The 140,628-nt window shown below is 35.9% G+C and overlaps 1 protein-coding gene across 2 annotated transcripts; it reads right to left on the bottom strand.

The window, feature by feature from the left end:
- Positions 1 to 74,411: 74,411 nt before the first annotated feature.
- GABRA1 (gamma-aminobutyric acid type A receptor subunit alpha1) lies at positions 74,412 to 140,407 on the bottom strand. Of its 2 annotated transcripts, XM_047782322.1 has the most exons (10): positions 140,047 to 140,407; positions 137,606 to 137,694; positions 134,135 to 134,247; positions 121,465 to 121,532; positions 114,015 to 114,235; positions 111,661 to 111,743; positions 104,407 to 104,550; positions 94,649 to 94,801; positions 89,079 to 89,281; positions 74,412 to 77,286 (listed from the first exon to the last, which is right to left on the bottom strand). In XM_047782322.1, exons 2-10 carry the CDS (start codon positions 137,677 to 137,679, stop codon positions 76,975 to 76,977), a joined length of 1,371 nt encoding a protein of 456 aa, XP_047638278.1. In that variant the 5' UTR covers positions 137,680 to 137,694; positions 140,047 to 140,407; the 3' UTR covers positions 74,412 to 76,974. The 2 variants fall into 2 exon arrangements, with proteins under 2 accessions (XP_047638278.1, XP_047638353.1); XM_047782397.1 differs by lacking the exon at positions 94,649 to 94,801 and having other exon boundaries at positions 76,675 to 77,286.
- Positions 140,408 to 140,628: the final 221 nt, after the last annotated feature.

Here is a 140,628-nt window from a genome sequence, read left to right as displayed (position 1 = left end):
AGTAAAACAAACTTTTGTTAGGCTCAATCTGTATTAGACCATAACCTACTGGAGGATGCCTAGGATTACTTTTTTCTTTTTCTTTTTTTTCTTTTTGGTCTTTTTGCCTTTTCTAGGGCCGCTCTCATGGCATATGGAGATTCCCAGGCTAGGGGTCTAATCTGAGCTGTAGCCGCTGGCCTATGCCACAGCCACAGCAATGCAGGATCCGAGCCACATCTGTGACCTATACCACAGCTCACGGCAACACCAGATCCTTAACCCGCTGAGCAAGGCCAGGGATCGAACCCTCAACCTCATGGTTCCTAGTTGGATTTGTTCACTACTGAGCCATGACGGGAACTCCTGCCTAGGAAATCTTATTTATCTTGGTTTAGAAATTAAGGATAGTGGAAGAGAAGAGTATTGTCTGTAAGTGGGAGAAAAAAACTCCAAATGTGTTTTCTTTAAATTCTTAATAATAAAAACAACCATTATACTATTTTTGTTATTGAAATATAAAATACCTCTGAGGAGGTACCCCTATGTATTACAATAAATTATTTTTTATAGCATAACAAGTTATACCAAAATAGTTGCAAACAGTAAGAATTCATTTTCCTCTAGTTTCCCCAAGTCAGGAATCTGAGAGCAGTTTAGCTCTGTTCTTCTGACTCAGCGTCTCTCATGAGGTTGCAAACAAACTGTCAGACAGGACTGTAAACTTCACTGGGACTAAAGATCCACTTCCAAGGTCAGTCACATGACTTTCAGGCTTTAATTTCTTACTAGATGTTGAACTGAGAGCCTTCGTTTCTAGTCATAGAAAATAGGTTTCTCTGCACTGTTGCTCACAATGTGGCAGTTGGCTTTCTCAGCACAAGGGAGCCAAGGAACAGAGAGGGAAGGAGGGAAAGATGGAAGGAAGGGAAGGAAGTAGGGAAGAAAGGGGGAGAGAGACGGAGAACCTAAGATAGAAACTACAGTCTTCTATAACCTAATATCAGAATTGACATTACATCATTTCTGTATTACGCTATTCATTAGAAGAGAAGCAACAATTTTACCTCATGCTCAAGGGGAGGGAAAAAGACCAGGAGGTAGAGATCATTGGGGAAACTGCACACCCCATTGCACTGATTAGGATAATGAGGTTTCAGTAAGGTTCAATGCATGCATTCATATTCCTGTGAAAGGTGGATTTGGTATTTGAACCCAAGACTCCCAGAACTGTGTCATTAGCCCTTTCTCTTTAAAAATAATTTACTGAAGTCATTTGAGTGCATATGTAAGGTCATACATTTCATTTCTTTAAATTACTAACAACATTGTGATATACTTTCTATCTCCCTGCGTTAGTTAAGTTTACCTTTATCTGCATAAACAACAAACAATAATCAAAAGCAGCAATCATGTTCACGAGATGGACCTTCTTTTTTTTTTTCTCTCTCCCGTAAAAGAAGTCTGGGTAGACAAGCCAGACAGGTAAGAAACCTCTCTACTATGATTCAGGAACTCAGGCTCTTTTCATTCTGATCCAACATTGTAGTACATGACTTCCATTTGTAAACTCACCTCATGTTACAAATTGGCTGCTGGAGCCTGGAAATTCATTGCATGACAAAGGAAGAAGGGAGATGGAAGGGCAAGGGGTATTTTTTTTTTTCTTCAACGGACGTTGACGTTAGTTCCTAATGAGCTTTCTGGAAATGTCATCCACTGGCAATAGCTAAGTCACATGACCATATAGAGATTTAAGGCAGACTGGAAAATACCTTCATTTGTTCTATATAGCAGTATGTTCAGAGTTAAAAAAAAATATGATACCAAAAAAGAAGAAGGGAGCAAATACTCAGGTAGGAAAATTACTGTCTTTGCTGCCCTGAATTTTAAAAGTGATGCTTACTCATTAAAGACTGTGTGGATAGTAGAAAAATGTAGGGGGAAGAAGGGATAAAATGTCACCCATAAGCCCATTTTCTCAAGATAACCACTTCTTTACATCACTTTTTTTCCCCTTGGTTTCCTCAATATATAGTTTGTGGGTTGCCTCTTTTTTTAATAATTTCGTGTAAGAGCATGAAGATTTGCAAAAGCAGGGATAAAAGGAATGCTTTGAGAGTGGAGAAAGAACAGTGAGGAAAGCTTTGAGGATTTATGTGAGAACAATTATTGTTAATAAGGTCTGAGAATAAAAGGCCTGTAAAGTAAGATTGCCTCCTATATTCAGCAGGATGCTTTAGGAATTTTTTCACATCACACATCTGAAGACATATTTTAGGAATTTCAAGAAGTTTAGGATTTTCTAAGGAATGAAAAGACTAGAAACAAGAAGTTCAAAGAGCAATTAATAGTTACAATCTATTCCTGAGCCCACAACATCATGAAGAATGGTGCGTAAAGTCAAACAGAAGGAAAAAGATGAGGCAAAGTAACCCTGCAAACATAGAAAACAATGCAATGCAATGTAAGCTAGATGAGTAGTTGACTGTAAGTTTTCTTTCCCTTATTTCAGAGTATGGATGTGATAAAATAATAAGAGTAAAGCAGGACTATGAGACGGAGAAATATAATCCATAAGCAATACTTAAAAGTGATTTGGGGTCATAAATTTTTAAAAAATCTGAAGCAGCATCCACATTCAAGGTGAATCTACCAAGGGCAAAAGTCAAAGAGATAACCGTTAGAGGCCAGGGAATACATAATCAGACATGGGTGGTACTTAGAAAGTCACAGTAAGGGATAGACAGTGACCGGCCATCATGGTCATGAAGATCCTGGTGTCCAGAGAGAGCAGACCAAGGTTTAGATGCTCTGCAGGTAAATGATCTGGGAAATGTCCAGAATCCTGGTGATTAAGGAAGGTCCGTCATGGCACTAGAACCATTTGTGGTTGTCCTGGGAGACTTTATTTTTGATTTGTTTGGGTTCAGTAGTCCATTTGGGAAAGAACTAGTGTTTGATGAAGCCATTTGGAAAGTGACAGCAATATTTTGGCTGGTGAGACACTTGGTATTGGATGCTGGTATGAATTAGGGGGTATATTATTTTATTTATGCAGAATATTAGTTTCATCTTTTGAAAGGTTCTTCCAGACCTTAGCATTTCCCAAGAGTTAAGTGAGTGAAATTCTCCCTTGTCAAATGCCAGATGGCTGGAGCCTTATTTGTGGAATTAAAAATAATTAAGCAAATCTTACTCTAATTATTTTGCTCCATCTCCAACCTGCAAAACTTTCCACGTCTTTCTTCCAGACAGTGAGTAAACAAATGTTAAAGTTCTAGATGTCCTTGTTTAAATTCCAGACCTCAATACATTCTGCAGGCAGAATTTGAGGCTAAGTTTACCAAAAGTTATTAAGCAGCTGTCATAGATCTGGCCTTCTCCACTAGGACTAAAGAAATGACTGGTTGAAAATAGAATTACCTCACTTTTAGAAATGTATTCCTTGTTAATTTGTATATTCTAGAAATAAAAAACAAACAGAGTGTGAGTCCAAATTCTGCCAAGTAAAAAAAAATCTTATTTATATCTGTCTCATGGAGTTTGGGGAAGAAAATAATTAAAACCATACATAAAGTTTGTGGCATAGATTACCAGGCTGGCATGTTGTTATGCCCAAGCAGTAATACCTGGTAGCTATTATGGGGCAAATTAGCCATCTTACACTTATTACATGTGAATCACACATTTTTTTCTAAGTCTTAAAAAATAAGGTTTGCAAAATCTGCTCTTTGAACTTGAAATGAATGCATAATGCGGTAAAGTAAAATTCCCATGGCAAAATAGCTAGCAGGGGGAAAATTGAGATTCAAACTCAGTTCTGTCCAACTTTAATTTCTCATTTCAGTATGAAACTATATCTCATATTAGACCCTGCTTCTAAACTTCACTATTATTAGCATTAACTCCTAATTTAGCTATAATCGTAAATTCTAAACTTTACATAATTGCTTAACTTGGCAAGAAAAAATACTACTCACATAATACTTTGTTATTTTCATGTCTGTTATAAGCAAAACAACAGATTTGTACAGGTTAATTAATACGTATTTATTAAGCACCCAATATGTGTTAGGTTCTGTACTAGTTCAGAAAAGAAGTGAAAATTAAGACAGAATTTAAAAATTTCCTTAATTTCCCCAAATTAGAAAGCAGGATGAATTCAAATATTGGTAGAGTTATAGCAAAAATGTAATGGAGTGCTGGGTTTATAAACTAGAAAATTAACCATGGACAGTAACTAGGCGTTATCTACTATGGTGGAAAATATTGAATATTTCATTCTACTTTAGGATCATAACCCAGATATTCATTTGCACGTGTCAAGTGAGACATATGGAAAGATATTTATTGTAAGATTATTTGCAACAGAAAAAAAGGTAATTCTTTAAAGTTAAATAAGAAAGTTAATGGTAATTAAACTCTGTGCTCTGGAATAGCATGAAGTAGTTACAAAGATGAAGGAGAAGTATATCTACTTTTCAGGAAGAATGCTAAAAGATTATATAGAGAAGAATATCTGGAAAAAGTGTGCTAACAGTTCAATAACTCAAAATAAATTTATTTTTAGTTTACCCATTTTGCAAAAAGAGGAAACTACCTGCATAAGGAGATTAAGTAACTTTCCAAGGCTCACATAGATCCTTGAATATAAACTTTTATCTATCGGTATACCTATAGACCATACTTTTACCAGGAGACAATCTTTCCCTTTCACCTGATAAGTCTGCTGGGAACCCGAGTCCCTGATTTCTGGAGGGACCAGGCATAAAGGAAAAGTTGGCAATTCTACACAGAGGTGTAGTTTACCAAATTGTGTTGAGTCATAATTAATATGAGGGGAAAGGCTTCCCTTTATCTGGAAAGCACAGATCAAAACCTGTAATATTCCAGACAAAAGCCATGAAAATCACAATCATATTAATCAGTAACCAAAACTTTTGTTCACTTTTTATGAAGCCACCAATTTTTCCCTTAGGATTAATTTCTTACCCAGTTCAGTGGTATGATCTGAAATTTATCAGAGACTTGTACTTATCAAAAGGTCCTTCTTATGAACCTTCCTGAAGATGAACCACTTCTGCAAAAGCATTGGAGTATAACAATAACTGTCTATTAACTTCAGAAGACTTAAAAAGCCAGGGTTATACACCTGATTAGAATTTAATCAATAAAGAAACTTGGTTACAATAAGTAGAAACATGACTGATTATGACCTTAACCCTTAACAGCTTAATCTCTGGTTAAAACCAAGAAGAAAGTTAACTATGAACTGCTTGTCATATCAGCATTTCCTGACTGAAAAACATTAGTCTTCCTCTCCTAAGAGGGCAAAGATAAAAAAACTTAGACCCACCCAGCAATTAAGGTTCCAACATTTTATCTTATTTGCAATAACCCAGATAGTCAATGAATTATCTTCATTTAACTTAGTGTCAGTTTACCAAAATATTAAGAGACTGTTTTAGGTAGACATTTCCAAAACAATTATTCCTATGGAGTTGAACTCATCCATTTACATTTACTTAAAATCTCATCATATCAAGTTATTTTCCTTGATGACAAATTTGCAGCTGATTCAATAACATCTTATTTGATTTCTAGTAAACCTAGGTACAACAGAAGTATTGCACTTAACACTGATGAATCTGAAGACCTATATAAATTAATCAAACCAACAAGCCTAAATAGCTTCAATACCAGATATAGATTCAGTACCATCATTTCCCAGATCACATGAACCTGAAATTCGTTTAGGACAAAGAGCCCAGATGGATCACTTACATCTCAAAGGTCCAAGAAGAGTTATACTAATTCCTTCTAGAAAGCTAAATTTCTCTAAAGGCATATGCAAAACCAGTCTCAGAATGTCAAGGGTTAATCTTGGATATTTTTAGTGAATTTTTTTTTTCAGTTTCTACGTAGCCAATTCAGTTTAAACAAATAAGAGTAATAGAAAATAATACAAATCATTCACTCACATTCAAATGCCTCACTTTCAAAGGAACAACAATCAGTAGTTCAAGTTAACCTTCACCTCAGCTGTCAGCCCAGTCTCTGTGGCCTTTAAGACAGCCAGTCCACAGCTGAAGCCACTTCTTTTTCCAGCTAGAAAGGCAGCCAATATCGCCGTAACAGCCATAACAGCCTTAGGGGTGTCTTCATCCACCAAGAATAGCCACCATATGGCCCTACATCCTAGTGGAGGTCCACCAGGATGATTCCCCCCACAACTTTCAAGTTCCATATTTTACTGGAGTCCCTGAGACTCTTTTCATTCCCATCCTTACTTCCTGATATCTCAGGCTCACAAGAGTCCTCTAGTCTCCTTGCTCTTCCACCTAGCTGTTGGGCTGTACCCCACAGGCCTGAAAGGACTGTACTTTCTCAGCTTCAAGACCCAAGAAAGAGCTGGGATTCTGAGACAGAGACATCAGTGGTTTAATGCTTGAGGGAGCTTACCTGTCTGAAGCAAAGTCCTAGAGCAACAGCTCTCGATGCGCAGCAGTTGCGGGCGGAACATGGCCACAGGCTTTGCTCTTGGGGCAAAAAGAGGTTACCAGTTAAGTGGGAATTGACATCAGGTGGGTTCACTGGTTACCAGGGAAACCAGCAGAGGGGCAGGTCCCTTACTGCCCCTCTAATGAGTTATCGTGATAGAGATGTTCTGACCTAAAAGTTGGAATAATCACCAGCTGGTGTGAGGACAAGCACTCAGGGAGGTGAGTCTTGTGAGTAGGCTGTAGGTGAAGCAGGCACTGTCCAAACAGGGGATGTATAGAGAGCAAGAGAGCAGTGCTCTTAGGTGGCCTGATCATGCAATACTCCTGGACTAGGAACAGTCACTAGATGTGAAGAGAACTCAGAGATTGTCTAGCTGGATGACTTGTTCCATATTTACGTATGGGCCTGAGAGGGGCTATGAGGGTGGTGAGAGGCATGACTCTTGGCATCTGCTCTTCCCCATAACTATCCCTTTCTATTTTCACTAGAACAGTTGTACCCCGTTGTTGGTTTTAAGAGGTCTACGGGAAGGGCTTTTTAAAGTGTTATGAAAATACCCAGGTGAATCCAACTATGTCAAATCAAAAATAAGGAAAGTGAAAACCAGAAAGGCAAACTAGGTTGTCTAGAATTGCAAAGCAAAGGACCATAAATGGAGTGCCTTCTAGGTCACCACACTGGCTCTGTGCATTCTCAGATCTTAACCTGGTGCCTCTGAATTAAGAGATGAAGTTCCTTCTGGAAAAGGTGACATGCAGAAAAATCATCTTTTTTTTTTTAGGGACCCTCCTGTGGCATATGGAGGTTCCCAAGCTAGAGGGTGAATTGGAGCTGTAGCCGCAGGCCTACATCACAGCAATGCCAAATCCTTAACCCACTGAGTGAAGCTAGGGATTGAACCTTCGTCCTCATCGATGCTAGTCAGATTTGTTTCTGCTGAGCCACTATGGGAACTCCGAAAATCATCTTAAGGAGGCAAACAAACAAATGGCAGTTGGGCCTAAAGAGAGAAACTTAAGCTGCAGATGGATAAGAAAAGTGTGAGGAGAACTTCAAAACATTTTTTTTGCTTTCAACATACATTTTCAGAGGTTCTGCTTTTCTCCTGGAGCTGGAATAAATTTTCAAAGGGGACTAATTGCACTCTCTTAAGGGAAAAAAAAGTAATTGCTTTGCAGTTTAATTGAATGAGGATAAATTAGTTTCCGCCGATGGTTTGTCTCCTTTTAGTAGTGGAGACTCGCTGAAAATGAGCAGCCGATGAGCAGAGGAAACCGCTCCTAGAGCCCAAGCTGATGGGTGCCCAGAATATAAACTCTGGTCTCATTTTCTCTGTTGAAATTTGGGGGCATATTGGTCTTCTTTTGTTTACATGTCATGAGTTCTCGTGGCTTTTACAAGTCACCAAGTAGCTCTGAACCTAGAGATCTTTTTCATGATGTTGTATAAAAATGTTGGACTAGAAAACAGGACACCTGCTCTAAAAAAAAAACTTAGGAAAATCCCTTTTAACCTTATGGTGTCTCATTTTTGCCATCTGTAATGAGAGCTAAAGAAAATGAAATCATCATCAGAATATTTATTGATTAATATTTAGGGAGTAATGAATCTCTCACTCTAGGTATTTCCTTCCAGGTGAAAGGAGACCAGTTAATTTATTTACCTATTGGCTTCTCCCTGCCTCTCTACTTACTGATCCTCTGGGACAAAGGTGACCTTATCTGACTAGAATAATTGAGAAAAATACTGGCCAGGCTCAGTTTATTTATTTATTTATTTTCCTTTTTATTGCTGCACCCACGGCCTATGAAATTTCCCAGGCTAGGGGTCAAATTTGGAGCTGCAGCTGACGCCCATGTCACAGCCACAGCAATATGGGGTCCAAGCCTTGTTTATACCCTCACCACAGCTCACGGCATTGCCGGATCCTTAATCCACTGAGTGAGGCCAGGCATTGAACCAGCATCCTCATGGATACTGAGTTCATAATCTGCTGATCCACAGTGGGAACTCCTTGGCCAGTCTCAGTGTAGTTCCTTTTTATTTTCATTGCAAGCTTGGAATATAATCTAATCATGTAGGGGCATAAGGCCAGTCTTGTATTGCCTGAGGTGCCAAGGGTGAGTCAGCTAATTCTGGGATGGATTGACCCAATGGTTTCTCATACCAGCTTATAGTCAGTAATGGAAATCATGCTTTCACCTTTATCTGCCACTCATGTTCATCCCCTCTCTCTCTTTTTCTAGAACATACGGAAAAGATGTGGCCTCTCAGAGACCTGGACACCTTCAATGTGTCAACTACTCTTCTAGACTTGGGTTACTATGTTACATTGACAGAGAAACTTCTTTAAATGGAGCTTGCACTCTAGTGGAAGAAACATAATATAAAAAGTAATCAACAAATCTAAAGATACTTGTTTTATGATAATCTGCTGAGACAAAGTAATTATCTGAAAAGGGTTTTGTCAATTGAGTCATAGTAGATATTTGAACTGGATCTCAGTGGAGAGAAATAGGCAGGTGTGTGAAAATTTGGGGTCAGAATATACCAGGCAGTGGGAAGAGCAAGTGGAAAGATCTCAGCATACTCAAGGGACAGGAAAAAAAAAAAATGCTACTACGACTGGGTAAAGTGATAAATGGGGAAAACTGTGGCCAATTAGAACAAAGTGATAGGTAAAAACTTATCTATTCAAATGAAAGTAAGGAAAGATATACTCTTTGATAAAGTATCACAGTGATGCTAAATTTTTTAGGTGACCATAGGGAGATATTCAGATCTTAAAGTGAAGCTTGAAAGTTTAGCAGAACAAAGAATTTGATTACTAAGATTTAAATGGATATTTTGGTTTTGTTGTTTTATTTATTGTTTTCATGCCCAACCCCCACTCTCCAGTCTCATTTTCAGATTTTCCTTTGAACAAAAATAAGGAGCCTGCCTGTGACATTTTGTTACCCCACTGTGTAACATAAACACACACACACACACACACACACACAAAGTCTGAGACAGAGGGAGAGAGACAATAGAACCTACTGGAAGTTTTCAAAAGATAAGCAACTGACAAGCTAGAGTCACAACACTGGGTTGTTTCAGGTCTATCTTTGCCATCAATTGCAGATATGAATAAGCCCTCTTGATCTCAATTTCTTCATTTAGTAACAATCAGGAAAATCCTGACTCTTCCTTTCAGCTTCCCAAAGAACTTAAATCCTTTCACTTCTATCTCTGAAGTATTTCTTAAATTGTTGCTCTTCTTCATTTCCACATTAACTAGACAAATCTTTCTGATCTTCCTATTTTTTTTCTGTCCTATTTGCCTCATATTCCACTTTGAAAATTTATAGAAGTTGAATAACCATGCAACAAAGAGTGCAAAGAGAAATGATGAAAAGTAAGATTAAAGTATTCAGCTCATTATCTAATGAATAGTGCAAAGCTCCTATGAATTTATTCATTCTAGGAACAGCAGGTTGAGAAAGGTGGAGTAAACACACTTAATTCTGCAGTGTTGATATTGAGTAAGAGCCAGGGCTTTAAGCTATTTAAAAAAGCAGTTTGAACATGGATAGCATATGAAATATTTTATGTGGCTCACACTATTTTTTTTAAATAGATTAGATGTTAAAATTTAAATGAGAAGTTTCACACAATATTCAGATAGCTTCTCTTTGAAATTTGGAAGAACTGGCATATGTGGCCTACATTTTTGCACTGCAGTAATTATCTGACAGAGCAGAATCTGTCCCCTTTAGAGAAGATCTGAAACTTGTAATTTTGTCCATCTATACTTTGCTCACATCATGAATCGATATTGCCTGCCTTGCTCTTGTAAGCAGTGGACTTTATGTCTTATCACTTGAGCCAAGAGGATACAGGCTGATGTCCCTGAAATAGCAAGGTACTTGGACTGGCAGACATGGCTCTGTGTACTTGGTCTTGTCCTGTGGCCATGTACAAATCCCAGATCCACTTCAGTTTCCTCATCTGCATCATGAAGATGAAAAGACTTGCCTTACAAGGCTGATATGCAAATGAAGTGTTTCAAAGTACTTGGAAGCACAGTGAAAAGCAATTTAGAGCTTTCTCATTAAATAGTTACCGCTAATGAAGATTCAATAGGAGTTGTTGGAGCAGTGTTGGGGTTTCTATATAAGAGCTAGTGCAAGAAGAGCAATGAAGGGACATCTATTGGGATGTTCCAGGCATCTGTACAAAATTCAATTGCTAGCATGTTGATTTTTTTCCATTGGAGAGCAAACCCTTTCATAATAACAACCTACTTGATTTTATTCAGATGGTACTGAATTCACCTCTGACTTTAGGAGTAGTTGTGTGACTCAGACTTGACCAATTTAAAGCCTTGCAACCCTCTCCTCTGCCCTCCTTCATACATGGAGAGTCATTAGTTCAGGGATGGGCAGCCAAACCAGAACTAACAATGTAGATGATGTAGTCATAGGCTTTTACTGAAATGATTTAAGAAGTATTTTCTCACTCCTTGTCCTTGAGGTGGTGAGAATGGAACTTTGGACTGTCAGGAGCCACCTAGTGGACAGAGCATGAAAGAAAGTGTATCAAACAAGAGTCAAGCAAAACTGGCTGAAAAATGTATAAATAGAAGAAACAAGAGAGAGAAGACCTTATGACATATTTTGAAAATGGATTAAGCTGTTTCTGAAGCCAGCCCTTCACTCACATTCTGGTATAGTCCTTCTCCCACACTGCCTGCTTGGATTGATGAACATGTTTGAAATTTGATTCTGCTAATCATAAATAACAGATTGCTCTTATATTTATCTATATTGATATCTGTTTATCTATCAGTTATCTACCTATCACCTCAAGAATTATTCATTTCAATATCATTGTTTATTAAATGAGTTCATTTAGAAAGAACCCACCCACATTTCATTTATTTTTCAGTATGTTTTGTATCACCTTTTTCTCAAGTTAAGATATAGGAATTTTCACTTTAGTATTCAACTTAATTTTATTATTTATTTGAAATATTGAGGAGAAGGAGAAAGTAGTAGATATTAAGCAGTCTAAGGGCCTTCTAGGAACTTTCAATATCTTTGATTCAAAGAGCAAGAATCAAGAGTCTTTGAGGACACCTCAGTCTTCGCTACCTCAAAGCAACAGTGAATTGCACTACCATTCAGCTCATTTATTGAACATCTGGGAAAATTTCAAAAGGAGCTCTACGTATGATGATATGAAACTGTTAATATTATTAGATATAGTAACAATATGTTGATTAAACAGACAATGATCTTGATTCTGTTGGAGCAGAGATTGTCATGATGTATGCAAATATTTAATTTTATCTATTTTTACTTTTTTGTTTTGTGAGCAAAACTTGTTTTTTTTTTTTTTTTTTTTTTTTTTTTTGCCGTTTCTTGGGCCGCTCCCGCGACATATGGAGGTTCCCAGGCTAGGGGTCGAATCAGAACTGTAGCTGCCAGCCTATGGTAGAGCCACAGCAACGTGGGATCCGAGCGCGTCTGCAACCTACACCACAGCTCACGGCAACGCCAGATCGTTAACCCACTGAGCAAGGGCAGGGACTGAACCTGCAACCTCATGGTTCCTAGTCGGATTCGTTAACCACTGCGCCACAACGGGAACTCCCTGTATTCTTAAATTCCATATATAGCAATAATGGTATGACCAATGTCATTCATGAACTTAGATTCTGAAACTAATGAAATGTTACATTAAAGGGAACAACATTTGAAAACACCCCCAAAGAAGATAAACCTTTGTTAATATACAGGAGAGGGACACAAAACGGGATACACTGCATTTAAAGCATATAGGTATTCATGAATAACAGCATCTTTTGTCTTGGGAAATTACTTCTCCATCATGGTCAATTCCTCCACTCAGTTTTCCAGCTCTAGAAGCACTGGACTTAGGCCTGATTCTATACCATTATCTCTTTGTCCAAGTGATGGATTCAGGATGGGCATGAGACTCAAGATCAATGAGGCCCATTCTCAGGACTCTGGCTTACTCATTTTGAGTCTATGGGTCAAGAGATGCCAACGACAAAATTTCACCATTTTATAGTGAGGGCCTCCACAAAAACGAAGCCAACACACACACAAATACGGAGAAATAGAAATTGATGGCTTATAAAATTATCTGATTTCTGGTTCCAGCCATAACCAATATCTGCCTTGGATGGTTCTTTTACACAAGCCAATAAATTCATGTTTTTATTTCACCTAATTTGAGTTGGATTTTGTCACTTATAGCTGGAGAACTTCTTACCAATAGACTACAACAACAGTTTATGCCTTGATGCTTACCCTTTAGTTCTATAGTCCAATATATTATTCAAAACATCTCAATCTTCTTTAATTCATCCCCAAATGCACATTTTTAACAGCATAGACCATTCGTGCCTTATACCCTAAAATATTTCCCATCATACCTTTATGTATTATTACATAGTAGGCACTAAATACCTGATAGCTGCTAATAAATATTTGTTAATTGATGAGGGATAATTAGGATGGTTGTTCTTTTTTTTTTTTTTTTTCTTTGCCTTTTCTAGGGCCGCTTCCCGCAGCATATGGAGGTTCCCAGGCTAGGGGTCGAATCAGAGCTGCAGCCACCAGCCTTCGCCAGAGCCACAGCAATGTGGGATCTGAGTCGCATCTGCAACCTACACCACAGCTCATGGTAACACTGGATCCTTAACCCACTGAGCAAGGCCAGGGATCGAACCCTCAACCTCATAGTTTTTAGTTGGATTCGTTAACCACTGTGCCACAGCAGGAACTCCCAGTTGCTCTTTATTAAAGTACATTTGATCATGAACTAGTTGCCAAAAGAGAAAGTTACCATTTGCGGGATTTTTTTTTTTTTGTCTTTTTAGGGCCGCACCCATGGCATATGGAAGTTCCCAGGCTAGGGGTTGAATCAGAGCTATAGCTGCCAGCCTACGCCACAGCCGCAGCAACACTGGATCTGAGCCACATCTGTGACCTACACCACAGCTCACAGCAATGCCAGATCCTTAACCCACTGAGAGAGGCCAGGGATTGAACCCGCAACCTCATGGTTCCTAATGGGATTCATTCCTGCTGCGCCATGATGGGAACTCCCCATTCGGGGGAAAATTTTTAATTACTTTCTATCTTCACCAGTATTATTCATAAGTCCGATTTGGCTTATTTAATATATATTTTTTTTATAGTCAAGAAGCACTAACAGTCCCAGTTACCTAAGAATAATGGTGATATTGATAATAGCTAGCTAGTGTTAATTTAATACTTTCTATGTGTCAGATATTCTGCTAGCTACTTTAGTTGCATCATCTAATTTTATCATTTAACATCCTTAGGAGGTATATAACTTATTGTTCTCATTTTATAGAAGAGTATCTTGGGGTTGATCATCATTAAAGGTTTTTCCTAATGTCTTATAGTGGTGATTCAAGGACTCAAACCAACAGAGACTCAAAGTCTGTGCTTTTAAGTAAGTCCATGAATATTTTTTGTAAGCAAACAGGGACTCAATCACCAAAGGTTTCTACTTTATCAGGTAAAGAAGATATGCCTTTAAGTTAAATCATTCCAGTTGTTTTTCACACTTGATAAAAATCTACCCAGACCTTTTTTATAGTCTAATAATAGGAAAATACGAACAAACAATTTTTATTTGTATAGATTTTCCAGGGGGGGAAAAAAAATCCTAAATAAAACAGGATCTTTCTAACTCTGTATTCAGTTTGGCAAAAACTGGGAAGGCATTGTTTTTCAGAAAACAGTATCTTGGTTAAATTACCCAAAGAATAACTGCTCTTTTTGTCTGGAGAGCACCACATTGGCCTCATGTCTTGATAGGGCATGAACCTATAGAGAGTGAAAATTCATTAGCTTTCTGATGAATTAGAAATATCTGTGAGTCTGATAGGTTGTTCATCTAGAAAGGACAAAGTAAATTACTACTAAATCTTATTAAGGAAAAAGAAATATCAACATTTCCAGAAAAACTGATATATTTATCCAGCTAATGGAAGGTTTATATTCACTAAATGTATTGGGTACTATTTCTTACATAAACTTTAATTTAGGCTTTGCAATTAAACTTAGGCTTTCAGAAATAAGAAAGCATTTTACTTCTAGGTAACACTCACTTTTAGGGGAATTTGGTTCACTTTTCTACCATACCATGTATCAAGTACTTTACTGTGAAGAATAAATATATGATATAATGATTATAAAGAAATAAAAAATATTTAAAAATAAAAACTGAAAATAAAGTTCTAAACCTAGGAAAGTTTACTTTGAGATATTTTAAGAGTTAAATCTTATTTATTTCAACTTCTTTATAAAGAACAGTTGGGTCTTGAAACAGAACAATAAAAAGGTGGCCTAAATTTTTTGAATCTTAAAAGGTCAAACTTGATTGTATGGAGTTATTTTTAGCTGTGCTTTGTAATATCTTTAGCAATCAAGAAGAGAGATTTTATGCTTTTGCTCTTTTATCATTCAATGCAAAGACCAAGGCTTGCATTGTATTTTTATTATTAATTACAGTGTAATATGTTTTCTCTAACAAGTATTCATAATGAAAACAATTTGTAGAACCCAAATAAAAGAGTCAAAAAGGAAATCTATTTGGAGAAAAGGATCTATAATCTGTTTAGCTTGTTATCATAAATTGCCTTTGGTTGTAATACCAAAGCAAAGAATTTCTTCACAAAGCTTAGATAGATGATGGATCCCTTAACTATGTAATTAAACCTATTTCATAGTCTAAGGACTGAGTGACAAAACTAGGCTCTGGTGCAATATAAGACTGTCAACATTTTAGTAAAAATAAAGGCCACAGAAAATCTGATTAAAGGAGACTTTTAAAACATTGACTTTTCAACTTTAGAGGGCATGAAACAAATGCCAAAAGAAGATAAGTCCTGTAACATAAGCCTTGGATAAAAGGATTAGGACTTGTGAGCCATCTATATTTCTGATTTGGTAGGTAGTTATAAGAGGAACAACATTATTTCTTTGCAAAGAATATGAATTACAAGTAGATCTATTTTCTTTAGAATAAAAAAAAAAATCCCTGTGACTATCTTGATGACATGATTAAGCTCCAGATTCAATATCTCCACTGTGAACATGAGAAAACCTAATTCATGGAGGACTAATGGGCAGGGGTGTGGGCCAGAGTTCCATGTTAAGAATATGTATAAGACAGTAGGCCTGGGAATTGTCCAGAAGCAAAGCAGACAAATTAACATGTCTAGTCAATAGAAAGTGGCTTTATTTGAATCCTGAAAAGGTTAAATTGTTTCATTCTCTAGGTGCATAATTTCTTTTAGTTAAAATTAAACCTAATAGAGTTGAAATAAAAATAAATAAATATTTCAGAGATTTATTGTTATTTATTTGAATAGCTGAATTTTTAAATATCATGCTATTGACTCATAAGCTCAATTTGCACACTAAAAATATACACAGATTGTCAGAACCAAGTCTATTATCTAATTAATAACTGCTAGTAGATGAGAAATGCATCTACGAAAGGCTCTGTTTGAAGCACATAATATGCATCAAGTTATATAATCATCACCCTGTGAAGTGGATACTATTATTTAATCCAACATATTGATGTAGGTACAGCAAGAAGAGGAAACATTCAAATATTCAATTTGTAAGTGGCAGGAGTGAGCCTACTGCCGAGACTTGTTTAAGAGGCTATGTCCTTAACAATGGCACTGCACTGCCTCTGTCACAAAGGGAGATTTTAAAAGAATTTTTACTGAAGTATAGCTGATTTTCACAGCTGCGGAGACATTCTTAATTTTTAACATTTAGGAGAGTTGCTTCTACCTAGCTAACATGTCAGAGTGACTCTTGTGGAATAGAAAGAAATTGAGCATCTTTTCAAGATGACTGTGAAAGTATCTGGCATTAAAAGATTCATTACTAAAACCAAAGTTGAGGAGTTCCTGTCATTGCTCAGTGGTTAAAGAACCCAATCAGCATCCATGAGGCTGTGGGTTCAGTCCCTGGCCTGGCTTAGTGGGTTAAGTATCCAGCGTTGCCATGAGCTGTGGTGCATGTAGGTTGCAGACTGTGGCTTGGATCCTGCATTGTTGTGGCTCTGTATAGGCTGGCAACCACAGCTGCGATTGGACCTCTAACCTGGGAACCTACATATGTTGTGGGTGTAGCCCTAAAAAAGACAAAAATAATTTAAAAAATAAAATAAGTAAAACAAAAATTGAGGTAAGAAATTCCAGGTTAGGATGCAGATACATACCAAAACTTCGTTTAGAAACAAAATAATGTAAATTACCTGGAGAAGAGTCTGGCATATTGTGGGATGTCCATGACCGTCGCCCCATTGTCTCTACCAGTGATGCCGATTTGGGGACATGATGGGGATTTGGGATGATGATAGGTTTTGAGAAAAATTTTAAGAAATATTGCTTACTTCTGGCATTTATAAATAAAACATCTTTTGAGAATTTTATTTGAAAACTTTTGCATGAACTGGAGGAATGGATGCAGAATTTGTGGTATTTCCAAAGAAAGAATGTTAGAAAGAAAAAGAAATGAAATACACATATATGTAATGATATGGATGAATTTCAAAAGCATGATACTAAGTGAAAGAATGTAGACACATAAGACTGCATATTATATGACTCTCTTTCTGTAAAAGTACAGAAAAGTCAAAACCACAGTAACAAATGAGATCAGTGATTGACAGGGTCCTGAGGTAGGAAGAGAAAGTTGAATGGAGAAGAGGAGGCAGAAAACTGTTGGAGTGTTGGTAATGGTTACATGACAGGCTCACATTCTCTTCATGCATATACGTGTATGTACAAATGTGCATACATATACATTCAATGAAATCATCACTTACACTGGCAAACCTCATTTTACACAAATTTCACTACAATAAAGTTAATTGTTTTTAAAAAATCTATTTCAGCTTAACTATGATCTCATTTGGGGAATTAACTAGATTTTAGAAACAAAATTGGGAATGATAGCTCAATATTTTAATTTAATAGTAACACATTTCAATTAATGTTTAAGAAAAGTTCTGAAATTTTAGATAGTACAATACACAGAAAATATTTTCCATTGAAATTGTATTAGAAGTCTGTCATTACAGCTATTCTTATTTAGATGATTGCTATATATTTTGTAGGGTCATGAATATGTATAGAAAATGCCGGAAGGTAATACAATTTATCTTTCTACTTCTCAGTATTTTCCATTCAACAAGATAGGATTTGCAGAAATAGTCTATCATATTCATCTTATAAATGATGACAAGTAATAGTTTTGGAATTATACACAGATTCTAAAATCTAATGTCTATTCAAAATACAGTGTTCATTAAAAATAGTCACTTTCGCCATGTGGCTACATCTATGGTGGTATAGTAAATATTTCGATTAAATATTTAGGTTAATGGGAGTTCCTGTAGTGGATCAGCAGTAACAAACGCAACTAGTATCCGTGAGGATGCAGGTTCGATCCCTTGCCTTGCTCAGTGGGTTAAGGATCCAACATTGCCCTGAGCTGTGATGTAAGTTGCAGACACAGCTCAGATGCCACATTGCTGTGGCTGTGGTGCAGGCTGGCAGCTATAGAGCCAACTCAACCCCTTAGCCTGGGAACTTCCATATGCTGCGGTTGTGGCCCTAAAAAGACCAGAAAAAAAAAAAAAAGTTTAAAACATTTGTTTTCCAACTTGTTTATTTGGTGATTTTTAAGTACATAAAAATGTAAATTCTTTCACCATTTTATTTATATTACTTCACCTCCTTTTCGCCATTTATTTTCAATACTGATAAAACTAAAGAAAGTTTTCTGATTTTAGTAATGAGGACAGGAAGATAAATATTTCGCTTCTGCTCTTGATAAAATAATCTATTTTTATTGCCTTATCTCTTGTTAAATGAATTACAGCCCTTTTAGTTCAGCTTGCTAATGGTAGATAACTTTATTTCTATCTTTATCTTTCTGAATAAATTTTATTTTTTTATTATCAAACCAAAGATTTCCCTGTATATCCAAGAGGAATATTGCAAGCTAACACAAAAGAGCTACTTTCTGCCATTTTAATTTCTGGTTTCTTCTGACAAATGTAGAAAATAAAAGGACATTTTGGATAAAGATCTATATTTTAAGTGCTAAAGGTGTTTATCAAATCTTTCTTCACAAACTAACAAATGTAAGATTTTTCAGTTTACTTATTTTTTTAAAGAGTATATTTTCAATGAATACTTTTCCTAGGAAATTTTGGGTACTACTACAAGCTTTGGAGCAATTTTTCAACCCTAATCTGTTTTCACACTTGTTTTGCCAACCAAGTGAGTTAAATTGAAGGCTGCAAATTTTCTCAGTTTGCATCAGTTGACCTTGACATCACTGTGGTATTATCAAGGCTTACGAAATATTTATTTATCAAAATGGAGATTGTTAAGAACAAATATAAGAATTCCCAGCAAGGTTTTAATGTTAATAGCAGCACACACATAGGACACAGATCTTCATATTCCTATTCCAAGGAACAATTTATGATTTTCTAAGGACATTTAACTTTGTTGAAACAAAAGAAAATATTGTTAAAACTTTGCAAAGAGGGGCTCCCATTGTAGTTCAGCGGTGATGAAACCGACTATGTGAGTTCGATCCTGACCTCGCTCATTGGGTTAAAGGAGCCAGCGTTGCCGTGAGCTGTGGTGTAGGTCATAGATACAGCTCAGAACCCAGTTGCTGTGGCTGTGGCTGGTAGCTACAGCTCCAGTTCGAACCCTAGCCTGGGAACTTCCATCCTAAAAAAAAAAAAAAACTAAAACTTTGTAAAGAAAACAAAAGACAGAGCCCGCTAAATACTTTAAATGCTTTTTCTTATGTGCAATTGAATGTCTGCATTTCAATGACATTTTATTAATAAGATGAGCTTTCCACTTAATAAATTTTAAGTATAAATTTTTCTTACATAGGTTGAGTTTTGTTTTCTTGTTTTCTTCCTGCTCATATGTACTAATTGGGTAACCTAAAGAATAAAAGTGCCCTAAATCTTGAAAGGTCAAACTTGACAGTAAGGAGTTATTTTTAGCAATGAAAAGAAAAACAAAATGAGATTGCGATCATATATCTTAAAAGTGAGAAAAATTTACATTTAAAATATGATGAATTTAATGGGAATTATTGTGGGTAGTTTCAATAGGTGAAACCATAATTCCATTGATAACCAAATGTTCAAATACTTAAAGGACTTATTAGAGCAGAATTAGAGGAGGATTTATATTTGTGTACTTATATACTTTATGGATATAAAGCTACGCATTTCCTTTATTTAATTAATTTATTTATACACATTTATTTTTATGGCTGCACCTGTGGCATGTTTTTGTGGCATGTGGAAGGTCCAGTTAGAGCTGCATTTGCCAGCCTACGCAACAGCCACAGCAAAGACAGATATGAACTGTGTCTGCAACCTACACCGCAGTTCATGGCAACGCTGGATCCTTAACCCACTGAGCAAGGCCAGGGCTTGAACCCCCATCCTCACAGATACTATGTTGGGTTCTTAACACACTGAGCCACAACTGGAACTTCCTTTAAATTTCCTTTAAATATGGCATTCTATTCCTTGAATTTTAATTATGTTACACTTACAATATCATTTAGTTCAGAATATTTTTAATCCCCATGTGAATTTATTAATATTTGGAGTACACAGGATAGTATTGGGCTTATCTCCTGAGCATTTGGAGGATTTTTTTTTTTTTTTTTTTTTGTCTATTTGCTATTTCTTGAACTGCTCCCATGGCATATGGAGGTTCCCAGGCTAGGGGTCAAATCGGAGCTGTAGCCACCAGCCTATGCCAGAGCCACAGCAATGCAGGATCCGAGCCGCATCTGTGACCCATACCACAGCTCATGGCAATGCCAGATCCTTAACCCACTGAGCAAGGCCAGTGATCGAACCAGCAACCTCATGGTTCCTAGTCAGGTTCGTTAACCACTGTGCCACGACAGGAACTCCTCTGAGGAATTTTTAAGTTACTTCCTCATGGTTATTTATACCTAAATTTCTCCATGGGTAGAGAATATATTCTGTATAATTGCTAATCTTCAATTATTTTGAGAATTCTTTATTGCCCAGTATATTTCTATTTTAGTAAAATGTTCTAGATGTGCTAAGATGTGGTATTTATTCAGCACTGAATTAGTGTAGCACTGTATTTCTCAGATTGATCAGATTCCTTCATATATTCTTTCTGACATTTTTTATGTTTGCTCTTTTTTCCTAGTTGTGAAGAGAAATGAATTATTTTCAATTATAATTGTGTATTGATCTATTTATCATTTTAGGTATAATGACTTATTATGATAAGAACACAAAGTAAGATGTACCCTCTTAACAAACTTTAAGTTTATGATAAAATGTTCTTAGCATTGTGAAAATCGTTCAACAGCAGATCTCTAGAACTTTTCATCCTGCATAAGTAAAATTTTAATTTAGTTGATTAGCAATTCCCCATTTCCCACTCCCCCGTCAAGTACCATTCTACTCTCTGCTCCTATGACTTTGACTATTTTAGATACTTTCAATATAAGTAAAATTACACGGTATCTGCTCTTCTGTGACTGGCTCATTTCCCTTAGCATAATATCTTAAAGTTCAACCATGTTTTCACATATGTCAACAATTCCTTCTTTTTAAAGGCTGAATAATATTGCATCATATGTATATACCACATTTTCCTTATCAATCTCTTGATAGACATTTAGGTTTTTCCCACACTGGCTACTGTGGATAGTACTGCATTGAACATTAGAATGGCTAATATCAATGCAATCCCTGTCAATATCTCAATGGCATTTTAAAAATAGAAATAGGAAACACAAATCTAAACTCATTTCACCCTGAAAAGCCAAAACAATTTTAAGAAAGGACGAAACTAGAGGCATCACCTTTGTACAAAGCAATACTAGTTACAATATTGTACTGGCATGAAGAGCAACACATAGACCAGTGGAACAAAGATCACAGAAATAAATCAACACAAATATGGTCAACTGATCTTCAAAAAGGATGCCAAAGATACACAATGGTGAAAGGAGAATATCTTCAATAAATGGCACTGAAAAAACTGCATGCCCACATGCAAAAGAAAGAAATTGGATCCCTATCTCATACCATACATCAAAATTGGCTCAGAATGAATTAAAAAGCTTTATATCAAACCAAAAGCTTCTATACAGCAAAGATAACAATCAACAATTGTGTGAAAATGCAACCTATGGAATGAGAGAAAACATTGCAAACCATATATTAGATAAGAGCTTAACTTCCAAAATACATAAGGAGCACCTATAACGCAATAGGAAAAACCTAATAACTCCCCAAAAAACATGAGCTAGAGACTTATAAAGACATTTCTTCAAACAAGACATACAAATGGCTGACAATGATCAGTGCCACTACTCAGTAGGGAAATGGAAATCAAAACCACAGTGAACTATTACCTCATGCCTGTTAGAATGGCTGTTATCAAATATCAAAATATATGATCCAGCAATCTCGCTTCTGGGTTTTTAGCCAAAATAATTGAAATCAGAATCCTTGAGGGATATTATCACTCCAGTGTTCATTGCTGAACAAATCAACTTCATATATTTTGAGATTCTATTATTACATGCACGTAAATCTAGCCTTGTTACATTTCCCTGTTGAGTTCATTCCTTTTATTCACTATCTTTATACTAACAGTTTTTGCCTTAAATTCTATCTTATCTGATATTATATTAAGAAACTCTTCAGATTTTAGTACTTTTGAAGGTGACCTTTGAGAGTCTTCAGTCTTCTATCTTTTCGAAAGCTTCTGTGGATTGTGCCTTTTGAAAATTTTATGTCTTTTGAACATTTTTGTCTGTTTTAAAGTTGTCTCTTTATCTTTAGATGTCGGGAAGTTTACATAATATACCCTGGTGTTGTTTTCTTTATGTTTATTTTATTTAGGGTATCTAGAGACTCTTGACTATGTGAATTGTTGTATTTCACCAGTTTTAGAAAATAGTAGCTCTTCAAAGACTGTATAAACCTTGTTCTCATCTCACTTTATGGGTTTCCAATTTAAAAGTAATTGGGGAGTTCCCGTCGTGGCTCAGTGGTTAACGAATCCGACTAGGATCCATGAGGTTGCGGGTTCGGTCCCTGCCCTTGCTCAGTGGGTTAACGATCTGGCATTGCCGTGAGCTGTGGTGTAGGTGGCAGACGCGGCTCAGATCCAGCATTGCTGTGGCTCTGGCGTAGGCTGGTGGCTACAGCTCCGATTCAACCCCTAGCCTGGGAACCTCCACATGCTGCGGGAGCGGCCCAAGAAATAGCAACAACAACAACAACAACAACAAAAGACAAAAAAAATTAAAAAAAAAAATAAAAGTAATTGGAATCTAAAAGCATATGAGACATATTCTCCATATTCCAAAATATATTTACTTTCTTTCCTATATTTTCCTTCTTTTTATTTCTTTCTTGTCTTCAGTCTGGACATTTTCTACAGGCCTAAATTATAGGCAATTTATTATTTTTCTGACATGTCTAAATAGCTATCAATAACTAATTATATTTTAATTTTCATTATTCTTTTTTCTAGATTTTCCTTTTGACTCTTTTAGTAAACATGTACTTAGATATTTAACAGTTTTGGCTTCATACAGCCTCTCATTTTCATAAATGGAAAGTAAAAAGAATATTTAATTGTATGCTATCAGTACTAAAGATATATCTACTGAGAAAATGCTGAATTAATATATGGAGATTTTCAATAATTTTACTATATTTTAAAATAAAACAAAATATTTTCCTTAAATTCTAACTGGAATTGAACATAATTCTAATGAATAAAATGGACAAAAGACAAGCTACTCTGACCGAATGAATATAAGCTGCAGAGGGCAAGGCTATTTGTTTTTCTTTCCACTCCTGTTTTCACAACACCCAGATGAGTACCTGACACGGAATATGTCTTCTTTATTGTTTGAATTGAATAAATGAATTCGTGAACGGAAGTGGATGGGAAATGAACAACTCATTTTTTTTTTTTCCCACTCTCTCATAGAGTAAGATCTCACAAGTTATCTTCTGGGAGCCACTAATCTAACTAATAGAAAGAGCAACTTTAAAAAAACGCTGTGGAGTTCCCATTTGTGCTCAATGGATTAAGAGCCTGACCAGTATCCATGAGGAGGGGATTTCAATCCCTGGCCTTGCTCAGTGGGATAAAGATCTGGAGTTGCCTCAAACTGTGGTATGGGTTGAAGATGTGGCTCAGATCCGGATCTGGCATTCTTGTGGCTATGGTGTAGATTAGCAGCTGCAGCTCTGATTTGCCCCCTAACCCAGGAACTTCCATATACACCAGTTGTGGCCATAAAAAGGGTAAAATAAAATAAAATAAAATAAAATAAAATAAAATAATATATATTTTAAAGCATGAGTGGTCTTGATTATATAATAATACTGATAAGTTAAAATGGATTTTTGTGATAAGAGATATGACTGGAAATAAAAATAGCGTTTCATAAGGATAAAAAGGATTAAGTCATGCAGGAGACATAAAGTAGAATATTCATACACTTAAAAGGATTCAAAATACATAGTAAAAAATTGATAAAACTGAAGGAGAAAAATAGAAAAACATGGTTATAGCTAGAGGTTTGGATATAATTTCTTAGTATATGGTAGAATATAGATACAATAAATATTCAAAAGAACACTACAGATGTGAGAAATACCATCAACTAACTCATCCTAAATGACATTTTAGAACACCATACAGAACCACCTAAAAGTATGCATTCTTTTCAAATGCTTGGGTAATATATACCTATATAGACCAAACCACAGGCAATAAAAATGAGTCCTAAGGCATTTCAAAGAGTTAAGATAAAGCAGGGTGTATTATCTTGCCAAAATGGTGTTAGAAATCAATAATAACATGACGTTTTCAATTTTTTCCATATATCTGGAAATTAAACAATATACCTCTCAATAATTCATGGTTATGTAAAGATATATCAAAGGGCATTGATATTTATTTATGCTCTTGATATTACCAAAACCCTAGTATTGAACTGCTGCCAGTATGGAACTACATGTGTTCCTTTCTTGCCTTCCATCATAAAATGAGCTCTAGTAACCTCCTTGGATACTCATTTAAAAAAATAAAAACAACAAAAGGAGTGGGATATTTGTTTTTTCTTTCTTTCTGTCTGTCTGTCTGTCTGTCTGTCTTTTTGCCATTTTTTGGGCTGCTCCCGTGGCATATGGAGGTTCCCAGGCTAGGGGTTGAATCGGAGCTGTAACCGCTGGCCTACACCAGAACCACAGCAACTCGGGATCCTAGCCATGTCTGCAACCTACACCACAGCTCACGGCAACACGGGATCCTTAACCCACTGAGCAAGGGAAGGGATCAAACCCTCAACCTCATGGTTCCTTGTTGGATTCATTAACCACTAAGCCACAACAGGAACTCCAGGATGTGTGTTTTTGTTTTTGAGTTGTATGAGTTATTTGTGTATTTTGGATACCAGGTCCTAGTTGGCTGAATCTTTTGCAGAGAATTTCTCCCATTGTGTGGGTTGCTTTTTTTTTTTTATGGTTTCCTTTGCTGTACAAAAGCTTTTGAATTTATTTAGGTCCCATTGGCTTATTTTGTTTTTATTGTCATTATTCTACAAGGTAGATCAAACAAAATATTGCTGCAATATATGTCAAAAATCATTCTGCTTGTTTTCCTCTAGGCATTTTATAGTATATGGCATTAAATTTGGTCTTTAATCAATTTTGAGTTTATTTTTGTGGATGGTGTTAGAAAATGTTCTAATTTCATTCTTTTGTGTGTAGTAGTCCAGTTTTACCAGCACCACTTATTGAAGAGATTACCTTTCCTCCACTGTATGTTCTTGTCTCCTTTGTCATAGATTAGTTGACCATAGGTGCTTATGTTTATTTCTGGGCTTTCTATCCTGTTTCACTGATCTAAATTTCTGTTTCTGTTCCAGTACCATACTGTTTTGATGATTGTAGCTTTGAGTATAGTCTGAAGTCAGGGAGCCTGATTCCCTTGTTTCTGTTTTTCTTTTACCTGGAAATAACCGAAACGTCCATCTACAGATAAATGAATTAAGAAGATATGGTACTTATATACAATGAATACTACCTAGCAATAAAAAAGAGTGAAATAATACCATTTGCAGCAATGTGATGCAATTAGAGAGTCTCATACTAATTGAATTATGTCAGAAAGAGAAAGACAATATGTATTACTTATATATATTACTTATATGTGGAATCTAAAATATGGAAGAAATTAACCTATCTACAAAACAGAAACAGACTCACATACATAGAGAGCCGATGTGTCATTGCCAAGGTGGTAGTGGAGGAGTGGGATGGATGAAGAGTTTGTGGTTGGTAGATGAAAACTATTACATTTAGAAATGGACCAAGCAATAAGGGCTTACTATACAGCACAGGGAACTATATCCAGTCTCTTTGGACAGACCATGATGGAAGACAGTATGAGATAATGTGTGTACACACACACACACACACACACACACACACACACACACACACGACTGTCATTTTGCATTACAACAGAAATTGGCACAACACTATAAATCAACTATGCTTTAATAAAGAACAAAGAAATAAAGAGAGTTGATCCAGAAAAAAAAATTACTGCTTTTTTACCTATAATCCATCTCTGGAATTAGAAGGTTAGTTCTTACTTAGACTAATAGTTTGAGAAGAAAATTTGCAAAGAAGCATCTATTGAAAAACTGTTCTTGATTACATTTCTACCTCATTCCTCTCTTGAGATTTAGGCCCATCATATATTTCACAAACTATCTGTAAGCCCCCCTTTTTAGGAATATGAAAAAAAAATAGAGAAAGAAATGGGATTAATGAGTATTATGTCAGGAGACATGTTTCTACACTCTTTTCTTAGCCTCTTTGCTTCTATTTTCTATGCTGAAAACTCCATCTTGTCCTGCTTTACCTTTACTCCATATTCCTGCTTGAAAAAACAGTCGCAGTGCTGAAAAATGGTTTAAGCTTAAGAACAAAGACCTAAAGGAATGAGTTAATCATGTGATCAGCTGAATGAGGACATAATGCATTGGTCTAGGCATGCTGGACCTGGGCAGATTGGCACGCCATTTGCACAGCATGATATGTCCTCTTAAGAATAAGAGAAAGGAATCTCATGGCCCCAAAGTGGTATATGAGCAGTCATTAGCAGAATATGCATCAGCAAGGAGAACAGAGGTGCAAACCTAGGCACTCAGGGTTGCCGCGGATAGCAGATAGGCATGCTATGAGAAGCACAATGATGATTCTCTAGATGCTATGCATGGATAGTTAACACCAAGCTTCCTCAAATGCTAGTGATTGTTAAATGCCTAAAGTTCAGAGTAAAATCTTAACCATCTACCAGCTATATGACTTTTAAAATAATAAAAACCCCCTATATCCTGCACCTACAACCCCCTCCTCACTTGATGTAGTCCTGAAGAGCACAATAAAAGCAGTGTGGTTTCTTGAGGGGGCGCTCTTGGTCCCTGAGACCTTGTGTCCCCTGGTTCCCACATTTAAATAAGATAAATGTTTCTGTGTCTTGTTTTATGTTAAATTTTCCCTTAAGTTTCGAGCACCCGTTGTTCTTCAGCCCTCACCTACTGAGCTGGTCTCAGCATATTACAAACAAGAAAGCAATGTGAAAGAAGAAAGGCGCTCTTTTACTAACACAGGTACGGGCATAAAGGAGTCATGACTATTCAATACAAGTCAAAGCATCTTTGCTGTAATCTTCAACAGAAACTCTTCCAACTGCACTGTTTAGATGTATACTATGCAGGGTATTTACACATGCACAACACACAAAGGAGGCCTTAGATTGAGATCTAGAATAAAAGCACACCATCACCATCAAAATAACATCTTTACAAAATGCATCAATATTGAACCCAGTAAGTACATTCAAAATGTTTTTGGGAAAGGTATCTTTTACTTTTATTTTAATTTATATTATTGGAAAATAACAACAGTGTCTAATAGGCTGAAGTCATTTCCCACCAAGGTTAATATTTACTTATTTGCAGGATTAGTAGTTTGTTTTTTTCCTACTTCTTCAATTAAATCAGTAGATTTTAATTCTCCTTTTTCTGCTTTGTTTATCTGGGTAGAATTTTTTTTTGATTCAGGGTGTAGTAAAAGTACCACGTTTTTACAAATTCTTTTCTGACTTTCACAGGCAGAATTAATGGTTATTTCCTCTATGGCCAATAATTACTTTCCACACTATTATTCTTCATTTCACTAGATACAAAATACCAGGCTCTGTTACAGACACTTTAGTTTTATTCTCATTTAATTCTCCAAACAACTCACATGGTAGACACTATTACAGTATTAGCACTGTAATATTCCCAAAGAGAAAATGAACCATCTCCTAATTTCCAATGAGCCGTAAGAATTATAGATAGTATTTTAAACCAAATGGAATGAGTTCAGAATTGATACTCTTGTTCACATTACATGGACCATCTATTCATCTGTATGTTAGAATATATATATTTACACGTTTATAATTATAATAGAGAAAATAAATCAAAACATGAAAACATACATTGTGATATATTTATCTTTTTAAATTTTATTTTTATTGTAGTTGATTTACAATGTTCTGTCAAATTACACTGTACAGAAAAGTAACCCATTCATTTATATGTGTATGTGTGTGTGTGTGTGTGGGTATTCTTTTTCTCACATTATCCTCTATCATGTTCTATCACAAGTGACTAGATAGAGTTCCCTGTGCTATGAAGCAGGACCTCATTGCTTACCCACTCCAAATGCAATAGTTTGCATTTACTAACCCCAAACTTCCAGTCCATCTTACTCCCTCCCCCTCCCCCTTGGCAACCACAAGTCTGTTCTCCATGTCCATGAGTTGGTTTCTTTTCTGTAGATAGGTTCATTTGTGCCATATATCAGATTCCAGACATAAGTGCAATCATGTGGTATTTGTCTTTCTAATTTACTTCACTTAGTATGGGAGACTCTATTTCCATCCATGTTGCTGCAAATGACATTATTTTGTTCTTTTTGATGGCTGAGTAGTATCCCATTGTGTATATGTACCACATCTTCTTAATCCATTTCTCTGTCAATGGACATTTAAGTTTTTTCCATGTATTAGCTATTGTGAATACTGCTGCAATAAATGTAGGGGTGTATGTATCTTTTTCAATGAAAGTTTTATCTGGATATATGCTCAGAAGTGGGTTGCTGGATCATGTGGTAGTTCTACATTTAGTTTTCTGAGGTACCTCCATACTGTTTTCTATAGTGGTTGTACCAATTTACATTCCCACCAACAGTGAAGGAGGGTACCCATTTTGCCACACCCTCTCCAGCATTTGTTATTCGTTGACTTGTTAATAAAGGCCATTCTGACTGGTGTGAGGTGGTACCTCATTGTAGTTTTGATTTGCATTTCTCAAATAATTACTGATGTTGAGAATTCTTTCATGTGCTTGTTGGCCACCTGTATATCTTTGGAGAAATGTCTATTCAGGTCTTCTGCCCATTTTTCAATTGGTTTGTTAGGTTTTTTTTGCTGTTAAGTTGTATAAATTGTTTGTATATTTTAGTGATTAAGCCCTTGTCAGTTGCATCATTTAAAAACTATTTCCTCCCATCCAATAGCTTGTCCTTTTGTTTTTATTTTTATGGTTTCCTTTGCTGTGCAAAAGCTTGTCAGTTTGATTAGGCACTCTTGGTTTTATTTTTGTTTTTATTTCTGTTGCCTTGGGAGACTGACCTAAGAAAACATTCATGCAGTTGATTTTAGAGAATGTTTTGCCTATGTTCTCCTCTAGGAGTTTTATGGTGTGTTGTCTTATGTTTAAGTCTTTAAGGCATTTTGAGTTTATTGTTGTGTATGGTGTGAAAGTGTGTTCCAGTTTCACTGATTTACATGCAGCTGTACAGTTTTCCTAGCACCACTTGCTGAAGAAACTGTCTTTTTCCCAATTTTATATTCTTATCTCCTTTGTTGAAGATTAGTTGACCAGCTGTGCCTGGGTTAATTTCTGGATTCTCTATTCTGTTCCTCTATTCTGTTGGTCTATATGTCTGCTTTTGTACCAGTACCATACTGTCTTGATTACTGTAGCTTTGTAATGTTGTCTGAAGTCTGGAAGAGTTATATACCTCCTGCTTGGTTATTGTTCCTCAAGGATTGCTTTGGTGATCCTGTGTATTTTATGCTTCCATATACATTTTTGAATTGTTTGTCCTATTCTGTGAAAGATGTCATAGGTAATTTGATAGTATTACATCAAATCTGTAGATTGCTTTGGGGATTATGTCCATTTTAACAATATTAATTCTTCATATCCAGGAGCATGGAATATCTTTTCATTTCTCTGAATCCTTTTTAACCTCCTGTTTTTTTTTTGTTTTGTTTTGGTTTTTTGGTTTTTATTTTTTATTTTATAATGATTTTTATTTTTTCCATTACAGCTGGTTTACAGTGTTCTATCAATTTTCTACTGTACAGCAAGGTGATCCAGTCACACATATATATATATACATTCTTTTTACTTACATTATCATGCTCCATCATAAGTGACTAGATGTAGTTCCCATCTTTAATTTCCTTGATTAATGTTTCACAGTTATCAGCATATGTCTTTTTCACCTCCTTGGTCAGCTTTATTTCTAGGTATTTAATTTTTGGGGGTGTGATTTTAAAAGGTATTGTATTTTTATATTCCTTTTCTAATATTTCATTGTTAGTATACAGAAATGCAACTAATTTCTCTCTTTTTTTTGTCTTTTTAGGGCCACACCTGCAGCATACAGAGGTTCCCAGGCTAGGGGTCTAATCAGAGCTGTAGCTGCTGGCCTTTGCCAGAGCCACATCAACACCAGATCCAAGCCATGTCTGCTGTGTACCAGCAGCTAATGGCACCACTGGATCCTTAACCCACTGAGCGAGGCCAGGGATCGAACCCACAACCTCATGGTTCCTAGTCGGATTTGTTAACCACTGAGCCACAACGGGAACTCCAAAATGTAAGTAATTTCTGAATGTTAATCTTGTATCCTGCTACTTTGATAAATTCAATGGTCAATATGTGTATTTTCTTCCAATCACATATACCCATTCAAAATGTGTCCAAATTTTCTAGATATATAATATTCCTTTCTCTAGAACTCTAATCTTTATTCCAAAACACCATCATATCTCTCCTGGAGAACCTCTTGCCAAATCCCTCCAATATCTTTGCTTTCAATCTTGCTCTCATTAGCCACTCATAAAAAAGAAGGGAGTCTTTTAAAATGTAAATTATATTATGTCATCCCGATTTTAAAGTTTTCAGTGGTTTTTCACTGTTCTTTGTATAAATCTGAATCAATTTCCCTTCCCAATACTATCCCATGCCACATTAACACTCACTCAATATTGTCATAGAATACTGACTGTTCTTTTCCTCAAAGATGCCAAGACTGCCTACCCCCAATCCTCCAACTTACTGCTATTCTTTCTGCCTGAAACATAATGTTCAAACTAATTTACTTCTTGAAATCACATTCATATAAAAATCCGTATCTAACTATGTCTTTTTCATCTTTCAGATCTAAACTTAGATACTCTCTCCTCAAAGAGGGCTTTGCCATTTTTCACTATCATGGTGCTATGCACAGTTTCTCAATCAGTAGATATTTTCCAGAAGGTGCATCCACTAGCATCTACTATACGGGCCACACCTCCTCACAAAGTATGGGTGGTCAACTCAAAATTTCTCACAAGGAAGCCTCTTTCCCAAGATTCATTTCACCATTCTTCTGGATGGCTCACCATTTGTTGGTTTGCAACCTTGGAAATTTTTGGATGTAATCTAAAACTAGTCCTTGTACCCAGAGGGCAAAGAAAGACTGAAGAAAGAGGACAATAACTCCAGATTGGAAGGTGACTATTTGAATAAATATATGAAGAGACCACAAGTTGAATTAATCTTTACACCTTTCTGCCAGAATTGTACAATTTTATATAGAGGACTTAATGGAGTTCAGTCACATACACAGTTCAGATGGTCTTAACAAGACCTTACTCTTTCAAGGCTGTGTCTTTAAAACAGCTCCTAGTATGAGGATAGTATACAGAACATATAAAGAGGAAGAGGCACCTTCAACTGCTCCAGTCTAGCTCATGGTTCAACTGGAAGTCACAATGTCTTCATGATTTCCTCCAACAAAATTTCACCCCTGGGAATTGATCCAAAAAAAATGAACACTTACCTCTAGTCAAAAATCATACAAGACTGTCATAACAGCTTTATGGAATAGAAAAAAAAATATAGAAATGGCCAAATTATCTTCAGTAGGTGACTATTTAACCAAACTGTGGTATATCTATTTCTTGGAACACTATTCAGCTAGAAAAAGTACAAAATGCCGAGTGAAAAAAAGAAAATATAATCCCGAAAGTCAAATACTCTATGTTTTCATTTATATAATGGTCTCCATATTCCAAAATTATACAGACGAAAAGAGATTAGTGGTTGTTATAGTTTAGGGAGAGTGGAATGGAGGAATAACTGAGATCACAAAATGGTGTAGCAGGGAGATCTCTGTGCTGCTCGAAGAGTTCTGTATTTTGGTGGTGGTTACACAAATTACATATGTGGTAAAATGATACAGAACTGTATACACACATTGTACTAATGTCAAATTCATGATTTTAATGCCATACAGTGATGTGTCCATTAGGGAAAACAAGGGTGAAAAGTACAGAGTACATCTGTACTATTTTTTAACTTTCTGTGACTCTACAGTTATTTCAAAATAAAAAAAGTTGAAAAAAGTAGTAGAGGGAAAATGCTGAAACATTTAAAATGCAAACTGACAACATCTCAGGGTATAGGGTATGCCAAGACCCATGTAATCCTTTTAATTAAGAAGTCCTATGATGTTTTCTAGCAAAAACTTTCTAGCAAGAGCAACAAAGGAATGTTTTTTCCAAAACTGGTCACGGTGGTATATTTGCACACAGGATTAGAGGTATTGAGGGGTGAATACAGTTATCCTTTCACATGTATTTGTTTTAATACATTTAAAAGGCCTACATTTTTCTCTGAGATATTCGATTTTCTAATACATGTCCATTTAACCTCTAAAGGGACTAACACATAATTAAAGATGTTCAGTAACACAGCCTCGTAAAATTGAAAGTTCGCATCACTGGGCATATTTTAAATTACTGATGGCTGAGTTATGGTTACTAGGCAGCATGAAATTTTGGTGAAAAAAAATGATGATAAAAAGGACAAATTAAGTTATTATCAGACAATAAAAAAACTAATTAAAATTCAGTGTACCAGAAAGTAGTTGAATTAATACTAACTTATCTACTGTGCTTTTTAGCTCTAAGTAAATTACCAATGATATGGAGTAAATTTTTTACACCATTTTTCTAATTCAGCAACTCTTCCATCTACACTTAAATTTATTATACCCTTTTGAACAAACATCCCCTGAATACTTTAAGCTTGGGTTTTCAGTGCTTGATATTCTATAATCATTCAATCTTTAAACTTATATTCATTGTAGCCATTCAGAACTTCAAACAAAATTTAACGGTTCTACTGATTATTAAGAGAAAAGTAGTAAATAAAAAGTGATTTTGGGAATTCCTGCTGTGGTGCAACAAGATCAATAGTGTCTCTGCAGAGGCAGGGATGTGGATTTATCCCTACCTGGTGCAGTGGATTAATGACCCAGCCTTACTGCAGCTGTGGCATAGGTTGCAGATCTGGTTCACCTTTGATCTGTGGTCCAGGAATTCCATAGGCTGCAGGGCAGCCAAAAAAGTAAAAAATAAAAAAACCCAAAAATTTGGCCCCTGCCCTCCAGGGGCTCACAGTCTCCTGGGGAAAGAGAGAGAGATACAAAGTCAATTGCAATGTAATGTGCTAAGGACTATGATGGGGAAACACAGGACAACACAGGAGGACATGGAAAGTCACATGACAAAGTTTGGCAGTAGATGAAAAGAAGTGACAACTGGGTTGATATTGAAATATCAATAAATTTTTCCATATGGAGACAATTGGAAATTATTTTTCAGGCTGAGAGAAGAGCATGTGTGATCCTCCAGAGCCAAAAGCCTTACCAACAATGGGAACATACTGGAATGTTCTAAAGAAAAAGGTATGATCTGCTTGCTTTGAAGTTTAGAAAGAGCAGTATCTAAGGAGCTTTGCCTGGAGAAAACAAGATAGCATTATGAAATAGAGCCAGAGGGCTGTGTTAGTTATCCAAGATAGAAAGGATAATAGCAGTGAGAATGGAAAGAATTGCATGCTTTTGTGAAAATAGGGAAGAATCCACAGGATATTATGATGTTTAGATATGATTGAAGAGACTTAATTTCAAGGATGATGTGCAGGTTTTTGTTATGGCATCTGCTATACCGATTCGTTTGCTAGTCAAACTAAGATTATTCATGGAGGACGGAGCAGTGACAATAATCATTTTTGGAAATGAACAAGCAATTGTGTATCTGTACACACATATACATGAGGAACAAGCAAAATAGATATAGAAAAAGACAGTATTTTGTTATTAACCTAATTCCAAATAGTTGGAAATTACGAGGTGCAAATGAGAGCCTTGCAAAGGTCTATAAAAGAAAACAGCTTTGTTTTTACTGTTTTACTCTTTCAAAATGGATTGTCACCTCAATAAGCCTGAGATTTTTGTCTCAGAATGTCCACTGACTACAGGAATATGCAGAGTCTGGACACAGAGGAAGCTGGAATTACTAGGAAGTTGGTGTCCCAGGAGTTAACCTCAATGAATGAGGGACAGAGTTGGTGGAAAAATAAATCAGTTTTGAACGTCTTTGATGGCACTGGGACTATTTAATTGCAAGGTGTTATGTGTATTTAATTAGAGCCAAATGCCTGGCACAGGCCAAAGGCAAATATAAAAACATCTATACTTTTTAAAAGAAGGCATTGGCTTCTCATTTCATTTAAAAATATATAATAGCAGGCATGCCCATGATGGGATTAGTAGAAGTGTGTGAGTTGCGAGTACCCTAACTTCATACACTCATAGGAGCTGAGCTGTTTGCTGAGACTGGCCCTTCACTTTTGTTCTGCAGAAACTTTAATTCTCAGCACCTGTTTTGTTCATATTCTTTATCCCCAAGCTTCTAAGATATGCCTGGTCCTCCACCAGAAGCAGTACTCTTTCAAGATGGTCATTTCCTGTCCTGACCAATTTCAAGTGCCTTTCTATTGATTTCCCTATAGCCAGTGTTCTGATCTTCAAAGGTCTTGGGTCTGTTATTATTTCCTCACTCAAGTAGGATATCCTCCTTTAGGGAGTGCTTTCATCTGTTCCCACCATCACTGCCCCCCCCCCCTCACTGTGGGCTCTCAAACAAGATATGCCAAGCCTGGACATTTATCTTCATACTTACGTGTAGATCAAGAGTAATCATACACTGTATGCTTTAGTTAGAATGTATGCATAAATTTATGAGTTTTTTTAAATTGGAAATTCTTCTTATGGATCTGCTTATATGGTTATTCAAAAAGAGATTTTAATTTAATTATCTGCCATTATCCTATGAATCTGAAAACCCACTTTTAGGAATTTTGAAGCTTAAAAATCTGCTCATGGCTAACCTGAGATATCAAAGAATTAGACAATAATTACTAGAAAAAGAGAATCAGAACACTCTTAGTATCAAAAATGAAAGCAATAGTAGCAGGTTATTTTTTTTTTCCAATTTCTCTTTATGTTTCCTCATTTGATCTCAGAGTAAAGAAAGGTCTGGGGAAAAAAAACCCTTGTGAACATTTCTGAATAATAATTATTGCTGTTTGATGAAAGCCAGATTTGTCCCCTTACTATGTAACCTGAGCAGGTTACATAATTTTCTATTTTAGTTATATCACAATTGTTTAGAAAAAAAATAGGTAAGTTATAGCAAGTTCTTAGAAGAGTCCTTGTACAAGGTAAGAGTTCAAAATATAGTAGTTATACTTGTATAAAAGATAATCAGAAATAAATTATTAAATTACATTTGAAAGTTGTTCTCTGCTTAACTACCTTCTCAAGTTTCTACCATTTCTTTTGCTTAACTGTGATTCCTCTAGCATCATCTCTAAGTGCTGCAGAAAAACAGACTCATTTCTTTGTTGAACCAATGTTTGAAGAGGCCCTCTTTGCAACTATCAACAGAACTAAAGCAGCATGGAGATTCTGAGATGCAGTTTTTAAAGACACTTTGCTGTTGCATGGAGAAGAAAAGGACAGAAAATGCATGGGTTCTGGTTTTCAAAGTTCAATGTGTTTTGTAGCTAGCACTGTGAAAATGACTAGCTTTCCGACTTGCTAAGTTAAAACCAGCTGGGCCAAATATTGCTAGAGCTCCTCCTAATGGAGGTAACTGTTGAAGGTGGGAAACGTTAGTATATTCTCCTAATGTCTATAAGAGGAGACCTAATACTCTTCCCATTTGCAGTTAGTGGAATGGCTCAGAGCAAGACAATCATTTCTTTTGGAATACTAGAGAAAAACAAAAAACAAACCAACCAAAAAAACAGTCTTAGTTCCAATGCTGAGGAAAACTGTCCAGTTATTTGATCTGGAAAGACAATTTCTTTTAATTGAAAGAGAGCTGATTGAAGGTGATCTTAAGATCACCATGGGCATTTTTCTTAGGGGACAAAGTCTTCGCATAGCAATTCATGCACAAAAATCTTCCCTTACAAAGTTAAATGTATATATATATATGTGTGTGTGTATATATGTGTGTGTGTGTGTATTCAGAGAGCATACACATTCAATTTAAACCATTAAAGACTCTCCTATCAAATTTGATGTTGGGCTTATAACAAAATTTCAGGATTTCTTGTCCTATTTCAGGGTCAATGCATGTCACCACTTGTTGACTTATTAAGAGAGGTAGACACAGTCTTAAGTTGATAAACTATCCCATTTGCAGAAAAATATCTGGGATATTATTTGCAATTAGTGAAATTATCTAAATTTCCATCTTTGCAAATAAATATTATTTATCCCCCAATTAATTCAGATGTTTTTGTGGTTTTTTTTTCTTTTGAAAAGGAAAAGGAGACATCTTAAAATATTTTCTAAATAAATTGCTTTAAGGAAATAAATTGCTTTAAGAAAATAAAAATAAGTGTTTATTACAATCTTGTGAAACATTTTGAAATGGCTATTCCTGTCAGATGAGTACAAAAGGACATCAGCAAATATAAAGTGACAATAACTTATATGATAAATGATGAATAAATTAGCATTTTATCCAAAATATTAACTGCTTTTTTCTTTATAAGGCAAAAAATGTTATCCTCACTGCAGAAATATAAAAGAGGGATATAATTTAGGAGCAAGGACTTTATCTGAGAAACAATTAAGAGGTGTGTAATGCTAATGCATGCTTTGCACTCTATGTCACCTTGGAAAGGACTTATCTGATTGGTTCTAAATGAGGGCGAAGTTTTCTTCTTAAGGATAAACAAATCTACCCATACAGAAGTGGAGACATTCAATCCATTTCACCTTTAACCAAGAAATACCAATAATGGATAATAATTCTTGATTCTGGATCCAAGAAAGGCCAAACTACTGACACTACCTGTTAACACTTGCAACATAATCTCCATCAGTGAAATGTCAATGGCTGTATTTTTTTTTTTTTTTTTTTTGGCCATGCCCATGGCACTCAGGAGTTCTTGGGCCAAAGATCAGACATGCACCACAGCAGTAACCCAAGCCATAGCAGTGGCAATGCCAGATCCTTAACCTCTAGGCCATCAGGGAACTCCTCAATGGATATATCTTTTTCTATATAAGGTTTTTAATTTTTTTTCATTATAGCTGGTTTACAGTGTTCTGTCAATTTTCTACTGTACAGCATGGTGTGGGAGCAGGATCATTGGATATATCTTAATATGCTCCTCTTTCTTTTTAGGGGATTAGAAATGAACTGACAGCAAGTAGTAAGTATTTTGACTATTACTAATTGAATAAATACCAATGCTAAATACGAGGTTAAGTGAAAATGTGACTTTTGGAATTATAAAGTAACAGAAACATAACTGTTCCTTCAGGGCAGCAATCATTTCTTACTAGTCTATGTATTGTTGATGTCTAATGTACCTAACACATAGGATAAGTTCTATAAAGATTTATTGAATGAGTGAATAGACGGATGAATGGATTCAAGTTAGACTGGGCTCCGTTTGTATATTTTCAAATTTTGAGAGAAGACTAGTAAGAAAAGCTATCATCATTTGTTGTTGTTCTATGTGTTAATTTATTTTTCTTGTTTCTTCATAAAAGAGACTGAGAATACATCTTTTGTCCATTACATGACATTCAAACCTACTGTCAGCACTTGATGAGTCAATATTGATGATATTTTATAAAATTTAATTGGGTTTAAAATACACTTGGCTTGTTTTTAAGTGATACTTAATACAATAAAGTATATCTCTTTGTAGTGTCATCTAATGACCTTGCTAAATACTTTGTCTAGCTTCTCCCAAAATTAAAAAGTAATCTTAGGTTCTGCCTATTTTCTGAAAAAACTTTAGAAGAAACCCACAGAGTCAATAGATTTTTGAATATTTAAATAACAATGTAGTATACTCTATTCAGTAGCCGTTTTAAAAGATGCCTCACATGCAGGAAACACTCAAAACATTTTTTTGAGTGAATTACAAAATGTGTGAAAGGACAAATTGATGAGGTGATAGGTTTGTTTAGAGAATAAATTACACCTTCCATAACAGCAGTGCAATATTTAGCCAAGTTTAATATTTCATTCTCACTGTAATTCATCTTATTTTTTCCCATTACACTTCAGCCTGTTTTTCTGTTGTATTTAATTCTTTAAGGAGTCCTACAGAAAAAGGCAAAACTGACAATAAAATCAGTTGTAGACATCTTATTGCTGAAACCACAAATGGTTCACTCATCTGACAGATTATACTGTTCTAATCGAGGCTACTGGCTTCTAAAAGCCTCAGCAACAGAGAAAAGGAGATCTCTTTAATTTTTCCCATTGGTGAAAACTACTGAGTGTTCTTAAATCTAACCTTCTAAGAACAAGAACAATAAAACATATTTTAAACTAAGAAAGAATTAATTTAATATTAAAATGATTAATACTCCAGTTGGACTCTAGAGAGCTGCAAGATCCATTTGCTTTTTAATCTGGTCAGGTGTGGTTTTATAAAACAAATACCAAGACTTTTTTTTAAATGCACCTCTGTGAAACTCTATTTGATCATGATGGATGATGTCAGGGCCTGTTGTTATCAGGAAGTAGTGTAAAACAACATAATAATATGTGATTTTTATTGAGCATTATCAATTGCATGCTCTCTTCTCAAGTATTTTAGAGTAACTCCTTTATTCTTAGCAACACCTCACTATAGCAAGTATTTTACCATGGAATTTTTATAGATAAAGACATTGATGCATAGAAAGGCTAAGAAACTGTTTAATGACTGTCACAATTGATAAATAAAGAGTCGTTAGTAGGCAGCAGATTTGAGATGTGAACACTGACAGTCTGGTTTCAGAATATTCAGAGCTACTCTCTTGTAGATGGAGAATGTGAAAGGTAAAGTGGTCCTTGTAGTCCACTACAGGGTCCTTGTGGTCTTTGCAGTCTTGTACCATCTTTTTGTACTTCCTATGGCACAATGTAGTATTTGAGAACATAGACTCCAGTTCTAGACTGGGTTTGAAGTCAAGGTCTTCTATTTATCAGCTCTATCACTTAAGCAAGTCAGGTAGCATATTTGTGCCTCGATGTCCCCACACATACTAAGGAATAATAATATGCATACCACATAGATATTTTGAGGATTAAATTAATTCTCTCCCCTCTTTCTGTTTGACTTAGAGGAGAGTCTGGAAAATGTAAGGACTTTACAAGTGCTTGTTAAATATAATAAAAATGGAAGGATGAAATTAACTTGAATAAATAATGGCTGTAAAGCACCAAACAGAAAACTAAATGTTGTCTTCAACAGAGAATATGATAGAGAATATTCAATATAGAGTCTCTCTGTTTTCATGTCTCATCAATATTATCCTTGGATTCAGTGCTTTATTCTAGTTAATTTTAGTTATTTTATTTAATTTTATTCTAGTTAGTTTAATTTTAGTTATTGTAAATTTCAATGTTTGTTCTCAATGCCTGGCCTCACTGCTTGTTCCTAACATCTAGACAATCTTTTTTCCTCTCTTATCTTTTCTCTGGTTCCTTACTGCTCTCTTTTATCATCATAATCATAGTCAATATCATCATTATATAGCTTTTACCTTAGCTTGAGTTTCTCTGGGAAGTCTTCTTTGGCTTCTTCAAGATCAGTATGGGAACTCTTGCTCTGTGTTCCCATGCTGACCTCGACATAACACTCACCAGTGGTCTGTTTTACAATTAATTTCCTATTTGCCTGTCTGCTGTTTCATCCTCAGCTGAGCATACATTATAAATACTCTATCCCTCTAGCACCTACCAAAGTTCCTAACACAATGCATTTTTTTTCTCTGTGTATTGAGTAAATGCAATCTTTCTTTTCAATTGACAGACAATAAGCTCTAGATCAGTGGTTCTCAAAAGATGGTATGTGGAAATACTTTCTCAGCCAGGGGAAAAAAAACAAAAATAAATAAATAAAATGTATATGTGTGATCAGTTTTCACAAATGTAAATTTAAATTCTGAGATTAGACTATTCCCATTATTTTGATAAAAAATTCTTTATTAAATGAAAATAATAATAAATGAATTGGCTTATTTGAATTCTTCTAGAATATTGAAAAACTGGCAACTTATTACTCTTGGAATCTCTACTTTTTAAGATAGAATCCATGAGATCCAAAATTCTGGTGTCAAGGAAATGAGGTATAGAAATTTGGAGATAGGTGGTTGACATAGAAAAGTATGATGGTGAAGAGGCTGAGAAAAGAATATGGGGTATCTTTTTTTTTTCATAATGTTGCTTAGAATTAATGAAAATCTCATTGTGACGGTCATGAATTTCAAACTATTTATCATAATCTAAGTGAATATTCTATTTGTTGTACCTTCACCAGTACCCATGTCTCATAAACTAGAAGTCATAGAGCTTGTGCATTTTGGGAAGTCATTTGATAGAGTCTAAGGAATACTTTTGGACTAGGTATAGAAATATTTCATAGCTAATAATGGAGAGGGTTGGATTTCTTTGCCTCAGTTACATTCAAAATTTTATTATTGACCTAGATGAAGATATTGATATCTTGCTTATTTAATTTTGAGGGGACAGGTATAAAGAAAAAGCAATTGAGTATAGAATTGGATATAAAAAGTCTTTGTAGAGTTAAAATAATTGACCATTTTAAGAATAAAAATACGATAATACAAATATATGCTTATTTGCTAAAAGGAAATTCCCAAGAATAATAAGTTACCCATTAAAATAAAAGTAGAAAACATGTAGAAATTTTAATTCAATAGGAGCTAAGAGTAGAAAGTACCTAACAATAGTTGTGATTTCCTTTTGTATTATAAATTAAAGGATAGGATCAGCACAAGGGAGAAAATAATTCTTTGCTTTTGAGTAGTGGATGGATATCATATTGCAAGGTGTTTTGATAAAGGAAATGCATCTATTGATGAGCTATGAAATGCTGAACAAATAAAACTGAAAGAGAAGAAGACAAATTTTGCACATACATTTGAATATTTATTTAACTTTTTCATTTTGGGGAGTATGTGTGTAGAATGCATATTTGCATGCATGTGTGAATGTTTATGTTTTCAAAACTTACAGGTAATAGAAAGATATCCATTAAGAAAAATGTTTTCCATTTATTTCTAAAAATTATTTCAGATTATGCAATGTCAAAATAAATTATTGTAGAGATAGTCTGTTACAAACAGAGGAACTAATAATGAAATCATTTTCCTATAGGTAAAGGTCAAAAATACTTTCTTCCAAGTAACTGTTGAGAAATGCAATTACTGTTCAAACTTATTTAAATATTGTGAGCTTTGAAATATACAACCATTGTAATAAACTTGTATTTGATTTTTGCAGATAAGTAATGGCACAAGTGAAGGTGCAAACCTTATTAAGAGGGCAATAAGTCAGATTTGAACACTTTTTATGCATTTCTACCTCTGAAGATACATTTTATTCATGATTACTGAAGAGAAGAAATAATAGAGTGCTGAGGAAATGGCTTTATAAATAATTCTTGGTTAATATTGACCAAATATCCTGCCTGGGTACTGAAGAAGGAGAAATGGAGTCTGTTATTTCACTCTAGTTGCTTTCTTTCCCCAAATACTGTGCTTGCATCTTGTTCCCACTTACTGTAATAGGCCTATTGGGTGAAATAAACATACTGCTAAATTTGGAGTTATTCTAGGAGAGGAATATTCTTTAACTTGAATGAATGGGCTTTATTTCTCTCTTTTTTAACTGCTTTTATTTTTTTGTGACTGTCACACCTCACTGGTCCACCCTATGGGTAATGTGTCATCATGATGAATATCACCCAAATCTATGAGACAATAGTCTAGTGAAACGAGAGTTCCATGATGAGCTGTAGTTCATTTTTGATGCTTTTAACACAGATTGGTTGAGTGACATTGAGTAAAATGGGTCATGTGTGCATATTGGATCTTCTGGCTGCATCCTTGCTTGCCCCATATTTAATGAATGTATTGCATATGGTAGCTTCTCAATATGAGCAATCAAAGTTATTAATAAGATAGTAACAATATTGTACTATTTTATAAGTAATGTTGCTAACTTCCTAACTTCATCTCAACAGCTGGTTTCTTTGTATAGAGTATAGAAATGCTTTTCTATCTATATGTTGTGCATCTTTCTTTAAGATAGTAAAAATTTTGGAGTTCTCATCATGTCTCAGTGGAAATGAAACCATGAGGATGCAGGTTTGATCCCTGGCCTTGCTCCAACATTGCTGTGAGCTGTGTTATGGATCACAGACGTGGCTCAGATACTGCATTGCTGGTTCAATCACTGGCCTTGCTCAGTGGGTTAAGGGTCTGGCATTGCCGTGAGCTGTGGTGTAGGTCGAAGATGTGGCTCGGATCTGGCATGGCTGTGACTGTGGCATAGGCCAGCAGCTGTAGCTCCAATTAGACCACTAGCCTGGGAACCTCCATATGCCGTGGCTGTGGCTCTAAAAAGACAAAAAGAAAAAACAAAAAAAACCCCAAAAAACAAACAAACAAAAACCTAACTGAAGTGAATAAATTGTAAAAGAGAAAATTTGATAATTTCCAAAGAAGAAAATAGAATAATATGATAGATGTTAGAAACGTACAGGAAGACTAAAAATTAGAGTTGAATTTAGTTGCAAGGCAGTGATGCACAATACTACATGATATTACTTGTACGTGCATTCTGAAAGAGCCAAATTTGTAGAAACAGAGTAGAGTGGTGATTACTGTGGCTTGGGGAGTGGACAAATTGTTAAAGAATATAATGTATACAAACTTCCAGTTAGAAGACAAATAAATTCTGGGGATCAAGTATACAGCACTCAGACTATAATTAACAATACTATACACTTGCAATTTGCTAAGAGCAGATCTTAAATGTTCTCTCCTCCAAAAAGAAAAGGTAACTATATGACATTATGAAAGTACTAGGTAACACTACAGTGGTCATTATATTGCAGTGTATAAAGATATCAAATCAATACACCATATACCTTAAACTTATACAATGTTGTATGTCAATTATATCTAAATAAAGCTGGGGGTGGGATGAAAAGAAGAAAAAAGTCCTTTTGATTTTCAAAGCTTGACAGAATAAAAAAATATGCTCTCAATCACATGAGTTTACTACAGATTGTAGATGACACAACAAAAGGCATTAAGCACAATGAATGAGAAATGACCCTCTGTAATATTAATAGAGAAGAGCAAATCTGACTCCATATTTTATCTGTTCATTTTCATTTAACATTTACCTTTGTCCTCTGTCACTTGTGCTTAGTCATTCCGGTTCTGAACCTTTTGCAAAAGACTCTGCCTATAGCCTGAAATACATGAGGTAGCCTATTCTTAAGGCTATGATCTTTAAGAGTATTTCATCTTTAGATTAAAAAGTTGCAGAACAGAGAATAACATCTATTTTTGGAGGTTTAACATGTGGACCTAGGTGGAGAGATACAAGAACAAGGATCCAGCACCAAGAAATGTGCAACAATTAACAACACCCCTCCTTCATCCTGCCTTTAAAAGGGCTTTGCTGAAAGTCTTCAGAGAATCCAGGGCTTTTGGTGGCATGATCTACCTGTGTCCTTCCATGGTCCTGCAATAAAACTATCTGTGCTACAAACTCCAATGCTTCAGTATTGTTTGGTCTTACTCTGCATTGGGCACATGGATTTGCATTCAGTAACAAGTACATGGTAGCGATCATTAACCTTAGCTATAACACTAAAGGCAGAAACCTACATAATTAAAATCTCAGTGATACAATCTGTAAAAAGCTGGCAAGTAAATCACACAAATATATCCTGGAAGTTCCTGAAAACAATTATAAGAGTTAGACAATTACATATGAGCCTTTGTATTTTGGATATTTATTGCTTTTGTCATGAGCATTCATTTTCCCTTCTTTTGGCAGGAGTTCTTAAGGTGGGTCTGAACCCAGCTTTATTTTCAGGGTACCATATAATGCAGTCCAGGAAAATCAAAGTGTAAGATTCTCTGTCCACATTTATTAGTCTCAAGGTAGACAAATGGCTCAATCAAAGCTATTCTTGTCTATATGTACTAGGGTTTTTCAAGAGAGAAACATGTTTTCCCTATAATTTTAAATCTCTGAGTGTAGATCCAGCCAGTCCTATGGGCAACTATCTCACTTGCACTAGGAGGCAGAGAACAAAGCCAACTTGTCTGTACGGTCAAGGTAACACACATTTTTGGCACTTCCTTCTAGTCTACCTTAGATTGCTACAGCTTCATTTTTTGTTTGTACCCGTATCTTACCAATACCCTCATGTTCCTCATCATGCACAAATGTACATACACGTACATAACACATACACAACACACACACAAAACGTACATCCCGATTAAAAATTCAACCAGTATGGGGATAGGCTTGTACACATTTTAATCCCCACAGGGATAACACATATCACCTTATTTTTTTCCTGACCAGATGGTTGGAAAACACTATTTGATTTACATAAATTTCTCAAAATTTCTTCAAAATACAAAAAAAAAAAATTTGTCCAAATGGTGTATGATACCAGTGTGACCTTTGATATAGTCAAAAGTTGATATGGTTTTACAAAAGAGACTATGTTATGATAATCCTGACTTGAAGAAATCAGGTTATGTCATTAAATATTATGCCACATGTGATAACTATACATAGAGAGAGACCCGCTTGGGCAAATACATATGTACAGGCACCAAAGATAATTAGGAAATATTCTTTGATATGTGTGTGGGGGGATGGAGAAAATTTAGAGGCTGACCTCTTCTTGTAATTGTGCTACAACTGTAAATATTGAAGCAGAGGTATTACCTTTATAACTGTATTAAATACTTTGAAATATTAAATTATTTTTATGTTGAGACTTTTGAAATCAATAAACATGCAAAATGAAGAGGTTGTGACGGCTATTCAAACATGTGTCAGCCAATACATGCATTGTCCTTCCATAAAAATCAAGTTAAGGCTAAAACTATTACAATAGTAAATATACTTAGGCTTAAATGTACCAGGCCTACTAGCTACCTGAAAAGATTTTAGCTGGAAATATATTCTACTTTCTGTTACTTTTATTTTTCCACTTCTTTGATCTTGAACCCAGTAAAGAGATAAACAATGATAAGCAGCACTGATTGTATCTATTTTTATATTAAAGATATATTTGATTAGATCTGTGCATATCATTGATATTACTTATAGCTACCCAATTTTAGATGTTGCAGTTGTAGATAAACTTGAATATTGGACATCATTTTTTTTAGGTGATACTCTGCTACTTTTTCCTTTGAATAATCCTAAAGACAAACCAATTGGAAGTTAATAGCAATTTCTACTTCATCAAATTTTCATGGAAAAAACCCCATGATTTAACATGAATTGACAATAGAATACATTTTAACATTATGTCTTTGCATAAGAAGTCCAAATATTACTGCAGAAAATGGGATTTTTCTTGCTACATTGCTTTAAAACTTTGTATTCTGCCATATTTCTTCCACTTGATTTTAAATGTCATTTATTTTAGATTATGTAATAATAATTCCTGAATGATTTACGTAATCTGCACTTGAAAATCTTCAAAATGCTATTTTTCAATATTCTTAGTTTAAACTTAAACATTGTCATTCTTTTTTGACTAAGGCTATTCTTTAGTGTGAATCTGGATAATCATAAGTATGATTGTTTAATTAGATTTAGTCACCACGGAGAATGTACAACAAACAAATAAACAAGAATATATTTAGCACTCCAAATATAGGATGGGGATCCTGAGCACACATCTGGATGGTATATAATTTATTCTTCATGTATATGGGGCATAGAACTAACATGTATACATCTTTTCCCATCAATGTCTTAACAGCGGTATAAAAAATGCTATATTGGCATGTTGGAGGTTGTCTTTTATTCCATTATCACTATCTTCTTTTAGAAGACATTTTTCTGCACTGTCTTAAATGGAGTTGATTTGTCATTAATATATTTTGAAAGAATTACAAAATATATTACATATATTATTGTACCTTTAGACAAATAATTTGGTATTTGCATGACAATTTTATATAAATTGGATAAAATGTGACTTTATGTTTTATGCTTTATCCTAATCTCTTAGATGTTTTATTCTTTTTTAAATTTAATTTTATTGGAGTATAGTTGGCTTATAATGTTGTATTCATTTGAGGTATACAGCAAAATGAATATACATCTATTAGTGCTTCTTTTCCCACACAGGTTATTATGGAATATTCAGTAGATTTCCCTGTGTTATATAGTAGGTCCTTGTTTGTTATTTATTTTATACATAATAGCATGTATAAATTAATCCTACTTTACTCTCAAGTCTCTAGTTGAAAGCCGCTTTAAAGGAAGGGCAATGCATGGATTTAGTAATTAATTTTATTACAGATAATGGCATTTATAATAACTATGTTTTTTAGATTGTGGACTGTATATTCAATTATGGATCATATACCAAGTATAGTGCTAAAAACTTTTGTTAATAATCTCTTTGGTTCATGTAGCAACACAAAAAATGGTAAGATTATTCCTCCAACTTAAATTGAGGAAGATTTTGAATCATAAGGATTTAGTAAGTCAAAAAAGATCCTGCCACTAATAAATGGTAGATCCAGGCTTGAGTTCAAGGTGTGTCTGGACACATTAATGGCTGTAGATGGAAGAAATCTATCAGCAATATGACCAAGCTTTTGTTTGTAACAAGTTATGACAATGTGTGCAGAGAAGGACACATAGAGGTTCAATGACAATTTCTTAAGCTATAATGGGTTCTTATTTTTTTTTTTTAAGATGAAAATCTCTTACATATTTTAAGTAAAACTCTCCCAGTCTAGAATAAGTCAAATTAGAAGTAAAAATAAGTATAATTTTAATTTATTTTTAACTATAATTTTTCATAATACTGGCAACTAAGTGGAATGTATAGCATGAGGTTTTTAATCCAGTGTGAGTGAGAAACAAGTGGTATATAAAATTTTGCACCTACCATTTTATTACTAATCTTTTGAGCCAGAAACTCTTTTTTTTTTTTTTTTTCCAAGAGCAGAACCAGTAGCATATTGAAATTCCCCAGCTAGGGGTTGGTTGGATGATCTGTAGCTGCTGGTTTATGCCACAGCAACGTGGGATCTGAGCTGCATCTGCGACCTACACCACTGCTCACAGCAACACTGGATCTTTAACCCACTGAGCAAGGCCAGGGATCGAACCAGTGTCCACATGGATACTCATCAGATTCATTACCGCTGAGCCACAGGGGGAACTCCTCGAGCCAGAAACTTTTAACTCTCAGTTTACTATGGAATATTTTAACCAAATTATACCAATATGGATGAGTTTTTTTACTTTAAATAGTTTATGATTTATTTGTATTTTTAATATTTAGATATTTGTGAATGCAGTTTTTTGGTTTTGGTTTTTGGTTTCAGTTTGTTTGTTTTTGACCAAGCACACAGCATGTGGAAGTTCTGGTCACACTATAGCCACGAGCTGAGCTTCTGCAGTAATCCTTAACCTGCTGTGCCACAAGAGAAGTCTGTGGGTAGATTTTTGCCAAAAGGTATTTCCTGATATTATCTCAAGTAAATATAATTATTTGATCAACTTATGAACGGGACAGTTTAAACATGACTGTAAGAAAGATGAGTTATCTTCTGATGCATTTTACATTGAAGATTTGCTTAATTTATTGAATTTTATTTTGAATCTTGCTGGTTATAGTTTCTATGGTTTTGTTTCTTTTCTGTTCATTGTATTATATTTTCCAAAAATGAAATTGGTAAGACAGTTATCTCATAAGGAAGCAAACCCCAGAAAAATATTTTTTCAGATATAAGTTTTGTAGTAAGAATTGATTCTTGTGGCAATTTTAGCCAATAAAAATTTTACCAAGAACTTTTAAAAAAACTAAGTTTTAGTACCTGTTGTTTGTGTCTACAGTCAGTTTTTACTGTGTCAATTAGCCTAACTTTTAAATGGTATTGACATCGCTTTTCTACTTTCTGTCAAATTCTGCCTGCAGTGATAGCTACTCTCTTACTTTAGGTTGATGAGGCTATGTAGTGATGTGGCCTATGAACTGAATAAAAGATTTATGATTTAATTTTATCCTTTAGCTAATTCATAAAAATTGAGCAAATTATCTCTGTATTTCAATATTGAACTATGATTCAAGGTGGATAAATATTATCATTGCGATAGCTTTTTCTATGCATTTCTGAGCACTTTGAATCTGTACTTGAAATAGCCATGCTATTTTCAAAACAAAAAAACAAATGAGCGATGAGATCAAAATGCCTTCTTAGTAAACATGTTCTTATGACCAAATTAATGCAGACAGAGAAACAAAGACAAAATTTGACTTTCCTAGAAAAGAGAATGCAGAAGTATTCAAAGTGATTCACTTTGATCTGAGTGGTGCTAGTACGAGTCATTTTATTTTCTTCCTTTTGATAATACATCTTTCTATGTTGTCTGTGATAAACATGTATTACTTTTTGAAATAAGGAAAAGAAATGAAGCAATAAAGCAGGCAAACAAGCAGAGACAAATGATCTATGGACTCAGGCCTTCTGGGTGTTTTGTAAGTGGCAGTCATTACATCACGATTGCAGAGGCAGATTCAGGTTTTGAAAAAAATCCGAACCTAGTATGTGCAAAGTCTCCATCAATGGACCATTCTGGAGGTTGGGAGCCCGGTTAAGGAGGCTGTCATGGCATTGTGTGTGAGGAATGATGACTCATTGAACTGAACACAGCATGGGGATGGTAAAAATTTAGCAGACAAGGAGCTATGGCAGAAGAAATACGCAACCCAGCAGAAACAAGAAACATCCAAATGGAGTGGGTCTCAGCCTGGGGCTCTCAACTGACTCTCAAAGTCAAGAAGGAAACAAAAAAACCCTACCAAAATGAAACAAACAAACAAAAATGAGCAGAAATGAATGGTTATGTGTTAAGAGTGCTATAGAAAAAAATTATCAATGTCTCTGGATATTTTCACTTGAGCAGGTGGATTTCTCTAGAGAAAAGCTGTTCAATCTACCACCTGGAGTGGACTGGAAGTGGGGGTGGAGGCTGTCGCTCCATGCCTGGAAGTCAGCCTTTTGGAAAGTGAGCAGAAGAGAGAGGCTAGGGATGTCTCAAGGTAGAGTATTGTTACTTCTGTTTAACTTGAATACTGTTTGGTAGTTTTCCTTAGAGAGAGGAAGAATTTTCTGGTTTCTCTCCCCAGTGCTCACTAATTCCGTTATCTGATTAGGGAGCATATCAGAAGGTTCTGGCTATGCTCAGCACTATCCCTTCTCTGTCTCTTTGGGATCCAGCCTGACCACAAGAAACCTCAGCTTCTCTGTGACCTAAATTTTCCAACAGAGGAGTCTACAGGGAAAGACTAGAGCTTCATAGCTCTGATTTTGATACAGTAGGTAAGTCAGTGTAATTCTTTGGAGATAGATTAGCAAATCTTTTGTTTCAGGTCTAAAGGCTTATCCTACCAAGTAGTCTCAGCCCATCATAAAGATTACATTTTGATTTCTACTCATGGGAATAGATCTATATCTCAGATGTTTCTAAACTCAGATAGGAAAGAAGGTTGTTATTTATTGGGACTCCTCGATCCCTCAAATTACTTTTATTTATGTTCTCACTCCTGTTTCTTGATGCCCTAGAGTGGAGCTTACCAGATTCAATTCATCCAGAGAATGAATCTGCTATCTGCCATGGGGTTACAGAAGCAGCTTCTAGCTGCATGAAGATGTGAGGGAGGAAGGGAGCAGAGGATGTGGGTAATTAGATATGGGGGGCTCTAAACTTCTTAAATAGATTTTCAAGCCATTCAACTTTACAAGTCCATTCCTCAAATCTTATAACCATAAGTGTATCCAACGATGAACCTTTTATTTATTGAAGTATTGTTGACTAAGAATAGTATATTTGTTTCAGGTGTACAATATAGTGATTCTATTTTTATATAGATTATACTTCATTTAAAGTTATTACAAGATAATGGCTACATTTCCCTGTGCTATATGATATATCCTGGTTGCTTATTTACTTGATACACAGTAGTCTGTATCTCTTACTCCTATACACCTATCTCTCCCCGCTCTTTTCCCCCTCCCAAGCAGTAACCTTTAATTTGTTCTCTACACTTGAGTCTGTTTCTGTTTTGTTATATGTATTTATTTTTTCAATTTCACCTATAAATGATAACAGTCTTTCCCTCTTTGACATATTTAACTTAAATTGTATGCTCTAGCTCCAGCCACATTGTTGCAAATTGCAGACTTTAATTCTTTTCTTTAGCTGAGTAGTATCCCATTGTTTATATATATACACCACATCTTTATTCATTCATCTATTGATGGGCACTTGGGTTGCTTCCACATCTTGGCTATTGTAAATCATTTTGCTATGAACATTGGGGTGCATGTACCTTTGGGTATATATACAGCAGTGAATCATATGGTAGTTCTATTTTAGTCTTTTGAAAAACTTCCATTCTGTTTTCCATAGTGGCTGCACCAATTTACTTTCCTGTCAAGAGTGTAAAAGAGTTCCCCTTTCTCCACTTCCTTGAGAGGGGTCAAAATAGCAGAGAAAGACCCTGAGATCACAACCTCTCACAAGCATGACAAAATCACAACTATCTGCAGAATAACCATCACTGGGGAAAAAAGAAAGAGAGAAAGAGAGAAAGAGAGGAAGGAAGGAAGGAAGGAAGGAAGAAAGAAAGGAAGGAAGAAAGAAAGGAAGAAAGGAAGAAAGGAAGAAAGGAAGAAAGGAAGAAAGGAAGAAAGGAAGAAAGGAAGGAAGAAAGAAAGAAAGAAAGAAAGAAAGAGAGAGAAAGAAAAAAGAATGGAAACTACCAGAAAAGATCTTCAACATAAATAAGGAACAACAAGATGGGTAGGGGGAGTGAACTCACGAAATAATCAAATCTCATACCCCCCAGGTGGGCCAACCACATGCTGTAGAATAATTATACTGCAGAGCTTCTCCCACAGGGGTGAGGGTTTTGAGCCCTATGTCAGGCTCTCCAGCCTGGGTCTTCAACATCAGGAAGATGAGCCCCCAGAGCATTTGGCTTTGAAGGCCGGCGAGGCTTAATTGCAGGAGCTCCACAGGACTGGGGGAAACAGAAACTTCACTCTTAAAGGCACACACAAAATCCGACACTCCATGACCAAAAGCAAAAGCAGTAATTTGATAGGAACCTGAGTCAGACCTGCCTGCTGGTGTTGGAGAGTCTCCTGAAGTGGTGAGGGCCGCTGCTGCTCACTCTGGGGAACCTCAGCTCCAAGAACTTGTGAACTTATCAGCTGCCATAATGGCTCCTTAGTGAGGGACACCTGGCCCCAAACACAGCCCGCAGATAGTAGTGCTGGGATGCCCAAGCCAAGCAACTAAGTGGATGGAAACAGATCCCCAACTCTCAGCATACAAGCTGCCTAAACACTAAAGAGCCAAAGGGCCAGCAGCTGCCTGAGACATGGCACACCCACCAGAGGGCCAAGACCCAGCTTCACCCACCAGTGGGCAGGTGCTGGCTCCTCCTACTAGGAAGCCAGACTCTACATCTAGACCAGCCTCATCCACCAGGGAGCAGACACCAGAAGCAAGAAAACTGAGATCCCACATAACAGGTCAGACCCTAACCTGGGATCCTCTGGACCTTGCCCCCACCCACTAGCAGGCCAATGAAAACTTTAGGACACCCCACCCCTTATACCCAACTGTGTCAGGAACCAGCTCTGCCCTCCTCCCCTCAGCCCGACAATCTGAAATGTGGTCTGAGATCCCAGCTCTGCACTAAACTCAGGATCTGGCTTCACCTGATAGTGGGTAGGCAATAGCTTCAGAGTATTTGGGACCCTGACTCTGCCCACCAGTGACCCAGAACTAGCCCCGGGGCCCCCTAGGGTTATGCAACCAACTCTCTCCACACTGTTGCCAACATTCGTTATTTCTAGACTTATTGATAGGTGTGAGGTGATAGCTCATGATTTTGATTTGCATTTCTCTGATGAATAGTGATATTGAGAATCTTGTTGTACCTATTTTGTTATCTGTAGATATTTTTTGGAAAATACTTATTTAGACCCTCTGCCTGTTTTTTGATCAGGTTGTTTGTATTTTTTTTTTTTTGGATACTGGGTTGTCTGACTTTGTATACTTTGGCTATTAACCCCTTATTGGTTATATTATTTGCAAAAACTTTCTTCTATTCAGTAGGTCGTCTTTCCCTTTTGTCAGTAATTTCCATTGCTGTGCCTAAGTTTTTTAATTTAACTAGGTCCCATTTGCTAATTTTTGCTTTTATTTCTTTTGCCTTAGGAGACAGATCTAAACAAATATTGCTACAGTTTCTCTCAAAGACTGTTCTGCTTATGTTTTATGTTTTCGAATGTTAAATTTAGTCTTTAACCAGTTTTGACTTTATTTTTGTATATGGTGAGAGGAAGTATTCTAATTCCACTCTTTTACATGCGGCTGTCCAGTAAACATATGGCCTTGTGTGCCAAGCATTGCTTCTTGCTGAGAAAAGTCAGGGGCATACATATTTAACTTTCTCTGATTTTCTTTCAATTGCCACTTGACCATCTGTTTTCTATCTCCCAATATTCTGTTGACAACTCCATACATCCCTCATTGTAGATAAATGCCTGTAAGATTGGCCTCCCAACATTTTAATGGGGGTGGAGACAGGGAGCAGTGTAGATAGTCCAGTGTTGAAATGTCTTTTTTTTTTTTTTTTTTTTTAGGGCCGTGGGTGCAGCATATGGAAGTTCCCAGGCTAGGGGTCGAATTGGAGCTGCAAGCTGCCTGCCTACACCACAGCCACAGCAAGACAGGATCTGAGCCGCATCTGTGAACTATACCACAGCTGACAACAATGCTGTATCCTTAACCCACTAAACAAGGCCAGGGATTGAACTTGCATCCTCTTGTATACTATTCAGGTTCTTTTCCACTAAGCCATGATGGAGACTCTGAGTTGGCCATGTTTTACTGGGTATCCTCACGTGTCATCACCAAGTGGTTAGCTAGCCAGAACTAAAGTGACAAATTCTTCTACCAAATAATCATTAATAACAAATCTTAGCAGTCATTTGAAGTACTTTATATCCATAGAAATGGTGGTGAGATGAATTATTTCTTATCACTCTAAACGACATTCTGAAAAGAGCATTGAGATTTATGATCCGTTAAAAAAGGTATTTATATATATATAAATAAGTAATTTTGTGGAAAGAGTGATCTCTTGGAATGAAAAATGCCCTGGATTCCATTCTGGTGCTATTCACTGACTACTTGTGCAACTGTGAAATATTGGACCATAGTTGTGCTATAAATTATAAAATCAAGGTGGGAGGTAGTTGTAATATACTGCCTCTGGGTTGGCATTTAATTTTAAATATCTCTGTTTCCTTCCCCTTTAAACATGCCTAAATCAAAAGTTTGAATGCAAATTGCATGTTCATTAATAAACAGAAGGCTAAATAATACACAGCAACATTTAGCACCTACTTGTTCTGTACTAATATTCTATGCATCTTAGTCTGCTTGGACTGCTATAACAAAATAACATAAATAAGATGGTTTAAACAGCAGGCATTAATTTATTAGAGTTCTGGAGTCTGAGCAATCCAAGGTCAGGGTGCCAACATGCTAGGGTTCCCAAGGATGGACCTTTTCCTGGCTTGCAGGTGGATGCCTTCTGCTTGTGCCCTCATATGGTGGAGAGAGAGCTCTAGTCTCTTCTCCAAGAACGCTAATCTTATTCAGGTGGCTTCACCCTCATGAAATCCTCGAAACCTAGTTACCACCCAAAAGGGCCCCATCAAATACCATCAGATGGAGGTTAGAATGTCAACATAAAAATGTTGGGAGGACACAAACATTGGGTCCATAACATAATTTGTGTACATGAATTAATTTATTAATTCTCATATCAAAACTATAGGACTAAGAACTTTGAATATCTCCCTTTAGAAGATGAAGCAATTAAGACACAGAGATGTAAGGTAATTCACTCCAGAGCACACAGCTAGAAAAGCTCGGACCAGAAATGCAAATTACAAAACCCAGGTCCTTAACCACTGTGATGCGCAATTGTGATGGATTATATATTATAGCTTCTAGGAAAACAGGTTAAATCTGTATCTTTCTCTTTAGGGTTTTTTTCCAATAGAGTGTGTTATTCACCCTAATGATTGGTTAGTTTCAGGGACTGAAATGATAATAGATGTTGAATATGACAAGACAATACATTCTAATTATGATTCTAATCTTTGTGCTTTTCTGGAATGTCCAGATAAATTTTCAGCAATAAAAATTTCCAAAGTAATATATTTTCTATTACAATATAAAGCTCAAAAATGCTAAGTATCACTAATGCCACCACCCAGAAAAAGTTCTTGTAATTGAGCATGAAATATTACTTTAAGAAAATAAATTTTTAACAGCTAAAAATCATTTAATCTGTCTGTATTTTAGCAAATATCAACAAGCATTTTTATTTTAAATCTGTCACAAATATTTGTTTTAATTTTTTGCTGCCTCTATTTTAAAGTGATGGCTTTAAATGCTCTAAACCTCAGCTTTAAAAAAGAATCAGTGCTAGAAGAGGCTGCACTAGAAGAACATTTTTTAAAACTAATATTTCATTTGTTTCATTCTATTTTCTTTCTGCCTCCTTTTCTCTCCTCTTCCATCTCTCTGTCTCTTGCTCTTTCTCAAACAAAAATTTCAATTTTGTTCTATTAATTCCCAGATCATTCACTCTGACAATTCAATTTACCTTTAAGGAAAATGTTGAAATTACATGATTTTGTGCATTGATTTTTGGAAAATGCTTCAGAAATGATTTATGAGATAATGATGCAATGCTTTTTCAAAACGTTATAACCAATTATAGAATCTGGGGCACTAGAATAGGAATGAAAAATAAATGGTCAATTGATGATACTGTGAATAATTGGTGAAAATCAACATTTTAACTTGCAAAAGAAGCAACCAATCTTCAGTTGCTTGAGTGTAGGTGCTCCATTTTTAAGCCTGACTAAAATATAGAGGAATTAAGCAAAACAAGTTAAGTTTACCAAAAAAAGGCAAAAATCTTAATAAAAGAATTCATGTTAAACATGATTAAAGAACTAAACATTTTTATATTAATATTTAAGTAATACAAATTCAGTTTAAGTATTCATATCTGATAAAACTACAAGGATATATTATAGATATATGTGAAGTAAGTAAATGTGAAATATGTTTGAAACCTATGCTGAAAATAAGTCCCATTATTTTAGAGGTAGGACTATAAATATAACTGCTACTGCCAGCAAATGAGGATTAGCAGCAATGTAAGAAAAACTATAAAGTTTTATTTGAAGATAATATTTAAAAGTATTAAACCATTCAAATAAATACCCATGGCTCAACACATGCTTTGCAGAATGTGTCATTGTAATTTGTTTCAAATATTTTTCAAAGAAAAAAACAAAAATGTTGAAAGAATTGAAATTCAAATTCCCTGGGTAATCACCTCAGATCAAACCAGACATTGTTCTCAATTTTTACATGTATTAACTAATCAAATGCTCATCACATTTTTATGAAGTAGCTTTAATCATTGTCCTCATGTTGCAAATAAGAACATCAAATCAAAGGTTTATGATAATCAGATGTGAAGGATCTGAACCCTGGCCATCTGAACGCATATGACATTGTACACATAACTCACTGGAGTAAGCATATTCAAAATCTCCCAGGTATGGTCCACAATTGTGTGTGGGGTTTTTTTTAGGCCACGCCTACAGCATGCACAATTTCCTGGCCAAGAACTGAACTTGCACCACAGCAATAACCAGAGCCACAGCAGAGACAAAGTTGGATCCTTAACCTGCTGAGCCAGCAGGGAACTCCAACAATAATTGTGTTAACACCCCCGTGAGTCAGATTTGAGAGTTTATGATTCTCCACATTCTTGTCCACTGTAAATATTCTCAGAGATTTTACTTTTTGCAAATTTGATAATGGTATATATTGCACTTGTCTGAATCTAAGTAAAGTTGATTATCTTTTCATGTGCTTATTAGCCATAGAATGTTTCTCTGGATTTTTCATTATTATATTTTAATTAGTTACCTGAAGGTATAATTTAAAAACAACAAAATTGTAGATTCAACAAATTATAGCAAGTTTTCATTCATCTGTTTAACATCATTGAAGCTCATTTTCTATCAATATCTCACATGATTGGATGCAGACAAATCCTGATTTGATTTCTGTCACTATCAGTTAGATTTTTCTTTTCTAGAATTTCATGTAAATAAAATCATTCTGTACCTAATTTAGCCTCCTTAGCTTCTTGCATTCAATATATCTTTGCCTTTCACATTTGATGTTATGTGATTTAGTACTTCCATTTGTTTGTAAATAGAGTTCTATTGAATAAATATATTATAAACTCTATTCTTACACTTGAAAGACATTTGGATTGCTTCTCATTTTTTTTCTGTTATGAATAAAGCTTCCATGAACATCATGTATAAGTCTTCATGTGGACATAGGTTTTCATTTCCCTTGGGCAAATACCTAAGCAATTGCTAGAGCACATTATGTATCAACATCCTTGAATATTTTTTATTTTTGCTGCTTTTGTGGGTGTGTTGAGCCATTCATTGTCATTTTACTAAACATTTCCCTGATTATTGATTCAACTCAAGGAGTCCACCACGCTCCATGTAGGGTCACCCTCTCTGGACTGTTAAGAAGTTGCATCTAGTCAGAAATCTGGGGAGATGATGGGGCTCACCTCATTTGTTTCCCTTTTCTCAGTGATCACAGTCCTTGCTATCTTTCTTCCAATGTCTAAATACTATGGACTTTTCTGCTTTTTCAGATTTCTCATCGTTTATAATGAGAAGGTAAATTAGATCTCAGTTACTCTGTTATGACCAGAAGCTGAGAACTTTATTATTTTTCAAAATAATAACTATTATTATTATTATTATTACTATTGTCTTTTTAGGGCTGAAACTGTGGCATATGGAGGTTCCCAGGCTAGGGGTCAAATCAGAGCTTTAGCTGCTGGCCTACACCACAGCCACAGTAACACCAGATCTGAGCCGCATCTGTGACCTACACCACAGCTCATGGCAACGCCGGATCCTTAACCCACTGAGTGGGGCCAGGAATTGAACCCACATCCTCATGGATACTAGTCAGTTTTGTTGCCACTGAGCCATGATGGGAACTCTAAGATAAATATTATTTTATTTTATTTATTTTTATTTTTTTGTCTTTTTGCCATTTCTAGGGCCGCTCCTGCAGCATAGGGAGGTTCCCAGGCTAGGGGTCGAATTGGAGCTGTAGCTGCTGGCCTCCGCCAGAGCCACAGCAACATGGGATCCGAGCTGCATCTGTGACCTACACCACAGCTCATGGCAACACCGGATCCTTAACCCACTGAGCAAGGCCAGGGATTGAACCCGCAACCTCATGGATCCTAGTCGGATTCGTTAACCACTGAGCCACAACGGGAACTCCTAAATAAATATTATTTTAAACAATTTGTAGTTACCTGAACTTAGTATGGCTAATTTAATTGAATTAGAGAGAGTTCAGGATTTTCCATTTTTTCCATTACTTATGTTGCATATTTTCCTTATGGATTATGAATTACCTTAACACTTATCTAAATAAATGTATTGGAATATAGTGGTTTACAATGTTGCATTAACTTCAGGTCTACAGCAAAGTGAATCAGTTATATATCTATATCTATATACATATATATGTGTATATATATATATCTATATATATATGTATATATATATCTATATATATATGTATATGTATATATATATATCTCCATTCTTTTTCAGATTCTTTTCCCATACAGGTTATTACAAAATATTGAGTAGATTGCCTGTGCTATGCAGTAGGTCCTTATTAGTTACCTGTTTTATATATAGTAGTGTGTATATGTTAATCCAAACTCCTCATCTATCCTTCCCCTGCCATGTTTTCCCTTTGGAATTTCTAAATTTCATTTCAAAATCTTTGAGTCTGTTTCTGTTTTGTAAATAAGTTCTTTTGTATTATTATTATTTTTTAGATTCCACATGTAAGTGTTATCAAACGACATTTGCCTTTCTCTAACACAAAGTTATTTGGTGATAAACTCTCACATTCTTTGTAAATCTGTTTTTAATTTTCCTCTCACTTTAAGATGACAATTTAGGTGCACATTAAATTTTAGTTTATCAGTATTTTTTCCTGCATTATGAAGATAATAGTTCTCTGCCTTCTTGTATTTTTTCCTGATATTTTCTTGTCTGTCTTTTTTTTCCCTAGTTTTTAAGATCATTTTATTAACCTCAATATTCAGTAAACTGGCTGAGAACAGAGAGTAGAATAGAATGGTGGTTATCAGGGCCCAAAATGTGAGGAAATTGGGGAGATGGTAAGCAAATGGTACAAACTTGCAACTAGAAAATGAGTAAATTCTGGCAATCTAGTGTACAGCATAAAGATTATAGTCAACAATATTGGTTTATATTGTTCAAAGTTGCTAAGAGACTAGATATTAAATACTCTTACCACATAAGAAATTATAAGTGATTGTACAGAGCTATTAATTAACACTATGGTGGTAATATTATATATAAAGGTATCAAATCACCCACTATATACATTAAATTTGTACAATGTTACATGCCAATTACCTCTCAGTAATAAAAAAGGAGAGGAGAGAGGAAGAAAGGAAGAAAAGGAGAGGTTTACCGGAAGGTTGAGTGATGATATTTTTTCATATTTGAAGAGTTCATTTGAATTGCAACAGTGTGCCCAAACTGCCCTCACAATCAGAGTTCCTTAATCAAGTATAAGCTTCAGTTGTAAAAATAAATCATTTTTTCTCCTTCGAGGTCATCTTGTTACAGATGGAACATCACAGCACTATGTTTATGCTGAAATGGGTTTTTGAGCTGTGCAGAAGCAGAGGTGGTAATACATGACATGATTACATTTAATTTATATTTCAATTCTATGTCTCTTGAGCCTTGGCCCCTGCTTTCTCATTTTCCTTTTTTGTGGCTGGTGCATAGGGTGATGACTATAGATTTTCATCAGTAGCTCCCAAATCCCTACTCTCTTCGGTCTGCTACAGCAACCCTCTCTCTAGAATGCTTCTTTTTTTTTTTGCTTTGGAAATTTGATGATCTTTCTACCTTATTCATCCCTCTTTGAGAAGCATAAAATTAACTTAAATTTGGACTGCCATTATACTTACTTAACAAGTAAAAGTATTTAATTAATTCAAATCAGATTATATAAAAATTTATTAACATCCGTGTCTTCCAATTAATTGCTGTCAAATTCCATCTGCAGAGGAAATTATTTCTATTTTCTCAGAAATGGATAAAGAATACTGATGTGTTTGTAATAGTTGTGGAAGAGGGAGAAGCTGAAATCTGATCTTCGTGAAACTGCCATCACTACCAAACCTAAATTTTTAGCACACGTATTAAAATTACTCTTCCATGTCCACTTACCAAGGTTTCATACCTTCTTGAATTTTAAGCAATGCCTTCCTGTTTGGAACACTATTTTTCCCCTCACATCTTCCTTTTCCTTCTCAGCCGGATATTCTCCTTGAAGTGAAAGGATTTCATTCTCCCTATGTGAACCAGTGTGTACTACTTAGTTAATTAGGCAATGGAACTAAAAAATTGTGATTTTAATAAATTATGTGAAAAAGGAAGAACACGTTAAAAAATTCAAATATTGTGATGCACAGGATAGTTACAAACGTCAAAATGTGCTAAGCACTTTCTAAGCCAGAGTTATGCATTTAAGTCATGTCAATAGATACTTGCTGAATATCACATACTCCTGCTTTGTTCCTGGAAACATGCTGGCTGCCATGAAATATGGAGTATCCCCTTGCCCTTTTCATTCTACAAGATTAATATCTCTTAAACCACTTTTATTTTCTCTGTTCCCTCCTATGACTTCCTTTGTACAAATCTCCATCCATCATCTCACGCCTATGTCTCTGCAAGCCTCCAGGACCATTCACTCCTAAGATTTTCTTCCTTGTGCTTCTCCTTAAATAAGACCTACTCAGGGCATTCTTCCATTCATGCTCAATCTGTTGCTCTAGGTGTAGCATTGAAAATTTTCATTAAGATATAGTAGGCATCTCTTGAGTTTATTGTTTATTCCTGACAGCACCTTTGCCAACACGGTAATACCCCCACCATGCATACTTTTTTTTTTTTTTTTACACTTCATAGTGCTCTGTTAGAACCACAAATAACTGTGTCTCTCCAAGGAGTGAGTGCAAGACACAAGCTAGACCAATCAAAATCTTCTAAGAATTGAATCCAGAATAGAGTGCCAAAATGGACCTAAGGTAGTTGGAATTGATTCAATGCAATGACTGTGCCTTAAAGAAAATGGCATAAATTCCTGCTACTGAGTTCCCTGGGATTATCTTAGTTCCTATATTTCTTATCATCAGGCTATATAACTTTTCCATCAATTATGCGATATAACCAGTTCAATAAGCTCCTTCACCTTCTAAAAAGTTATCTATGATTGATGTTTATTGCTTTCAAGAATGTATATTACTAGACCCCTTCCTAGAACTTCAACCTCATCTCTTACAATCCTCTAACTTGGATCTGAGATTTACTCTATTCACTGTTCTTCATTAATTCACCAGCTTTTTTTTTTTTTTTTTTTATTCTCATAGGATGCCGCGGTTGCTCCTCATCTGGCTTTAGATATTTTCTCCTCATTCCCCATTTCCACAGAAGCCTCATTCCTCTTATCTACACTTCTCTAATTCCTACATATTATCTAGAAGTCAACTTTTCTGCAGAAAGACTTTCTTCATGTCCCAGATGCTCTTAATATGCACTCCTATATCTCATCATGCTTTTCAGTTTTTTCTTATCTGCTGTGAAAGAACTTTTATAAGTGTAGTACCTATGTCTATCTTATTCATATTTTATTCATAGTATCTAGCTCAATGCCCATATGTAAAAACACATTTGTAAATATTTGTCGAATAATGAATGAATGACTATAAGAAACATATATAATACTAGAAGACATGGTATAATTATATTCTAAATTGACTCTAATCAAAGTCCAGGCAGTGAGCCTTTTGGAGAGAAAATAAAAGAAATAAGGAAGGAGGGAAGGAGGAAGGGCGGGAGGAAGGAAGGGAAGGAGGGAGGAGAAGAAAAGGAGGGAAGAAAAAAGAAAGGGAGGGAGAGAAATAAAAGAAGAAAGAAAGAAATACTGGTCAGATTACTAAGAAAGGATGCAAGAATGACATGCGGCTTGTTTTGGTCCATCAAGAAAGATAGGATCTAAAGAGCTGTAAAAAATGAGAGCATTGCAGACTTGGTACTTTAAAATTGTGCTTGTGAAATCTGCAAGTCTTTTCCAGGGTAGCCTTTCACTACTATGTAGATGTGTTGGCAAATAAGTTTTATCTCACATGCCAGTTCTGATCTTCAGTGGGATAATGAGGCCTCATCCAATCTTGGCATGAATGTGTATGTTGATGGAATAGCAGTAGCTGCCTTGGAAGAGGAATGAAGGAGTCTGAACAGGAGTGACAGGTGTTTTCCGTGCATATGCCGGTGTAATCCATCATCCTCCCATTGTCTTTTTGAATTGAAAGTTTCCAGAGATTTCATGATGAGATGTCAAAATTGTTAGTTTGACTGGGGAATGTCTTGAGGGGTCATATACAATTACAGAAACATAAAAATTTTAAGATGTCTTGAACCTATCTCTAAACTTTCAGATTTGGAAGTCAAGGTTTGGAATGGATGAGAGGGATTTTCCAAGAAAGCCTATCCATGGATCAATAAGAAAATTATTTTTTCTATTTCTTGTTTGGGAGTTTTTAAGGTTCATAATCAAATTTAAGTTTTATTTTAAAATAAAAGAATCTGAATTAACAAGTTACTTATTAGTTGTGATGGCCTGCCCAATTTCATTTTATTAAGTTTTTTTTATAGCTGATTTACAATGTCCAGTTAATTTCTGTATACCAATGTTACACACACATATATATGTATGCATATTCTTTTTTGCACATTATCCTCCATCATGTTCCATCACAGATGACTAGATATAGCTCTGTACAGCAAGATCTCATTGCTTATCCACTCCAAATGCAATAGTTTGCATCTACTAACCCCAATCTCCCAGTCCATCCCACTCCCTTCCCCTCCTCCTTGGCAAACATAATTCTATTCTCCATGTTCATGAGTTTGTTTCTTCTCTATAGATAGGTTCATTTGTGCCATATGTTAGATTCCATATATGAATGATATCATATGGTATTTGTCTTTCTCTTTCTGACTTACTTCACTTAGCATGAGAGTATATAGTTCCATCCATGTTGTTGCAAACAGCATTATTTTTCTCTTTTTGATGGCTGAGTAGTACTCCATCATGTATACTACATCTTCTTAATCCATTTATCTGTCAATGAACATTTAGGTTGTTTCCATGTCTTGGCTATTGTGAATTGTGCTGCAGTGAACATAGGAGTGCATGTATCTTTTTCAATGAAAGTTTTGTCCAGATATATGCCCAGGAGTGGGATTGCTGGATTATATGGTAGTTCTATATATAGTTTTCTGAGGTACCTCCGTACTGTTTTCCATAATGCTTATACCAATTTAAATTCCCACCAACAATGAAGGAGGGTTCCCTTTTCTCTGTACCCTCTCCAGCATTTGCTATTTGCTGACTTGTTAATGATGGCCATTCTCACTGGTGTGAGTTGGTACCTCATTGTAGTTTTGATTTGAATTTCTCTAATAATCAGTGATGTTTAGCATTTTTTCATGTGCTTGTTGGCCATTTGCGTATCTTCTATGGAGAAATGTCTATTCAAGTCTTCTGCCCATTTTTCAATTGGTTTGTTGGTTTTTTTTGCTGATGAGTTGTATAAGTTTGTATATTTTAGAGATTAAGTCCTTGCCAGTTGCATCATTGATTTAGCCCCTCCATTTTTAAATAAGTAAAATGTATTTAACAGTTGGATCACACTATATCATATATGGTTATTAGCCCATACTTGGCCCAGAATAGGAAATTAAGTGCTAGCTGATATTTCCATTGTGATATTTTATTTCCAAGATAACATTTCACCGACTCAGCTCCCAAATTTATTAGAATAACTTCATGTCAGTTTTGGTAAAATAAGCTATGTTTAAGGGAAGTGAGGGTCTATGTTATAAAGGGCTACCCATTCCTTTGTGACTTCTTTAAAGAACCTTTTCCTTTACTTCATAGAGTACAGCAGTGAAGACAGTCTAGAAAATTATAGATAGGACTTGGATCATAGAAGCAAGTAGAAATAAAACCTGGAGGATAGAAGGTCTGAAGAAAGAGGAAATATGGAAGAGAGATCGGAATGTTGTGTATGATATTTTAAGCCAGGTTTTCTCTAATCCCATCTCTTTTGTAATCTAGTGTTGCATTCACAAGATAAAGTTTTCCTTCTCTCAATATAAATTTTATAGAGTATTATATTTTTATTTGTCCAAGCAGAGGTGGTGACAGAAGCTAGCATGGCTTTGGTAATCTGCCCAACATTCTGAAGCTGAAGTTATTATTACTAATAAAATAGTCAGTGATAAGCAAAACTAGCAAATACAGAGCCCTGGTTATAGGTCAGGAGCTGAGCTAATTGCTTGTTTATGTTATATTATTTAATCATCATAGTAACTCTGTGAGAAATACTGTCTGCATTTTATGGATGAGGAAAATGAGTTTTGCAACAGGTAAGTTGCCCAGAGTGACAAAGGTGACAGCCAAGTATAAAAACACAGAACCTCCCTGTCCCCAAAGTCCATGGCTTTGAACTATTGTAGCAGATTAGATGAAGTCCCTTACCTTCCTCTTCTTTCTCCTTGTGATTTCCTCTCAGAAACGAACGTCTGATCCTGCACCATCCCCACTGTAATCAGGGTGGAACAAAAGGCAGATCCTTGGGAAACAGTCTCCTCTCCTGTTCTGGCTGGGTATGTTCCAGGTGCATTATTTGGCTAGCCTGCTCTGAACTGTGTATGGCTTTGGCACCTGCTATTCCTTCCACTGGGAAGATCTCTCCTACATCCTGACAGCTTACTACTTCTATATCTTGGAAACCTTACCTGAACTTCCAGGCAAGCATCAGGTAAGCTCTTCAATCCCTCAGGCCCAGGGGCTGCTTACTCTACCTCAACAAATTCAGGGCCTTTGTACTGACCCTAATCACATGGTGTTAAATCTGTTGGTTGGCTTCTCACTTCCTTCAATAGATAATAAATTAAGAACAGGAGCTCAATTTATTCAAGTTCTGCTTCTATCTCTAGTGCTCAGCATAGCAATTAGTATCCAAGTTCTCCCAAAAAATTGCATGGTTGAAAAATGAATAATAATAATAAAATTCCTGAGTAATTATATGTGCTGGCCAGTGTACTTAGTTTTTTCCATGTATTAACTTGTTCAAGTTCTCTTGTCAATCTTATAGCCGAATAATATTTCCACCCTAAGTCAGAAAAATGAGCCCTAGAGAGGTTTATCCTTTGTTCACACAGTTAGTGCCAAAGGAAATCTGAATTTTGGTTTCTCTCAAGTAGAATCCATACTCATAAGCACCACACTTTATGAGATCCCTTCATAAATGGAAATAATGCAAACATCAAGACACAGGATTTTAGAACATGGTCTTAAAATGTATTGCTTTCCATTTTTTAAAATTGTTCTCACAATATGTCCCAGTTTTTTTTTAATTTTATTGAAGTATAGTTAATTTACAAGGTCATGATAATTTCTGCTGTACAACAAAGGGACCCAGTCATATACATGCACATATCCATTCTCTCTAAGATTCTTTTTGCACATAGGTTACCACAGAATACTAGGTGGAATTCTCTGTGCCATACAGAAGGTCCCCGTTGGCCTCACTTGTTTCTAAATTGGCACCTTTGTCCTTGTGATGCTCACTCCTTTAGATCTGCTATTCCCACCTTACCTATCCACTTCAGATGAAGTAGCATTTTTCCTGGATGTTTTGAGCTCCAACTGATACACTCACCTCTGAACTCAGAGTGCATCTCATCTCTTCTACTTAATCTTTCTTGTGATCTTACTGAAATGCTGTGTAAGTTAAGAGCAGAGTCTTTGGAGTCAATCAGACCCGAGTTAGTAGGTGACTTAAAGCAGACTAGCTTTGCCTTTAGGTTAATGTTGATTTTACATGTTGGATCCCCACATGGTGAGTCACTGGGCCAGTGTGAGTCCCAGCATTCCAATGGAGGAGTGAGCACTTAATGAGGCTGTGGATGCCAGACAAGGCAAAGTTTGGTGAAGAGAATCAGGAGAGTGAAAAATGACAAGCCTGCAGTTAAATGGGAGGAAATGAATTAGAAATTTATCTAAAACACATTATTCCATAGAGGTTGGAGAAGAATTTGGGGTGGTTGAGATATAACCTACAATGCAAATATTGACAGGAAGGTTAAGGTTAGTCCAGAGACTAAACCAGGGAGGCAATCCTCTCAAGGGCAGGTAGAAGTGAAAACCATATATTATCTATAGAAATCTTTGGCCTTATGTATATTCCTGCTCTTTTCCGCCTCTGAAAAACAGACACTTTTTGTTGTTTTGTTTTTGTTTAATTTTTACTGTTAGGAATGTATTTATTTTTTATTCTTATGGATAAGAAAGAGATTCTTTGACCTCTCCTTAAAATCAGGTCCCCCTTGCTCCCAAGGACATTTGTATTGAATGAAGAAAAGCCAAATGGAACAGGTGGGAAGGGAACATTCCCCTGTGTTATACTAGGATGCCCTAATCTCCATGCCACCTGCATCATTTAGCAGTCCTGATTAAAGAGCACAGGGCCTGGCAGTCTGTGGAAGGCTGCTCCCTGGTGCTGCCTGGACTGCCGTGGGCTGCAAGCAGCTTTCTGTCTCCAGACAATCTGTCATCTCTGCTTTGTCCCAATAACCTTTGGCAACAACTAAAGCAAACAGGTACCTGAAAGCCACAGATGCCAATATAGAGAATTAGCCCTTTTTTATTTTAAAAAATGCAGATGTCATTGACACCACAAGAAGTCATTAGCTCTTCAGAAGCTTCATTTAGAATCTAGATTACCTATGGGCTTGTTGTTATTCTAGACCCCCAAAACATATGGTCACCATCTTTGTTATGCTTTTACCTTCCCTTCACCAAATTCTGCAAATAGGAGGAAATATTCGGGGAGACAACAACTACATATGTAAGTATGGATGTGCCTGTGGATATGTCTCTGTTTTGTATCTCTCTTTTTCTGTAATTATCCAAGTATGGAAAGAAAGGGAGAAAGAGAGAGAGAGGTACCAACAGACGTATACACTGCATGACACACCTACATATACCCACAGATAGTTGTTATTTCCCCACATATAAGAAAGAGAAAGTTCAAAACCCAGATATATGAAGAAAGCATTGCATCAAAAAAGTCCAACAACTTAGTTTCCATTGAGATGTGCTATGCACTGTTACAGACTAGGGGCTTCCAAATGCCTACAGAGTTGAGAAAGATAGTATCAATGAGTGAAGAGGAGTCGCTATTTCTTATAACCCTCTGGTGAGCCCCACTGGTTTTCAAACCAGCCAAGTGACCAAGGGAGCTCATCTTCCCCATGCCAGATCCTAGGGTTAGGGTACCTAAGATGGGACTTGAACCCCTGGTCTTTTAGGCAGGAATCCTTAGCCTGTGATATTCCTCTCCTCTTCTGGATGTGGGTCTAAACTAGATTACTTTGCCTGTCCTCCTACAAGACTCTCTGTGACTCTTTCTGTATAACCTTTGTTGTAGAAGAGCTATTCTAGTTCTCAGAGAAAGTGGCTCTATATGTGGTTGTGGTTTTGTGATGCGTTCAGGGGGAGAGGTGAGCTCAGGGTCTTTCTACTCCACATCTTGATCCCACCACCACAACTGGCCCTTCCTAACATACTGTTGGCAGTTTTCCCTTACATATCTAAGTTTATAACAAGTTCCCATCTGTACTGACAGTTTTCCAAATTTTCATTCCCCTCCTCACCACTTATACTCACACCCTGGCATTAGACAATCAATGGGATATGAATAAAACTCACAGGTTAAAAGCATATCCAAGCATAAGACATACTAAGTTATTGTTCCAGAAAAATGAGATTTCATTGCCAAACCCAATAATCTCATTGTTGGATTTTCTGACTATTTTATCCTATTTGGATAATAGGTTTTTTTTTTTTTCATTTTTTGTTGGCATTCATATACTTACATATAGTATATAAATCTACTGTTAGCAGGGAATTTATCCATTATGGCTTTCATTTTTCTTTCTTTATAAAATAAAGGAATTCATTTAGATAATATTTTAAGCCCACTTAAGCTCATAAAAACTGATCTAGTTCCAATCCTGTTTCTAATCCTGGTTTGGCATTTTAGAGCTCTCCAACAGTGGGTTCATTCATTAATCTTTTTAAACCTCAGTTTTCTCATCTGTAAAGTGGGGTTGTCATCACAACATTGCAGGCATATGATAAATAAAATAATATATGAAAATGGTATAATGTGATCCCTGCCACTTAGAAAATAATAATTATTGGGAGCTATTCATTAATGATTATTATCGCTGTTATATCATACAATCATTTATTTTCCTATGGAAAGTTTTGTTTAGGATCCACGGGATACACCAAGATAGGATTAAACACCAAGATTTAACTTTTCAGGGGGGCACTGGCCAAAATTTTTTTGGGAGAAACAGTGTCTTTTCTTTGGGCCACGTATCACTTTTATTCTTACCTTTGAATAGGAAAACATTTTTGAATTACATATATTCTTAATAATACTTCTTTAATAGTACCTCAGGCTTGAATTTAAAAACAGTTTTGGTATTTCTGTTTGTTTTTTTTTTTCTTCTTCTATTTTTGCACTGACCATGAAGCAAAAAAGTTGAATTTATGTGGACAGCTGACCTCCACATACCTGTATTCAGTATCCACATGTTAATTCACCAACTCCCAGTGGTAATCTGCAGAAATGCAACTGCTGAGAAAAGGAGTAATTAATGTTAACATAAACCACTGAAAATGTAAAAAGCCTTTAAATAGTTGAAGAACTTTGGTTAAAGAGAGTGCTTAGCAGTATTTTGAAAAGACCTTATTGTACCTCTCACCTTGAGATCATCATGATGCCAGAAATCCAAATCCACAATGTAATTGTAAGCTTCAATGTTATAAACATCTAGGCAGTGTTTCATTATTACATGCCAAGCTCTAAAACTAATCATTCTGAGCACAAACTCTACTTCATCTTTCAAGATTATAAAAATTTATAGTAAGTATAATATCAACAGACTTTTCCCTGTTCGTATGTCAGTTGAAAGCTAGAGGTAGTAGAAACGTAGATAGCTACAAGCAGCAAGAGCAGATATTTCTGCATGACCTACGAATAGCTGTGCCATGGTTTCTAGGGGAGAAGATGGTCTCATGTATGATGTCTGAAGTTAAGTTTCCTCTCTCAAGGACAAAGCATTGAATTTTCAAAAAAAAAATAAGTTTTTTTTAATGAAAGGAAGCAAACTGGTGTTTTAGCAGTTTCATTGAATTTTATTTCTTCATTGAGATTTACTTGAACTCACTCTTCCATTGGGTGGGTGAGGAGATTTATTATAGTTATTGGTTTTATACTCAATGAGACAAAATCTCAAAGATTTATTTTAATAAAACCTTGAATTCCTTGTTATTGGCAGTAAAACATATATATTTTCCCTGGTAATGCCATACTTTATTGTTTAAATCCCATCTGCTCTCTTTCCTCATACCCAAGTATTGTTACTTTAGTTTATGAAATAAAACTAATGAATCCATAAACATTAACTGTGGTTAATGTTGATACAACATGCACATAAATAATAAAATCTCAAATCTGCTTCAGAGCTTCTTTAGTAACTTAATTACTCTTGACATTTGGAAGTTCCTGGGCCAGGGACCAAACCCTGGCCAGAGCAGCTAGCCAAGCACTGCAATTACAACATGGGATCCATAACCTGCTGTTCCACAAGAGAACTTCTAGATTTATATTTTAAATAATTTCTCTTTATTGAGAATCTGCGTTTAATGTATCATTGCTGTGATAACTTTATTTTTTGAGTATAGCTTTTTTTCATCCTTTGAACACACTATACCAGTTTGAAATCAGCCCACTATAGATGCTTTACTTTTTTCATCTTGTTGAATTTCCATTTCTGGCTCTTCTGCCAGTCTTTTATTTACTCTAATAAGGATCGTTAACTTCTGGTTACCTTCAGTATTGGTCTTCCTATTCATTTGCCTAAAAGATTGCTACTCTTTCCTATAACAGCCATGGGTAAAGAATGTTTGCATGCTTTGGCTCAATTTAGCTAAGAGCCACACCTTACCCCCAACCCCCAGCTATGAAGATGCTTATTTATATAGCTCGTCCTTCACTGGTAGCATTATTGCAAAAATGGAGTTGAAGAAGTCATGAATGCACCTGAAGTTTAAAATGTAACGTATAAACATTCTTTTTTTTTTCATTTTTTAAAGTTTTTTTTTTTGAAATTTGGTAGATTTACAATGTTATGATAATTTCTGCTGTGCAACAAAGTGATTGAGTTATACATGTACATACATCTACACATCTCTTTCAGTTTCTTTTCCCACAAAATATTGGGTAGAGTTTTCTGTACTATACAGTAAGTTCCTGTTGGCCAATCATTCCATATACCTCAGTATGCATATGCCAATCCCAAACCCCTAGTCCATCCCTCCCCACCCATCACCTCTCCTCTTTGGTAACCATACATTTTTTCAAAGTCTATGAGTCCATTTCTATTCGGCAAATAGTTCATTTGTATCCTTACTTAGATTCCATATGTAAATTATATTTGTCTTTCACTGTCTAACATCACTTCGTATGATGATGTCTAGATCCATTCAAGTTGCTGCAAATGGCATTATTTCATTCCTTTTTATGGCTGAGTAATATTCCATTGTATATATGTACCACATCTTCTTTATTCAATCTTCTGTTGATGGACACTTAGTTTCCTTCTCTGTCTTGGCTATTGTAAATAGTACAGCAGTCAACATTGTGGTGCCTGTATCTTTTCATATTTTCTCTAGATAGATGCCCAGGAATGGGATTGCTGGCTCATATGGTAGTTCTATTTTTATTTTTTGAGGACCCCCCATACTTTTTTCTATAATGGTTGCACCAATATACATTCCCACAGCAGTGTAAGAGGGCTCCCTTCCTCCACACCCTCTCCAGCATTTATTGTTTGTTGACTTTTTGTTGATGAGCATTCTGGTTGGATAAGGTGGCACCTCATAATAGTTTTGTTTTGCATTCTTATAAAAGTTTCACTAGAGGTTTTTTTTTTGAATATATATTCCTTACTTTATTGTTGATTTCTAGGACCTTAAAAGTATTAATTTAGAAAATCTATCAAGTTTATTATTGCTTTGGGGAAGTTGAATGGCTCAGGCCCTTATGCTGCCATTCTAGAAATGCCCACATTAATTACTATTATTCCTGTTTTCTGCATAAACAAGGTTCAGAAAAAATTGCACAATGGGCCAAGTCAGTATGTAAAGTGTGATCTCTAACTCCAGTGGCCATGCTCTTTCTGCTACAGTGGAAACTAAAGTGTATGGGGCCATCCCCATCAACTCTAGCTTTTTGTTTGTTTGTTTGTTTTGTCTTTTTGCCTTTTCTTGGGCCACTCCCACAGCATATGGAGGTTCCTAGGCTAGGGGTTGAATCGGAGCTGTAGCTGCAGGCCTAAACCACAGCCACAGCAATGCCAGATCCGAGCCGTGTCTGCAACCTACACCACAGCTCACAGCGATGACGGATCTTTAACCCACTGAGCAAGGCCAGGGACCGAACCTGCAACCTCCTGGTTCCTAGTCGGATTCGTTAACCACTGAGCCACAATGGGAACTCCAACTCTAGCTTTTTTAGGATGACTTTCCCTTTTGGCATGAGATGACTAATTTTTTCGTGTTTTATCTATTACTTTACATGATTATTTTTCAAAATATAGACCATCAGTAAGAAGATTGTGTAGTTTTTTTTTAAAGATGAGTTTTGAAAATATCTTTATAAATAAGGACTTTTTTTCTCTTTTTAAACTCTAGCGAAATCACTTCCCTAGTGTTTTAAGCAAATCAACAGACCTATAATGAATTTATTCTCTTATAACTACTCAATGGTAAGATCAAAGAAGGCAATAGGCATAAATTAAATTTCGATGAACTATTTTTGATTGCCATTAGTGAGGACATCATATTTTCTATAATACTATATGCTACATTTTATAGAGAAATACAGGTAAATTATCAACCAATACCAAAAAGGAACTTAATATTTTGCAATCCTGTGGAAACTTTGGCCTCTCTTTAGACCATAAATCTTTTGTTGAAAAATAATGTGACTTTTGAAATAGAGTAAATCAGCATTCTTTCAAGTAGAGTTTTGTTGTTTGCTAACTAATACAGAGAAGGATAACCTTCCCTTTCTCTCTGTGAAATAATCTTAACACCAAATGTAGTGTAGCTGCTCAATTAAATGATTACCAAAGAAATTTGTGGATTTGTATAGACATTCTGAAAAACAGAGAGATCACTAATCAGTTGAATTAGCCAAATTCAACTGGCTGATACATTACATGTGACAGACAGTAGTTTCAAAATTGGAATTAAAAAGAAATTCAAAATCAAGTGTTTGGCTTTTTTTTTTGGTAACTTTGTAATATGTAAGGATACATGGCACCAAATAGCTGGAGCTGAGGCTAATATTCATGCACTGTTTTCCATATATATGTGTGTGTGTGTGTGTGTGTGTGTGTGTGTGTGTGTGTGTGTATCATATCCCTGGCAGTAGACTTTGTGACTGAGTTGTTTCATGAGTTTTTATTTTTGAATGAAAGATGTGTCCTCTATCACCTGCAGCCTCCCCAACACTATAAAGTGCCTGATAAATGTTGAATCATCTTTCAAAACCTAGCTCAGCTATCACTTTCATCTGAAGATCTCTCTCATACTACCTCCCAAGTATAAACTCTCTAACCCTTGTACATTTATTGGTAGTTGTACATCTTTTTTAGTGTTGTACCTTTAGGTTCATTCACTTAGATTCTTTATAAAATTTTGAGGTTTCCAAGAGCATACTGTCATCTTCATCTCTATAATCTCTGTACCTGCCACAGTAGCTGAAGGATTCTAAGACATCCCAACTATTTAGTCAGTGGCTAAATAGCTAAAAATGCACAGGTTGGCATTAAGTCCCAAGGTCACTGTCTTGTGGTGCAGGACCTCTTCAATTCCTCTTTTGTTTCAAGTTATATCTTAGACATTATTAGTTCCTACAGATTCAATGATCTAACCTTATGAAAAGTGGCTAGGTACTCCTATTATGTGTTTCATAGCATCCTCTACTTTAATCACACTATTTTAATTACTATTTGTGCTTAATTCTTTGTCCACCACCCCACTATAACTTTGATTTCCTTAAGGAAAAAGGTCATTAAATATTTATTTTTACATCCCTGTCAACTAGCACAGTTACTACCACAGGGTAGAGACTCAGGAAATGATAGTAGAATCAAATTCACATTCAGAGTTAATTTATTTGACTAAGTTGTGGCTGTAGTGTAATCAAGATGACTTGTTCTTGTTGGTCACAAGAACTGGGTAAATGTTAGAAAACTCCAACAAAGGTCTTAATGAACAGGTATAATTAAATTCAAACAGATGGTCAGTCATAATGCCAAGTCCATTCTTCTTTTGCTTCCTTAGATCATTTTTATCTTGAGCCTTGGCATGGGTGTAGTTTGATAGCCCAAATAATTAGCATTCACTACATTCATTTTTATGAGAGCCAAGAAACCAGTGAATGTGATGGTTCAGCCAGCTACATGGGCACTTTTATTTGGACTGAATAAGTCATTTGTTTGGAGGATTTAAAAAGTATTAATTTTGCCAAGTCCTGAATCATTTTTTAAGAAGATGCATCTTTTATTTGCAGAAATATAATTTGCTTCATTTTCACCTGGCTGCCGTCTGACACAGAAGTGTTTTGCCTCATATGGTTTTTTCCGTAGGAACTAGGTCTAGTTTGATTTCTATCACTGAAACGATTTTTCCATTGTCTTTCAAGTGATTACACGTATTTTGTACTTTAATCTGACTTTGTGCTTATGGAAACATTAAGGACTATAATAGCTCTGGAGGAGCTTTTAAAGCTGTAATGTGCAGACTCCTCCTGTAAAACAATTAAACCAGCCTCCTAGGGGTGGATCAGAACAAAAAAATCAATGTATTGACACGACATATGGACAAACTACTATCATTTCAGGATTTTGATTCTTTTATATTTATGTTTTATAAATTTCAAGTTTAAGTGCTACTGGTAACACCAGCTAACAGGTGATTAACAATTCCTCTTTTTGAAAGTGGTTCACCCACTGTGGTGGAGTGGGTTAAGAATCTGACTGCAGCAGCTTGGGTTGCAGATTTGATTGGTGGTCCAGCTCAGTGAACTAAAGTATCTGTCACTGCTGAGCTGTGTGATCCATGGCCCAGCATGGTGAACTAAAGGTTCTGGCACTGCTGAGCTGGGGTGTAGGTCACAGCTCTGGCTCAGATTCAGTCCCTGGCCTGGGAACTTACATATGCCATGGGTGTGGCCATAAAATAAAAAAATAATTAAAGTGGTTCACTTAAAACAATATTTTAGGATCATACTATTGATACATTTTAAAAAATCTTCTGAGTAGCCTAGCTTCCTGTCAGCACTGGACACTTTGGGGTTCTCTTATTTGAAGGAGTTTTCAAACAGGGCAATGGGAGGTCACAATGATCATGTGAAAAGAGAGTCAACCATTCCATTTGGTTATTGAATAATATGAGCTTTATTATTATAATAGAATACAGTAGGACATAAAATTAAGAGCTTTTGCTAAACTCTGTAAAGCAAAACATGCATCTGCCATAAACAACCTCAATTCATGTTAGGTTTTATTGCCACTTCGCTGCACTAAGGTGCAATAAACATTCAGTGTCATCTTTTAGAAAATTTTCCTGGGAGTTAACAGGAACTTTCCTCTATAAGAGTGTATCTTTATTTTCAAGGAAGACTTAACTAGTATACATGGTTTAGCAAAGCACTGTAGAAAAGCTACATAGAATCATTTGTCTTTGATAAGTTGTGCAATCAATTTATACAGTAGAATACTGTCCACATATACTAACAAACTAAGAAATGATAGAAATGCAGTCATTGCATAGCAGAAAGCAGACTAGTAAGAAATATTCACATCTAATGAGCAAAATACAGACCAAATGTTAGCCTTGAGGAATCTGGAGGATAAAATGCTCTTAATAAACACATTAGATTAACGCCAAAAAATAACAAGATAAACAGCAACACAGAAGTTAGAGCCATATTTTACTTTATTTTCTATACATGATATCTACATATGATACCAAAGAGTAGAATATCCTTGGTTCAGCCTTTATTGGCCTAGCTCACTGAATTTGGGCAGGACCAAATCAAACAATAAAGCACATTTAAAAGGAAACCAGAGTTTGTTTAGGAAAACACAAACTGCGTATTTTCCTGCATCATTGGATAACAGCTTTTTGAGAAAAACATTGCTCAAAACCTGGGTATGGATCCCAACTATCTTATTTGGTAATGATGATGACAGGTTTATGTCATAGTGTTCTAAATGTGTGTAGACGGTGAGATGTAGATTCTGGACATAATTTTAAATATCTCTGAAATTCTATCAGCCAAAAGGCGACTTCAAAAATACCTTCTGCATAAATATTTATCTCTAAAACATCTGGGAAGTAATGAAACAGACTAGCATTTTCATGGGGAGTATTAATGGACCTCTTGTCATTAGAGCCCTTACGTAGTATGCCTACAAATATATTGCTACAGTATAAATGAAATGTAATATTACTCAATAAAAGCTATTTCCTGTACATTCTTTCATGTATTTTTATATTTAATGCTACATATGGTACAACACTTATTGAAATAGTTGGTATCAGCAAAGATAGCGATAATATACAGTTGATGTTATAGCTCCCACTAATGCTTTTCCATTTTCGTTCTATATTACAAGAGCCTAAAATAGGGAAATGTGGCATTACTTGAGCAGATAGCAACTGATTTACTACTGGACGCTGGACAACAGTTTGAAATTATAAGCTTTCTCTACATAAGTAGATTTTATAGCCATATATCTTAAGTTTCTTCTGATTCCATTAGGTTGTTCTGGTTTTCAATGAAGGCTCTAAAAAGTATTTCCATAGCATTTAACAACATTCTAACAGCTAAGCGCGGTGAGTCCTACACAATATTTTAAGAGCACTACTTTAAAAAAAGTAAAAAAATGTACAATATCATGCTATATTTACATATATAATTTATATATTCTATATTTGTTGAATAGCCATAAATTTCAGTCTAAAGCTTTTAATGTACTGTTATATAAAATAATACATTCAACAATTCTAGAGCTTGCAAAATATTTTTGCCCTTCTAAAAACATCTTCATAATGAAAATCAAGTGATTATTGGATACATGTGCTATCTGGATATAGACAGGGTGGAAAATAAATCTTTTCATATTGTTTTATTTAAGTTTATTTATTTATTTTTAGTTTTTATTGCATGTTAAAATGATCCTCATTGAGTCTGGTGGTAAAAGCTCACATGACAGTAAAGTAGCCTATTTAAAGCCTTTGTCTCCATTGAATGAAATGTGCTCTACAGTGAGGAACTGCACCTTTGCCTATGAAATTTCCAAAGATTTTAAAATAGCATTTAACAACAAAATAGTGCATTAGGCATATTTTTAAAAGGAGAAAGAATGGGGATCTTTAGCTTTGGAAACAGAACATTAAAGCTATACATTGATTTAAAAAAAACAAAACAGAAATGTAAGAAGCACATTGTAGTTTGTGCAATAAAGACAGAATTTTTAAAACTGTTCTTCATTAAACATTTATAATTTATGCTTTTAAACACTTTCACATAAAAATATTTTTATGACATATACAGTATCTTTTTTTTCAAGAATATTTGGAAATATATATATCTACAAATGACCCAGAGTTATAGAGTTAAGTTCGATTTTTTCTTTTACGTTTCCTTACATCTTTGGACCTACTTCTTCCTCCTTTCCTCTCTCTTCCCTTCTGTCTCTGTTGCCATTTTGCTCTCTTGCTCCCTCTCTCAGAATCCTGTCTCTCAGTTGTATGCTCTGTTCTGCTCTGGGCTGCCAGACAGGGGATCTGTTGTTCTTAGATGAATTATGGAAATAAGGAAACCTTTAAATTCTTTAAGACAGAGGCAATAAAGCAGATGGGAATTACTGCACTGAGAAGAAAAAGCAATTCCCAGTGCAGAGGACTGAACAACAGAATGTAAATGACAGGGCCTATTGATGCGGAGTGGGGGCCTTTAGCTGAGGCTCCCTGTTTAAATATGTAGCCCAGTAGACCAAGTTAAAGATTCCAAACAGCAGTGGGAAGGCTATTCTTGACAGCCGGTCAATTTTGCTGACACTGTTAAAGGTTTTCTTCGGTTCCGGTGGTTTTGTTTCTGGCTTGACTTCTTTGGGTTCTATGGTTGCACTTTTAGCAATGGTGGCTAAGCCGGGGTCGCCCCTGGCCAAATTAGGTGTGTAGCTGGTTGCTGTAGGAGCATAAGTGTTGTTTTTCTTAATGAGAGGATCCTTCACTTTCTTTGGCTGTAGAAAGAAAGAGGAAACGGATTTTGTTTAATCAATTGTGGGAAGCAAGTTTATAAGTAGCTGAACAAAGTGACCTTTACTTTGGAACTCAAACATGAGCTTCATTTAAAATCTAAATAATGTATTTTGCGACTGGATGAATGAGACACACAAATACAATGTCTCATTATATCATTGACAAGTTTGTTCTAATGTATAGCATGGTGACCTTGCAGGACATTTGGGCTTGTCCAAAATGTCCATAGGACATTTGGTTCATGCCAAAGGTCCTTGAAATTTGGTTCTATCTAAAATGCCCACAAGCATATTTGTTCCATGCCAAATGGTTTTAGACAGGACCCTTAGGACCAAAGTCCTTTGGTATGGACTGAACATCATATGGATATTTTAGACAGGACCAAATATGACCACGTGTCAAGGACTTTGGGGCATAGACCAAATGTCCTGTGGATATTTTGGACAGGATGTTATGTCTGCTAACCCATGGTGATGATATATAATAATACTTTATTATATACTTGGATGTTACTGAGGCTAGAATCTCAAGTGTTTTTACCACAAAAAAGAAATGGTAACTGTGTGACCAAATAGAGAGGGTAGCTAATACTATACTATCCAATTCACAATACAGAGATGTATCAAATCAACCACATTGTACACTTTAAACATACACAATGTTATGTGTCAATTAGCTCTCAATAAGGCTGGGGGAAAATGCAGGCAAATATTTTCTAGGCTTTTCAATCAAGAAATGGAGTCTATTTCCCCATTTGTTCAATCTAGATGTGCGACTTTGGCAGAATGATGCTGTGACAGCTTAGGACCCTATCCTCAATAAGTCTCAGCTTTTGCCCTCTAGAAGCATGTCACTGCCATGGGTAGAAGCCTGGACCAGACTATTGAGGGACCAGAGATAATGCACAGTGAGAGATCCAGACAGCAGGAGGCTCTCGATCTGTGAGAGAGGCCCTTGTGGATCTTCTCACCCTGATGCAGCCTCTAGTTTACTACAACCATGTGAGAAAGGCCAAGTTATTCTAATAGAAATACCACCTGGTTTTTTTCCCAGTCCCAAATGCTTGGTTGTTTTAGGTCACCAACTTTTGGGATGGTTTGTTTTGCAATGATAAATTGCTGACCCAATGATTATTTGTTCCTTCTCCCCATGCTTCCAGGGGAAAATGACAAAACAAGATTTGTTAGGCTATCTTGAATTCAAATCTTGTGCAAGATTATCTGCTCATCAATGCTATCTGTGAAATCATGAATGACTGCAGCATTTCTTAGAGTTCTGTCATACAGACAACTCTAAAATGAAGTAGATCATTGTTTAGAGCTATGTGTCCTGATACAGTTGCCACTAGTAACTTGTGACTACTAAACATTAGAAATGTGGCCAGTCTAAATTGAGAGGTAAAGTATAAAGTACACATGGATTTTTGAAGCTGGTATGAAAAATTTAAAGAGAGTGCACTGTGTCTCCTAAATCATGTTCGTATTATTTATATGTAAAGATAATATTTTTAATATAGTGGCTAAAGTATATTATTTAACTTAATTTCACTGGTTTGTACCTTTAAAATAGGATACTAGAAAAATTTTTTATATATCTATATACCTATATATATCTCACATTTGTGGCTCATTCATATTCCTGCTGGACAGCACCAGTCTCGAAGAGTGGGTCTTGATCTTTTGTGTACACTAAATCACCAGTTACAATTTTTGAAGTGCAAATGTTTTGGGTGGAGTCTCATATTTTGAATCAGAATTCCTAAGGAGTGGAGCCTCAGGAGTGGTTTCTCAGGAAATAAAAACCACACACACACACACACACACACACACACACACACAAAACTATACAAAGAATGTTGATGAGCAGCTAAATTTGACCAGACAGACTCAACAGACTTTGGTCAATTTGTATTTTTATTATTGAGTCAGAATAAAATGTTACTTTCTAGAAGGGCTTATGTTTTTCACAGGTGCAGTAGTCAGGAATTTTAACAGGTTAATTCCTTTATTATCCAGCTCCATAACCCATCTGCTACTCCACCCCCGCCAAAAATTCTTAAGCATACATTGATTGGGACACTCACGTAAAAAAGTCCAGATTTTTTTTCTAGTATTACATCCTTAAAATTAAGGCCACTTATTCCAAATGTACAGCCATTTTGTAATGAAGGCATATTTGCTTAGGGTTTACGAGGAATGACAGAAATTTCTACTCTAATTTTACAGAACTAAAGTGGCTAAAAGTAGATTCTCTCTTCAGAGGATCCAAATGACAAATCAGAAATCCATATGACTTATTTAATAGTTAAACAGACTGAACTTATTTTGTCTACTGCTTAGAAAATGAGTTGTAATATTAATGGACACATTGAAAAGCATCTTTAGATAAAGTGTATATGCATTCTGATGTTGAAGAGAGGTGACAGATTATAATCTAAACAAAATTAGTTGAGTGACAGATACTTTATTATATAAACTGAAATGAATAATCTGGAATAGGCAGGGAAAAATTCTTGGGGAAGAGTTTGTAGTATCAGTAGATTTTTTCTCTCCCACTTCCAATTTATCATAATGCCCTGATGCTCAACTTTCTCACCTGAAGTCTTTTATTTATTTATTTATTTTTGCAATATCATGTTGAAAGGCATATTTAGAAATATCTGGTTGGTTTCTCAGGATATAATAGATTTTTTTTTCATTTTGGAAAATACTGAGCTCCCCCATATTCTTTAAGAAGGTGGTATTTCTTACTGGCATTCTTAGCAACATGGATGGACCTGGAAACTATCATGCTAAGTGAAGTCAGCCATACAATGAGACACCAACATCAAATGCTTTCACTGACATGTGGAATCTGAAAAAGGGATAGACTGAACTTCTTTGCAGAACAGACGCTGACTCACAGACATTGAAAAACTTATGGTCTCTGGAGGAGACAGTTTGGGGGTGGGGGGATGTGCTTGGGCTGTGGGATGGAAATCCTGTGAATCAGATTGTTATGATCATTATACAACTACAGATGTGATAAATTCATTTGAGTAATAAAAAAAAAGAAGGTGGTATTTCTTTCAGCAATTTACGGTATGATGATGCATCTTAAGAAAGCTATTGCAGTGCTCAGTGGATAATGTGAGACCCTGTGGGAATTTTCTTTTTATTTTCAAGTTATATCCTGTTAGTAAATTTAACTCTCCTGAAAACATTCAGCTTGTTTCAGAAGAGATATTTTATTTATCCTCTCTGAATGTCAGTGAGACATGGACCATGCTGTGATCATGCTGTAAGACAGTCAAACAGGCAAAATTCTAGGGAAGATTTTTTTTACAGAGATATAGATAAATTATAGAAAATACTCTCTTTCTAATTAGAATGACAGATATAGGTATAAATGTATTATTTATTTCTATATATATATATATATATATATAGAAATAAGGTTATACCTACATGTATATATGTACACTGAATAATATGAACTATAGATTGATAGTGATTAAATAATCTTATTTAAGACATAGTACTTGAAAGACTAATATAGGGTCAGAAAAAAAAAATAAACTAAACTATGAGCTCACCAATTCTCGACCCAAATCCTATGCTCTCCAGACCAAGTTGAACTCATCTCACAAGGCACTAGTCCCTCACACTAATGAGCTACAGTCAGAAAGACATTGGTCTGAGTTCCCTGGTGGCTTAGCAGTGAAAGATTCAGCATGGCCACTTCTGTGGCTCAGGTTTGACCCCTGGCCAGGGAACTTTCGCATGTCACAGGCATGGCCAAAAAAAAAAAAAAAAATCCAAACCAAAAAACAAAACAAAACAAATCAAAACATTGGCCTACTGCAGTGTGCAAAGAAAGGATTAAGATAGCAAAGCAACTTTTTCCAATATTTACAGTTCATTTTTCAGTTGCATATTGCTGATGTTTGGATATCATTAATTCTGGAGAAATTTAGTTGAGTTTTTTAGTGACTCTAAGATGTGCTTTTTATTTCCTTTTTAGGGGTGCACCTGTGGCATATGGAAGTTCCAGGGCTAGGGGTCAAATCAGAGCTATAGCTGCCAGCCTACGCCATAGCCACAGCAATGCCAGATCCGAGCCATCTCTGCGACCTACACCACAGCTCATGGTAATGCCAGATGCTTAACCCACTGAGCGAGGCCAGAGATCAAACCCGAATCCTCATGGATACAGGTGAGGTTCATAACCCACTGAATCACAGAGGGAACTCCCAAGATGTGCATTTTTAAGTCCACATCTAACACTTTGGGCTAGGTCTTGTAATGTGTAGTGTCTTATGATCACTCATCCTCAGGCTTGGTATTCTCTCCTTTGGGGCTGCCCTTCTGTTGTAGGATGAATGGAGACCATCAATGGCTACGGTTAAGTACTGGACAAAAACTCTGTCTCCATCCTCTCACTCCCCTTTCCAACTGATAAATGCAGTTCCTTTTGTCTTGTCTCCCATCTCCTGAAACTGACCTGAGGTTTTTGGTTTGAAAATTCAGAGTTTTTATATACATACATACATCCATACATACACACATACATACATACTGGGCAAGGATGTTCAAGGCAAAGTAAATTTTGAGGAGGACCTGGTTCTGGTCCATGTTGGCTGCAATAGGTGCATCCTATACAGAATCTTCTTGGTATTTACTGGTGTAGGAGAGCACTGGGATGTTCAACTGATTTATCTGTGGCTAAAAGGTAAATCTCAAAGAGCTTTTACTTGGAAGCATATTTTCTTTCTTACCTATACATACATTAATGGTATATCTTATAACCAGGGACAGTTTAGGTTTTATTAAATATGGTAAATGTTTCCACCACAAAAGATCCTCTTTTCCAGTATATATATGGAGCTGCAGGAAAACCATCATTAAATTGATTTCTTTACTGTAGACCCTCTCAGACATTTTAATATACTATAATTCTGTGATATACTGTACATAATTATTCAAGTGTATATGACCATAGAACTGTACTTTTAGGGACTGAATCAAGACACTAGTATTCTGTATTTGCTGAAAAGTGACTCCTCCTAGATGTCTTAGAATCTCTGTCTCTGACTCTGCCCTTTTATCCACCATGCCAAGGCTCCCTTGCATTGTGACATATTTCTCCTCAAACACAAGAAGTAGAAATATCCTTCTCAAATATGCTTTAAAATCCTTTCTGAAATAGTTTCTAATTAAGAAAACTGATGCTCTGGACTTGAAAATTTTTTACAATGAAGAATTTTTCTGTGAATTCTGTGTGTTATGATTCATAATGCAAACCTCTTATTTCATAAAAAAGAAAATATGTTTCCTAGACGGGATTAAGATGGCGGAATAGAAGGACTGGAGCTCAACTTCTCTCCTAAAAACAACAAAATTCACAACTAAAGACTGAGCATTCTTCACCCAAATGGACCAGAAACCTTAAAAAAGATAGCCTACTCCAGAAGAAAAAGAGGACACGTCAAGAGGTAGGAGGGGGATTTCGTGATATAAACAACCCCATACCTCCTGGGTGGGAAGCTCCACAGACTGGAAACTAACGGGTTCACAGAGACTCACCTACAGGAGTGAGAATTCTGAGCCCCACATCAAACTCTCACGTGTGGGGATCTTGCACAGTGAGAAAGAGCCTCTGGAGCATCTGGCATTGAAGGCCAGTGTGGCTTGTGTGCAAGAGCTCCACAGGACTGGGGGAAACAGAGACCCCATTCTTAAAAGGCGCACACTGACTTTCATGTGCACTGGGTCCCGGGGCAAAGCAAAGTCTCCAGGGGAATATGGGTCAAACCTGACTGCAGTTCTTGGAGGACATCCTGGGAAAACAGGTGGCTAGTTGTGAGGGAAGGACATCGGAAGAAAAGCTCTCGGGAATATTCAGCAGCCATGCCTTTCTCTGGAAGTGGCCATTTTGGGAAAATCTGGCCCCACCCATCAGTCAGCTGCTGCTGAGAAGCCCCAGGGCAAACAACAACCCAGGTGGGATCACAGCCCCGCCCCTCAGTAAACAGGCTACCTAAAGACCCCTCAGGCACACAGCTGCCTCTAATCCCATCCAGAGACTAAGCCCCACCCACCAGAGGGATTAGAATTGGCTCCACCTACCAGTGGCAGGCATCAGCCCCTCCCAGCAGGAAGCCTACAGCAAGCCCACCATACCGAATTCAGCCACAGGGGGGCAGAGATCAGAAGTAGGAGAGGCTACAAATCTATTATCTGTAAAAAGGTCACCACACCAAAAACCTATAAAAGTGAAAAGACAGAGAACAATAACTCAGATGAGGGAGAAAGGAAAAACCCCAGAGAATCAGCTAAGTGATCAGGAGATTCTCAACCTCCAGGAAAAAGACCTTAGACTGTTGATGCTGAAGATGATGCAAGACATTGGAAATAAACTGGAGGCAAAGATGGATAACTTACAGCAAACACTGACCAAAGAGATACAAGATATAAAACTTAAATAAGAAGAGATGCAAAATACAATAACTGAAATAAAAAATTCACTAGAAGCAGCCAGCAGCAGAATACAGGAGGCAGAAGAACGAATAAGTGAGGTGGAGGACAGATTAGTGGAAATTATGGATGCAGAATAGGAAAGAGAAAAAAGACTGAAAAGAAATGAAGAGAGTCTCAGAGAACTCTGGGACAATGTTAAACGCATCAACATCCATATTATAGGGGTGCCAGAAAGAGAAGGGAGAGAGAAGGAGATAGAAAAAATATTCCAAGAGATAATAGACAAAAACTTCCCTAACATGGGGAAGGAATTACTCACTCAAATCCAGGAAGCACGAGTACCATATAAAATAAACCCAAGGAGGAACACCCTGAGACACATATTAATCAAACTGACCAAAATTAAAGACAAAGAGAAAATCTTGAAAGCAGCTATGGAAAAGAAACAAATAACATACAAGGGAACCCCAATAGGTTATTGGTAGATTTTTCAGCAGAAACTCTGCAGGCCAGAAGGGAGTGGCATGGTATACTTAACGAGATGAAAGGAAAAAACCTCCAACCAAGATTACTCTACCCAGCAAGGCTCTCATTCAGATGTGAAGGAGAAATCAAAACCTTCACAGATAAGTAAAAGCTGAGAGAATTCAGCAACACTAAACCAGCCTTACAACAAATACTAAAGGAACTTCTATAGGCAGAAAAGAACAAGAGAAGAAGGAAAGAAAAAAGAGCAACAAAAACAAATCCAAAGCAATTAATAAAATGGCTATAAGAACATACATGTCAATAATTACCTTAAATGTTAGTGGACTAAACGCCCCAACCAAAATGCATAGACTGGCTGAATGGATACAAAAATAAGACCCATATATGTGCTGTCTTCAAGAGACCCACTTCACTTCTAGGGACACATAAAAATTGAAAGTGAGAGGATGGAAGAAAATATTTCACACAAATGGGGATCAAAAGAAAGCTGGAGTAGCAATAGTCATATCAGACAAAATAGACTTTAAAATGAAGAATATTTTAAGGGACAAAGAAGGTCATTACATAATGATCAAAGGATCAATCCAAGAAGAAGATATAACAATTTTACACATCTACGCACCCAACACAGGTTCACCACAATATATAAGGCAACTGCTAACAACCTTAAAAGGAAAAATCAACAATAACACAATCATAGTGGGGGACTTTAACATCCCACTTAGAGCAATGGGCAGATCATCCAGACAGAAAATCAATAAGGAAATACAGGCCCTGAATGATGCATTAAACCAGATGGACTTAATAGATATTTATAGGACATTCCATCCAAAAGCAACAGAATACACATGCTTCTCAAGTGCACATGGAACATTCTCTAAGATTGATCACATCCTGGGGTACAAATCCAACCTCAGCAACTTTAAGGAATCTGAAATCATATCAAGCATATTTTCTGACCACAACACTATATGATTGGAAATCAACAACAAGAAAAAAACTGCAAAAAATACAAATACGTGGAGACCAAACAACATTCTACTAAACAACCAATGGATCACTGAAGAAATCAGAGGAAATTAAAAAATACTTAGCAGCAAATGACAACGAAGATATGACACTCCAAAACCTATGGGATCAAGCAAAAGCCATTCTAAGAGGAAAGTTTATAGCAATACAAGCCCACCTCAGGAAATAAGAAAAAGCTCAAATAAACAAGCTAACTTTACATCTAAACAGCTTGAGAGAGAAGAACAGACAAGACCTAAAGTTAGTAGAAGGAAATAAATCATAAAGATCAGAGCAGAAATCAATGAAATAGAAACAAAGAAAACCATAGAAAAGATCAATGAAATGAAAATCTGGTTCTTTGAAAAGATCAGCAAAATTGATAAACCCCTAGCCAGACTTATCAAGCAAAAAAGAGAGGACTCAAATCAATACAATTAGAAATGAAAAAGGAGAAGTAATGACAGACATCGTAGAAATACAAAGGATCATAAGAGACTACTATATGCAACTATACACCAATAAAACAGAAAACCTAGAAGAAATGGACAAATTCTTAGAAAAGTACAATCTTCCAAGACTAAACCAAGATGAAATAGAAAAGATGAATGGAACAATCACAAGAACTGAAATTGAAATTGTGATTAAAAAACTTCCAACAAACAAAAGTCCAGGACCAGATGGCTTCACAGGCGAATTCTATCAAACATTTAGAGAAGAAATAACACCTCTCCTTCTGAAACTATTGCAAAAATTGCAGAGGAAGGGATACTCCCAAACTCATTCTATGAGGCCACCATCACCCTGATACCAAAGCCAGACAAAGCACAAAAAAAGAAAACTACAGGCCAATTTCACTGATGAACATTGATGCAAAAATCCTCAACAAAATCCTAGCAAACTGCATCCAACAATACATTAAAAGGATTGTACGTAATGATCAAGTGGGATTTATCCCAGGGATGCAAGGGTTCTTCAATATCTGCAAATCCAAGTGTGATACACCACATTAACAAACTGAAGAATAAAAACCATATGATCCTCTCAATAGACGTGGAAAAAGCCTTTGACAAAATCCAACACCCATTTCTGATAAAAACCCTTCAGAAAGTGGGCATAGAGGTAAACTACCTCAACATGATAAAGGCCATATATGACAAACCCACAGCAAACATCATTCTCAATGGTGAAAGGGTGAAAGAATTCCCGCTGAGATCAGGAACAAGACAAGGATGTCTGCTCTCGCCACTACTCTTCAACATAGTTCTGGAAGTCCTAGCCACAGCAATCAGAGAAGTAAAAGAAATAAAAGAATCCAAATTGGAAAGGAAGAAGTAGAACTATCCCTATTTGCAGATGATATGATACTATACCTAGAATATCCTAAAGACTCTACCAGAAAACTGTTAGAGCTCATCCACAAATTTGGCAAAGTCACAGGATGCAAGATTAATACACATAAATCAATGGCATTTCTATACACTAACAATGAAAGAGCAGAAAAGGAAATTAGGGAAGCAATCCCATTTACCATCGCATTAAAAAGAATAAAATACCTAGGAGTAAACCTACCTAAAGAGACAAAAGACCTGTACTCTGAAAACTATAAGACACTGATGAAAGAAATCAAAGATGACACAAATAGATGGAAAGACATACCATGCTCATGGATTGGAAGAGTTAATATTATCAAAATGACTATACTACCTAAGGCAATCTACAGATTCAATGCAATCCTTATCAAATTACCAAGGACATTTTTCACAGAACTCGATCAACATATTTTATAGTTTGTTTGGAAGCACAAAAGACCCAGAATAGCCAAAGCCTTCCTGAAAAAGAAAAATGGAGCTGGAGGAATCAGGCTCCCGGACTTCAGACTATACTACAAGACAACAGTCATCAAAACCATATGGTACTGGCACAAAGACAGAAATATCGGAACAGGATAGAAAGCCCAGAATTAAACCCATGCACCTACAGCCAACTAATCTATGACAAAGGAGATAAGAATATACAATGGAGAAAGGACAGCTTGTTCAATAAGTGGTGCTGGGAAAACTGGACAGCCACATGGAAAAGAATGAAATTAGAACATTTCCTAACACCATACCCAAAAATAAACTCCAAATGGATTAAAGACCTAGATATAAGACCAGACACTATAAAACTCTTAGAGGAAAACAAAGGCCAAACACTCTCTGACATAAACAACAACAACATCTTCTCAGATCCACCTCTTAGAGTATTGACAATGAAAACAAAAATAAGCAAATGGGACCTAATCAAACTTAAAAGTGTCTGCACAGCAAAGGAAACCCTAAACAAAACCAAAAGACAACCCACAGAATGGGAGAAAATCTTTACAAGTGAATCTACTGACAAGGGATTAATCTGCAAAATTTATAAATACCTTCTTCAGCTCCATACCAAAAAAACAAATAATCCCTTCAAAAAATGGGCAGAAGATCTGAACACTCAGTTCTCCAAAGAAGACATACAGATGGCCAAAAAAACACATGGAAAGATGTTCAGAATCACTCATTATTAGAGAAATGCAAATCAAAACCACTCTGAGGTGCCACCTTACACCAGCCAGAATGGCCATCATCAAAAAGTCTACAAACAAGAAGTGCTAGAGAGGGGGTGGAGAAAAAGGAACCCTAGTGCACTGTTGGTGGGATTGTAAATTGGTGCAACCACTGTGGATAACAGAATGAGATTCCTCAGAAAACTGAAAATAGAACTACCATTTGATCCAGCAATCCCATTCCTGGGCATCTATCCAGAGAAAACCATGACTCGCAAAGCACATGTCCTCTGATGTTCATTGCAGCACTATTTTCAGTAGCCAAGACATGGAAACAACCTAAATGCCCATCGACAGAGGAGTGGATCAAGAAGATGTGGTACATATACACAATGGAATATCACTCAGCCATTAAAAAAACAAAATACCGGCATTTTTAGCAACATGGATGGGCCTAGTAATTATCATGCTAAATGAAGTCAGTCATACAATGAGACATGAGCATCAAATGCTTCCACTGACATGTAGAATATGAAAAAAGGACAGACTTAACTTCTTTGCAGAACAGATGCTGACTTACGGACATTGAAAAACTTATGGTCTCTGGAGGAGACAGTTTGGGGGGTGGGGGAATGTGCTTGGGCTGTGGGATGGAAATCCTGTGAAATCAGATTGTTATGATCATTAAACAACTACAGATGTGATAAATTCATTTGAGTAAAAAAAAACAATTTAGCACACACACACAGATATTGATTATAGTTCCTTGTGGTATAAAAAATAATTAATTAATAAAAAAGAAAATATGTTTCCTGACCTTTACTTTAGTGAAAATTAGAGACAATGCATTTTGTAAGCTCAATTCCTTAGAGCCATTGAAGTAATAACACTTATGACCAGTATTATTAGACTCAGAAAACAAGCAGAAGATTATGACTTTCAAGTTATAAAAATTATAATAGTGTAATTGCTCCTAATGTTAGGATTGTTAAAACTGTTCTCACATTAATGGAGATCATGGGAAAGCATATTTGAGTAGAAATATTTACCTGCGCCTTTCTCTTTTATCTCCTTTCCTCTGCTCTGTATATCTATCCACTGAAATAACCTCTCCCCTGAGCAGCAACAAAATTCTCATGCCACTTAATCATATATGACATAAGAAAAAAAGAATCTTCTTTACCCTCTCTCTGCATTCCTTATCCATTCCCCTAAGTCCAAACATTCCATTGTATAGGCTTAAAAAGACATATTAGTGATAAGTTACAAGAGATGTTAAAGCATTTACCTTTTCTGGAACCACACTTTTGCCATCCCATGCATAACCTCTCTTGGTGAAATAGTTTACTGTGGCAAACTCGATCAGAGCTGAGAATACAAAGGCATAGCACACTGCGATAAACCAATCCATTGCAGTTGCATAAGCCACCTTAGGGAGGGAATTTCTGGCACTGATACTCAACGTTGTCATGGTGAGCACCGTTGTTACTCCTATAAAGAAAGAAAGTGAATTTGGAGGTTTGAACTACAAAATGTCATCACTGAGGTCAGCCTACTTGTGCAAAGGAAACACAGAGTGTGTTTTGAGTTCATCCCATTTTGGCTTGGGATGGATGAGTTTTAGTTTAACCTCAGGGTGGTTTGGAGTTACAATATTGGCAGTATTTTGGGGGAGCTCTTGGAAGGAAAAACATTCTCTGCTACTAATAAGCTGCTAATAAAATAGTGAATTCCTTTAAATAGGCATCTTGAACACGGTGTCTGGGGTAGGAAAGTAAATAATATTCCTTCACTGTCCCCAACTCTCTTAAAAAAAAAAAAAAGGCAGAAATCTTCATGGTCCTTGATCTGTAAGTAATCTCTGGATCCTCAGCTCTGTTTAATTTTCATCCTGTGTACCCCAAATGTATAAACCAAGCAACCAATAATTTCTTCATAGCTGATCATTACTAGAAAATTGAATTATCTTAGCATAACATTTTGTCACATTATTAACTCTGGCTTTTATACTATTTTTTCCTGTGTCCTGAATAATGACTTTTTCGAAGGAATTCCTGAAATATGTTGGATGTAACTTTCTTGTGGTCATATAGCTCAGAAGGGGCAATACCAAATTGGAACACATTCATCTGATTCAACTGTCCACAGTGTCCTTCTGCTTACCTGCCTCATCTTCCCTAGTCTGTGAATCGATCTCTACTGATGAAAATTACCTATATTCAAAGCAACTTTCAAGTGAGTTGCTCTTAGTTTATTTAGATAACTATATGAGCTGGCATGTGAATGATGATACCCATTAATGTTCATCTAACAAATTAATATTATCAACCTACTATACGTAACACAATATACTACTTAGAATGAGTTCTCTTTTAAGCCATTTGAAAATGTATGAAGACAAAAAAAATCACAGGAACCCAGCGGGAGTGGCGTAGACTGCATGGAGTGGAAAAGATATTGACTCCTCCTGTGACTCCTCCCTCGCTACTTATTAGCTCATTAGCTTTGAGAAAGTGAGTTAACTTCTAGGGACTTGAGTCTCGATATCTGTAAAAGTGGTGATTTAAAATTCATTCTTTGACTGTCTATAGCATTGTTGAAAATCTAAGAGAGGAAAATTTCTGCACATTCACAAGATTACTTGAGGATTAAATATAATAATATGTAAAGGTATTTTAAAGATGTTAAGTAAATTATTGCCACAGAAGGTATTGTCATCCCATGTGTCTAAAATTCACACCTCTTGGAGTTCCCATTGTGGCCTAGCAGTAATTAACCCTACTGGTAGCCATGAGGATAAGGTTTGATCTCTGTACCTGCTCAGTGGGTTAAGGATCCAGCATTGCTGTGAGCTGTGGTATAGATCGCAGACATGGTTCAGATCCCGCATTGCTGTGGCTGTGATGTAGGCCAGCAGCTATAGCTCTGATTGGACCCCTACCCTGGGAACTTTCATATGCTGAAGATGTGACCTTAAAGAGCAAAAATAAATAAATAAATTAATTAATTAAAAAATAAAATGAAACTCACACCTCTTATTCCCCACCCCCCTTTTTTGGTCTTTTTTTGCCATTTCTTGGGCCGCTTTCACAGCATATGGAGGTTCTCAGGCTAGGGGGTGAATCGGAGTTGTAGCCACCCTCCTATGCCAGAGCCACAGCAACGCGGGATCCAAGCCGCGTCTGCAACCTGCACCAGAGTTCATGGCAACGCCGGATCCTTAAGCCACTGAGCAAGGCCAGGAATCAAGCCCGCAACCTCATGGTTCTTAGCTGGATTCATTAACCACTGAGCCACAACGGGAATTCCTCATTCTCCCTCTTGACTAATTTTTAGAGAATCAATAGGGTCACACAGCTTGTAGGTGGCTAATTTTTCTAAACTGCTTTAAACCATCCAATATTCCCTAGTTTTCCATGAATTTCAAGATTATTTTTGTTAACTCTATTACAAAGTGATACAATTAAGAAACTCTCAGACTTATTAAATCATACTTTTGATACATGGTCAAAGCTGTAGGGAACAGACTTACTTTGAAGTCTGGAAGTGTTGCAGGAAGTTCTAGGGTATTATCTATATTATGTAACCAACAAATGGTTTAAGAAATATTGGCTGGAAAATAGCCCCCAAATTTATGTATCAACATTAACGTGAGCAAAGATCAAAGTAAATAAATGTCATTATTTGGGGAACAGAGAAACCCTGTTTCAAACCCCAGATCTATAATTTCTGAGCGACCTTGGGAAAATTGCCTAACAATTCTGAGCTTTTGGAGTTTTTGTAATTAGTTCCCCATAAATTAATTTTAGTAAATCTAACTCAGAGGGCTATCATGAATATTAAATAAAATAATGTAATAAAGTGTTTAGCACTTAGTCTGATACTTACTAAGGGCAAAGTTAATAACTTACTATCAACAATTTCAGTCCTTTGTGATAAATCCCTGCTAAAGTGAATTACATTTTTCTTTCAAATTTTGGTTTATATAGGTAGCCAGCTGTTAAAAGTAATGTGGGAATGGGTGTTCTAAACAAAATGTATCCATAAATTAAAAAAAGTTACGAATAACATAAAGAGAGGCGTGTCAGCGTGTGTATGTGTGTGTGCATGTTATCTTACAATTCCTGCTATAAGGAAATGGAAAAAAACCAAAAATGTGTTAAGCATCTCTTCCAAGTACTGAACATAACATTTACAAATTTTATTTTATTTTTCTCACCTAATCTTTCATTTTATTTTATTTCATTTTATTTCTTTTGGTTTTTAGGGCCACACCTGTGACATATGGAAGTCCCCAGCTAGAGGTCAAATAGTAGCTACAGATGCTGGCCTACAGCCCAGCCACAGTAATGGCAAATTCTTTAACCCACTGAGCAGAGATAGGAATTGAACCAGCATCTTCATGGATCCTAGTCGGGCTTCTTTCTGCTGAGCCACAGTGGGAAAACTCTACCTAATCTTTTTAATGGCACTATTTTAATTGTACTCTCATTTTATAGGCATCTGAAGCTTAGAAAAATGAAGACTGAAGCTAAAACTTGGATCTCTCTGGCAGCAAAAGTATATGACCACTGTCCCTAGTCAAGACGATGACGTTTTAAGACATAAACAGCTTCAGCTTTGCTGGATTTCAGATACCATTTCATAAACTGTTAGAAGGTACAACTTTTTTTTGTTTGTTTGTTTGTTTTTTCCATTTGGAATTTTTTCTTTAAATATCCATGACCCTCTCAGGTATCCACACAGTTCAGAAGAATGTGCTGAGTTCAGACTGAAAAGAATAGAGACATATGTTCTAAATAAATGTTGAAAGGCTAAAGGTCTTAAAAAATTGTATTTGTGATTTTATTGGACTTAAAACATTAGAAATATATAACTTGATACAAGGAAATACTTGCCACAGTTGAGTTGACAATTATGTAGTTATGTTCACCAAAAGGGCACGGAGTTGGTGAAATACTAGATTGTTGAAAATGTTAAGAACAAGGCTTTTGACTTATAAAACATTCCAACGTGCTTCAGAGAATATCCAAAAAGGAACGATAGGATTTGTATGGGACAAATTGGGGAAAGTGAGCATTTAAAAAAAATAATTTTCACTATAGTGCTGGGCTCCTTTTACAAAGATATACATAAAATGTAAAGTAGATATCTTCTGTGTTCTTTTTTTTTTAATTTCAAATGAATAAACGGCTCATACTACATATACATATGATTAGCATCTGACAAGAGTTCAATCTTCAATTCTAATAATTGTTAATATTTACAAATTGTGATAAGGGGAAAAAAGAGTTTGAAATGAACCACTCTTATGCTCTGCAGTTGGAATTATTCTGGGCCTTGATTAAATTATATTCTTAGGCTAATGTCACAGCAAAGATTTGGTGGTTCCCAGCCTGGAAACACCTTCCTAAGTTCAGAAAAAAAAAAAAAAAGACTCTGGGCCCCAGAGGCAGAGCCTTGCTTTCTTCCTGAGTTAACTGATTTGTCATACTTTGCATATTATTGAAGGCTGATGCCATAGGGGTCTCTGCACAAGAATAATCCTCAGTTTAGACTGTAAGTCTGAAGGCTTTTGTAGTAAGGGGTTTTAAACATAGTATGTGCCTGGTTGGTATTTTTGGAATGGACCTTGATAATTGCACCTTTCACCAATAAATTCGTAGTTGTTATTTTCAAATGAGTTACACTGCCCACAAAAACCCATTCCCTGTCTTGTCATTGTAACAGGCAGCACATGGGTAGTGGTACATCATGGTCATTAAGTGTACAGATTCTACAGCTGAGAGACTGGGTCTTATTCCAGATTCCTACACCTCACAGCTTCTGACCCTGGGCAAGTTATTTAGTGTCTTGTTTCTTAGCTTTCTTGTCTACAACACAGGGAAAATATTACAGAGGATTTTACTTTTTTTTAGTTAAGATAATAATTGGGTTATTTTGTAGAACAGAGCCTGATATTAAAGCACTCAATAAGTATTCTGCATGATTTTATTGCTACTCAAATTTTAAGCTTCAGAATTTAACATTCATGAGGGGAGTGGTTTATGTTAAGGTGACAGCTATGCTCTGTGCCTAGAACATTGTAGGACCTTATAGTGAATTTCAAAGAAAAAGTCAATGAATGACTTACTGATTGAGTGAATCAGTAAGTGTTTTGTAATGGAATTTTTTGTCTTCATCAGTCTGAAAAATACACTTAAGACAGTCTACTATGAAATATATATATACACAGATGCTTCCAAAATGATAGATTAGCAAGTGAATTTTCCTATCAGTAAAAATTTATTCTTTAAACACTTTTCCATCAGATTCACTTAAAGCATCTAAAGCATTTAAAATATTTTAATAGAAAAAATATTTGTTAACTCTTCAGAAGTACACACATTGGGTAAAACGAATTATTCTGCTACTGGTATGATGGTCACTAATGAGTTCTTCCCACATAAGGGACCTCTGATTTCATATATTCAAGGAAGTAGTTCTGCTGATATTCTCTCATATTCTTACAAAATACACTGACACATGATTACATATTCTAAACATATAATTTAAGTATTCATGTTTCTATGTGTGCATTTTAATCTGTCACAATGCATTTTATGCCTGCTTCGTTCCATTTCTCTCCTAACATATCAAGTCAAATATTCATTAATCCTATCCATTAACATGCAGTAAAACAGGTTGGTATTTAAAGAAAGAATTTTTTACAATCATGTCATAATGAGAATGGTAATTCCTATTGTGCTTACTTCAGATTTTAATGTATAATTATTTTTTTCATTCTATTTGCAACGTCACAGGTATGACATAACTTGCCCTCCAGTCCCTTGCATGCTTGTCTTGATTGACACTCACCAAAGACAGTCCTTGCTGGTACAGACTCTCTGTTCAGCCAGAATGAGACTTGAGAGAGAATAACTGTCATTATGCAAGGCAGGTATGTTTGAATAACAAAATAGCCAATCTTTCTCTTCAAGTGGAAATGAGTGGTCATAACAACATATTCTCCTAGAGGGTAAAACAGACAGTGAAGTGAGCGATTTGACCCTGAAAAGAAATTATCTCTGAGTTTTTCCATCAGCAGCCAGAACATGGAGGTTAGACATAGCCTTTGTCTAAGTGACATCCATTTCTCAGAGAGAAAAGCTCTTATCTAGGAAAGAAAAAAAATATTTAAAAGACACCAGAGTGGCTCTGAGGATGAGATTGAGGTGCCAAACATCTCAGCAATATTCTGGCATCCTAATCCTGGTACCTGTTACATTTAAGAGACAATTCTGACTATATATTTCCAGATTGGCTTTAACACACTTGAAGGCAGTGTGTTAGATCCTGATGATTACACAGTGGATTAAAAGAGACCATAAACCCAGCTTGTCCACTGCAGGAAAGATTCAGGCTATCTAATGAAGAGGATTTGGTGTCCAAGTCAGGAGAGCTGAATTCCAGCTCCAGCACTTCCTCTCAGTAGCTGTCTGACCTTGTGTAAGTCATATGGTTTAGCTTAATCTTCAAATGAGGAGCGTGGGATAGAATTCTCAAAATTGAGGAACACCTTCATTAGAATCACCTGGAAAAGTTTCAAGCATGCAATTCTTCAGGTCTCACCTATACACGCAAACCATTTACTAAGGTGGAGGAAGGAAAATTCATATTTGTCACTAGCTTTTGAACTTGTCCCGATTTCTAGACTGGTCTGGGAAACAGTGGACTAACCTGGCACTCCTCATGGTCTTTATATATGTGAAGGTCTGATTTGACCCGGGAGCCCAAAGCAATGAGCTCACAACCCAAATGTAGGAGGGTTTTTTTTTTTTTTAATTGGTGTTATTTTTTCTCGATTACAAATCTTAGAAATTTTTAGCTTTACTCACTCGAATGTATACTTAGATATCTGTGTGTGAGGAGAAGACACATTGGCTTGTTCTTACTAAGAAAACGTTGGTTTCTGTGGTATTCACATTTCTCTATCTTCCTCCTTCCCTTCAACTCCAAACTCTTCCCCCTCAACCTATAATTTATGTCTCAGCCCATGGCCATCCAGCCTCAACCCCTATAATGTGGTTAACACTGATCTCTTCATCTCCATAACTGAACACCTCAATCTGAAAGAAGATCTCAAGCCAAATGCTTACCTTCTTCGTAGCTTTAAAACTTAAGCAATGATGACTGCCCCTAACATCTTAATAGCACTCTCTTGACTCACAGTCTCCTTATAGCTCTCATTTGTAGTTTCTTTTGCTAACTCACTGGTTATTTTAGTTAGAGAGTATTGAATTTTTTTTATAAGACCCTAATCTTCATCTTTATACAAAGCTAAGTAAGGTATATCTCTTCATCCATACCACAACGCTTCTGGTGTAGTTCTGTCTTTAGCTCTCTTCCCTATTTTTTTCTTGACTCTAATAAGGAATTTTCCTTCTCACCCCTGCTCCTAGTGTCATTTTTATCCAGATGTCTGTGGAATCTACATCCCTAAGTGACATTGCTCTCAAAATAACTGCATTTCCAAACATCTGCTAGGTAGCTCCTAGATACTGATTTTTTTTCATTGATATCACCAACTAAATATGTTCAAAAGTGATATTACTTCAACTTTTCCATTAAACAATGGCTAGCATCAGGTACCGCTTCTTTTTCACTTAGCATCTTTCTCTAAATTAATGGCACTCTTATCTGTCTTTTCACTCGGGCTAAAAACCTGGAATTAATCCTTGATTATTAACTAGGGCTTCTAAAAGAAAGAAAAAGGAATCAGTTGGTCATTACAATTTTAATGTCATCTGTGCAGTATCTCTCAGGCTCTTATCTCATGGTCACTGTTCCTATCTCTATTTACTTTATAAATCTGTAATAATCTATTAACTGTCTTGTTTGTCTCCAGTCATATCCTAACTCCAATTTTCCCTAAATTTTGAGGTTAGAGTGATCATTTTAAAGCAAATATGAATACTTTAATATACCTTAATGGATTCCCATTGTCTACATCACGATTTCTCAACTTCAGCTCTACTGACACTTCAGAACAGATAACTGCTTGTTGTGGGTGCTGTCTTACATAGCATAGGATATTTAAATACATTCCTTGCCTCTTACCCACTAGATGCCACTAGCAAATACCCTCTCCCTACCCGCAGTCTGACAATCAGCACTGTCTCCAGGGTTCCATACTAACAAAGCAAAATCCTAACCTGTATTTAAGACTTTCCACATCACAGCTCTGACATGCATTTCAGTATCATGTCTCATGTTTGTCCACACATTTTCACATTCCAGTATCTTGGCCAACAAAATTCTCTAACTGACCTCTTCTATAGCTGAATATTTTGTTCATCTATGGGTTGGGCTCAGTCCCTAGCAGAAAAGGAAGAAATGTACTATAGAGGAAAGTTTCTAAGCTTTAGAAGCAAGTGAGTTTGGGTTCAAAACCCAGATATGCTCTTTTCTTGCTGTGTATCCTTGAGTAACTCAAACTCTCTGATCTTTAGTTTCCTCATTTATTAAATAATGGCAAGTATATTGTGGGGAGAATAAAGAAAAAAGGCTCTAATTAAGATAATGCTACACAAGAGTTTTAAAATAAATTTTAGTTCCTTTCTCCATTTCCTTCCCTCCAATCAGAACTGGTAGAAATATTGGTAGAAGTAACGCTCTCTATACTCTCTGTAGTAGGAAACCATCCATATATACCTTTATGCTTCATGATAGTTATTAATAACACCTGATATTTTCTTATCAATATTATGTAAAATTTATCTATAGCCCTATTTACATTTATAAATACATTACATACTTTAATTTTAGCTATTTATGTACTTATATCCTTCTACCAAATTTAAAGCTAATTAAGAAGAGATACAGTTCTTGGGTTTACATATCCTAAATATTCAACACGTGTGTGGTAAAAAGGGATGCATGAGACTTGAGAATACTCATTCCAATTAACACCCACTAGCAAATCTTTTTTAAAAGGTAAATGCTATCTAATTAATTTTTATTTCTGTAGATAACTTGGATAATGTCTCCAAGGTCATCCAAAAGAAATAAGTGATTCAAATTTGAGAAAAATGCAAAAATACCCAATTTTTCTCAAGACTGCTATATTGTAGCCTTGGGTAGACATAGCTAGGTTCCATCTCACCTCCCAGGAGAATGCATTATTATTCTTACCATTGATTCAGTTGTTGCCTGCAAAATGTCATCAGCTCAAAGAAAATAATCCCGTCTCTCATATAATGCCAGGATGATGAGTGTCTATATATATTCCATTATCATCTTTTGTTGCTCACAATGTGACATTTCTAGACAATTCTGTTAAGAATATTAGTTTTTAGGAGCTATTATTTGACATTAATATTGTTTTATAAACCATTTCCTCACTAACATGTTAGAGAAAGGAGAGGAAATGTCAAGTCTTTAGAAGTCATCTTCCTAAACTGAGCACAATCTAAGAAGTTTTGGTCCAGTGTTAAAGGAAAAATTTTTCACATACTGAGATATGGGGAAGTCCTTCTGACTTATACATGCTGTGGCTCATACATGATGTTAACTAGAATAGCCTGTGTTGTGACCTCTCATACATGCATTGTATATCTACTTTAACATTAAAGAAAATAATGCATTTAAAATCTAATTAGAGTAATGGTGGTTCAGCCATCCAAAATGGATCTGGTTGGCCACTGTGGATTTGGTTTCAGATACATTCCTGAATTACTAAGAGCTTGAATTTTCTGAACCTTATCAAACTTAAGGATAATACCAGCTGTTCTCAAAACAATACCTGGTAGCAGTTGGCAGCTGCAAAGTTAAGGTTTCAAATTCTCCTCATGTAACTATGCAACCATTTTGGACCCCAACCAATCCTTGCTTAATAAGAACCCTTACTTCTTTCCAGCTGCAATTATAATTTTTGACAAACAATTTATGTAATTTTGTGGTTTTTACCTTGATAAGCCTCCTCCATTTTGTAGTCTGGCAGATCACAATTCAAGCACTTCTTGAATCTGTATCTCCTGGTCTATAGTTCACAGTTTGGCTCAAATAAAACTCTCTTCTATTCCTATGATAGTTTATTGATTATTTCCATGATAATATTTAAATAAGGAAAGGAAAAGTGGCAAAATCAGAATCATATTGTAATAGTTTAAAAATGAAAGAAAAATACAGCAAAGAAGTCACCTAAATTGGATTGAAAGAGTATCTTTAGACATTAAGTGCTTATGCACTAAGCATGTCAGATAATTTTTCTCTGATTCAACAGTCTAGAAGAATTGTAATTTAAATATTCTTGTCCATCATGTAATCCTGAGGGAAGCTTGTAAATTTGATATGGCAATATTTCTGATCCATTACAGTACAAAATTCAGGAGAGAGAAGAACAGAAACAGGAATATAATTTTGTAAAGCTGTATTGAGGGTGTGTTTAGAGCTGGCTTCCATGCTTGGCTTTCTCAAATGTTAGTCACTTTGAGTAAATACCTTGCTTAACTTAACCTGACTTGAGATTTCTCATTTGTGTGATAAAATGACAGTGTTTTACTTAACTGTCTCATGGGGTGCTGTGAGGATAATATGAAACAATAGATTTGAAAATTCTTTTAAAACTTCTAAGTTACATGCAGATTTACAATGTGAAAATAGAAAGGACAGAGATGTATTCACCCTGTAGCTCGAGAAGTTAAGCATTCATTTCTTCAACAGAATTGCAGTGGGCTTTGATTCCACGTAATGCTATCATTTCCTTGGAAGTATTCTAAACTTTTGGGTTTTCTAAGATACTGTATTTTGTTTGTTTGTTTTTGTTTTCCAAAGAAATGAGGAATCAAAAAGATCATTGAGGAAGGGGCTGGTATTTTAATATCTGTTTCAGAGAACACTGAGATAGAAGTAAGGAAACAATGGTTAGAGTTCTTGGCCACTTAACCTCTCCGGACCTGTCTCCTCATCTGAAATATGATTAGATTGACCAGATGACTATATAAGTCTCGTCTACCCCTTCTCCTCTAAAACCTTTTTTTTCATATTTTATAGCTATAATTATTTCTTGGTGGATCACATATTAGTCTACAAAGGTGGGAGCCCTGAGGCTCCTTTGACATATGTTGACCACTGCTGCTCCCTGGTCAGTGAAAACAGTTAGTTTCCTCATTCATTTTGACCCTGCAGATTGACGTTAAAGTACCTCATCCAGAAAAGACTGTCTCTAGCAAAGAAGATCCAACAATTTCTCTTGGTCAACTGTCCTAGGGATAAACAATAGTCATTAAGAAAGAAGCGACATTCTTATTCAGCAAGACCTACCTATATTTCTGCTTTTTTTTTTTTTTAAAGGGCTTCACCCATGGCATATGGAAGTTCCCAGGATAGGGGTCGAATCAGAGCTGCAGCTGCCAGCCTCCACTACAGCCACAGCAACGCAAGATCTGAGGCCGCGACTGTGATCTACACCATAGCTCAAGGCAACGCCGGATCCCTGACCCACTGAGTGAGGCCAGGGATTGAACGTGCATCCTCATGGATAGTAGTTGGATTCATTCCCGCTGCTCCACAATGGGAACTCTCACCCACCTATATTTCTTTTGATCAAACATGTCTTCTGACTAGGTAAATATGACGACTTTCTAGTCATTGTTGTGTATTTCAAAAAAGCACTTTTTATTATGAAATTCTTATTATTTTCCAGCTATGAAATTATTCTTATGTGATGACTAATTTAATAATTTTGATTCTCTGTATAAGTCATATGTAAATGCATTTTAATCACTATTACAATTTTTGCATGGGATTTCCTTAAAGAATGACTTAGAATCATACTGTGGTGGAGTAGAATGATACGGGGTTATATCTGAGGTCTAGTTTCAAACTGCCCTTTCTGATAGTTCAAGCAGAAATGACTTCCTTTTAGATGTCATCATGTAGCTCTCTTGCACTAACTTCATCATCATCATTAATAGTAATGTCTAGTATTTATTACAAATTTTACATGTCAGATACTCCGCTAAGCAATTTACATGCATTTTTCTCATTTCAATCTCACAGTAGCTCATGAAGTAGATGCACTGCTTACCTTCCAATAGTACAAAAGATGAACAAAGAAAAATCAAACACTTAATAAACCAGTATGTAAAACCTCACAGTATAACTCCAGAATCCACCTCTTAAGCTCCATGCTATACCACACTGTTGCATTTTCACACTTGTCTATCTTGCCTGTTACCAGTATGTCCTGTGGTTGAGAGCAAACTCTCTGTAGCTAGACTACCAAGTTCAAATCCCACTTCTTCCATTGCCTAGCTATGGGGCCTTGGAAAAATTATTAAACATTTATGGGCCTCAATCATCTGTAAAACGGAGAATGTAATAGTAATACCTACATCCTAAGGCTTTTGTGAGGATTAGAACAATGCAATGCATATCAGCAACTTCTATCACCCAACCATGAGCTTCTTGAGGGCAGGGACTATAGGTCTTTTATCTGTCTTCTCCAAGCCCAATGACAGTGTCAAACATAGTAAATAAGCAAGTAGTTGAAAGAGTAAGTGAATAAATCAATGAACAACAGAGAATTTCACTGGATTTGAAAGGTGACTAGCCTCATCCTTCTTGTCACTGTAACAATTTTGCTGTGCAAGGCAACTAAGTGCACTTCAAACTTAGTCTCCAACTCATTTTCTTTTCCCCTAGACTGATGGCAGATTCCAGTGAACGGACTATCCCTCTAATATGTTTGGCCTGAATTAAAGAAACCAAGTATTGTTCTGAGCCTCATATTTTCCTTCCTATGGTACTGAAGTGATCTAGAGGTATTTGACCTAAAAGAGGTCACTAATGGTAGGTGTGAATGTGGGTTCACATGTGTGTTGGCTGCAAGCAAGTGGGGCAGCACCTTCTAACCTTCTAGAAGGTGATTTAAATTGCTTCTCTCCCCATAGAGAATTTTAAGGTAGCAGAAGATGCTTTCTATCTAACCATTCTCAATATGTCTGCTCTTTCCTGCTACCATTCCTAGTCTTCTGGCAGAAAGAGGAAGGTAATAGCACTCAATGATACTTAATGTTTTCAAAGCTCCATAGGAGATGTGAAATAGGGGCTAGAAGACCTTACAAAAGATCTTTGTTTCTTCCCACAGAAATGTCAAGGTGGATTTCTGACGAGCTAAAGCAGACCCAGGGGAAGTGTAGTTCAGGGTTTTATTGTAGAGTGGAAAACATACATCAACTTGAACTCTCAAGATGAGAGATTTTGCTTATTATTCTCCTCTGCTCCCCGCCCCCCATATGCATTATGGGAATGACAAGGAAAAGTTCTTATTTTGTATAGAGAAACTTGCTGCTCTAGCACAGAATGATGACTTTTAATGGACCCAGCTTAGGAGGGTCCACCAGCTTAGCGGTAATGGTGGATTGGACCACTCTCCCTCACCTATTGCCCTTCTGTGACTGTATATCTTTTCTGAGTAACAAGAATGTAGGTAGGCTGAATCCTTAGGAAACCAAAAGTGAGAAAGGTCTCTAAAGCCATCAGACTAAGCTCCTCGTTTTTTTTTGCAGACATGGGAACTGGAACATAAAGAGAGAGAGGGTAACACATCAAGGTCACTAGTGATAGACTACAATAGAAGCACTCCTTCCTACCAGCAACCTTCATGGCTCGTGCACACTTCTGCTATAGCATGCATGCTACTGTACTTGAAAGACTCTTTCCCTGACATCCTCCAACTTCCATTCTAATGACAATAAAGGAAGAATTTCTTGAGGAAAAGCTCTATGACTATTATTCTGAATGTCCTGAGCCTAGAATGGTGATTATTTGGCTCCCAACAAATACAGATTAACAAAATGAAAGTCCACCCCTGCAGCTATCCTTCCTTGATCATTGTAGGCTGGATTCATTTATTTTTTATTTATTCAAAATATTTATTTAGTGCCTCCTCTGTTTCAGCTCTTATATTTAATCACAGGGGTACAGAAGGCAGACATGGACATGCCCTCACAAAAATGTTAATCACAGCACTTACCACCCATTTTGATAATTATAGTTTATGTGTTTGTCTTCCCCTAGACTTGAGATTTTATGAGAGCAAGATATGTGTCTTGTCTATCATTGACTCTAGTACTTGTCATACTATCCAGTTGATAATAGCATTCAATTTCTAAAAAGTAAACACTGCTCATTTTAGTATCTTTTCCAATATAACTTGTGAGAAATAAGAATCTTCAGTATTTTCTAGGTTCTAGAATATTTTCAAGACAGTAACAACTACTGCATACCATTTTGAGCATCTACTATATAACATTCTGTTTAGTGTTTCATATTTTCTTTAATGCAAAATTATAGACTTCCCATTCTTAGAAAAGAACAGAGTTTCTCATTGGATAAATGACTTTCCTTGAAGTTACCAGGCTTCAAAGAGGTGGGACTAGGCATTGAGTCCACATCTTTCTCACTGCAAAGCTGAAGACCTTCCTACTATGCCTCGTGCATGTCTAAGGTAGGCAAAGCTAAGAAGAATCTGCTCCATTTTTCAAAACAAAAAAGACATAAGCATTTTGACTTCAAAAGTAGCTATGGGTGCTAGAAAGTAAGCAAAAGACAGGCTCTGTGAAGCTGCAATTATTCAATAACTGAAGTCAGATGTATTGACGTATTACTTGAATTTAGAAAGGTCAGGTTACGATGATCATGATCCTAAGATGACAGTTGTAAAATTTTTGACCCTGGCTAAGCTTTTAGTAATTGAACATAATTAAAAGTACTGTGATTTCAAGAGTATGTTTTCCTAGTTGTTAAAATCCAAATTTTATTTATAATTATCTGGCCTTATGATCACATTTTAGTTAGTTACAAAAGGTATATCTGCATAGCTAAACTCATCTTATTTCTTAAAATAGCTTCAAAAGTTTAAAATTTTGGATACAGCTGCTTGATTGTATCTGATCTAATTCCGAGTATTTCATTGAGAAAACCAAGAAGGGTGGTGGTCCATATACTTTTAATTTAAAAAGAGAGTGATCAGTGTAGGTTTTAGTTGTGGAAGATCCCAGGCTAGAGTTACATATGGATTTGGGGGGGTGGGGAGGAGGCAGGTAGAAGGGTTTTTGGCATCTTATGTGCAATGATTACTGCTAGAAACTTAAGATTTATTGAATCATGACAAAAAATAGGGTCCAGATGATATTAATAGCTAATATTTATTAAGAGCTCTTTTTGTGCCAGGAAGTATGATAATTACTCTTCATGGATTTAATTTATTCCTTCCAAAAACACTGTGAGACCACAATTAACTGGCAAGTTGCAGGAGTAAGGATTTCACCCATATATTATTCTCTAAGTGTTCATATATCTAAATACAGTACAACCCTGCTGTACTGGCACCACTTCTTTATTTTGTAAATAATCAAACCCAAACAAACCCAGAGACCAAAAGGCATGAAATGTGAAATTCAAGGTCTCAGATCTACAGTTTACCCTCGTTGACAGCCCAATTATTCCCCAGTTTAGTGCAAATTTCACTCTCCTTATGTTATTGAAGAACTTAACTGACTTTGCATATTATTACAAAAGCTTTTTTTCTGCTCTTTCTGCCCTACCTAAAATAACTAAATGTCACTTACCTGTACTAGACTGAACAATTCCAGAGTCGACTGTTTGTCCAAGAAGATCATACTGATTTAGGCGTGACCCATCTTCTGCTACAACCACTGAGCGTGCTGGCTCTCTGGTCCACTCATAAACAACTTCTGCTCTTGTATAAGCATCTAAAAGGAAAGAATAGAAGATTATTCATATATTTTGCAACTTTACTTCTCATAATTAGTTGATGTGTTCTATCAACCTCTTATTTTCTGATGAATGGTTCCAGAGGTCAGCTTAGGAAAGGAGAGCAAATATCCCTTAGTTTTGGAAAACTAAGATACATTTTCCTGATTCATTCAGTTCTCTGATCACTTGTAACATATGGTATTTAAATATCTGCAAAGGACACCATACCTAGCTGAGAATATGGCAGTGAACATAAACACCTGATCTCATGGAACACGCCTTGCCGTAGCGGGAACAAAAGCAGAGAACTAATAAATACATTTAATTCAAGTAGTGTCAAATACTATAAAGCCATGGAGAAATAGGTATGAAGATAGAGAATGAAGCAGGGGGCTATTTTAGGTAAGGGACTCAGGGTCACTGAGGAAATGACATTTATACAAACGCATGAGAGAAATGTGAGAGTGAGCCAACTAAGACTTGGAGAAGAGAAACTAATACATTTCTTCCTCCAGGGCAGGTAAAACTTGACATGTTTGGGGAGGAACAGGAAGATGAAGGTGCCAGATTGAAGAGCTGAAATGAGCTTAGAGGCAGTAGCCTGGGTCCAGATTGTGTCAGGGCAAGGGAAGGTCATGATAAATGTGATAATCCTGGGAATTTTACCTAGCATATATTTTTAAAGAATGTGTGATTTCCTCCTTTTAATTATCCTTATAGATATTTCCTATCACAGTGAGGAGGAGGAGGAAGAGGAGTACCATATAACACTTTACGTTATCATTCTCATTTGTCATTTCACTTTTTAATCTAGTCATCCGCCAATGGGAAAGTTTGAATCATAATCCTGATTTCCTTTAATTCAGGAAAGTTAGAAGAAGATATGTACAGAGTGAGAGAAAAAGAAGGGGAAAGAGAAGGAATTCCATAGCTTTTCTGAATACCCACTTCACTTAGGTTGTTAATGATGGTTCATATTTTCCTCTGTGTAGGTGCAGGGAGATAAATATTTAAGGAATATCACATTAACAGAAAGTGTTTCCAGGGTTTTTGAGTGGAAGATATGATAGTGAAATTTCGGCTTTCTGTGAAAGTTCTACCCCTTGGCCATCTTCTCTGTAATGGACAGTAGGCTCAGTGCCTAGGGCCCACATGCTTTTAGGAGGCAAAACATCTTTTAACTTCTTTTAAAATCAGAAGGATATTTATATTAACACAATCATGAAATAGAAACATTTAAAATAGAAAATTAAAAGTAAAATACAGGCTTAATATATAGTTTTGGAGGAGTAGCCCACAAAGGCAAAAGCGCCTAGGGCCCATAAAAGTCATAACATGAACCTAGTTGACCCAACCCCCACCCCATGGTAACCTGGCTTGGATACATTGTCCAAATCTGTATGTTGAAGCTAAAATATGATGAGATGTAATATAATGGTGGCCTTTTCACACAAACAGGAAATTGCCTGCAACAAGATGTGAGCCATGTCTCTCATTCTCTGAACCAAATTCTTTTTAGGGTGATTGGTTGTGTCTGGGTTAGTGTAGAAAATTGTGTTCAATATTCACCAGATTTTGTATGGGTATACTGTCTGCTGCAGCATTATTTCTGAACCAACTCACAATCAGATATCTTTTTAAACAAATGTTTTCAAAAGTTTGAGAAAATATACTAGGAACTAATTTAGTTGTTAACACTTCTTTCAGAAACGTATAAGAGTGATGATTGGTAACTGTTGAGTTTATTTTTATTTTATTTTTTTAATTGTGGTATTCCTAGACTTTTTTTTTAACTGAGGTAGAATTTTACTTACTAATTTATTTTCAGCTTTATTGAGGTAAATCTAACAAATAAAATTGTCATGTATTTAAGTGTACAACATGAGGATTTATTATGCATATACATTGTGAAAGGATTCCTCCCATTGAATTAACCCATCTCATTGATTTAAAAAAAGGAGATGTATTCAGCATTGTATATAGTCACATGATTACATTTGTTAGGAGAGTTTAAAACTTTATGTATTAAAAAATCCTTTTGAAGAGAGCAGAGCACACATTTGAAAAGAAGCACATTGCTTACAATTTGTAGGCATCTAAGTACAGTGAAACATTTTTCTGGTCATAATACACTCTTGTTTGTCAAATGGGAGAGTCTTACCAAAGAAGTCAAATTAGGGTTTATGGTGACCTAGAATCATGGAATATTAATGTGGAAGGACTTATGAGTCACGGAGTTTATCTCATTTTACGAATGGCAGGCTGAGGCACAGAAACATTAAGTGACTTGTTTAAGGGTACATAGTTACTTATTAGGAAAACCAAGATAAGAACACTGAATGCCATTCTTTCTATTCCATTGCTGTTAGTAAGGATTTTCTAGGCAACACGTATATGCTCAAGAGCCAAGCAAGGATAATTAGTGGTCATGAAACTAATGATGAAGCCAATTCTAGACCTTGTATCATTTCATAATACATTAGAGTTCTTGCTTTTTTGTTATGCTGTCATTAACAACAGAGCCTGGACTCTGTCTTTTTTAAAAATTTGTTAAATTTTTAGTTTATGTTGGAGTAGAGTTGAATTACCATGTTGTGTTAGTTTTAGGTGTACAGAAGAATGAATCGGTTATATATATACATATACCCATTCTTTTTCAGATTCTTTTTCCATATAGCTTGTTACAGAATATTGAGCAGAGTTCCTTGTGATATACAGTAGGTCCTTGTTGGTTATATATTTTATATATAGTAGTGTATATGTGTTAACCCCAAACTGTCACTATATCCCCCACACACCTTTCCCCTTTAATACCTGTAAGTTTGTTTTTAAAGTCTGTGAGTCTGTTTCTGTTTTGTAAATAAGTTCACTTGTATCATTTTTTTAGAATCCATATATAAGTGATATATGTCTTTTTCATCTGATTTCACTTAGTATGATAATCTCTAATGCCCTATCTTTTTATACCTTGCCATGTGTTGCCAGTGGGCAGCTAATATAGTCATAGAGAGAAAAGAAAAGTGTGTTATGATTGACTTCTCATTTTGTATACTTGTTTCTCCTTTCTTGCAATTTCTTAGAAGGTCCATTGTGTGAAATCTATTATAAATGTGACATTGTTATGAAAATGGAGATTGCTCATTGTTTACATCTTTCAATAGAAATCTTCCAAAATGCAGAGTAAATTCACATGGTGAAAATTGGTATTTTAAATATAGAAGACAGATACACCTAAAGCCTCAACCTAAAGCTCTACAATAGGTGATGTCTCTTATTATTTCTTCCTTTCAGTGTCTGGAAAGTAGGTCTGACAAAAGCTTTTTTGACTTGACACTATTTAGCATAAAGAAAAAAAGGTTAAAAAGAGTCTTCAACTGCTGAATCAAAAGATGTTAAGCTTGGATTTCAAATAAATCAATAGATTACCTATTTTTTTAAAAAAAGATAACATAGTATCAGAAAAGCATCTGCTAATTAACGCAGTCACTTCATTTTTATGAGCCTTCATTTTTCAATTTGTATAAGGCAGATATACTAAATAATTTCTAAAATTACTTATTGTTCAGAATTCATTTAAATTTCAACTTACTCCTCTCTTGTTTATAGGATACAGCTTGATAATCAGTAGGGAAATGATCCCTTATTAAGTTCTGACTAGATCTAACACTTGCCTAGATTTTATTATCAGAATATAATCTGAATCTCTCCTAGAATCAGAGCCTTATTTTGGAAATTCCTCAGTAAGCAGCTAAAAGATGTCAGCTGCTTTGTACACATTGTCTTCAAGTCATCTGGCCATATAAAGAGGGCTTACCCCTCACAAGCAAGTATAATGCAGCTCTGACAATTGGGATCTAACAGCGAGGGGTAAGAAAAGCATTAGCTTTTCCAAGTTTGGTTCTTATCAACATATGGATGAAGCCACTTCAGATGCTTCACAAGCATTTATTATATAGTTCTTTCCTAAATTAATACAAAATCCTCTTGCTTATCTCTTCCTTATTTCCCCCTCTGATACCTTGGCAAGGGATTTGCTTTCAACATTGAGTAAGAGCATTTTTAGCTCACTTTTGCCTCAGTTTCTTCATCTCTGAAATGCACTAGTTTAGGCTGGGTTGGAGAAATGGCTATACAATGCATGAAACACGACAGCTACTTCTCATGACCCTGGAAGGCAGCAGGAATTCGCCATGATATTCCTTCCCACTGAGCCCGTGCCTTCTGAGCCTACTCTTCAATGTCAAGTCTTTCTTGATGAAGTTTAATTCCCCACAGTCCTGACACCCTCTTTTCTGAGGCCATCTTTTCTGAGACTTACACATTGAAGGGGCATTTCAACCTGATTATTGTTATCTTTATCCATCCAATAAATATTTATTGAGAGCCTACACTGTATTAGGCTCTGTGCTAGGAAATGCAGAACAAAAGAGATGTTGCTCTCATGGCCTTTACAGTCTCCAGACCATAACAATGTTAACAAAAGTAATAATTATTTCTATGATAAATATTGTAAAATAAATGTGTTCTCTGATTAAGAAGACTGAATGAGACTGTAGGCAAAATTTGATAAGGTCTTCAGGGGAAGTCCTAGGAGATGATATTTATGCTGAAATGTAGGGCATATGTAAAACCAGCCATGCTAAGAACCAAGGGAAGGGTAACCAGGCAGAGAAAAGAGCTTATGCAAAGGCTCTGAAGTAGAAAACAGCTTACTTATTTTAAATTTCAGTTATGTTATATGAGACAGTATTTTTTTCTCACTCACCATCCACTTTCTTCAGGACAACAATGTGCTTAGTTAAAACTATTTTTCCCGGTCTCCTTTGCAGTTAGCCTTGGCCAGGAGTGACTCAGTTTGGATTAATGAGAAGTGAGAAGATGTCTGTTAGGATTTTAGGAAAAGATTGCACTCTTTTTTGACAAAGGCACTACTCCTTTCTTCTTTACCCGCTATTCCCCTTAATCTTGAAAGCAGAGGCAATGGCTGGAGTTGTAGCAACCATTCTGCCATCAGGAAGAGCTTCTAAGGACATCTTAAGACATCATCCCTTGTTAAGATGCTGTACTAACCAGCAATCTACCAAGCACCACTTACCTTTCTATATCTTATGTGAAAATATAAACTCCTCTTTAAAGCTATGCTCATTGTTTAAAAGTATTCCTAACATTCTAAACATATGATTAATTGTTCAAAACAAGATATCTTTGAGGGCTTGGGGTGCGCTATTAGTAATTATACCAGGGTTTTAGGCATGAATCAATACTTTTTCAGGCAAACTATGATGCATTATATCCCTAACTAGAAAGTGATTTTGTGCGTATCCGAATGTTTAATACATTGCCTGGAATGTGAGTAACATAGAATACATAATATTATTGTTAAAAATGAAACTGGTAATCAGAAGAAACATGACATAGAACATATATGAAATTGGGAAAAGAATGGAAGTTCTCATCATGGCTCAGTGGAAATGAATCTGACTAATATCCATGAAAATGCAAGTTTGATCCCTGGCCTTGCTCAGTAGGTTAAAGTTCTGGTGTTGCTGTGAGCTGTGGTGTAGGTTGCAGATGCAGCTTAGATCTGGCGTTGCTGTGGCCATGGTGTAGGCCAGCGGCAACAGCTCTGATTCCACCCCTAGCCTGAGAACCTCCATATGCCTCAGGTGCACCCTCCCCCATAAAAAAAAAAAGACAAAAAAAATTGGGAAAAGAGTGGAGAGGAGGGAATCATCACTAAAAGGCCATGTAGCTGACAGTTTTTGAAGTAGTTTATCCTTGCGTGTCAGAATACAATGAGATTTATAAATAGAGAGATTTGTCTCTCCAATGACTAGCGCTGCTGGGAGCCCAAAGGCCCTTTGCTATTTTCTTTGCTTGCTGTCTTCCTACACTACCACTATTTTTCTTCTATGAATCATATCTTCACCAAAATAGTTGCTCAGAGTCCCTGTCTAGTGAGAACAGAAAGCTGGTTAGTTTATTCCAAAAGTTGACTCAGTCCTTATACGTAACTCCCCTGCAGGGAACGAGGAATTCACTATTTCTCCTCACTTTATGCATGCATACTAATCAAAAGAAGACAAGTGGAGGAAGACTAGTGAACCTAACTCTGCAGGCCGCTGCTGTTCTCTGAGTCCTCTAAGGTATGCCTGCATATTTTCAAATAGCACAAATCCTACATGTTATTATTAAGGGGATTTATTTAAGATACTTTCAAACATATTAATGAATACATGAATTTCATGGGACAGCCAAAGAGAACTAGAACTGTTTGAAGATCATAATTGAGTAAATTCCTTTCTGGAATCATATTTAGGTATAGGTTTCTTTATTAAAACTGAATTATTGTCCTCTGCCACCTACCAGTATTTCCATCTCCATCTGTTAACTGAGTTGAATTATTCTTAAGATCAAACAAATGTCAGTAATGATATGAAATAAACACAATGATCTCAATTTGCTAGAAAGAAGATGCTGTCTATAAGGTATAGCATCCACATTCCATTTGGTTTTCTATGAATACATCCACAAAAGTAGAATTTTCCCACTAAGTAGTTAAATCCATTCTTTACAGTCCAGAAGACAGGGAATAATCCCTTCCTGAAATAATATTAAAAAGTGAAGTTAGGGATTTCCCACTGTGACACAGTGTGTTAAGAATCTGACTGCAGTGGCTTGGGTTGCTTCAGAGGTGTAGGTTCAGTCCCTGGCCAGAGAACTTCCATATGCTGTGAGTATGGTCATAAGAAAAAAAAGCAAAGTCAAAGATTATTACTTATAAAAGTACTCGCAACAAGTCACTATTTAAATGTTATTGATGTTCTTTATCTATCTAACATTCATAACTAATTGGAGGTTTCCTGTTTAAAAATATATCTCAAGGAGTTCCCATTTTGGCTCAGTGGCTTACAAACCCAACTAATATCTATGAGGATGTAGGTTCGGTCGCTGGCCCCTCATTGGGTTAAGAAGCAGCTCTGACTAGACCTCTAGCCTGGAACTTCCATATGCTGCAGATGCAGCCCTAAAAAGCAAAAAAAACAAAACAAAACAAAACAAAACAAAACATCTGTAGTAAAGTTAAAAAAATTAAATTTACTCACAGCTTCCAAATTTTAGTGGGCAGGCATGGGCATCCATAGGGAAATCTTCCAAATGCATCGGACATTCAGCTCTCACTGTCAGCCTTATTGATTAAAGGAAATATGAGATATAAATAAATGCCCTATAGATTAGACACTTTCTGATAAATATGATTGTGATATTATTAACTGTAGCAAATCTATTAACAAAGCAAGAGAGACAGGCACAAATGGCAGTGCTCTACTGAGCCGTTAATAATCAAATAATCTAGAAAGAACCATGTCAATGCCTGGATTCTATCCATATTTTGTTTGTTTTGAGAAAATTGGTGACACCTGATTTTGTATGATGAGTGAACATTACTAATGTTTTCCAAAACAAGCCTCACCAACTCACCCACCTGCCACAGCAAACCCTTTGAGCATAAAACGGGATGTACACAAACAAATACTTGTAAAAATACTAATTCAGATTTGGTTGAGAAGAAGACATGAATAAAAAGGAAGAGAGGAGAACATCTTACTTCCTACATGCAGCTCTCCTTGCCTTCTTCCCTGAAACAGAACCAGGTGCATCCAACAACAAAGGAATAGGCGAAGGGGGAATTGTTCTCAGGCTTTGTGAAACTGAGAGTAAAGGCTCCCTGAGAGCTTCTATGTGATTTCACTCTGTTTCAATCATTTAGTTTTATTTACAAATCCACTGCCTCATTGAAGCCAGGATTCTACTGAGCTTCTTTTTCATCCCTATGTTCTGGGAACACAAATTCTATCTAGGTTTTAAAAAGGGTAGTCAAGACAGGGATTCACGGAAATATATTTGATCTCGCTTGGTAGAACTATGATGAAATTCATGCCCAAATCTCTCACATAATTTTCAGAAAATATGTTTACCGTATTATTAAGTAATTAAAGAAAAGCGATAAGATGGCTTTATAGCCAGTAAAATCCTGAAGTGATTATAGTATTAATGAAAGGAAAGAGGAGGTGTTAAATGAATGATTATACTTGCATCCTTAAGTCAAACTATTAAGGAAAGTGATAACACATTAGCAAAGGTGGTGAGAAATTTAGGAGAGGGGGATATGGGTTAGTTAGATGAAGAATAATATATACCATTAATTGATAAGCTTTTTAGTATATGCAAATTCCTCCCAAAATAATTGCCAACTGGCAGAAAAGGACATTAGATTGAGGCTCAAAAACAAGTATAGGATATTTTTACAAGGGAAGCATATTTCAAATATCAAATATAAATAGATCCTACTTGGCAGATCTGGAAAGTCCTCAGCACATCTGTCCATTAATCATCTATTTTCTTTCTCTCTTTTCTGGATTTTTCATTCTTTCAGTCCTACTACGCTTTTACTAGTTGAGTCCAAGATCTATCTAATGTGGCTCTTGAAGCATTTTTCTTTCTTTTTCATGTGGATATTTGGGTATAAAAGGCTAGGAAATCTGGCAGCTTTTTCAATAGGCAAAATATCACTCTATTCCACCTCTAAACAGGAGGTACCAAGTCTAGGGGTGGCCTTCATTACCTTTTCATATGAAAGGAAGAGCTAGATGGTCTGAAGTACCAAGTGCTGGCCAGTACTATAAAAACAACATCCCAACAAACCATCTGGATATGAAATAACTGCTTTCCTTCAGAATGAGTCCTGAATAATTCTTAATTTCTCATAAATTAGGAATATTTTTAAAAATCTTTTTCCTCTAAAAATATTTAAAAGTTTATTTGATTCAGGTTTCTTTCATCCAGCTGTAAATGAATGATTGGTATCCAGATGCCAGGCTTTCCAGTAAGGCCAACATGAGGGAAATATTCATGGACCAAAAATATATACATAATCTTCAATTTAAGCAAAATTCAGAATATTTATAGTCTCAGTCTAATTAACATCATTGTGAGTTCATTCATATACTTCTTCAAAATGTTTATTTCCACATGAATTTATGTTCAAATAAAAGTCTGGACTTTTCTATTTTCTATTTCTTCCCCCTTTCTTTTAAATATAAACATTTCATATATATATATCTTGAGATAGCTTCTAAAAATTTAATCTAGACCTTACAAAAATGTAGGAATCCCTAAGGTTTGTAATTGGGAGAGGAAAGCCCTTGTATTAAAGTAGAGCATATTACATTACTTAGTATACACAGTAAACATTTTTTTCATTTTTGTCTAGTCATTTTACTTATACTCGCATGATATTTCAGCCAGCTTAGTTTTCATAGTAGAGAAATTGTTAAAGCTTGACAAACAGGGAGAACAGGAAACCAGATGCCCTCTAATGGCCCATTGGTTTGATGATTGCCTACAAAAGGAATAGAAGGTCTAGGAAAAGCCATGAATGGAAGCAGAGCATCCTTACCTCATGGTGTACAACAAGGTCCCATCCTCGGTGATCCGCAGGAGCTTGTTGGGCATGGTCATGTTGTGTGCCACTGACTTCTTCCCATTGTGGAAAAAGGTATCCGGAGTCCAGATTTTACTTGCCATTAGGTTATTTAACCGGAGTACTGTCATGGGTCCTTTAAATTTTAACCTTTCATCCTTCCAGCTTTGACGGAAAAATACATCTATTGTATATTCCTGGGTAATTTTGGAAAATAGCAGAGAGTTCACAGTGCTGTATTTTACAAGGTAAATGGCTTACTCAGACAATGCAAAATTTTTGCAACTTTCAGAAGAAAAATATAAGCTAGAGGATGTTTCTAGGAGTAAACTTATGTGGCCTGTACCTGGGGGTGTCAGGTGGATTATTTATTGGCATAATCACCTAAAAATTCTATAATACCTGAAATATTTTCTGATCAGAAAAATTCTGCTGAATATCTCCTCAGATATGGGAAAGGAAAATAGTCCCTTATTCCCAGCCCACTTCTACCACATAAGTATTGAAGAGATAGAATATATTGCAAATAGAAACAAGGTAACTCAGGTTACAGGTTATTATATACAGGAACATGTTTAAGTTAGACAATCTAGTTATAAAAATAAAACATAACACTTGGCGGGGAGGGGCTCATGTGATCTCTCAAAACCCCACATCCAATCCCAAAACATCCAGGGTTCTAATGTGAATATGACAATCCCATCTATTTTTTGGCTGGGTAAACTTTTTTTTTTTTTGGCTAATTTGTATAGACTTTCAACTCTACACAATGAAGAAGATTATAGAAAACAGATCCATTTCACTGGTAATTTGCATCTTTTACAAAAAAAAGAAAAAAAGAAAAGGACACAGAATATGCAGGTGTGTGAATGTGTATTGGTCAGTGTATGTGTGTATGAGACACATGAGGAATGTGTGAAGCTCATCATCATTCACAGCCAGGGCATCTATTTATTTGAATAAACACAGCATTCCTTATGGCAATACCCAGAGACAAACATCTGCTAATCTGAAAACAAGCAAAGTGACTTACCAGCTTCTACAATTGAAAGGGGTAATAATATCCATCTTCCTTGCAGTACTTGCTACACTGACACTAAAATTGGAACTTGATGGTTTGAAATAAAGATTACCACATTCTCCATTAATCCTAGAATGCTCCACGCTGGAAAGAAGACTGACTTGAAAACATCATGCTCCATTTTCTTAATCTCCTAGGTCTTGATGCTTCAGAAAGCTGCTGTTTTAAAAAATCTTATACATATTGTCTTTAGGACATGCAAAATAAATAATGTCTGTGTTCTGGCTTTTTGTGCATGAATTTTACTACCTATCAGTTTCCCAGCATTTAAGCAAGACTGGGTAAAGAATAAATGGAAGGTTTCCATAGCACAAGTTGGGCATTGCTGAGTGCTACTGATCAAGTAACTCAACAAGTATTATTGTTTAGTCTGTAATGCACCAGGCATAGGAGTAAATGCTGACTGAGATAGAAACAAAAGACTGTAAAGTGGTGCCGGTCTATCTTTGCAGGCAAGAGAAATTACCTTGTTTGTTTCTTCTCTGTCTGGAAGTGTCAGATGAGAGGTACTGGGATACATGACATAGGAATTTACTTACCAAGAAACATTTGTTAAGTATCTGTTAAATTCAACAGGGGAGAACCTGTTTGGACTTGGAAATTAGAGGAAAAACTCGGGAGGATTAGGATGGACATAGAATAGTATTTTCTTTGAGGAGAGAAATGAGAAGAGTGCCTGTGGATTAAATCAGGAAGGGGTCCAGGGAAGTGGACAGATGCGCCCTGGGCTGTGTGTGTTCTCTTCTTTGGACAGTAGAAAAGATAATAGGGTTATGATAATGATGATGTTTCTATTACTCAGGAATCAGCTGCATAAGCTCTATGCTCCATCCACAACAACTTTAGCCTGATTAACAGCAGAGGCAACAGTCAGTTGTAAATCAAAGTTCCAAGGATGTCTCAGCTGACCATGTTCCCATGACTCTAAAACATTTGTTCCCTTGTTTGCCTGCTCTAAGGAGACTTTTGAATATAAAATAATGTTAACTATAAAGCAAACAAAAATATTTATTTTCAAGTCTTTGAAATGATATATCCTGAAGGCAAAGATTCCAAAAAAAAATCATATCAAAATTTGGCAAGGCCCTAAGGTTTAAACAGTTTTCATGTTTAAAGCTGGCTTTACTTATCTGTGCTAATGGTGGACAATGAAATCCCAAAATTCAGTTAAAATACTCTTTGAATATTGTTCTGGTCACAGAAGCATGCAGGTGTGCGCATATTCACACACATGCATAAGGAGTAAAGTTAACTAGCTAAGCCTTCATTTTTCATGTTTCTCTCTGTTAGAAGTAGAAATGAAAACTGAAATAAAAGCAGTTGATTCCCTCCTGCCTAATCAAAAGTGTAAATATTTGGTCTCCCATATTCTTTTTTTTTAATATTTGCCAGTACTTTATTATTAATTTTTTAATAGTTATTTCCTCAATACAATTTTTTTTCTACTGTACAGCATGGTGACCCAGTTACACATACATGTACACATTATATTTTCGATGCAACTGACAAGGGCTTAATCTCTAGAATACACAAGCAACCTGTACAACTCAACAGCAAAAAAGCCAACAACCCAATGGAAAAATGGGCAAAAGACCTGAATACCTGAATAGACATTTCTCCAAGGAAGATAGACAGATAGCCAACAAGCACATGAAAAAATGCTCAACATCCCTGATTATTAGAGAAATGCAAATCAAAACTACCACGAGATACCACCTCACACCAGTCAGAATGGCCATCATTAATATGTCCACAAATAACAAATGCTGGAGGGGGTGTGGAGGAAAGGGAACCCTCGTGCACTGTTGGTGGGAATGTAAGCTGGTACAACCACTATGGAGATCAGTATGGAGATGCCTTAGAAATCTATACGTAGAACTACCATATGACCCAGCAATCCCACTCTCGGGCATATATCTGGTCTCTAATATTCTGAGATTGGCCCCTGCAGTATTTCCATAGTAGCAGCAGGCAGCTCCCAGCAGCTACTTGTACAGAATGACTTCTCCCTAATGCTTGAAACCCATTAGCCTTAGATGGTCCAGAGACCCTTCTTCAGGAAGATGTAGCAGGAAAGAGGATAGAGCAGAGCCACAGCATAAGTGTTGCAGATGTAAAGTCTCAATCTTCTTCCTACGACTGAACCATATCAATCTTCTTACCAGGATTGAACTGTTCCTCTGCGCTATGAATGGTCTTGGGTGATTTTCTTACCTTCTCTAAAGTCAGTTGATACACTGGAGATAATAGCAATACTTACTTCACTTGCCTATTGTGAGAAGTGAGTCAACACAAGTGAAGAACTTAACAAGAATGTCTGGGACACAGAAGTTCTCAGTGAACTCTAAAAGTTGTTACTTGTCTCCCATTTTATTTATTTATTTTTTTTAACTAACACAAATTTGTATTAGATTTTTAGGTGGCTGGGAATGAAAAACAAATTTCTTTGAAAGGGTGGTAGGACAGGAAACCTGAAGAAAGTGAGAAAGTGGTCATAACTGAGCAAAACAAAAACAGAAGGCAAAAGAGAAGTGTCCTGAGCAAATAAGAAGCTCTGGTGGATACTTCATTCAGGGTTCCGGGCTTCCGCCCCCACCGCTCAAGTGAAAAGTCTCTCCAAATTACTCCATTCAATGGAGTAGGTCCCTGGAGAATATGAGCCTCATTGTGAAGATGAGGACAAAACATCCGTTTTGTCCCCAAATAAATATTGTACTAAAGTGTTCCGCTTGCACCATTTATTACCATCTGCATGTGCACTGATTTCATACATTTTAAGCACTATGGAAAGCAGGGCTCTGTGATTGTGCTGCCTGGATATTTCTGTCAGAACCTAGTGCCCTGGGAATATGTGATCTGATTGCCAATTAATGGTTTTTAAAATAAAGTAAAGGAGTTGTCCTAATTTTGTTTTCTATTCCAGAAGAAGTCAGATGACTTGGGAGCTGTGGAGTCTCTAAGGACAAAAAGTTCAAGTTGCTACCTAGCTCCTCTGGAAAATGTAGGTAATAATATTTAGCTAAAATATTTAGCATGAGGATTAGATGAAATACAATCTATGAAACCCTTAGTACAATGCCTCACTATTATAAGCATTCAATATGTTGGATATCGTTATGGTTATTATTATTAATTAGATATTTTATTACTTCTCAGTTTAAAAACTACATTTCCTATCTTGAAAAATAGCTTTGTCATTCTGCCTTTTAATTTTTATGGCCTCTACAGCATACTGCTCTTTCTTATGGATAATTCTCTTATACTGTAGTTTAAATGATTAATCTTCTCAAAATATTCAGGTATAATTTTCACTAGTCACTTAGCAAATCAGTTTCAGACCTATGTCTAATTGGATCCTTTGACAGAACAATTCAAATATCATTTTGTTCAAGAGTTTTAGGCAAAATGGTGTATCACTAGTTTAGTCGCTATCCTTTTTTTCTACCTGATATTTGATCAAAAGCCATGTATGAAAAGTAATTCATGATAATTGTAGGGTTAAAGGTGTATCCAAAATCCTAGTCTGCATCTTTTATCTAAGACAAAAACCCCCACATCATTGGGTCTTGGGATTCTACTTAATCTGGATCAATAACTCAAAAGCATGACAAATATTTTTCAAGAGAAAAGTGCTTGATTGCACATGGCTTTATTTGAGCACTACCCCTCAACAACTTCTATTGAATATCTACACTTTGTGAGGCATCATGTAGGTGGTGAAGATAGAGAACAGTCATTTTATTATTATTACTAGGATAAGTAATGTCATTATTGGTGTGTGCTGTTTGTAATGCTTCATCCCCTCTTTTGGTATTTCCATCTCTGAGAAGAGAACTTCACCAGTATAAAACTTCTGAAAGCTCCCTATTCCTTCACACACTTCTATTAGATGAGGGGAGGAAGAAGAAGTAATTTAATTTGACAAGTGAGTTTGGAAGGAGAAAGCCATCTTGCCTACCTGGATCTCTTCCTCTCCTCTTCTCCATTTGGGATGCTGGCTGTGCATAGGAATCCCACATTCTGCTGTGTTGCTCCATGCTAGAAGTTTCACATGGACCATCTCCCCCATAGCAGAGGGAGGCTAACATTGCCTGCTGACTGGGTGGGTTAATATGTCTACTCCTGATGTTTATTGTCTGGAAACCCACTTGTCTACAGATATGAGCCACCTACTGCAATACTATCATGATTAGTAATAAAGATGATATTCTCATTTTCTACATCCCTTACTCTTCAGTCTTATTTCTCAATCAGTTCAGAACTGATGGAGGAAAGAGGGTGTTATTTACTGAGTTCCACAGAACTCAAATTTTAAAAGATAATACAAACTCCTAAACCTTTCATTAAATAGGTAGAAATTCAGTGCTTACTATAAAAGTGCAATGCAGTGATACTGTGAAAGATGTGAAACAAAAATTCCTTTACGTTTTTAAGCATCACTTTAGGAAAATAAGATATTTATATTAGATAAATAATTTTATAAAGCAGGGCTATAGATGAGACCAAAAGCTAAATTGTACTTTACAGTCAATAAATGCAATTAGAATGCAGAAAGGGAAAATTAATTTGTTATTGGATAAATTCAATTTTTTCCATAAAGCTCCTGATTTGAATGATTGTGGAAATACAGAATTTATATAGGTGGAAAATAGATGAAATTTCCATGAAGGGTGTATGGCGTGATAAGGCATTCAGAAGCAAAAGCAATAATAGCTACTATTTATTAAGCACTATTGGTAGACCCTGATTCCCATATCTCATTTAAAATTCCTAACAGTCTTACAAAGATAGGTAATTATAATATATCCACTTTAGAGATTTACAAGCTTGACTGATTTGCCCAAGGTTATACTGCTGTTAGTGATGAATTTGAATTCAGCCAGCCAGAATCCTAGAACCAACCCTGCTAACCCCCAGTGGTATGCCTCACCAAAAGTAAATCCACAATAATGGCTAGCTTTTATATTTTTGTTTCTTACATAGTAATAATGGCTGAAATTTGTTGAGTGCTTATTATATGCCAATAATTTTAGGTGCTTTTCATGTATTAATTCATTTAGTACTTGTGATTAACCCTATGAGGTATTATTACCTCCATTTTATAGATGAAGACACTTAAGGAACTTCCCCAAGGATACACTTTTTTCAATGGAAAAGCCATAATTATAAACCCAGGGACTCTGGTTCAGAAATCTGTATTCTTATCTACCATTCTGCTCTCTCTCATATGCCCCACTGATTCTAATTTGAATAGTCAGTGCATTTCATAACCCATTTTTAGGAGTAAAGTATCCAGTTATCCAAAGCCAGCATTTCCCAATAGTTGACTCATAGAATGTCAACAAGTGTCACTTGAAGGAAAGGGTTCTGGACAAATATGATTGGCAAACACTAGATTAAATGCAGTTAAACAGTTTGTCTTACTTCAGGACTTGTCAGAGCTTTAACCCTGCACTGTGAATTTCCACACTTTGGGTCTAAGTTGATGTCTTCTCTAATTTGTGTTCTTAATCATCTGAGCTACGATGAAACCAGAATACTTTTGCGTTAAGATGGTGTCAACAAAAAGCTGTTTAAAAATTGGTATTTTTAAAATTGCTATTTAATTAATATCTTCAAAATATCTGTAATGGTATGTCTTCATGGCATCTTTATGAATTTTTGCTTATATAGGAACTTGGCTGTTATGAAGTCTGAAATATTATATAATATCTGCAAAGATCTACAGATTTACCAACTCCAGTCAAATAGAAGAGAAAATTTGTGTTAATTCATTTGGTCTAGAAAGTGAGAAAACAGGTATGTATTCATTTTATTCTCACTCTTGTTAATAACAACGATTGTCTTTTTTAGTAAAGCTGGACCTTGTTATTTCAATCCCTGTCTAATTGTGATCAGGTATTCACTCAGCTTTTACACACATTTCTCCTTTTCAACCGAAAATAATTTAGAAATCACAATGTTTATGGCTGTTCTATAACCGTGTTGGCTATTCAGAAACCTAGCATTCTTTAATCAATGGGTCCTCCTAACTAAAGTATATGATAATTCACACTATTTGGCTCAAAGAATAGAAACCAATGCAAAGGAATCATTTCAGGGATGGAACAAAAGAAGACTGTAGTAGTTGATCCCCCCAAATAGGCCTGGTCTGGAATGAAAGTGGGTACTTTCCATTGCATAAATATTACACACACACACACACATATAAAATTGTGTTATGCAGACACAAAGATATAGCCAAGCTATTCCAAGTTGCTTACTAAATACCTAGTGTGTAATTTTTCTTTCAAAAGGTAAATTTAGAAAATGCTCTAGGAAAACCAGAAATGCCAAGTCACTTACCATATCATGGTCTGAAACGGGTCCGAAACTGGTGACGAAGATATCGGTCTTCACTTCGGTTACACGCTCTGATGAAGCAGGAAATTGGGACAGTGAATGTCTATCAACAGCCCTTATTAGATCTCACCACCACACACTCACACCCAAATGGGAAATTCATTGGCTTTGATTAGCTATTTCTAAAATTGGTCCACTGCGTAGTCCTGATAATTTACTGCTTACACATGAAATTTCACAGTTAATATTTTTCAGTGGAGAACAGAGCCTAAATATGCTCCTTTGGGAGACAGATTTCTATGGAGAGGTCAGATAATGCTTAATGAATTCTTCAAGAATGGACACACTTTCTTAAATGATACCAAGACATCTCATATTATAATAAAAATATGTTCGCATATGGGTATGTTTTAACCTTAAATATTCTTAGGCAGCTCACCAGATCCTCCAGGTTTTAAGCTCCTCTTGGGAAGCATATAGCACACCATAACAAGCTTTATTAACTCTTTAATGACTCAAGGCTGTGTTTTATAAATGATTGCTTTCTGGCACTAAACCATAACTGAATTATCCGAATTACTCCCTAGGGAAAAAATCTGACAACCTACATAAGTATCCTCAATTTGGAGTTCCCATCGTGGCTCAGTGGTTAATGAATCCAACTAGGAACCATGAGGTTGCGGGTTCGATCCCTGGCCTTGCTCAGTGGGTTAAGGATCCGGTGTTGTCATGAGCTGTGGTGTAGGTTGAAGACATAGCTCAAATCCTGTGTTACTATGGCTCTGACTGTAGGCCGGCAGCTACAGCTCTGATTGGACCCCTAGCCTGGAAACTTCCCTATGCTGCAGGAGCGGCCCTAGTAAAGGCAGAAAGACAGAAAAAAAAAAGTATCCTCAATTTTGAGGATGAAAAGAACATTATGGAAAAATGAAAGTTCATTTAATAGATACCATTTCAAGCTCACATGATTTTACTTTATTGGTGTCTTAGGCATATACATCAGCCATTAAAAACATATGTATTCTAGTTTAGTGACAACTCCACACAGATATTTTCAAGGAAATGCAATCATAAAGAAAGAAAGAAAAAGAAGAAGGAAGGAAGATGTTGCTTATACAAAAGGAAATACTTTGATGAGAGGAGAAAATGAGAAAGATGACTTTGTAATTTTTAGCTTTGGCTCTGAGAAATAACAGTCCAGTATCTCGAGCATTTCATTTCATTTATCAGGGCCTTTGTATCTTTGGTATAAACATGAAAAAAGTGATGCAATACATGCCGTAACGAATTCTTTTGAAAGTAAAAAATTTTATTCCTTAGCAATTCACTTGTAAACAGTTAATACTTTCAGCATAAATTTGTCTCGAGGAAGTCATATTATACCCATAATGTACCTCAAATGATATAATTTTGAGGCAGAGACAGTCCCCTCGATAACCAATCCAATATTTTTTTGGCTTTTTTCCCCCAACCATTTCATTGGCTCCAAAAAGTTTAAATGAGCCCCTGACATAATTGTGTGGAGTTTACAGTTTTAGTGCTTCCAAATAGAGAACATGGTTTGAGAAAAAGAGAATAGAGTCGTGTTTTTAGAACTCATTTTCAACCTCAGCTTTAACATTCTGCAGCAACTGTATAGCTTGAGAAGGGCAGCTGTCAGCAGTGTCTCAGCTGTATTAACACCTGCCGCTCATACCAGCCTCTCCCCTTCCAGCAGCCATTCCCCAATATATACATCTCTCTCTCTATTGCACACTCATTCTATATTTTTGTCAGAATTAGTCTTTTCTTAGTTTAGATATCTGTTATTTCTTAAGATTCCATCCAGAGCTCACACTCTATTGGAATGTCAGGATGGACTTTCATTTAAAAATAATCAAAAGAAAATATGTTTTCTACTCACAAAAGATAGAATTTATCTTATTAACTGAAAGCATTTTCATCCTTCTCTTTAAAGATTTCCCTTTCTAGGTTAAGCAAAGAGCCTCATTTTGTTTCCATGGTTGAGCTGCACTTCTCCATATCATGAACCCTAAGATTTATGGTGAATATCTTAATGGATTTGCACGACACTTATGGAATTAAACTTATGTTCTTTCTTTCATTTTTGTTTTTATGGTAGAGATCAATCATTAAATGCATACTCATTTGGGAAATATATATGAATCCCTGTCTGAACACTTGCAAGTGCATGGTGGTGTAGGACGGTTCGCTTAGACTCCTTGGTCACTATTATTTATTTCCTGAGAGTGAAGAGGGCATAATTTCTGCACTTTAAGGTAACTCCCCAAGGTACCTAGCTTTACAAAAACTGGCTTATCAGATGTTTTAGAGGCAACCAATCTATTTATCCAGCACGATAAAATGCTCTGAAGAAGTGAACCATTCACTTATCAAATATATGGGCTATTTTCTGCTGCTGTCTTTAGTTTGTCAGTGGATGCTACCATCTGGAACTTGGGTGGAGGAAGGGAAATAAGAGAATCAGAAAAGTAGAACAATCACTTTCTATACTTTCCCTTCTAATTTATTGCCCTTGCCACATACCCAAATAGTTTTCTTTAATTTATCATCAGCTGTTAGTGAGTGTCCAGTGAAACAAGAAGTTTCCATTGCTCTAAGACTCTGCTCATTATGTGTGCCACTGAAAGAGTTGTTTTGGACATTAGCATGCTAATGTCACTAAGAAACCATGTTTTAAATAAATGTGGTCAGCCCCGTGTACCCCCACATTTCCCCAACTTACTTGGGAATGCTACTCTAAAACATTTCAAAAGCTTTCAGGTGAATGTGAGGTCAATATAACATATTATATCATTTATAAAAAAATTTAAATTAAAAAATACATCTTCATAGTACATAGAAACTTCAGAAAAACATTTTAAAAATTTAACTCCCTGGAATATTACCATCCACATAAATCCACTGTTAATATCTTGATATATTCTCTTACATATTTTTCTATTCAAATATAAAATTAAAAATTACACTCAACCACATTCTCACTCAGCCGAGTACAATTTCAGTGACAAAGAATAGGATCCTTTGTCCAAAAGTAGGTCTCTTACTCCAGCTCACCAGGGGAATCCCTTTTGTCATGGGAAGTTATTTGCGCTTTAAGATATAAAGTTTATAAACTGGTGTACAAAGGTTCAAGACAAAGAATTGTTATGAATGGAGATCCCATCGTGGCACAGTGGAAACGAATCGGACTAGGAACCATGAGGTTGCAGGTTCGATCCCTGGTCTCATTCAATGGGTTAAGGATCTGGTGTTGCCATAAGCTGTGGTGTAGGTTGAAGATGCTGCTTGGATCTGGCATTGCTGTAGCGTAGGCCAGTGGCTACAGCTCCGATTAGACCCCCAGCCTGGGAACCTCCATATGCTGTGGATGTGGCCCTAAAAAGACAAATAAAATAAAATAACTGTTGTGAATGAACATCAGCCAAGTTGTAAATATTGCATAGTTAACTTGCTTTTTTGACAAAAAAAATGGTGACTTAAAATCAAGTTCTCTTTTCGTGGACCAGGCTTAAGTGGAAGATGCATTTGGACCTATGTGCTTTAGCTGAGAGCTCAGGAAATTGTTGAGGAACCTTCTTCTTCACAATTCTAGAAAAATGTTATCTCTTTCCTCTCCCTTCTGACCTAAAATCCCCATCGGATGGGGAGATAACATAAGAAAAATTGAAACATTAGCGTTTAAATCATATACTCTAAAGCTAGAGTTTATTGACTTAGCATTAGACTCTAAAGTGTTATTAGAAATACTATAAAGAACTCAAGCCCTTTCTATGGATCACATGAAGAAAAGCCAGGATATTTTTATGCTTCAAAATATTCTATTTAAGAGCATACAGTGTAAGTCAGGGACTTCTAAAGAAATTCATCTAGGAAGATTACATGCCTAGCTGAAGTTAAACATGAATGAACCTCTTAAGTAATGAGGAAATTATCTGCAAATGGAAATCAATTAAAATAACTCAGATAGAGTTCCCGTCTGGCTCGGTGGAAATGAATCTGACTCGTATCCATGAGGATGCAGGTTCTATCACTGGCCTCACTCAGTGGGTTAAGGATCTGACATTGCTGTGAGCTATGGTGTAGGTTGCAGATGCGGCTCACATCCAATGTTGCTGTGGCTGTGGCGTAGGCCGGTGGCTACAGCTCTGATTCGACCCCTACCCTGGGAACCTCCATGTGCCTCAGGTGTGGCCCCAAAAAAGACAAAAAAAAAAAAAAAACCTCAGGAGCAAAAAAAATCTTCAGAGGGCAGATTAATGAGGAAATTTTTTTTCAATCAAATATTTTCATCACAACAATCCTTCTCCGTCCAGTGTAAAAAAAAATCAAGATTCTTTAAAATTAGGATAACTGTATACTCACGGTCAAGTTTTCAAGGAATAAAGATGAAACAGAGCTGTGTAAACTGAGATTATGTGATGATGGTTATTATTACGGTCATTAGGGATATCTTAAGACAGTGCATCCATGTAACTGAAGTTATTGATCAATAAATCAACCAAAATCAGTCTTTAAACAAGCACACCCTTCAAAGATGTTTTACATACAACATATATATTATTTATATAACATATGAGCACACACACACATACACACACAAACACACATACATACGTGTAAACATGTATACACACACCACATTATATCCTCTATGACAGCTAGACAGCAGTAGATCTGCTTTTACTGGGGATTTCCTACAATGTTGATATCCTGCTGATAAGCATTGAAGTAACAGATGTTTTGAAGTGATAATTCAAAAAGATGATTAGTGCTTGAGGCATAAATGAGAAAAGCAGTGCTGTATAGTAAGTAGTAAGCACGTTGGATTAAAAGTCGAAACTCTCTGGATTTTAACTCTGATGTTCCTGAAGAATGAACTGTGTGATTTCAGGTACAATTCTTTAATTTCTCTGAGTCTGTTTTGTCACTTTTTCAATGAAGAAATAATGCACAGTCAACTCCATTGTCTTGGAGTAAGAGTCAAATAAGATATTAATGCCAAAAATAACTGAAATATATTTTCTGGGTACATAAATTTATTCAAAAATATTTATTATTTTCTATGTGCCAGGGAGACACTGTTATGGGTAATGCAATACATTGGTGAATAAAAGAGTAATTGTTCCTGCTCTTCTGTAGCATATCTCATAGTTTAAGGTAAAATATATTATGGGCAAAGGCTTCTTATTGCATCAAAATAAAGGTCAACTGCTCCTATCAGAAGCTCTTTAGGTACTGGCCCCTTTACCTCCAGAGTGCCATCTTGTACCATGATAGAAGCATGGTGTTAGAAGCAGAGGTAAATAGGTAGGTAGGTAGGTAGACAGAATTACAAACATAATTGTGTACAAATACATATGCACAAATTACGCTAATGAATATCAGATCACTATTTTATCAGTTCTGAAATAGCGTCTTTTGAAGAGATGGTATTTTGAACTGCAAGCTAAGAGATAAGAAAAATTCAGGGATGAGCAGATCCAGGGAAAGTCATTTTAAGGAGAAAAAAGAGCAAGACAAAAGATATGAGGCAAGAAGAAATGTGCTTTAAGAAACAGGAAGCCCAGTATCTCTGGAGCTTGGTGATTCTGATTATCATGGTGCAAGACGGCACTCTAGAGGTAAAAGGGGCCAGTACCTAAAGAGCTTCTGATAGGAGCAGGTGACCTTTATTCTGATGCAATAAGAAGCGTTTGGGTGACGACGTGAAATAATGTTACCTGTGGTTTAAGGAGACAGCTGATGCTGTGTGAAGCATGGATTGTCAGAATGACCATAATCAAAAAGAAAATGGAAGAGGGAATCAATAGTGAAGACTTTTAGGTGGTATTTTATTAGTAATGTCTATCACAACAATTTATTGCATTTAGTACTGGCCATATTTTCACTGGAAATGCTTTTTACTGAGGGACTCAGAGTAACATGCACTGACTGGGTCCAGTTCTGTGTACTGATAACTGAGGAAGGAGGTTTATTGCCTCCTTTAAGCTACTTTGCTTCTATCAATTCACAGAGGCAGGTAATTTATGGAGACTAAATGGGCTAACATTAGTCACCATAATAAAGTATTTCTTAAAACCCCACTTCGAAATAGTTCTGTTTGGAAACAAATGATCCTGGGCTCCCTGCATAACCATCCATTTATACTCCTTTCAGTTCTCTGCCAGCCTTCCTGGAGTAGCCGCCTTGCTCCTTCACCTTCATTTCCATTCCCTTAATTCTTTAGAATAGTTGGCAATTTCCCCTAGCTGATAATGTAGAACAACTTAATTTTGGCTCTGTTCAGCTACTAAATCTGGATATGGGATAAAGAATCACACATGAAGGTGTCTAACCAGTACCCGCTCCTTTTGTGTTTTTGGGTTCCACGAACTCAGATGTTACAAGAATCTCCCAGGAAATAAAAATAAAGTTTCTTGGAGCAGACGATTATCTCATCTCCACTGAGAATTTCCTTCCATCCCTCCTTACATCATGGCAGTTTCTATTGGGAGATGGCGAAGCTTTAGACAAGATGTGATTGCTGTGTTGGAGGCATGGGTTTCTTTAGGTCTGTATAAGTCTTGAGCAAAATTGGATAACCTGCAGTAGCTTTGAGGCATCGTACCTCTGTTCCCATTATAGTATTTTTAGTTCTATGAGAAAAATAATACAATAATCTTGGAGGGATAAGGCATTAACTTAGGACTTTTTAAAGTTTTTCAAAAATGGCAGAGCCTGTGACTACTAACAATGAGATTCTTACCTCTGAAACACCACATTATTTTTCAAATAAAGAACTCAGAGTCAAGCTGCAAAAAAAAAAAAAAAAAAAAAATCTACAGAAAAACCAATTAATATGCGATGTTTGTTCTAGAATCAAGATAGGAAATGGAAACTACATAAAAAGGAAATAAGTAACTGTGTAAAGTATCAACTACAGTCCTTTACTAATAACTTTGTCTTTGTAACTTGAGCACAGTTTTAGTGGCTGCATTTTATCTTAGGAAATGCTTGGCACTGATCAGGTAGGTGATTCATATACCACAGGAAAAGATGGAAGCAGAAAGTTTCTAAACATGCTAGAACATTCCTCCGGGCATCTCAGTTGAAATCACTAGTCAAGCTGGTTTTATGAGCTGACTGGATTTCTCAGGCAGTAAAGGTTAAAAGGTGCTCTCTGTTCATTTCAACAGTTCCTCTTGGGTTTTTGGTAACTGCTTTTTCTCTAAAATTCAGCTGAATTATGGAATGTCTAGATATAGTATTTCAGTGGAAATAGATTGCATTATGCCAAAGTCTGAGCATCTGCTCCACTTCTTGCATTAAAAGCATGAAATAAAAGCTTAGAAAATTCAAAAAAGAAAAAAAAAAGAGAGAGAGAGAGAGAGAGCAAATTGAAAAAGAAGAATTCCAGAGCAGAATTTCAAAAGTTAATACACAAAGCCATTATCTGGTAAAGTAAATATCACCACCACAACAAATATGTGATAAATCTAACCTTTTAAAATGTTTTGGGGTACTGTTGATAATTTAGAATCTTTTTATTTTATGGAAAGTCAATACAATATGACTCAAATATCTTGTCCTCTACACTTTGGAAATTCTGTCTTTTTAATACAAATACAAAATGTGTGTTTCAGGTTAGGTGAATATGAATAAAATGGTTGCCTCTGATCTCAGCATCACACAGGATACAAAAACATAATAATAAAAGATCATATGAATATCAGGTATCATATCAGGCAGAACAAAGTGTAATCATAAAATATCAGGTAGAACAAAGTGTAATCACATAAAATTTACAAAGCTGCACAAAATTTCACAAAAGATAATCCAATTTTTGTCCCCACAGCACTCTTAGATTTCTATCTTTTATTATTTCGACGTAAAGAAACATAACCCAAGAGCCCAAGCTAATTTCCCAAGAAGCCAACACCACTTTGCCAGTAGCAACCAACCCAGTCTCCTTGCTTAGTTGGAGATGCTTATATCTTAAAGCTGAGATGTCTTATAATAATTGGACTAAAGGAAATCTAAAAGATCTTATATAGGCATAAGAATCAAATATTGGGAAAATTAAGAATCTAAGGAGTAAGTCAGCTTTGAGACATATATTGCTTGCTAAATAAAATGTTAGTGCTAAAATAACTTGAGAAAAGATCCCAGCTACATTCCAGTTATAACTACTCATCTAACTGATACCTTCAAGGAAGTTAAAAGTAAAACAAAATCCCCCCAATTCTATAACATGCATTGGAAAAAGAAGAAACTCGTAATTAAATATATGTGAAGGGTATGGTAGGAATACGTAAAGCTCATTCTCTACCTACATTCCTACCTGCTTATTCACTATTTACTTCTCCTTCCGTTTATCACAGGATGAGTACACATGAATACTCTTTCAAAGGAAAGACAGATGAATACAGATAATGGGGCAGAGGGGAAGGGAATGATGTCTCTGGAAAGGCATTACTTCTCAAAACTATGAAAACTTGCTTCAGAGTGCAGTTTTAGATCTATGTTTATGGATTGTTTCTCTCCTCCCCTTTTCCTGGAGTTCACAGGCAGCCAACGTGATGGTGGCTGAAATTTTACCCAGATAGGTGCAGTTCTTGGGCAGTCTCATTTAATTTTTTAGGAAGCTGGAGGAAATTCAGGCTTCTTTAGTTTATTAGAATCATAGTCAATAAGGAGAAATCCTGAGGAAATGGATTTTCTCAGAAAGTGTTTGGTTTGGTCTTGATGTAAAATGAAAAGAGGAATCTTGATTAATCAAGGAACACCTGAGCCTGCCCATCCCCATAAAACAGATCCCTCTCCTTTAGCATTTTCTCTCTGCTGCTCTCGTTCACATTCTCCAGCCCTCTCACTTTTCTCTGTTCTTTCTCCTTATTTTCAATACCTTCTTTTGCTTTCCTCTCATCTCTTTTTCTTATCTGGCTATTATTTTCTGGATTTTACCTTCTCCCTTCTCTTAAGTAATTTATTCTTCTATTCTGACCATGTTTTAAGCAAAAGCCTTTCAAAAATGTTCTTCAGCCCCTGGTTGCAAGGAAGAGGCACACCTTGCCCTCACAGAAAGAGACATTAAAGGAGAATGAATTCAACAATCACTGACAATTTTGACTTGTATTTTCTGGCTATTGACTATTTCAATTCAAGTCTACTTACAGGGTTTCTTCATTAATTTTGTACTTAAAAATATGAATATGCCAACATACTTTTTTCTTTACATTCCTGAATAGAGTATATATTAGGATTCTACACATTCTATCCTTCTTAGTGCTTTTACATCAGTTAAAACAATGTCCTTTCCGGGATATCTCTCTTGATGTTGCACTTTTTGTTCCAGAATTGCTCTTGATCCTGAAATGGCAGCCTTTTAAAATAGGGTTACAATATCTGCAGACTGATTTCTATCACCTGGATGAACTACGCTATATATTTGTTTCATAGTTATTGAATCCGAGATGTATATCCCAAAGAGCAGTGTTACACCTTTGGATCCAGTGTGTGTTTCTGAAAAACAGGTCACATACCAGAGTTTCTTACATTGGTCTCAAGTCTCAGCTTATCACATTTCAGTATTTTTGGGGACATTCAGAACAAAATATCCCTGCCTTCTGCACAGTGTTGTTATATTTATAAAGCCATACTTTTATCATAATACAGAAAAGAATGGTCTCTTTTCTCTTGCAAAAGAAAATTATCCCAGCTGTGATCATGAACCTACCAAGAGGAAATTTTTACTCCCTTAACAGCTAATGATAATCTTTCAAGTATTTCCTCTACATAGTTTTTGCTTCTGAAAGAAAATGGATCATGGAAAAAAATCCATTTTTATAATGGTCAAATTATAAAATGGGAATGCATGTCATACTTGGCTTAGCAGAAATCTTTGGTACAAAAATGAAATTAAATAATTCAGCTTTATATGTATGTGTGTGTATATGTATATATATATATATATACATATACACACACAATAATTTCAATTTATAGCATCCCAAAATCATGGTATTAACATTTTTCTCTAATTCTGTAGTTGCTTAAGTTTTATAAAATATCTAAAAACTGAGCTTAATATTTTAAGGTATAGTTTTCTAAAGGCAGATAAACATCCTCAAAACATACTTAAACATATTATTGACTTCGGATATACATGTAATAAACGCATGCCTTTATATCCCTTAAGACTGAAAAGGCAATCCAAAAAAATGACAAAAATTAAATTAGTATTAAGGCTTTTTCATTAATTTCAAATCCATCAGATTTAATTGATACATAATATATAAATAGAGGAAAATATCTGAGTTACTTTTTAATTTGTTTTCATGTCTATCATAACCTCAGAAATCACTGTTGCTAGTAATCGTAAATACCCAAAAAACATCTTTAACAAAGGTTAAAGCAGATCCATTCTTTTTATTTTTCCCAAGCCCTTGAATTCTCTATTACTGTATCATATTATATCCATTTCAACCAAAATTAATAGATTTTGTCTATATTTAGCCAATGACTATTTCTGTTCTTTAAATACATGTTTGTTTTTGTTATTTTGAGGAGATTAAGTAGATAATGAAGTAGGTTCCACCAAAATTGCAGCTTGAATTAATGTAGTTGTTTCTGTTAATAAATTTACCCTTATCTTGAATCTTACAAATTAGCTTTTCAACCCATTCTTAGTCTATATTATACATCTTCAAGGTGTGTGACTCTCCAAGACCTAGGTATGCATATGAGGAGTAGGAGAAATGCTTCCTGCTTACACTGTATTTGATTAAATAATTAATATACACATTTATTAAAGAGTTATTATACATAATTAACCGTACATGAGCAGTCATGGGCTTGTTATTTGTACTCCGAAAAACAATACAGCTACATAGCTGATTATTAGAGAAGGGGTGTGTGTATGTGTGTGTGTGCGCGAGTATGTGTGAAATTGTTTAGCAAACTGAAAATCATGCATAGAACTTATAGAGGATGCTCATATTCACGTGTTAGAGTATTAAATGGGATTTCCTGAACTAGAATGAAGACAATGTTTTCTAGGTGTATTAAAATTTATACTGGTTTTTTAAGGATTGATACCTTGGAGCAGGAAGCAGAAATAGTAAAGAAATCAGATGCATATGCCCACCAGAACTTTAAAAAGTCTTGCTTTTTTAAAGTTATTATCATTACCCTTTCTCCTTTTTGTAACCCCTCCCATTCCGGCAGTCTTTGTAATTTACTTCAAATTTTATGAACCAAGAACAATTTTCCTGAAACTGCTCCAGATGTTTAGATATACACAGACTTTCCATTAATATATCACATACATGTTTATTCACTCCATTTTGTGACCGATGCATTTTGTTCCGTAAGATTCGTATTCAAACAACTGAGTAAAGGGAAACTAAGTGGAATACAAAGCTGAATGAATGTTTGAGAGGGATAAAAAGGACACCAGGCAAGACCTTTGACATATATCTGAGTTGTCGTCTATGACAAAGGAGTCTCCCTTAAACCTCTGAGACACTAAGGGCATTTGGCAGCGTCAAAACAGACCCACAATCCATATTTGTGTGATTATACCTCCCAAAGTATTAAAAGAAATACTAAATCCACGTTATCATTTGGTTTTAAAATGAAAAATTGAACTCAAGTTTCTTATTCTTTTCATCTCTTTGCTGTTGAGGTAAAGAAGAGATGGAATTTTAGTATTGTCATTTAATTGTAATTTAAGTGTTGCTATTAAAGAGTTTAAGCAAATATTCTAGAGAAAGTGAAGCATAAGTTATAGGTGGGAGTCAGAGATTCTAACCTTGGTTTCTTATGTGACTTTGAACAATAATTTACTTCCTAATTCACTTGTTTTACCTGAGATCAATATTTTGTTTTGATTTCATTAGTCTTTGTCTAACTAAATAAGGTAGGTTGATTAGCTTATTCAAAGGTTATTCAAATAAGTGTGTAATGTCATGCACTATTTACTCCTATTGTTATAAATACTGTACTATTAAGTGCTATCTTCATGAATAGAAATTCATTAGTAAAGCCAATTAATTGGAAAATCATAAAAACCCATTTTTTTTTCCCTATGGAAAATTAGAGCTTAAATTAAAGGCATAGTCAAAAAACAAACAAACAAAAAAACCCAAAAAAACAAAAAACAAAAACAAAAACAAAAACAAAGCACTACCATCTATCTCATTCACCTTTTATCCCAGAGGTGGGGATAATTGACACAGGACAGTGGATCGATATGTAATATTCCAAAACAAATATTTAGAGCAATAGAGTCAGAGATATTCTATTTGAATTCAATGCAGACTTAGCAATGCCGAATGAAGTAGAGATGCAGGCTCTGGACTGGAAGGGAAAATGTTACCCCACTTTTCCTCTTGTAAAAGCAGATCATTCATGGAAAAATTATGATTGTCAAGTACATGTAAATTTCTTTCATCTTATGAGAAGTCTGAATCTGCCTTTTACTACATACAGGTATGTACATGGAACTGTCATGGAAAATTGAATTAACATTGAGCAATCTCGTAAAAATAGGGTAAGTCCTTAAGCCACATGCTGTCATTCTTATTACTTTCATGTAGAGGGGAGCAATGTTTTAATAGTAAAGGTTTAATACTGTTCTCTAAAATAAAAACATGTTAAAACTACCCACCTCCTAATCCTGGTCTTAGGCGATTGTCATAACCATCCAGGAGTCGGTCCAAAATCCTGGTGAAGACAGTGGTGTTGTCTTTAAGTTCATCCTGTAATGAGGGTTGTCCATAGCTGAAAATAAACATAAAGGGAGGCAATATCTAAATTATACATTTCTACTAAAATCTTTTTTCAATTAAAGTCTTCCTCCAGTTTTCCTACTTCCTTCCTATTGAATCTTAATTTGAAAATTATTTCTGATAAAGTAAAAAAAAGGCCACCTATTAATCCTCATCATTTTCTCTTATTCTCATAGATGATATGCTCTTTATTCTAATATTTCTAACAACAAAAGGAAAATTACAGGAAATGAGTTGTCTCTTTACATTTATAATTCTCAACATGTATACAATGTTGTATGTTTTCTTTGGATAAGCAAGAACATTAACACATGCTAGGAAAAAAACCTAAATCCGGGAAGCTTCTTCCCAAATTAAAAAAAAAAAAAAGTATTTATGAGCTACCAATAATTGGTAGCTTTGTTTTCCTTTTATTTAATATGCAGCATAAATCCTAAAATTTCACCTACCAACATCCCTTCCTTCAGCCTCTTTGTTTATATATATGTGTTGTGTTTTTAACTTTCTTTCAGGATATTTAGGTGAGAAAAGTAGATAAAACTTGTTTCTTAGGATAATTATATGTTCACATCAGTGTGAAATTTCCATTCCACTTAAGGATTATGAACCAATTTTCATAATTTGTCTATTCAAACTTCTAATTAATTGAATTTTTGATATTTCTTATCTCAGATATAAAAGATATCTTGAAAAAAAGATATGATTCAATATCTTAATTTTTGGTTTACTAAACTGTAATGCAGGATTAGTGTTTGTTTTAAGAAAACCCAGCCATTTGGAAGCAGAGTTTGGACTTAAAACCCAGTTTTCTTTAACTTTTCGTCTAAAACTATTTCCATTTGGAGTAACTGCTCCTATTTAACTCTTTCTATGTGAAAATCTAGTTTTTAGCCTTTACCATTACTAGTTTTTGAATTTCAACCACATGGTGATCGCAGTTGAAATATTGTGTATTTATTACATCAATCACACTATTATCTATGCTTCTTAAATTATATTTTATGTAATGATGAGGAGGACGTCTCCAAAATCCTTTGAGAGAAGAGTTTTCTATCTTAGGATGGATTACACTTATTGATATATTTCAATGATAGCTCTGACCTTGAGCAAAAAAAAAAAACAAAAACAAATGAACATAGAGTGTAAACTAAGAAACTGCCACCAAAACATCACTTTCCTACTTCTTACTGAATATGCTTTTGGCTTCTCTCTTATGTGTTTATATTACCAATAAATCTAAGACAAATAGTAATATTTGTAACCAGGATTCACCTATTTGACAGGAGCAAGAAATATAATCCAAGTATCAGCTTAAAAACAAACACTTTTATTTAGGTAATTAATTTTATATTAGCAAAATGCATTTTTTCTGATAAAACTTTAATCTATAAGCTACTATAACTAAAAGCTATTCATGATATGGAATGTATGAAATGTACCTCTATGAAACAATTTTACGTTATCCTAAGTTTGACATTAACACCAGATTGAGGGTTTACTTTCCTTTGGCAAAATTAAACATCTCACTAGATTTTGAAATCAAATTTTCAACAAGCTCTTTGTCTTCCAGGATGTCTCATTAGCAGATGACAGCAGTAATGCAAAAATAGTTTTCTGAACGCGATTACTTATAACAACTCATTGTCACAAAACCAACTGCGTGCATGCATCTTTCAAGGGTGTTGGAAGGTCATCTTGATAAAGGTGGAAAAGAAATGCTAGCACACCTTCAGTTGTGAAGAGGGCCTGACCAAGTAGTCTAAGGAAGGGAGCAATAAAATAAGAAGGGGGAAAAGATGAAATAGGGTGACACGACAGAGCAAATTATATTGTTAATATGATTCCTAGTATCTGGAATGGTCTATTATCTACCTGCATTCCCTTTGTTTTTATAGCTTATGTTGAATTCAGGAAACACTCCCCCCCCACCCCGCCACCCCAGCCCTGGTTTTATTTTATACATGTAGTTTTCAGCAATTATTTGCATTGGGATAAAAATGCCCAAGGAGACTTTTCCCTGCCTCCCAGAAAACCAGTTCTGTTATGCCAATTGGAATGGTAATCTTTCTTTTATGTGATTTTCTAATCAAGTTATGCTTCATCTTTAATTCTAATTTACTATGGCCAATTGTAATTGTCAGAGAATAACCCTAGGATAAAGATCAAGATTATTTATTTGCTATTAAACATTCACGCCAATGTAATGTTTCCTAAACTGAATATATAATTTGTAGAGAAATGTCTGTTACATTACCTGACTTTGATTCCATATGAACCACTATATAATAAAACACTGTGCACTAACTCCATCTACAGGTCATTACAATAGTAACACTTCATATAATTTTTCAAAAGCAGTGAAGAACATTTAACTCCTCAGATTAAGAGTATCTGGCAATAATGCATTCCCTGTTCATCTGGCAGTCATTATTTAATCACATACAAGAGCAAACAATAAAAATAGACAGCTTCTTAATTTAAAAAATCCCCCTAAATCCTTATCTTTCCAGACTATTCCATCTCTCTGCCTTAACTCATGAGAGTTCACTTTTCACTACATTATGAAGAAACTTAGGCTTTTATAATATTTCTAAGACTTTCATTTGAGCCACAGGAGTGGACTACACAAGAAATATAAAAACAGAGAAAAATTGGAAATATGTGATCATTTATGTCTTTGCTACTATAATATGTCTCTATGCTTGATTGGATCATTAACAAATATTTTGATATAGTTAATTATATTATTAAATTTTTCATATAAGTTGTCTCAACAGTAGTTAAATAGAGAAGTTCAGTTTTATCTAATGTTCTTAAATATGCATCTAGCATGTTCTACTTCTATTGGTTATGTAAATAAGAGTTTCAAAACATAATGCACATGCCTTTATAGAAACTTAAGACTTTCAAATTACAAATATTATTTTAAACATTCCCCTTCCACATCGTCACAAGTTTACTCTATGCTCCTTACAACTGGCTAGAAATTTTCTTGTTGGAAAATCAACTGACATAGTATGCAGACATTTATTGGGGCAACTTTTTCTATGAATTAGGAAACCTCATGTTTTGTTCAGTTACAACTGAGCAGTGGAGAAAAGTTCAATTTCAGAATTAAGTGTTGAATTAACACATTCCTTAATTAAAGCATGTTAAGTGTATTCTAACCAACACAAAAATAAGATGATTATTTTTTTGTACTGTTTTTCTTTATTAGCTGGAATTTCATTGCAGTTAAGTTTTATGAATTCCCTTAGTCATGAATTCATCCAAGGACAATTCTTCCCCCTGAAAGAATAAACGAAAAGTTATGGAAATTCTCATGCAGATTTAAAATAAAGGGTCCCCACCTTCTTCCATTCAGTGAGCTCAGGAGGAGGGTCCAGGCCCAAAGGTAGTCAGAGAGACCCAGACTTTTCTTCATTGCGGGCTTGTGCAGCTGAAAAGTAGAACAAGTAGAGATCAATGTCTCTTGCAAGAAACATCAGGTTATAACCACTAGGGCTGACTGAGGCAGTTCAGATAAATGCTTTGAAGTCAGGAAATGACCTCACTGGGATATGACACCTCATTGGAAGCAATGGAAACCTGGACCATCCATTCTCAACTTTCCCTTCGATTTCTCCATTCAGAAATGTATCAGTGTCTTAATTTCTCCTGAAAAAGAATACAAGTTGAAATGCTCTCAGGTGACAACATTGCTCAACATAAAAATGGAATTGGTTTTTATTAGGTTTTAAATTTCCCATATAGTTTGAATTAGTCTCTTCTTGTTTATCATCTGAAAAATTTGACCTTTCCGATTTGAGTTCCCACAACTCAACTGTGCACTGAAAATTTTCAGCTGGTGTCTACAACAGGGAGAGCATATTTAGAGGCAGTGATGGGGTAGGTTAATAAGCTGTGATGACTGAATTCTTTGGATTCTGGATGCACCTTGATTTCAGAAACAACTGCTATTTATCTTTAAAAAAAAAATAGGAAACACACTGTTGAATGCCGAAATCGTGCTTGTATTCCCTGCCTGTGATTGCCTTGTTAAATATGCTCACTAATGCTTCTGTGAGGCTAAAGGACACACTTTATAGTCAAGCCATGTGCCGATCTTTCTCTCACACACAAACCACACTCACATAAATGCACGCAAACATGCCCACACATATCTTTTAAGCCCTCTAAAATTCTGCTAGGTTGCTGCTAGAAAATGTTTCATCTCAAACAGATGGAAACTGGAGTGCTTTGCTTTGCATGAATAAGGGACTCTTTTTTTTTCCCCCCTCTTAGGTAAAGTGCAATCAATCACCATCTGATTGTTGAATTTAGACTTGGTAGTGGGATGTTGGAGGAATGGAGGAGTATGGAAAGCTTAGAGAATTTTTAAATTACAATTTATTTGTGCAGACAATCTTAAAAAATCAGTGCACTACCTGGTTAAAGAGCAGATATGGTAACACTTTTTTAATATGCTATAATTCCAGTCACAATATGAGAAAGGTTCAAGCTAAAAATTTGTTAGCACTCGCCTGAATCTGTGCTCTTTAGTAGGGTCAGTGATTAATGGATTGCAAGTCTTTTAAAGCATATTTTTCATTAAGCACTGTATAGTTTAATGTAGTATGCCTTTAAATACATCTACACGAGTGCTTTCCATGCTCTCTGGGATCATTTATATCAGTAAAAACCACTCCAAACAGGTATGTAGCAATGAAACATAATTAATGTGTTTAGAGTGAAGTGGTCTAGATCTAGAGATAAGAACAGTGAGCTTCATAGTTTTTCCTTAATTTAGTACTGCTTTTGACATAGATGAATCCAACAAGAAATATTGGATAAATATCCTTATGTTAAAATATTGCATCTAAATTGCATAATTATAATTCACCTTTTTATCAATCTTCAACATACGTTATAAAGGAAAAATAAGTTCTCATAGCCTATTAATATTTGTTGGTCTTTATAAAAAAAGGGGGGGTAATTCATGAAGAGGTAAGTGAAACTAAACAAATCCCCAAGCAAGGTAACATAGCTTTTTGTCCTCCTCTGACATTTTAAAAAGAGAAAAACAAACCTATCATGGCACTTGAGTTGAGTAAGAAAGTTTCTTGCAAATACAAACATAATAGTTTAAAAGAAACGCTAAGCTGTCACCTTATCCCTTTCCACCTTCTATCTTCCCTCATCAAACACACACTCCAAACACCCATATTCCATGCCACCCATATCAAATAACTTGAATTTTTTCATGCTTAGAATGGGAGAGACCCCTACACCAGAGGGCATTTCAGCAGCGTCCACTGAAAAGGAGGAAAGAGGCATTTTGCAGCCAGAAGGAGAGTGCCCTCCCTAGCATGCAACATCGAGACAGGTTTTCTATCCCAGCGTCTTAACTTTAGACGATGCCCCCCAATGCCCCTCCCCACCTCATCCCAGCTCCCTCTAGCAACAACAACAACAACAAAAAAAAAAAAAAAAAAAAAGGGGGGGATTTGGGAATCAACGTGTCACCACCCACCCCACGGCATACATTGAAATCTGCTGAAGAAAGGAGGAAAGAAAAAGAGTAAATAATCATCACAATAATGCTCCTAGATCGCTGCGGTTTTCACCCTGAAAGAAAAACATTCGTTGTTTCTACCTGCTAGGGGATCAGGGTATCAGGCTCTTGCCCTATCCCCTCTTTCTCTCTCTCTCTCCTTTTTTTTTTTTTTTTTTTTCTATAGCATTCCTTTCTCTCCAGCTACCAAAAGCCTCATTCAAAAGCTCTAGCGTTGCGGTCCGAAGCCGCACTTACCTCGGGCCCCCTCTGGGCACAGGATCGCTCAAGACCCGGGAAAAGTCTGCGAGAGAAAATCGTGGAGAGCTTGGAGCCAGCGCGAGTTCGCGAGTCCCGGCGCGCCGGGAGCGGAGGGGCGTCCTCGCCCTGCCTCTCACTCACTAGGTCTGAGCGGTCTGAGCCATCATGGACTCTGCGTGCTCCTTTGCCGAAGACTTCACACCCAAATTTGCTTCCAAATATCCAATCTGCAGCTATACAACAAAAGATTTTTCTTTACCAAGACAGTAGTAATACGTCCCAGGGCAAACCGGATGTGGAATAGGCGGTGACTTCATGCCAGAGAGATTTTATTTTAGAAAGGAAGGTGGTACCAGCCTCTGGAGCTGGAGACCAATCCGCCCATTTTTTATATGCAGCACAATTTAACTTGCACCGCTCTGGCCCTAATCCCCTTCTCTCTAGCTGCAGAGTCAAATCCTACAATCTGCTGCAAGCTTTCCTTTTTTGGGGGGAGTAGAAATGGGGGAGGGAAGAGTAGAAAAGGTTAGAGACAGGGACTATACTCAAAATCTTTACACACTTTGAATTTATGAACCC

The sequence above is a fragment of the Phacochoerus africanus genome, chromosome 1, assembly GCF_016906955.1.
Source record: "Phacochoerus africanus isolate WHEZ1 chromosome 1, ROS_Pafr_v1, whole genome shotgun sequence".
In the NCBI taxonomy this organism is placed as follows: domain Eukaryota; kingdom Metazoa; phylum Chordata; class Mammalia; order Artiodactyla; family Suidae; genus Phacochoerus; species Phacochoerus africanus.
Note: the sequence above shows the minus strand (reverse complement) of the source record. Positions and strands in the feature narration are given on the sequence as shown.

Bases quoted from the DNA above. Each gene is read 5' to 3' on its own strand.
- GABRA1 (XM_047782322.1), bottom strand. From the start codon at position 137,679: ATGAAGAAAAGTCTGGGTCTCTCTGACTACCTTTGGGCCTGGACCCTC. The intron at 89,282-94,648 runs GTGAGTGTCAAT...CTTTCTTTATAG, and splicing joins ACCAGCAAGGACTGTCTTTG to GAGTAACAACGGTGCTCACC. The intron at 77,287-89,078 runs GTAAATGCTTTA...TTCTTTCTACAG, and splicing joins AAAGTGTGGTTCCAGAAAAG to CCAAAGAAAGTGAAGGATCC.